We start from the raw sequence: 113,348 nt of genomic DNA, 5'->3' as shown, positions 1-113,348 counted from the left end.
TTTAGTTAGGGTTTTTATGTCCCTAACTCTGTATATGACTTGTGTAAATGTATAAATAGGTTATATTGGTCCTACTATTAACTCTGTGAGGCCCCCCTACTGTGAGGATATGGATATACTGCACTCCCCATATGATCTGGTGATCTGTTTTTCATCTATGACTCTGCCTTAGCCTGATCATTGTTTACTACTTTTCTTTAATATGTATTTTATACTATTCCCTTTGCTAAGCACTAAAATGAATAAATATTTTTGATATTTTTGCAAAGGTTGGTATATTGATTATTGACTCAATCTATGACTGCGTTACCCCTGTTCTCTTTGTGTGTGCTCATGGTGCAGTAAGTGGCCTGACCCAAAACTAGTTAGACGCCAGCAAACAAATGATTATATGTAAGGCCATGAAGTAGTAGCAGCACATAAAGCATGGTAGTACAGAGAAAATACAATAATCTCCTCATCAGTTAATGGCAGGCACAGTGCAAAGAGTGACCTGGCCTGACCCTACATGTGTCACTGTGGAAGCTTCATCAGGGGCAGACAGACCTGTGTTCCCCTGATGAAGCTGCCACAGCGACACGCGTAGGGTCAAGTCACGCTCACCCTTCGCTGATGATTACAGATGTTAAGTTATATGATATTTTGCACAATTATACAGGTATGGCTTATGCTAAAAATAAAAAATAGAACAAAAATATATATATTTCAATTTTTCCACACAATCTTTGTAATGTTTATTTCAATTTATATCCAATAATATTAGATCAGTCTTATTTTCTAAGTTCTAGAGTTTAAAGGTTTCCTTTAGGCGAGAATTTCATTTTCAGCTCAGAAACGAGGGACGGCCTTCATGAGGTATGCCTGGGGTCTTGTAGCATTGGTGTTGGGTTCAGGTCTTATGCTCAGGGTCTTTCTGTCTACGGTGGGCTCCAGGGTGAATTTCTGCAGTATCGTGGTTAGAAAGAGGAAGAGCTCCATGCGAGCCAGGCCTTCTCCCGCACACAGGCGTTTGCCTGAAATCACAGAATGAGAGTACACAATAAGAAGTCAGGTTTAGGGAACCTGTCACCAGATTTGGCAACTAACCTGCAGCCACCCCCACTAAGCTCTTCTAGACAGCATTCCAGAATACTGTATATAAGAGCCCAGGCCGCTCTGTATAACATAAAAAAAACACTTTTATTGTATAATACTCACCTAGGGGGTGGTCCGGTCCTATGGGTGTCACTAGTCTACAGTCCAGCACTTCCTCTCTCCATTCCGGCACCTCCTCTCTGCGGTTATTGCCGTCCTCCTTCTTCAGAGGCCTGTGTGCATGACGTGTCCTACGTCTTGCACACTAGCCGTCATTGAGGTCCTGTGCAGGCACACTTTGATCTGCAATACTGGCCTGTGTGGATGACGTAGACTTGTCATCCCTACTGGGCTGGATAAAAGGAGGATGGAGGTTGCAGCAGAGAGGAGGTGCCAGATCGGTGAGAGGAGACGCCGGATTAGAGAGCAGCGACACCCATCGGACTAGACCGCCCCCTAGGTGAGTATTGTAAAAGTGTTTTTTACGTTATACAGAGCGGCCTGGGCTCTTATATACAGCATTTTGGAATGCTGTATATAAGGGCTCAGTGGGGGTGGCCCCAGCTTATAGGGGCCAAAAGGGGTTGTTTGATTTAGAAAAAAGATATTTTTAATTGCCTTTTATGTGATTCAACAGAGGATGGGCTGGTTTCCTATTTCTTTTTCCACCATAAGCCAATGGTCAGAATTTAATATTCAATTTTCCCAATTGGAGAACTGAACACTTGCTGCCGTCCAGCTCCGGTCTTCACCGCTTCCTCTGGTCATAGTTCACAGGCTGCAGGTGTGATGTCATGATGACATCACGCTTCACTGCTGCAGCCAAGCATTAAGCTCTGCTTCTTGTGCCGTCAAAATCGGCAAAGCCGCTGAGCCCAATGATTGGCTGAAGCTGGGACATTTACTACAGCCTGTAAATGATCATCGAAGGCAGAAGGGAAGAGCCAAAGCTGGAGAAAATAAAGCAATGGAGCAAGTAAGTAATGCTCAGTTAGTTATTGGCACCCAATACAAGCTTTTGGAGAAAAATGTTCATGTTTGGAAAACTTAGCATTATTTGCTGAAATGACAAAAATCTCAATTTATTGTCAATAATTTACAATGGATGATTGTAATTATTTACCAATGTTGGAGTAAAAAATATTAATTGTTTGTGATTGTTGGATAAGCTGTCCAGGAATAGTGCAAAATGAAGTTGATAGGCCTGGTCACAAGTTATGGCTTGTCAGATAAGCACTTCTCGACCATAGAAAATTGTCACGTGAGCACCACAAAGGAGAGTGGTCCCTTCTATGGTGTAAGGAGATCACAGAGCAAGGAATCATACACACTTGCTCAGGTTGTTACTACATATTCTCCTTTATCCAGTGCTGCTAGGGTTAAGTAGATCCTCTGGTTCCTGAATCTCTGAATGAAGGCTATAGGCAGCTGTTCTCTATTGCTAATTACCTCTGCTATAAAGACTTCCCTCCTAGCTCAGGTAATTACTGGTGATAGTTTCTTCTTTGCTTGCCTCTAGAGGGACCTGTGAGCTGAGGACCAGGAGGCCATTCAGAGAACATTTGCTGGGTAAAAGCTGTGTCGTTTTCCCCTTCCTTAGCCCTCGTTGGTTTTTTCCCTCTAGTCTATTCCTCATTATTAAGCCTTGTTGTTTGGATTGCTTTGCATGATTGGTGTTTATTTTACCCCTGTTTTTAGTCTGGAGTGGGACTAGCTTCCCCGCTGCCCTGTTCACTATACAAGGCTGAGTCCATGGAGAAACACGGATAGGTAGGTTATTGGCAACGGAGTGAAAGAACCCATATAGGGACATTAGGGAGTGCATTGATCAGCCTCAGGTGAGGTCAGGAGGTGACCCAACTCTCCTTTCCCTAGTGCCAGGGCCTACCATTGTAACTTATACCCTGTGTGCTGTGGCGCTCGCCGGGGGTTCGTGTGAACCTGGCAGAGCCCCGGTAGTCACTATGTGACAACAATAGCTCAGGACGGTTGTGAGCTGCTGCACATTTCTCAGTCCAAAAATAAACTATTAGTCACGTCTTAAACTGTTTCATGTGATAACACTAAGATATAGTATATTAATTCAGTGCGTGTAAACAATGCCTAGACAATTGATTCTGAAATACTATTGGATAATATTTTTGGTCATCTTCCTAAACCCAGTTTATGTCAACCAACTGTGACGCCCTGGACTAGCCAGGGGGTCACAGATAGGCCCTTACACTACACCTGTCCCCCAAAAAGGTACCAACAGTCACCCAAAAACCCTCAGTCACCCCCATCTGTACCAGACGTCCACACCCGGGGGCGAGGTCAGGCGGTTGGCCACGCCCACTGAAGAGGATTGATGGTCAGGGGCGGGGAAAACCAGACAGTTACAGTGACAGTTACAGTTGAAGTTAGGGAGAGGAAAGGAGAGGAGGTAGAAGTGCTAAGCTGAGAAGAAGAAGTCTGTCAAGGCCTAGGTTGGAGCCTAGGGACCCTGTGGCCAGGAGACAGGCGGTTGTGGCCATCTGCAGGAGGCCGGGAGTAGAACCGACAGAACCGTCAAGGCACCAGGTCAGGGTAGCGGCCCGCCGGTACCGAATCGGGGAGTAAAACTGAAACCGGAGCACCAGGAAAGGGTACTCAGACCTCGTACAAGGCCCAGAAGCAACTGGACCAAGTCAAATTAACTGATTGCAGTCTGGACTATAGGTCCATTCCCACCCCAAGTCCCAAGAGAAGGCAACAGCCCACCGAGGGGGATAGGAAGCCACCGCCCAGGCACCAAGATCCCACGGGCCAGCGCCTGCGGGCAAAAGGGCTCCTCCGGCATCTACAAGTCAGGGAGCGGACTACCATTGTTCAGGCATAGTAGTCACACAGCTTACAGAGGTGCAGGAGAAAGACGGGCACCGACCACCATCCCGTTTTTTGGTTTACCAGTGACTCCAGTGTGTTTCCTCAGAGTGAGTACACCCGTGCCCTCTGGCACCGCACCGCACTACGTCGCCTTGCCCTGCACCCCTCTGGCATCAACATCACCCCAGCGGGCCTCGGGACCCACATCCCCAACCCACGGAGGGGTCAACACCTAGCTGCGCCCCAACACCGCACCCGGGAGCCCCCACCATCACCAGCAGCGGTGGTGCCAATAATCACCACAACCCGTGAGTGGCGTCACGGACAATCTCTATCGCGGCCCCGGCTGCGCACCCACCCGATCACCAAAAACCCCTTCACAGAGCGACGTGGCCCCCCGGTCCGGAGGTACTCGAGCCACCGACCCAGCGAGCCAGGATCTGAGCGGCTCGGCAGCAGCGGCCGAGCCCCAGGGCGGTACACAACCATAGCAAATATTTTCATATACTGAAACTTAAATTCAACATCCACAGATCACAGTAATAATCTCTTACCTATAGAGAATGGCATCAATGCATCATTCTTCTTAACAACACCTTTCTCATTAAGGAAACGTCCAGGGTCAAACTCATCTGGGTTCTTGAAGTGTTTGGGGTCTTTCAGAACAGAGGTCAGGACAGGAAACACCAAGGTTCCCTGAAAGTAAAATGTATAAATATGTAAATCTGGAAAATTGTAGAGTTAAAAGTGAGGTCTGTTTAGCAATTCCTATGACATAGTGATGAACGACATAAATCTGAGCACTCCCAGTAAGGTGGTGGGTTTGGATCCTACTAAAGCAACCCTCTACCACCTCAGAAGTGCCGTGCTTTACTCTAGTGGTGATGACCAAATGTGACCTATAAATAATTGTAAGATGCTCTGGGTCTCTTCAGACTCCACAGCTCCTTTACTTGGTCATTGACATCAATAATGTGTGAGGTCTAGTCAGTGCCGGAAAATCCAGAAAACCCTTCTGACCCTAAGAGCTTACACTCTACAGGAGAGATGGAAAGAGAGAGAGGGAGAGAGGGAACGGGAGACGGAGAGAGAAGACCATAAGAGCTAACACTTTACAGAAGAAAAAGAATACTCCGCTGACCATAAGAGCTTACACTCTACAGATGAGAAAGAGAGGTCCCTACTGCCTATAATAGCTACTGCTCTAAAAAAAAGAGAGAGGGAAATTGTAACAAGGAGATAAGGATGGTACAGGGGCTCCTCAGCTGGCCCTAAGCCTGGGGTCCCTATGCTGTCCCTTATCTTGACGGTAGACTTAATGGCAGTTAGGGTCGAGCCTCCAATGTGGCTCTTTCTCCTGTCCTGGCCCTGAGACTATGTTCCCACCACCCATGGAACAGACCTGGATGAGGATCCTAAGAACCCAACAGCATGGAATGACTAACGGGTAAAAAAAACCTCATACACACCTAAAAACTTGCACCAGGGGATAACCAAAGGAGTACGGGTAGGGGTACAAAGAAAAGGAAGTAGTAGAAATAACTTACAACAATCACAGCAGATCGCAGCAGTAGTAACAATACGTCCACTTTGCTCCCTGGCTAGCTCCTAATTGAATAGAATAAACAGCAACCTCTCCAGGAAGCAGAGGGATTAAATACAGCCTGGCAGTGCTCAACTGACGACAGCTGAGCAAGTCAAGGATCTTCCTGGGCTGAGATATGTCCAGAAACCTCCAGAAAAAAAGGGGAGACCTCCTGAACTACTGTTAAAAAATATCTCAGCCCCTAATAGGTTTACTATGTTTTGGAAAGGTGGTGACTGAGGCTTGGAGGGAGATAAAAATGGGGGGAGACTGGGCAGTGAGGGCCATAACCCCTAAAAGAGAGTGTGATTATGTCTGAAACATTGTGGAGGGATCTCCTCACACCACTACCAATCTTCTTGATGACACCCATAAAAACTTAGCAAGTATGATCAAAGGATAGAGAAGACCGGTATACTGCACCTTTGGAATGTGATATCCTCTGAAGGTTGTGTCCTTGCTGGTAGCATGTGGCACTCCTGTCGGGACAATATCAGCAAATCTCTGGATCTCGTGGATTACGGCGTCTGTATACGGCATTTTACTCTTGTCTTCTATTGACGGAGAGCGATCTTTGCCAATTACATTGTCAATTTCTTTGTGGATCTTCGCTGAAATTTAAGATAATGGAACAAAAGACATATTTCTTAGTCTAGGAGAAGTCACATTCAGATTGTATCTATTTTGTAATTAAAAGTAAACAACAACTGAAGATTGTTTGAAATGTTATAGGCCTATGCTCATTGTGTGTCATCAGGAGCGCACAGCTTCCCAGCCTATTCACTGCCTTGTTGCTGGGAGTCCAGTACTCCTGTTTGAGTGACATGTCTCGTTTAGTAGTAGAGAAGAGCGGACCCATTGCAGTTCAGTTTGGCAGCTTCTTTTAGATAAAAGATTTTCTTCAACTTTTAGCTAAAGTTTGGCTTGGGACCTGAACCCCAATTGAAGTCCCTAATTAGGCAGTTTGGGTCTTAGCCCACATGCTGCCAGCCATAAACAGATCACTTTCGGGGGCGGGTGGGGTTTTTCCAATTTTTGTTTATATGCACACTTCATCCGATTATGCTGTTGTTACCCTAAGTGCGAACTGGTCAAACACTGTAAACGGCTTGCACTGGGCCAAGCATTGAGAGTACCCAAACACAGCGATTTGTACGTAAAGCACTCTTACTCTGTTTTTGCCACGAACAACAAACACCGAATCTTGGGTTTGCTCATATCTATTTAGTAGCTTTATCCTTTTCTTGAGCTGAATGTGTAAGGGGTACTTTTCACATAGCGAGATCGCTGCTGAGTCACAGATTTTGTGACGCACCAGTGGCCTCATTAGCGATCTCGCTGTGTGTGACACTAAGCAGCGACCTGGCCCCTGCTGTTAAATCGCTGCTCGTTACACACAGCTCTGGTTCATTTTTTGCTCGTTGCTCTCCTGATGGGAAGCACACATCGCTGTGTGTGACAGCGAGAGAGCAACATTCTGAATGTGCAGGGAGCCGGCTTCTGCGGACGCTGGTAACCAAGGTACACATCGGGTAACCAAGCAAAGACTTTGCTTGGTTACCCGATATTTACCTTGGTTACCAGCGTCCGCAGCTTCTAGAGGCCGGCTCCCTGCTCCCTGCTCCCTGCACACGTAGCCAAGGTACACATCGGGTAACTATAAGCAAAGTGCTTTGCTTAGTAACCCCATGTGTACTATGGTTACCAAGCACAGCGTCGTTACACGGGTCGCTGGTGGCTGGTGGCTGATCTCTGATCGCTGTGGAGATCTGCCTGATTGACAGTTCACCAGCGACCATGTAGCGACGATCCAGCGATCCCTGCCAGGTCAGATTGCTGGTGGGATTGCTGGAGCGTCGCTTAAGTGTGACGGCACCCTTACTGTAAAACATTACGGTGTGACAGTGGAATGTTCTAAAGTCTAATATTTTATCACTAGATTTTCATGTAGAGATAACAGGGACTTTGAAAACTCCCAGGAATGGAAGCAGTAAGTATGAGAACTGCTCTGTAAATCGCCAACAATGAGGGCCAGGGAATTCTGATTTTACAGGACTGTTAATAGCAGCTCTGGATCAAGAGCTGAGGAAAAGTGGTTGATCTCCTTAGAAACAAACTGTAAACAATGTAACACAAAAGCTCTAATAGCAGAACTACACACATGTAAAAAGTAGCTTGCAAACTTAATAATCTTCATAATTTCTCATGATTATAATCTAGAATAAACACAACACATAGGAATACTGCAGTAATTAAATAGTAACACGTACAAATGAAAGTGTAAAGCTCTGTGGAATATGATGGTGCACTTAGGCTCCAATGCAAAATCTGTGTCACAGTGCGCAGAAATTTGGACCCACAATGACACTAGTGATCTAATGCCACCATTACTCCTGACAGACTCCTATAAGAGAACCTTAATAAATTATAGAAAATTACATTAAAATGATCACCTTGTATTTCTGGATATTTCAAGAGTATAATAAAACCATATCTTAGAGTCAAACTTGTCGTCTCTGTTCCAGCAGTGAATAAGTCGAAGATCGTCGCCTGTAGATTCTTCTCATGAAATTCTGTATCTGGATTCTTTTTTTCCTGCAAATTAAAAAAATAAATAGAACTCACCATTTTTTTAAGTGTAAAAATTGTCAAAGGCCTTTGAGCTCTTTAAAGATTAAATGCGATTCAAAACAGGAGCAATTAACTGGAATGATCGATTTCTGAACTCAGAAAGGTTTAATTCGTGGTGTTGAATTCATTTCCCATGAGTCACAATACTAAAATGCCTCTAAATGGCAGAAAATACATTTATAATGTTCTGAGTTCTCGTAGAACTGTATTGAACCATTTTGAGGTTTATAATGTGAACACAGCCTTAGCAATGCCCAAGGGACCTCAACCTTTCGGACGAGGGGAAAATGGATGGTAACCGGTGGTACCTAACTGCTGAATTCGATTACGTGTACATGTGAACTGGTGTAATATTGGATTATTACAGAAATAAAGTGTGCCATTTTTTTCTTTTACAATACGCACATTATAGAACTTTTTCTTTAGGCCTCTGCCACATTCACGTGAAAATCAGGCACGTGCCGAGAGACACGTATTTCCCCTGCGTGTTGCGTGCAGGTAAGTACGTGTCTCTGGTACGTGCGTGACACGTGTGTTCTACGTGTGCTATCCGCGATAGCACACGTAGAACCGGTAATTAACATACTCACCTGGTCCTTCCTGCTGTCCGCGCTGCTGTCCGTGGTGCTGATCCTCGGTCTCCAGCCCTCCCGTCTCCCCGCTGCTGCTGCAAGGCAGTGAAGTGAATATTCTATGAGATTAATGAGCGGCGGTCGGCAGCAAGAGGCAGCAGCGGCAGAGACAGGAGGGCTGGAGAAGGTGAGTAATGTTTTGGTTTTTTTCCACTGACACGTGTGTTTTCTCCGGCGCGTGTCACACGGGACCGCATCCACACTACACCCGTGTGGTACGGGTGCGGGCCGTGTGACACCCGTGCTGCGGGAGAAAACACTGACATGTCAGCGCTTTGAAAAACGCACACACATACAAACGCACACGGATACACGTTTCGTGTGGTTTTACGTGTGTGTGCCTGCTACAATTGGGTAGCATTGCTTAACGTGTCTCCGTGCCGCCGGTACGTGCAAAAAATGACAAACACGTGCCGGCGGCACAGATGTGTGTCACAGGTCTTAGGCTGTAAAAAAAATGCTGCTTGCCCATCTTACATTGCAAGAATCACACTTTCTGTGACACACAAGCCTTGGATGCAGTATTTTGTTTCAGTATCAAAAATAGCACTGAGGAGCTTAATATTGCCCTTCTTGTTTACAGTTGGCTAAAGAATAAATAAAAGTCTATAAAGGTGCTAATACTGAAGGTTATCATGTATCAATCAATTCACAAAGTCACTGAGTGACTATACAGGTCCAGCACTTCCCTATATATAACTTGTCCGGGGGATACTTTTTATCCAAGTGCCAAGTTTTTATAAGTGCCCTGCAAATACACATGACATGAATGTAACATTTATCTCTCTTCTCTTCATACAGGTACACATCTCATTCATCTAACTGTGTCTGTTCCCTGTTGCTGTAAGGTTTTCTCACTTTTTCAAAGATTCTATGATTCATGTTGGCCTGCAAGCTTCTTAATTGGTCTTTGTATATTATTGCCTCCTGCCACCTTAAGTTAGTTGACTGATTGTTAACGAGTTAAATTAGACCTGAATTTAAGCACAAACCTCGCTATATATTTTGACACAAAGGGGAAGGCACTCATGCAGGGAGGCACTTGTGCACTAGATTTTATCCAAGTGCCACATTTTTGTAAGTGCCCTACAGTTACACATGGCAGTTAAGCGGGCTTTACACACTACGACATCGCTCAAGTGATCTCGTTGGGGTCACAGAATTTGTGACGCACATTCAGTCGCTCTAGCGATGCCGTTGCGTGTGACACCTATGAGCGATTTTGCATCGTCGCAAAAATGTGCAAAATCGCTCATCGGTGACATGGGGGTCCATTCTCAAATATCGTTACTGCAGCAGTAACGAAGTTGTTCCTCATTCCTGCGGCAGCACACATCGCTCCGTGTGACACCACAGGAACGAGGAAGCTCTCCTTACCTGCCTCCTGGCCACAATGCGGAAAGAAGGAGGTGGGCGGGATGTTCGTCCCGCTCATCTCTGCCCCTCTGCTTCTATTGGGCGGCGGTTCAGTGACGCTGCTGTGACGTCGCTGTGACGCTGAACGAACCTCCCCCTTAGAAAGGAGGCGGTTCGCCGGTCACAGCGACGTCGCAGGGAAGGTGAGTCCGTGTGATGGCTCCGGGCGTGGTTGTGCAACACGGGCAGCGATTTGCCCGTGTCGCACAACCGATGGGGGCGGGTATGCACGCTGACGATATCGGTACCGATATCGCAGTGTGTAAAGTAGCCTTTAGACAGGGCAGGAGACAGGTAAGTCTCTCGATCCTCCCCTCTCCTATGTACAGCTCACATTCTCCATCTATATCAGTCCCTTTCTTCTCCCCTCTCCTATGTACAGCTCACATTCTCCATCTATATCAGTCCCTTTCTTCTCCCCTCTCCTATGTACAGCTCACATTCTCAATTTATATCAGTCCCTTTCTTCTCCCCTCTCCTATGTACAGCACACATTCTCCATCTATATCAGTCCCTTTCTTCTCCCCTCTCCTATGTACAGCTCACATTCTCCATCTATATCAGTCCCTTTCTTCTCCCCTCTCCTATGTACAGCTCACATTCTCCATCTATATCAGTCCCTTTCTTCTCCCCTCTCCTATGTACAGCTCATATTCTCCATCTACATCAGTCCTTCTCACCTCCTCTATTCTAAGTACAGCTCACATTCTCCATCTACATCAGTCCCTCTCTCCTCCTCTCTCCTATGTATAGCTCACATTCTCCATCTATATCAGTCCCTCTCTCCTCCTCTCTCCTATGTATGGCTCACATTCTCCATCTATATCAGTTCCTTTCTTCTCCCCTCTCCTATGTACAGCTCATATTCTCCATCTACATCAGTCCTTCTCACCTCCTCTATTCTAAGTACAGCTCACATTCTCCGTCTATATCAGTCCCTCTTTCCTCCCTTCTCCTATCTATGGCTCTCAAGCTCTTTTCACATTCTCATACCACAAAGATCCATTCACTCCACCATACAACACAAGAGTTGCTCTCACAAATCATTTAACCATCTACTTACTCTTTCTATTATCTTTTTATTAGTCACGAGAAATTTCTCCCCTAACCCAGGCTCTTTTTGTAATAGTAAGTTTAACTCCTTCCCTGCTACATTCAGTAACCCAACAAATCTCAGTAATATCTCCTTTAACTGTGCCCTCTAGAACCCATGGTCAGCAGGTAACAAACTCTCCTACATCCATATTGTTTCTTTTTAAATTCCCTTAACCTCCTAGCTCTTACTGTGACCTGGATCCAGTAATTGGACATCATTGCTGCTGCTCTCTCGTATAGTGGCCTACAATTTTTACATACCACTAGACTTGAGAACAAACCAGGTGGAGCTGTTGGTCTGCTGCTTTCAACAAATTGTGCTTTTCAGGTCATCCCTACTGTACCCTTGTTTATCTTCCCTTCTTTTCTGGTCCACACTGTCAGTCTTTACAGGCCCTTCTCCCTCTGAGAGGCGGTTGTGTATCGCCCGCCAACCCCCAAGTCAGTTCCTTGATCACTTTACCATTTGGCTTCCACATTTTATAGGCTGTAACATTCCCACTCTCATCATGGGGGACTTTAATATCCCTATTGATGATCCCCTCTTCCGATCTGCCGCTTATATTTTATTTCTAACCTGCTCTCTTGGCCTTTCACAACTTACTAACTCTCCCACCCATGAAGATGGGAATCCGCTGGACCTGATCTTCTCCCAGCTTTGTTCGGTGCATGAGCTTATTAACTCCCCTCCCCCACTCTCTATCATTTTCTGTTAAGAACTGTCAACGCACTCAGGACAGCCTCACTTTACACACTTATAGGAATATACTGTATGTACCATTAATACCCAGAAACGTATGAAAAATTTGCAATTATCATTGGCCCCAATCTCCTCTTTGTCATGGCCTCTTTCTGGTTTGAAACTTTATAATGAAACATTGGAAAATGTTCTGGATGAAGCTGCACCTCCTACAAACAGAGCAACTCAATACAGATGGCGGCAACCCTGGCACACACTACGAACACCTTTTCTCCAGAGGTGCTCCAGGTGCCCTCAACCTCTGTGTAGAAAATCCAGTCTGTCCAAAGATTTCATCCATTATAAGTTTATGCTTAAAATATACAACTCTGCCCTTCACCTCTCCAAACAAGCAACTTCAACACCCGCATCACCTCACTGTCCAACAATCCTAAACGACTCTTTGACACGTTTCATTCCCTCCTGGAGCCAAGAGTGCAGGCCCCAACCACCAACCTCTGGTCAGTTATTTTAAAGAAAAAATTTAACCATGTCTGACAGGAAATTTTCTCCCATTTTCCTAACATCACACATTCTCATCAATCCTGTGCTTAATCTAGCTCATTTTCTGTTTTTGAACCGGTCACAATAGAAGTTATCAGGCTCCTTGCATCTTCTCACCCAACTACAAGCACCAGTGACCCTATTCCCTCACATCTCCTACAGTCTATCTCCCCAGCTGTCACCACTCACCTAACTAAAATAATTAACCTCTCTCTCTCATCTGGCATCTTTCTGACCTCCTTCAAACACACCAGCATACACCCCTTACTAAAAAAACACAACCGTTGACCAAAATTGTGCTGCTAACTATACACCTGTCTCTAATCTCCCCCTTCATCTCTAAACTTCTGAGACACTTGGTCCAGTCCTGTCTAATCCGCTGTCTTTCAGATATCTCTCTTCTTGACCCTTCACAATCCGGTTTTCACTCCTTACACTCTATGAAAACTGCTTTTAACAAAGTCTCTAATGATCTACTAACAGCTAAATCTAGTGGTCACTACTCCATGCTGATTCTCCTTGATCTCTCTGCTGCATTACACATGGTGGATCACCAGCTCCTCTTCATTATGCTCCTCTCTATCCGGCTCAAGGACACCGCTCTCTCCTGGTTCTCCACCTACTCTCTGACTGCTCCTTCACTGTATCTTTTGCTGGCTCCTCTTCCCTTTATGGTTGGGGTTCCTCAGGGCTAAGTCCTAGGTCCCCATCCTCTTCTCTTAATTTGCTGCCCCTATTTGGCAAACTATCAGTAGATTCAGTTTTCAGTACCATCTGTTTGCTGATGATAACATTCAATTACACATATCGTCTTCTGACATCACCCCTGCATTACTGCAAAATATCAGTGATTGTTTGTCCGATGTCTCCAACATCATGTCCTCCCTCTATCTAAAACTGAATCTGTTAAAATTGAACTTCTTATCTTTCCGACCTTTACTAACCTTCTTAAAACCAATATTACCATTTCCGTGTGTGGTTCGACCATTGCTCCCCAGCACCACGCCTGCTGTCTTGGGGTCATATTTGACTCAGGTAGCTCATGTCACCTTCACCTCAAGAACATCTTTAGAATTCGACTTTTTCTTACCATTGATTCTGAAAAAACTCTTACTGTTGCTCTTATTCATTCCTGTCTGGACTATTGTAAGGGCTGGTTCACACTAAGTGACAGCGACAACGAGGTCGCTGTTACGTCACCATTTTCTGTGACGTAACAGCGACCTTGTAAGTCGCTGTTATGATCGCTGCTTAGCTGTCAAACACAGCGACGCAGCAGCGATCATAACAGCGAGAGCAGGGAGTCGCGCACACTGCTTAGTGCTGGCTCCTTGCTCTCCTAGCTACAGTACACATCGGGTTAATTAACCCGATGTGTACTGCAGCTACATGTGCAGAGAGCAGGGAGCCGCGCACACTGCTTAGTGCTGGCTCCTTGCTCTCCTAGCTACAGTACACATCGGTTTAATTAACCCGATGTGTACTGCAGCTACATGTGCAGAGAGCAGGGAGCTGCGCACACTGCTTAGCGCTGGCTCCCTGCTCTCCTAGCTACAGTACACATCGGGTTAATTAACCCGATGTGTACTGCAGCTACATGTGCAGAGAGCCGGAGCCGGCAGCACAGGCAGCGTGAGAGCTGCGGAGGCTGGTAACTAAGGTAAATATGGGGTAACTGTGGCGCCCCTGAGGCTTCCGTCGCCACAGGACATTGCACCCCACCCAGCGGTGTGATGCCCCATTCTGGGTGAGGAAAGGAGTGAACACCGGTCCCCTGGTAAATCTACACAACACCCATTGTTAGGTAGATACTGGGACCAGGGACAGTGGCAGTAACCCTCCCATGCTGCATGCTGGGAGGGGCCGTAAGACCCATCCCTGCTCCTATAGGGTACAGCTTAGCAACACTGGGGAGGTGGGAGGAGCCACCAGAGAGCAGATAGAGAAAGGAAGGTCAAGTTAGTTTCAGTTTACCTCAGAGAGTGAGAGAGTGAGGAGCCAGCATGTAGCTGTGAAAGAGAAAGGAGCTCTGTGAGCTCAGAGTGTCCGCACAGAGAAAGCAACAGAAGTCTGAGAGAGAGTGCGGAAGGAGGAAGAGGTCTGCAGGAGGCAGGCAAGGAGGAGAAGTAGAAAAAGAGCTCCAAGTCAGTCAGGAGCTGAGAAGAGGAAAGAGACGCTTCCTGGTGAAGATCCTGGGACTCAGAGGGTCCAGGTGACACCAAGCAGAGAACAGAAGGGATCCCATGGCCACGGGTAGCTGTAGAGCTGCGGTGGCCTGTTCCACAGGAACATCGGTGGAGGGATCAAGCTGCAGCAGGGGACGGTCCCTAGAAACCGGAGGAGTGCAAAATCATCTCCAAACAGTAAAAACCGAGGCCCAGGGAATGTTGTAAACTCCCCGGGCCACAGCCCACAGCAGAACTTCTAGAAAAGGGGTAATCAGCCGACAGGTGACCCCCCAGCCTGGAGGCTGTTGTGGAGGCCGAGCCAGGTTTATCCTACAAAGGCAAGGTTTAAGGAGACAGCTGAAGACAGAGACACTTAAGAGAAGGGTACCGGGTTTTGCTCCAAGAATCACCCAGAAACGGCGGAGGTCCCTGACAGTGGTCCCAGCAGTCCAAGGGTTCCTGCCGGCCTTGACAAGAACTGTGAGTAAAGAACTTGAAACTGTACCCTTGGAGTTGCCTCTGTTATTCCATCTGCATAGACACTCACAAGCACCAACTGTGCCCCGGGGCATTGCTCCACCTGTGGGGAGTAGTACCACCATTGCTGCCATATCCCCCGGAGGCCTCAAACAGCAGCGGCGGCCTATTAGCCGCATACCACAGGTGGCGTCACGAACACAAACTTTAATTGAAGCCACATATTCTACTGACACCCACCAGGGCCACGGAGCCGGGCCCAGCCACCACTGACTACCACCGGACTAGTCCGGCCCGGCACCGGGTGTCCCATAGCCCTGGGGTGGGCGAGTCATAACCACCTTGGTTACCCGATGTTTACCCTGGTTACAGCTTACCACAGCTGCCAGATGCCGGCTCCTGCTCCCTGCTCGCTTCATTTCGTCGCTCTCTCGCTGTCACACACAGCGATCTGTGTGTCACAGCGGGAGAGCGCCTTTGAAGAAAACGAACCAGGGCTGTGTGTAACGAGCAGCGATCTCGCAGCAGGGGCCAGATCGCTGCTCAGTGTCACACACAGCGAGATCGCTAAAGAGGTCACTGTTGCGTCACCAAAACCGTGCCGTAGCAGCAATTTCGGTAGCGATCTCGCTATGTGTGAAGCACCCCTAACTCTCTACTAATCAGTCTCCCGCTTACTAAACTTTCACCTCTCTAATCCTTGCTGAATGCAGTAACTAGGATCATATAGCTCTCCAACCACTACACCGATGCCTCCATCCTGTGCCAGTCATTCCACTGGTCACCCATCTGCTAAAGAGTCCAATATAAACTTATCTTTCTCAACCAGAATTCTGCACAAATTGGGTGTTCGGATTTAAACTTGTGGGCATCTTCATATTTTAGGAAATTCAGCTCAAGGTAAGTTCTTTGCAAATCAATCCACTCATTACCATTTCATTGCATTTTTTTCAAAGCTAGTTGAATTTTCGATACTCTGCACTCTTTACATACAATATGTGATCCTCAAATGTTCAAAAATCTAAGATTTTCAAGAAACAAACCTCTTCCATCTTCATGAGGAAGCAATCTATGAAGTCACGTGGGCAATTCTCGTCCAAGGTGTCTCGATGGGTCTCTGTAATATCCTTAATAAATAGTTTCAGGTTGTTCAGCTCTTTAATGACCCTCCTAGGACCAGGAATGTAGGACATTATTTTTGGGAACATGAAAAGGAGCTAATTAAGGAAAGAAGTAATAGAAAAACAAGATATTACTATAGTATAGTTATGTCGTTGTCATATTTATTTTTCTATGCCATATTTTATAAAAAATAAGTTGAATTTAAATTTCAAACAATTAAATGTCTCCGTGATTTCAGACTATAAACCAACACTGAGTGTTCTGACCCGGCAGCCAATGGCCCTGACACATCAAAGCTTTCACGAAAGATTTCTGTTGTAAAAAGCTTTGAAAAGTTGATGTGATGCGCTAATGCGGGCGTCACACGAGACGATCTATCGTGCGATTGCACGAGCGATCGCACCCGCCCCCGTCATTTGTGCGTTACAGGCAATTAGTTGCCCGTGGCGCACAAAGTCGTTAAATCCCCGTCACACGTACTTACCTCCCGGACGACGTCGCTGTGGGCGGCGAACACCCTCTTCCTGAAAGGGGAGGGACGTTCGGCGTCACAGCGAAGTCACACGGCAGCCGGCCAATAGAAGTGGAGGAGCGGAGATGAGCGGGACGTAAACATCCCGCTCACCTCGTTCCTTCCGCATTGCCGGCGGGACGCAGGTAAGCTGTGTTCGGCGTTCCCGGGGTGTCACACGGAGCGACGTGTGCTGCCACGGGAATGATGAACAACCTGATGGTCGATTTTTTTTAAAGTGAGCGACGTGTCAACGATGAACGAGAAGATGAGTATTTCTGCTCGTTCACAGCTGTCACACGCTACGATATATCAGACGATGCCAGATGTGCGTCACTACCGACATGACCCCGATGACATATCGCCCGATATATCGTACCGTGTGATGCCCGCATAACACTAGGTGTCACTAGATACACTAGTGGAGGAGAAATTAAACAAGCCAAAGGTCAAGAGCTGGGAATTAGCAATTGCTACAAGGGAGAGAGCGGATCCGAGGTCAGGATACCAGCCAGGGTTCTGGGAGCCAGGGAGTCAAGTCAGGGTCAGGGAAACAGGCGAAGGAGGGTACTAGAAACGGGGCAGCGGGACAAGATCAAGACGGTCACTTACGGGAGCCAGCAACAACTGCTGCAACACAGGAATTATCACTGGCGGCATCACGGGTGAAGTATCTCCAAAATAAAGTGGAGCAATCACCCATAATAAGGCTCTAATGAATAAGCCCCTTCCACAGGGCCCAAGACCAGGAACAACCAATCTACTGGAGAAGAATACAAAACCAAGCATCGGCTTTGCAGGAGAGCAGAGAACCACATATCAGAATCATGACAGTTGCAGTTCTTTTGCACAAAAATGTTGCATTTTTTGGCCAGAGCTGGGAGGAGGGGCATGGTAATCCTCACTCGTCAAATTCATGATGAGTGTCAGCTTTCCTTATGTCACAAATCTTACTGGAATAAGATTTGTGGTGAGGTGGACATGGAGGCACATGCCACTTCACAACTCTCCTGGTTCAAAAAGAGGCATGCGTCTTAAGGCCCCGTCACACTAAGCAACATCGCTAGCAACATCGCTGCTAACGAACAACTTTTGTGATGTAACAGCGATGTTGCTAGTGATGTTGCTGTGTGTGACATCCAGCAACAACCTGGCCCCTGCTGTGAGGTCATTGGTTGTTGCTGAATGTCCTGGGCCATTTTTTAGTTGTTGCTGTCCCGCTGTGAAGCACAGATCGCTGTGTGTGACAGCGAGACAGCAACAACTAAATGTGCAGGCAGCAGGAGCCGGCTTCTGCGGACACTGGTAACCACAGTAAACATCGGGTAACCAAGAAGCCCTGTCCTTGGTTACCCGATATTTACCTTCGTTACCAGCCTCCGCCGCTCTCACTGTCAGTGCCGGCTCCTGCTCTGTGCACATGTAGCTGCAGGACACATCGGGTTAATTAACCCGATGTGTGCTGTAACTAGGAGAGCAGGGAGCCAGCGCTAAGCGGTGTGCGCTGCTCCCTGCTCTCTGCACGTGTAGCTGCGTGCGCTGGTAACCAAGGTAAATATCGGGTTGGTTACCCGATATTTACCTTAGTTACCAAGCGCAGCATCTTCCATGCGGTGCTGGGGGCTGGTCACTGGTTGCTGGTGAGCTCACCAGCAACTCGTGTAGCGACGCTCCAGCGATCCCTGCCAGGTCAGGTTGCTGGTGGGATCGCTGGAGCGTCGCAGTGTGACATCTCACCAGAAACCTCCTAGCAACTTACCAGCGATCCCTATCGTTGTTGGGATTGCTGGTAAGTTGTTTAGTGTGACTGGACCTTTAGTCAGGAACGTCAGGCTCCACCCTGCCCCCTCATCAAGACCGTCGAGAAAAACTGTGTGTCATAATCCCTATTGTTAGTCCCTTTTTTTGTCAAGCTACCCAATGTGAGGGGACAGACATAAGGGAGTATGACTGCCAAATAGGATGAGATGTACTGGAACCAGAATAAAATGGTGGAAGAAGAACCAGCTGCAGACAAATTTTAGATCCAATACACCGGATGATGTGTGAGAGGTGGTTTATTTCTACGCGTTTTGAAGTGAAAACCCAATTCTTTCTACCAGTGTATTACATCTGTATATTGTCTGCAGTAGCGCAGTTCTTCTTTCACGGTTTTATTTTGGTTGCAGTACTTCTCGTTTGGCCTCAGTGCACGCGGATTCTGCAGCCGTTGGACTACGGCTATATTACTGGTTGTGTGTCACACAATCACACAAGGTGAGCAACCAGGCCTCTTAATGTGTTCTCTGATTATTGAGTAAGACTCCTATAACACGCTTGTCTATCCACAGTAATCTGCCAGATAGGATGACATAGGTTTTGCGGTTGGAAGCATAGCAATTATTTACCTGTCCTGAAGTGCTGTTGACCATCTCAACAATTTCATTAAATTGAGAAATGAGTGTTAAGAATTTTTTGTCTTCGTAGTCAAATCTTTCACCGAATACAACTGAGCAAATGACATTGGAAACAGCGAGTCGCATTATATGTATTGGGTTAATTGGAGAGTCTGTAAGTAAATATAAAGACGCGATCAGTCATTTCCAAAAAATACAATACATATATTAGGAAAATAGGGACCATGGGAAAAATAGGACTGCAGATCTCATGTTAACTCTACCTAAAAATGTCATCCATTGGATGACAGACACCCTATACTTTGCACTGACGAGGGGCAAGCACCCCGAAACACCGTGTCTGCAAATTGAGATTCTGATCTGGCATATATATCCTAAGTCATATGCAAAGGATTGTTAAAAATACACATTTGACTTTTAGGATCGCTACTTCCAATAGTTGGCGCTGCGCTAGAGTTTGTCTCCTTTCCTGGAGAGACTATTTGAATATTTCCTAGAGGGGCGTGGCAGCTATAAGTCCCCTTACTGGCAGCCAGACTGGCTTGCAAAGTCTCCTTAAGGAGAATAGTGTTCCCTGTGGTCCCCACAAAGCTTCTCATGAGCCAGATCAGACACCCCATACTTTGAACTGACGAGGGGCAAGCACCTCGAAACACCGTGTCTGCAAATTGGGATTCTGATCTGGCATATATATCCTAAGTCATATGCAAAGGATTGTTAAAAATCCACATTTGACTTTTAGGATCGCTACTTCCAATAGGTGACGCTGTGCTAGAGTTTGTCTCCTTTCCTGGAGAGACAATTTGATCCATTGGATGATCCGCCATTGATCTGATATAGCGGCAGGCAGCCGAACAGTCTCCTAGATGCAGACACTGAGGAAAAAAAGGATTGGTAATGTTGAATTTCAACATGTCTAATCTTTTGGTCTCCCAGTCAAACTATGATCCTAGGAGCCAGGATTCCCAACCATCCAGACATTACAGGACAGTCATTAAAAATAGGCAACTTTTTTCTTCTGTTCATCAAAAATTTGACGTGTCAGTGATTTTTTTAAAACTAAAAGTGCCCGTGCAAGGTATTGTAGTTGTGAATATCCTCATTTTACTTTTAACAGTAATAGTTACTAAAGTCTTTCAATCAGTAGTCTAAGCTGTAGATTTATATAGTGGGGAAAACAAGTATTTGATACATTGTCGATTTTGCAAGTTTTCCCACCTACAAAGAATGGATAGGTTTGTCATTTTTATTGCAGGTACACTACAACTATGATAGACAGAATTAAAAAAAAATATGGATGTAAATTGTATGATTTTTAAATAATTAATTTGCATATTATTATTATTATTATTTGTATAGTGCCATTTTATTGTATGAAATAAGTATTTGATACAATAGAAAAACAGAACTTAATATTTGGAAGAAACCCTTGTTTACATTTACAGAGGTCAGACGGTTCCTGCAGTTCTTGACCAGGTTTGCACACACTGCAGCAGGGATTTTGGCGACTCCTCCATACAGATCTTCTCAGGATCTTTCAAGCTTTGGGGAGGTTAATAGGCAACATTGCGTTTCAGCTCCTCCAAATATTTTCTTTTGGGTTCAGGTCTGGAGACTGGCTAGGCCACTCCAGGACCTTAAAATGCTTCTTACAAATCCACTCCTTAGTTTCCCTGGCTGCGTGTTTCAGGTTATTGTCATGCTGAAAGACCTAGCCATGACCCATCTTCAATGCTCTTACTGAGGGAAGGAGGTTGTTGGCCAAAATTTCGAGATACATAACTCCATCCATCTTCTTTTCAATATGGTGCAGTCATCCTGTCCCCAAAGTATGATGTTTCAACCCCCATGCTTCACGGTTGGGATGGTGTTCTTGGGGTTGTACTCATCCCTCTTCTTCCTCCAAACACACCAAATGGAGTTGATACCAACAAGTTCTGTTTTAGTCTCATCTGACCATATAACCTCCCATGCCATCTCTGGATCATCCAGATGGTCACTGGTGAACTTCAAAGGGCCCTGGACATGAGCAAGTGTGAGCAGGAGAACTTTGCATGTCCTGCAGGATTTTAATTCATGATGGCGTAGTGTGTTACTAATTGTAATCTTTGAGACTGTTGTCCCAACTCTCTTCAGATCACTGACCAAGTCCTACCGTGAAGTTCAGAGCTGATTCCTGACCTTTCTCAGAATCATCCTTACCCCACGAGGCGAGATCCTGCATGGACATTTCTAATAATTGCTCCAACATTTGTTGCTTTTTCACCAAGCTGCTTGCCTGTTGTCCTGTAGCCCATGTCACTGGTGTCCTTAGACATCTTTTTGGCCTTGGCCATGGTGGAGAGGTTGGAGTGTGACTGATTGAGTGTGTGGACAGGTGTCTTTTATACAGGTAATGAGTTTAAACAGGTGCAATTAATACAGGTAATGAGTGCAGAGTAGGAGGATTTCTTAAAAAAATATAACAACAGAGGGAGACAGAATTCTTGCTGGTTGGTCGGTGATAAAATACTTATTTCATGAAATAAAATGGAAATGAATTATTTAAAAATCATACAATGGGATTTTTGGGATTTTTTTATTGTCTGTCACAGCTGAAGTTACCTACAACACAAATTACAGACCTCTCCATTCTTTATAGGTGGAAAACTTGCAAAATCGGCAGAGGATCAAATACTTATTTTCTAATGTAAAACTCTCCACCCACCTTTATCCTTCATGAATTTCTCCGTCAGACATCGGGCTTCCTCTTGGATTCTTTCTTCGATACTTCTTTTTCCCATTCCAAAATTTCTTAAAGTTGTTAAGGTAAATCGACGTAGGATTTTCCACCTTTCTCCACTGCTTGCAATCACCCCTGTAAGTTTAATCATGTGGTTAAATAGTTTCTAAATCTAGATTGTACACTTTTATCTACTGAGTCGTTGTGGTCCATAGTAGACCTCATTACAGTAGAACTGCTTGGGTAATAAAGGTCTGTTTGTCATTTGATTGTTCAATTCCCCATTTTGCAAGCTGCTGTGTCCATCTGATAAGTAAGTTCTGACATCTCACAAGTCCTACAACTGTTAGGTCACCATCGGCAAGACATATACTGTGTGCGCAAAACAATTTGTATTTTTGATGATTAATTTGATTATGGAACAACAGTACAAAAATAAATTTCTGATAAAAAAAAACTAGAAATAGCCAATATAACCGCTCTTCTTTTCACTGACATACATAAGCCGTCCATCCACAGAGTCTGACAGTTTCTTAATCTATTGATGATCACCTTTTTGGGCCACACCAGCCACAGCTTTCCAGACACTGATCAGAGAGGCGACTGTTTTACTTCACCATAAATGACCTATTTAAGAAGGGCCCACAAGTTTTCAGTAGGTTTTAGGTCTGGTGAGGAAGGGGTCGAGTCATTAGTCTTTCATCTTTAAGGCTTTTACTGGCAGCCGAGCAGTAGAGACTTTGATGCTGCGATGGAGTATTGTCCTGCATAAAAATCATGGTTTTCTTGAAGGATGCAGACTTTCTTGAACCATTTCTTGAAGAAAGAGTCTTTTAAAAACTAGCAGTAGGTTTGGTAGTTGATTTTGAGTCCATCTTCAACCCCATAAGATCCACTTATCTCATCTTTAATAATTCCAGCCACCAGCAGGACCCACCTCTATCTTGCCGTCAATCTGATTAGAAGTGGAAGTCTGTGACCGTTACTCATCTAGACACGGCCCATCCATCTGTTTCGTCAAGAGTTACTCTCATCTCATCAGTCCATAAAACCTGTGAACAATCTGTCTTCAGATATTTCTTGGTACAGTCTTGACGTTTCATCATCTGTGTCTTGCTCAGTGATGGTCTTGCCGTCATTTGATTAGAAGTGGAGGTTTGTGCCCGTTACTGATCCAGCCACGTCCATTCCATCTGGTCCATGAGAAGTGTCAATGTGGCGCCCCTGAGGCTTCCGTCGCCACAGGAACATTGCACCCCAGCCAGAGGTGTGATGTACCATCCTGGGTAAGGAAAGGGGTGAACGCCGGTCCACAGACAAATCTGCACTACACCCATTGTCAGGTACACAGAGGGACCGGGGATAGTGGTAGCTACCCTCCCATGCTGCATGCTGGGAGGGGCCGTAAGTCCCATCCCTTCTCCCATAGAGTGGTAGCTTAGCAACTGGGGAGGTGGGAGGAGCCACCCGAGAGCAGAGTAGACAAGTAAGGTCAAGTTTAGATGGAGTTTGGAGCTGAAATGAGTCGGTCTGCAGGAGGCAGAGGAGGAGGAGTGTGAAGGAGGAGAGCTGAGAGAGAGAGAAAGACAGAAAGTGATGCTTCCTGGTGAAGACCCTGAGGCCCAGATAGGCTCAGGTGACACCACAGCAGAACAGAAAGGATTACAGGGCCACTAAAAGCTTTCAGGCTGGTGGCCTGTTCCACAATAAGATTCGGTGGAGGGATCAAGCTGCACACAGGGGACGGTCCCTAGAAACTGGAGGAGGAAAAGTCATCTCCAAAAGTAAAAACCGAGGTCCAGGGAAAGCTGCAAGCTCCCCGGGCCACAGCCCACTGCAGAACCTCTAGAAAGGGGGTACACGTCCTCCAGACAAGCCCCTGGCCCGGAGGCTGTAGTGGAGGCCGAGCCAGGTTCAGCCAACAAGGGCAAGGCTTGAGAATTCAGCTGAAGAAAGGACACAATAGAAGGGTGTACCGGCTTTTGCCCCCAGATCTACACGGGATCAGCGGAGGTCCCTGACAGTGGGTACCAGCAGTCCAGAGGCTCCAGTGTACACAAGTCAGGAGCTGTGAGTAAAAGCCTTGGAATTGCACCCTCTGGCGTTGCTTCAGTTATTTATCTGCATAGACACTTACAAGCACCAACAGTGTCCCCGGGGTACCGCGCCACCTGTGGGGAGCAGTAACACCATTGCTGCCGTTCCATCACCCCGGAGGCCTCATACAGCAGCGGCGGCTTAATAGCCGCAAACCACAGGTGGCGTCACGAAAACTATAAACTTTAATCACCCCCAACACTGCAGCCATCTTAATTGACCCCACCAGGGTATGGAGCCGGGCCCAGCCACCACTGACGACCCCCCGGACTAGTCCGGCCCGGCACCGGGTGTCCCATAGCCCTGGGGTGGGCGAGTCATCGACCACTGAGGACTCTCAGTTCTTTTAAACCATTTTTTTATCTGGTCCATGAAGAGTCATTCTTATCTCATCAGTCCATACAACCTGTGAACAATCTGTCTTGAGATATTTCTTGGCCCAATCTTGACATTTCATCCTCTGTGTCTTGTTCAGTGCTGGTTACATTTGCACTTTCCTTACCTCGGCAGTGTCTCCGAGCACTGGACACCTTGTACTTTTAGGCCTTCAGGGAGGTTGCAGGATGAATATGACAATTCCGGAGACCCTGTTGACTATTTGCAACAAGCCTTTTGTTGGTTCTGCTGCCTCAATATCTTATCAGTTTGAAGACTGCTGCATCCCTCTGTAACGTTTGTAACAATTCTTGACCTTTTTAGAGTCGGTTAAATCTCTTTTTTGCCCCATTTTGCCCGTGGAAAACAAGCTGCCTAATAATTCTGCACACCTTGATAAAGGGGGTTGTGTCCTTAGGCCAAACCCTCTTCATTACACAAATACACATCACTTGCTTCATCCAATAATCATTCAAGTTTACAAAACGTGAAGTTAGAAAATCTGCCTAAAAATGATGATATGGTCAAAATAGTCACTAAGAATTGTGCACGCAGTATATTTAAAAAATCTCCCCCACCATCTCCACCACCACCAAACTGTCTGTATGCAGTGTTACTGAATGTCATACAATTTAATTGTGGCAAAGTATCATATTTTATTAACTTACTTAAGTGACTTACCAAAATCCTTGGATAAAAGCTCTCCTGCTCCTATGTCTCCCCTGTCACTAAACACGTCACTGCAGTCCACTAAGGCTTCCTTCACGGCATCGTACCCGATCAGTACTATGGTCCGGAGGTTGGAAAGGTAGATGGTGTAGACGGGTCCATATGTCTCACTCAGCTACAGAGATATAAAAAACAAATGTATGATATGAGCAAAAACTGTACAGCACAGATGAGCTCGCAACGCCATTTCTTTGAAGCCCGCACCGCTTACATATTCTTTAATCACTGGGAATGGCTCTTGCATTGCCGGGACACTCGCAGCATCACTCTACTCCTGCCACCTCCATCTGACCCTGCTCCACCGCACTCCCCCACCCCCGGTAAGCTACAACCAGATTAAAAAAATGCACCCCACTTTCTGAAAAATACGCTAATTTATTTATTTATTTATTTTTAATAAAATGGAAAAATGTCTGATTTGTGTTCTTTGTAAATAAATTATGGCTATAAGAGATTTTAAAATCATCTCTTTCTTATTTTATTTATGTGATGCCCTGGCGCCGCCAGGTGGTCACACAGAGTAGGCCCCCGCATAACACCTTCCCTCACAGGGTTACACCTAGCCAACAAAATCCTATTCACCCCCCCAAGGGTAGGAAAGGCACACCAGTGGGCGGGACCAGGCGGATGGAGAACACCCACCCACCTAGGGGTCTAGAGAACCCGGGGCGGTGAAAAAAGGGGAGTTCAAAGCAGTGAGAGTGTTGGTTTTTGTAGTGGAGTGGAATGGAGCAGTAGGAGAGGAGAAACTGAAGCTCAAGTGCAAAGTCAGAGAGCAGAGGCTGGGTTGGAGCAGGGTTGGAGCCCTGGCATATTGGCTAGGTGGCAGACGGTGGTCCATGTCTGTCAGGAGACAGGAAGACGGCAGTCGGAGATCCGAGGTGGACCGGGACAGGGTAGGAGCCCGCCGGTACTGACACCAGAGAACCAACCCAGAAACCGTGCACAGAGGGGGTACTTGGACCCTGAAGCCAGGACCGAAACCAACGGTCTCACTAATTAACCAATTGAGGGCAGGATTATAGATCCTGTCCCAACCAAAGTCCCAAAAGCAGACAACCACCCACCACGGGGAATAGGGCATCCAAGGGTCAGCGTCAGAGGGCAAGGCTCCCAGCAAAAGTACCAGGAGCGGACTCCCGTGTTCCACACCGGGAAGTCCACCACACCAAAACACAGTGCAGTGGAAAGTGACACAGACCATCACCCCGGGTGAGGGACCAGAACACACCCGGCCGCGGCGGCCGGCCACCAGCACCTTGGTTTACCATCGGACTTGTGTTATTCATTAAATCGTGAGTAAGCTAAGACTCCCCGGTCTGACCGGGCGCGCCGGCCCCTGCCATCACCATCCTCAGCACAGAGACACTGGGCCTCGGGGCATCCATTCCTACCCACGGAGGGCTTAACATCCAGCTGCCATCCCATCGCCCCCGGGTGCTTCACAACAGCAGCGGTGGTGCCACACTTCACCACACACCATGGGTGGCGTCACAGAGTGTCTACGGCAATTCCCGTATAAATACGTACCCTTTTATTTGAAGTGTCCGCGTGACCCCTGGGTCCGGAAGATCCCTCGAGCCACACTGCAGATCCGGATCCGAGCAGCCTGGCTGCTGGCACGGGGGTGGCACATTTACATCTTACCCATGGTCTCAATGTTTTGAGTTGGTGTTGTACAGTTAGGTCCAGAAATATTTGGACAGTGACACAATTTTGGCGAGTTGGGCTCTGCATGCCACCACATTGGATTTGAAATGAAACCTCTACAACAGAATTCAAGTGCAGATTGTAACGTTTAATTTGAAGATTTGAACAAAAATATCTGATAGAAATTGTAGGAATTGTACACATTTCTTTACAAACACTCCACATTTTAGGAGGTCAAAAGTAATTGGACAAATAAACCAAACCCAAACAAAATATTTTTATTTTCAATATTTTGTTGCAAATCCTTTGGAGGCAATCACTGCCTTAATTCTGGAACCCATGGACATCACCAAACGCTGGGTTTCCTCCTTCTTAATGCTTTGCCAGGCCTTTACAGCCGCAGCCTTCAGGTCTTGCTTGTTTGTGGGTCTTTCTGTCTTAAGTCTGGATTTGAGCAAGTGAAATGCATGCTCAATTGGGTTAAGATCTGGTGATTGACTTGGCCATTGCAGAATGTTCCACTTTTTTGCACTCATGAACTCCTGGGTAGCTTTGGCTGTATGCTTGGGGTCATTGTCCATCTGTACTATGAAGCGCCGTCCGATCAACTTTGCGGCATTTGGCTGAATCTGGGCTGAAAGTATATCCCGGTACACTTCAGAATTCATCCGGCTACTCTTGTCTGCTGTTATGTCATCAATAAACACAAGTGACCCAGTGCCATTGAAAGCCATGCATGCCCATGCCATCACGTTGCCTCCACCATGTTTTACAGAGGATGTGGTGTGCCTTGGATCATGTGCCGTTCCCCTTCTTCTCCAAACTTTTTTCTTCCCATCATTCTGGTATAGGTTGATCTTTGTCTCATCTGTCCATAGAATACTTTTCCAGAACTGAGCTGGCTTCATGAGGTGTTTTTCAGCAAATTTAACTCTGGCCTGTCTATTTTTGGAATTGATGAATGGTTTGCATCTAGATGTGAACCTTTTGTATTTACTTTCATGGAGTCTTCTCTTTACTGTTGACTTAGAGACAGATACACCTACTTCACTGAGAGTGTTCTGGACTTCAGTTGATGTTGTGAACGGGTTCTTCTTCACCAAAGAAAGTATGCGGCGATCATCCACCACTGTTGTCATCCGTGGACGCCCAGGCCTTTTTGAGTTCCCAAGCTCACCAGTCAATTCCTTTTTTCTCAGAATGTACCCGACTGTTGATTTTGCTACTCCAAGCATGTCTGCTATCTCTCTGATGGATTTTTTCTTTTTTTTTCAGACTCAGGATGTTCTGCTTCACCTCAATTGAGAGTTCCTTAGACCGCATGTTGTCTGGTCACAGCAACAACTTCCAAATGCAAAACCACACACCTGTAATCAACCCCAGACCTTTTAACTACTTCATTGATTACAGGTTAATGAGGGAGACGCCTTCAGAGTTAATTGCAGCCCTTAGAGTCCCTTGTCCAATTACTTTTAGTCCCTTGAAAAAGAGGAGGCTATGCATTACAGAGCTATGATTCCTAAACCCTTTCTCTGATTTGGATGTGAAAACTCTCATATTGCAGCTGGGAGTGTGCACTTTCAGCCCATATTATATATATAATTGTATTTCTGAACATGTTTTTGTAAACAGCTAAAATAACAAAACTTGTGTCACTGTCCAAATATTTCTGGACCTAACTGTATGTCATGTAACTTATAGGTATCATCATATTACCTTTTTAAGTAGTATCAGTTGCAACAGATCAGGACCGCAATGGGGGTATCCAATACCCCTCTATTATCTCTTTTACACTGTGAGTTTGTCAGCAGAGTATAGTTGCTGTTTATGGCATTCTTTATTCAACCAACTGAACAGCAGGAACAGACTGTCATAAATTAACCAATATGACAATGGTTTTGTAGAGTAGGTACATTTCCTTATCCTTCCTTTATCTGTCACTGGTTTACTTTAAATCTACTGTGTAGTTCCCAGGGAATGGGGTACTCGGTCCCGGGCAAGATCTGTATATGGGAATGTCACTCTGGTGGCCTGTCAAGAAAGCCACGGACCCACTTGGGGGGAGGGGCGACATGACCAAGGGGGAGGTAGGGAGTGATGGGTTAATAGGGACAGTGGTATATGCCTAATATGGCTTTGGGGGATGGTTTTAGCCGGGGAGGAAGAGGAGGAGCAGGGAAAGGGTTAGCTGGGAGAGGAAGGAGTTACCTCCTCTTCTGTTTCCGGACGCCGAACGATCTGCACGTGCACCTCCATGGCAGATCTTCAGGAGCTCCAGCGTCTGATTCAGGCAGCGGTCGCAGCGCACGGGCCCCTGGCAGTGCAGACCCACATCAGGGCTGCCGGGGTTAACCCGTCGGCGCTTGCCCCTCGTCCCCCCAGCAGCGGCGGGCGCCAGTCGCGGCCCCCCCGCAGGTATTCCCCGGGCGCGGGGGGGGCGAGGAGGAGATGTAAGAGCCCCTCCAGGGACCCTCCGCAGAGTGCAGCGCAGCAGCAGCGTCTGGCTGCTGCAGAGGCCGGCGGGAGGAATCTTCGTTCCAGCCGCGGCGGTCGGGAGGTGGGAGTGGCCAGCACGGGGCCTGCTTCCGGTCCCGGCCTCCGGGCTGGAGTTACTGAGACTGCAGCGGCTCCAGGCCGGGAGCGCGCTCGGCGCAGGAGAGAGGCCAGCAGATCCCCCTGCAGTCGGCGGGGGGACCGCGGGGCTGCACGTGGCGGTAGGTCCGGCGCCGGGGGGGGGTCTGCGGTGCCTGACCCCGGTGCGGCTGAGAGAAGGAGTGACGGCGGGAGCCCTGCGGCAACCGCCGGGTCACTCAGTACCGCTGTGCAGCCCCCGGATGTGGCAGTCTCCCGTGGGAGCGGGAGGACTCGGCGGATGGAGGCCTGCAATAGCCCAGGAGGGCCAGAGGCGACGACGGCTGAGATCCGGAGCCGGGCGTCTGGTCGTCCGCGCCCAGAGGCCCCTTGCAGTCGGCAGGGGGGCGGGCGCAAGAGGTCGAGGCCCGGGGTGCCGGCGCGGGGGACGGGACGGTCTCCTGGGTTGTCACCCCGGGGCAAGAGATGGAGCGGGGATGACTCTGCCCACGCGGCGGCCCTGTCTGGCGGCCGTGGTGGGGGGGGGTGCTGCGGCGGCGCCCCCCGGATGTCGGATGGAAGATGAGGCCAGCGGCGAGGAGGGGGAAGAGGCTTTCGGTTCGGAGGAGTCGGATGGACGACAGACGGAGGACAGCGAGGCGGCGGTCTCGGGAGACGCCGAGCGGCGGTCGGGTGAGACGGCCGCGGAGGCGGCAGGGGCTGCGCTGGCGGGGGGCTTCGGGGGGGGGGCGGCTGCGGCTACGGCAGCGCCCGCTGGTTTCGCAGTGTGGAGTCAATTGTTGGGGCTGTTGCAGGGGCTGGCGGCGGCTTCGGGAGCGGGGGGGGAGGGGGCCCAGGCGCCGGTGGCGGCGTGGGTGGGTGCAGCCGGTTTAGGGGCCTCGGCGGCGACGGGGGGTGACGGAGCGGGTGCGAGTAGAGGGGGGGGCGAAGGGGGGAGTGAGACGGGGGGGGGAAAGGAGAAGGAAAAGGAGAAGGAAAAGGAGAAGGAAAAGGAGAAGGAGGATGAGGTGGTGCGCTTAGATGATAGGGCTAAAAGCGAAGTTTATGTTTGTTTTGAGGGCCCGCTGGGGGCCCATTTAAAGAAGGAGGTGCGGGAAAAAATTTGGAAAGGGGAATATGTGGAGATATTTTCTCTGCTTCCCCTGGAGAAATTTAATTTGGATAGGGTTAAGCCGAGTGATTCCAAAAAGGAGAAGGACGAGGAGGAAAAGCGCCGTTATAGGCTTATTCCTCGGACTTTTGCCAACTGGCTACAGGCATTTGCGATTTTGGCGAGCGTGGTCGGGGAGAAGGAGCCGGAGCATTGTTCGGCTTTGTTCGGCTACATGGATGCGATAGGGGAGGCTTATCGAGTTTATGGCGGACTGGCGTGGCTGCGCTACGACGAGCAATTTAGGCAGCGGAAGGCATTGCGGCCAGATATGCGTTGGGACCATAAGGATATTTCCTTATGGATGCGATTGATGTCGGCACCGGCTCAGCCCTTTCGGGGGGGCGCCGGGGGTTCGGGGGGGGCCGGGTCCCCGGCAAGTTTCAAGAAAGGTTTGTGTTGGCAGTACAATGAAGGGCAGTGCAGGTTTGGAGCGGCGTGCCGTTTTAAGCACGAATGCTCCGGATGTGGGGGGGGACATAGCTTGTCCAAATGTTTTAAAAAAGGAAAAGGAAAGGCTGGTGATGGGGCTGGTAAGAGGGACGACGCCGGTGAAGGTAGAAGTGATGGTTCCGTTTTTAAATAGGTATCCGGACAAGGAGGCGGCGGCGTTGTTAAGTTCTGGTTTTTCGGATGGTTTTCATATTCCGTCGGTTGTTAATGCATCGGTTCCGCCGTATCGTAATTTGCGTTCCGCTCGGGATCACCCGGAAGTGGTGGATGAGAAGCTGGAAAGGGAGGTGGCTTTGGGCAGGATGGGCGGCCCTTATGTCGCCCCGCCGTGCGGGAATTTGGTGGTGTCACCGTTGGGGGTGGTACCAAAGAAGGAGCGGAATAAATTTCGGCTGATTCATCATTTGTCTTACCCGGAAGGGTTATCGGTGAATGATGGCATTGCGCCGGAGTTGTCGGCGGTATATTATGTGTCGTTCGATAAGGCGTTGGACCTGGTTAGGGCGGCGGGGCGGGGTGCATTGATGGCAAAGGCGGATGTGGAAGCAGCGTTTCGGTTGTTACCGGTTCATCCAGATAGTCAGCATTTGTTGGGTTGCTGGTGGGATGGCAGTTATTATGTTGATCGTTGTTTGCCTATGGGCTGTTCCATTTCGTGTTCGTACTTTGAGGCATTTAGTTCGTTTGTTGAGTGGGTGGTTCGGGACGTGTCCGGGCTTACGTCCATCATTCATTACTTGGATGATTTCCTGTGTGTCGGGCCGGCGGGTTCGATGGTTTGTGCGGGTTTGCTATTTGCGTTGCAAAAAGTTGCGGCCAGTTTCGGGATTCCTTTGGCGCCGGATAAGACGGAAGGCCCGGCGCCGGTGATGTGTTTTCTGGGAATTGAAATTGACACCATTGCTATGGAATGCAGGTTGCCGGCGGAGAAGGTCCGTGATTTGAGGTCCGCAGTGTCAGGGGTAAAAGCGGCGAAGAAGGTGCGGCTTAAGGCGGTGCAGTCTTTGCTTGGAAAATTGAATTTTGCTTGCAGAATTGTGCCAATGGGGAGAGTGTTTGCGAGGCGTTTGGCGACGGCGACGGCCGGGGTACGGTTGCCGGCGCATTTTGTGCGGATCACAAAGGCGATCAGGGACGATTTGGAAGTATGGGATCAATTTTTGCAGCATTTCAACGGCCGGACGCTGGTGATGGAGAGGGTGGCGTCTAACGGGGCGTTGCAGCTGTTTACGGATGCGGCGGGGTCGGCCGGGTTTGGGGCTGTCTTCAGAGGTCATTGGTGTGTCGGGCAGTGGCCACAGGCGTGGCGGGAGAGCGGCTTGGTTAGGAATTTGGCTCTGTTAGAGCTATTCCCCATTGTAGTGGCAGTGGAGCTATGGGGGTCGCACTTTGCCGGAAGGAAAGTGTGTTTTCATTGTGATAACCAGGCGGTGGTGCACGCGATTAACAACTTGTCTGCTAAGTCGGAGCCGGTGGTGGTGTATTTGCGGCATTTAGTGTTGAGATGTCTGCAGTTGAATGTGCAGGTAGTGGCAAGGCACGTTCCGGGTGTTGACAACGAGGTGGCTGATGCTTTGTCTCGTTTTCAGTTCAGCAGGTTTCGGGCGCTGTTGCCGTGGGCGGACGAAGTTGGAGTGGAGTGCCCCGAGGATTTGTGGCATCTGGTGAGGCGGTGATCTCAGACTTGATTCGGAACTCGGTGACCGAGGTGACTTGGTGCCGGTATGCTAAGGTGTGGGCTGAATGGGAGGAGTTGTTGCGTCTGATGTTTGGTGGGGAAAGCGTGGATTACTTGGTGGCTTTGTTGTCATTGGTGAGTACGGATTTTTCAGCCGGGCGATCGGCATCGGCTGTGGCACATCGGGTGTCGGCAGTGGCATTTTGGTTAAAAATGAGAGGGGAGCGTGATGTTTCACAGGATTTTCGGGTTCGTCAGGCTTTGCGGGGCTTTCGCCGTGGCGTACGGGAGAGGGACAAGAGGCGCCCTGTATCGTTTGGTTTGTTGAGACGGATGGTGGGTGGCCTGAGCGGCATTTGTGAGTCTGTGTACGAGACGGTTCTATTTACAACGGCTTTCGGTCTCGCTTTTTATGGGGCGTTCCGGATAGGCGAGCTGGTGAGCCCGTCCAGGGTGACGGGTGGTGGTTTGATGTTTGAGGACGTGCAAGTGAGCAGTAGTCAGGTGGAGTGCCGGATTCGCCGGTCAAAAATGGATCAGCTGGGCCGTGGTAGATTGGTGGTGTTATATGCGGTTCCAGGAGAGGAATTGTGCCCTGTGCGTTTAGTCGAGAGATTTATGGCCGTGAGGGGAGGCTTACCTGGCCCGTTGTTGCGGCATTTGAATGGGTCGTTTTTGTCGAGGTTTCAGTTTGTGGCGGTGCTGCGGCTAAGTCTACGTAACGCGGGGGAGCGCCCGGAGGAATTCGGGTCGCATTCATTCCGAATTGGTGCAGCAACGGAGGCAGCCCGTTGGGGGCTTGGAGATGAGGTGGTAAAGCGTATTGGTAGATGGGAATCTTCTTGTTTTCGGCGGTATGTGAGACCGCAGTTGTTGTAGCATCATGGGACTTTGGTTACGTGCGGAAGGTTTGAGGAAAGGGGTGTTTTTTGATGTGTTGGTGGTTGTGCTGTTATTGGTTTTGATATTTTCGTTTTGTTTTATTTGTTATAGGGAAGTGCCTGATCTGGATCTTGGGGCACTCCTTCGTATTTTGGGGTGCCCGTCGGGCGGAGGTCCGCCCGAATGGTCGACAGCTGGGTTTGGATCGTGCGCAGGCGACTGTTCGATGGATCGGAGTTCGGGGCATGGAGTGGGGCAGGGTGGTCCCGGAATTTCGTTTCCATTGTAAAGTTGAGCGGCCCCCGGATGTGCTGGTATTGCATGTGGGGGGTAATGATCTTGGTGCCAGGGCGTCGCGGGATTTGATCCGAGATATAAAGATTGACTTACTGCAGTTGTGGAAGCGGTATCCTGGTTTGCTGGTCGTATGGTCCGACATAGTGACCAGGTTGGCATGGAGAGGGGCTCGGTCGGTGGAGAAGGTTAATAAGGCCAGGGCCCAGGTGAATAGGGTAGTGGCTAGGTTTGTGACCAGGAATGGTGGGATTGTGGTACGGCACAGGGATTTGGAGCCGGCTGATTGGCGATTTCGGAGGGGTGATGGTGTGCACCTCAACGAGGTCGGTCTGGATTTATGGGCGTTGGGTCTGCAGGATGGTGTGGAGCGTGCTTTTGGTGTGTGGCGGGTCCAGGCCACGTAAGGTGTCACGTGGTCTGTCCTGTGGCGGTGGGGGTAGGTCTGGTCCAGAGGTTTGGAAGTGATTGGTGGCTGGACCGGGAGTCATTGTCTTGGTATGGTGGCTCTCGGTTTCCGGGATGTGGCAGGCACGGGGTTCTGCCAAAGTGTGGGGGTCAATCCGTGGGTGATTGGCACCTCGTCTCTGGGTCGGTGTGTTGCGGCCGGGGACAGGGGGAGTAGTAGTAGTGGACTGGGCCTACCCCGGGGGGTATTGTAAATGTTATTGTCTATTGTTACCGTTATGTGGTTGTTTTGGGTCGCCCGTTGGACGGCGTCCCTAAGGTACTAGTCTGTAAAACAATAGGCAATAAAAAAGGCTGCTGTGGCCATTTGAACCAAGTCGCATGCAGTCCGTGTGTTTAATTTTAGAGGATAAGGGGGTTTGGTTACACAGACATCATGACCGGAGAATCCTCCCTCAGCTGGTCAAGAAAGCCACGGACCCACTTGGGGGGAGGGGCGACATGACCAAGGGGGAGGTAGGGAGTGATGGGTTAATAGGGACAGTGGTATATGCCTAATATGGCTTTGGGGGATGGTTTTAGCCGGGGAGGAAGAGGAGGAGCAGGGAAAGGGTTAGCTGGGAGAGGAAGGAGTTACCTCCTCTTCTGTTTCCGGACGCCGAACGATCCCCGCCCACCCTCCCTTTGTGTTGTCATGTGGGAGATGTTTTTGGGTAGTTGGGATACCTTTTGTCACAGTAGCGGTGGGGGTAGGTCTGGTCCAGAGGTTTGGAAGTGATTGGTGGCTGGACCGGGAGTCATTGTCTTGGTATGGTGGCTCTCGGTTTCCGGGATGTGGCAGGCACGGGGTTCTGCCAAAGTGTGGGGGTCAATCCGTGGGTGATTGGCACCTCGTCTCTGGGTCGGTGTGTTGCGGCCGGGGACAGGGGGAGTAGTAGTAGTGGACTGGGCCTACCCCGGGGGGTATTGTAAATGTTATTGTCTATTGTTACCGTTATGTGGTTGTTTTGGGTCGCCCGTTGGACGGCGTCCCTAAGGTACTAGTCTGTAAAACAATAGGCAATAAAAAAGGCTGCTGTGGCCATTTGAACCAAGTCGCATGCAGTCCGTGTGTTTAATTTTAGAGGATAAGGGGGTTTGGTTACACAGACATCATGACCGGAGAATCCTCCCTCAGCTGGTCATGGGGTCCTTCTCCCATATCACACGATCAACAGAGCGAGCGATGACTGTTCAATCCAATAAGCATTTATTCCAAGCAAATCAAATGGTTCATAACATAATCCACAAAACACAGGGAAATATTAGTTCAAAAATATGACTATAATCCAATAAGCGATAAATAAAATGTCCAGTTTCTCTCTGAGAAGCCACAGCTTCTCCCAGAGGTTCAATCCTTCTTCTTCAAGTTCTCTAAGCAGACTGACTCAATCTCCCAGGTAAGCAGAGAGTTTACAGTAGGTGGATCTCCCGCCCCCTCACCCAACTTAGGAACAAAAGGCCGGCCGGGGAGGAATTAAACCTGCAAATGGGACAATGTACACATAAGCAGTACAAATAAGATAGTGAACCACGCCCAAACATTAACCCACACAAAATGGTATACAATCCACAATATTCCACCATCACAGGCCGTTGCCCGTTTCTGTGCCCTGGGCCCCTTTTGTTAATGGGATGTATTTACAGGGGATGAAAGTTTGTGTCATGTGACGCCACCTGCGGGTTGCGGTTAAGGATGGGAACTGCCGCTGCTAAATGTGGGTACTCCCAGAGCTGATGGTAAATGGCAGCTTTGGTGTTGGGCCCTCCGCAGGTAGGACAGTGTCTGGGAGATGTGAGAGTGCAGAATGATGGAGACAACACCAGGTTGACATTAACAGTCTCTACTCACATGGACCTTCGGTGTGCTGGTTCCGGTCCCAGGAGTATCAGTGTCAATGTAGTGACCCAGGTTGCTCTGTCCCCGACACTCTCTTGTTAGTTGAGTACCCGTAGCTTGAAGCGTTTGGGGGCCCCGACTGTCCCTTTTGGGGTCCAGTCTCCTTCTCCGTACGGCGGGCAGTGCGGACCCTGTGGGGAGGTAAGTGTCTGAACCCCGTTCCTAGTTTACTGCTGATGCCCCTGGATTAATTGGTTCAGTGAAGTCCGTGAAGGTTTCCACACCGTGCAGGTATTTGCCAAGAAGTGTAAAACTTGCTCTTGACCTTGGGCCCTGTGCCCCGTTCGTGCTCCGGTCCCAGCGGTATCTCCGGTACCCGTCCTGGCGACCTCTCTCACGGGCTCCCGGGGTCACCGTTACACGGACCCAGCGCAGGCACGTCCGCTATTTATTTGCATCTGCGTCTTTAAGACGCAAAAACAAACTGCGGGCACAGGACGCTGATTGATCTCGGAAGTACCAGCGGCCGCTTGAACTTCCGGGGTCAGAGGTGTGCTAATGCTCCCTGCTATGTGCTGCGGCCGTACCTAGAAGCAGGGGCACGGTGTGGTGGGCCGCTGTCTGCTGTCCCCGCTGCGCTCCTTACATGCCAGGCACACTAGCAGGAGCAGGAGGCAGCGAGCTGTGCCGGCTCTGCTGTGTGCCGGCTCTGCTGTGTGCCGGCTCTGCTGTGTGCCGGCTCTGCTGTGTGCCGGCATGTACACTGCAGAGGAGCGCAGCAGAGCCGATGACCGCAGCTTCCTGTTTCCGTTCCTATTCAAATGTATTTGCATCTTTCAGACGTAAATACATTTGAACAGCGCGCCGGGACTGGGCCCCGCCCCCGACGTGCAGCAACGTGATGAGATCAGCACCTTGCTGACATCATCACAGTGCTGCCGGCGCCACACTGGGGACATGAGGAAGCGAGCGCTCCATGAAGGAGCTGAAGAGACAGGTGTAATTAATGGGGATGAGTGAGGAGGGGCTGAGGACACAACGGGGAACATTTGTGAAGGAACACAGCTCTGTGACAGGCAGAGAAGGAGCACTGTATTCCGAGGGAGGGGGGGAGGGAGGCAGGAGTGTGTAGGGATGGAGCAGTGTAATTTGTGTGTGTAGGGGGTGATGAGGGCTGTATTGTGTGTGGGGGAGGGGTAATGGAGGGTGCATTGTATTGTGTGTGTGTGTGTGTAGGGGGAGGGGTAATGGGGGGTCTATTGTGTGTGTGTGTGTGTGTGTGTGTAGGGGGAGGGGTAATGGGGGGTGTATTGTGTGTGTGTGTGTGTGGAGGGGTAATGGGGGGTGCATTGTATTGTGTGTGGGGAGGGGTAATGGGGGGTGCATTGTATTGTGTGTGTGGGGAGGGGTAATGGGGGGTGCATTGTATTGTGTGTGTGGGGAGGGGTAATGGGGGGTGCATTGTATTGTGTGTGGGGAGGGGTAATGGGGGGTGCATTGTATTGTGTGTGGGGAGGGGTAATGGGGGGTGCATTGTATTGTGTGTGCGTGTGTGTGTAGGGGTAATGGGGGGTGCATTGTATTGTGTGTGGGGAGAGGGGTAATGGGGGGTGCATTGTATTGTGTGTGGGGAGAGGGGTAATGGGGGGTGCATTGTATTGTGTGTGAGGAGAGGGGTAATGGGGGGTGCATTGTATTGTGTGTGGGGGGAGGGGTAATGGGGGTGCATTGTATTATGTGTGTGTGTGTGGGGAGGGGTAATGGGGGGTGTATTGTGTGTGTGTGTGTGTAGGGGGAGGGGTAATGGGGGGTGTATTGTGTGTGTGTGTGTGGAGGGGTAATGGGGGGTGCATTGTATTGTGTGTGGGGAGGGGTAATGGGGGGTGCATTGTATTGTGTGTGGGGAGGGGTAATGGGGGGTGCATTGTATTGTGTGTGTGGGGAGGGGTAATGGGGGGTGCATTGTATTGTGTGTGTGGGGAGGGGTAATGGGGGGTGCATTGTATTGTGTGTGTGGGGAGGGGTAATGGGGGGTGCATTGTATTGTGTGTGGGGAGGGGTAATGGGGGGTGCATTGTATTGTGTGTGGGGAGGGGTAATGGGGGTTGCATTGTATTGTGTGTGCGTGTGTGTGTAGGGGTAATGGGGGGTGCATTGTATTGTGTGTGGGGAGAGGGGTAATGGGGGGTGCATTGTATTGTGTGTGGGGAGAGGGGTAATGGGGGGTGCATTGTATTGTGTGTGAGGAGAGGGGTAATGGGGGGTGCATTGTATTGTGTGTGGGGGGAGGGGTAATGGGGGTGCATTGTATTATGTGTGTGTGTGTGGGGAGGGGTAATGGGGGGTGTATTGTGTGTGTGTGTGTGGGGAGGGGTAATGGGGGGTGTATTGTGTGTGTGTGTGGGGAGGGGTAATGGGGGGTGCATTGTATTGTGTGTGGGGAGGGGTAATGGGGGGTGCATTGTATTGTGTGTGTAGGGGTAATGGGGGGTGCATTGTATTGTGTGTGTGTGTGTGTGTGTGTGTAGGGGTAATGGGGGGTGCATTGTATTGTGTGTGTGTGTAGGGGTAATGGGGGGTGCATTGTATTTGTGTGTGTGTGTGTGTAGGGGTAATGGGGGGTGCATTGTATTATGTGTGTCTGTGTAGGGGTAATGGGGGGTGCATTGTATTGTGTGTGTGTGTGTGCGCGTGTAGTGGTAATGGGGGGTGTATTGTGTGTGTGTGTGTGTAGGGGTAATGGGGGTTGTATTGTGTGTAGGGGTAATGGGGGGTGCATTGTATTGTGTGTGCGTGTGTGTGTTGGGGTAATGGGGGGTGCATTGTATTGTGTGTGTGTGTAGGGGTAATGGGGGGTGCATTGTATTGTGTGTGCGTGTGTGTGTAGGGGTAATGGGGGGTGCATTGTATTGTGTGTGTGTGTGTGTGTGTGTGTGGGGGGGGGTGATGGGGGGTGCATTGTAGTGTGTGTGTGTGTGTGTGTCAGAGATGTGTGTGTAAGAAGCAGTACTGTGTGTGTATATATGAATTAGAGCAGTCTGTGCGCCCCCCCCCCCCGAACTATATGGGTTCCCCAGAGCGCTATGTCACCCATCGCAGTGATGAGTACACCACCAGAGCTGTTTGCCACTCCAGTAACGTCTATGCCCCCTGCCCCTCCTGTAATGTATATATCGTAGCCCCCAGCCCCTCCTGTGATGTATATACAGCAGTGCTGCCAGTGTGCAGTCATGTGTGTTAGTGACAGCCATCGTGAAACAGCCACATGTCCTGAAGGAGCTGGACGGAAACAAGCGGGAGAGGTGAGTGACGCTGCTGGCGATTTCCCCATATTAATACCTGTAAAGGCTCATGCACACGTAACTGCTGAATATTCTGCAGCGATTTGACAGCACATGTGCGTGTCAAATCGCTGCAGAAACACTGCATAATGGATGTAGTTATTCTGTACAGAAAATCCGATTCCATGCGCTCTGGCTGCTGCCCCCACCATAGACAGAGCGGGAGCTGCATCCATAGCGCACAGAATAATTGACATGCTCATTTTATGAACGCACGGATTTGGGTCAACATTTTAGCACCCAAATCGCTGCGTTCATAAAAGCAATGGGTGCACGTATCATGCACAATCTACATAGATTGTATAGGGGACGCAGGACGCATGCATTTACACTGCAGTGCTATACGCAGCGTAAATGCATGTAATTACGCAACGTGCGCACGAGCCCTAATGCGTCTGTCTGCATGTATGTCAGTGTATATAACTGTGCATATATTTGTCTGTTTATATGTATTTTTCTGAATTTGTCTTCAAATATGTATATACGCATGCCTGTATGTGTATGTGCGTGTCTGTGTGTGGATGGGGCCCACTGAGACTCACCCGGAGGCCACAAAACCCTGGAGCTGGCCCTGGCTGCCTTAACATTGGGATCAATAAAAAATATGTGACAAAAGCGGGCTTTACACGCTACAATATATCTAACGATGTCTCGGCGGGGTCACGTCGTAAGTGACGCACATCCGGCATCGTTAGTGATATTGTAGTGTGTGACAGCTACGTGCGACCCTGATTGTGCGTTAAAACGTTGATTGCATACACGTCGTTCATTTTCTAAAAATTGAACGTCTCTTTGTTCATCGTTCTTGAGGCAGCACACATCGCTCCGTGTGACACCCCGGGAATGATGAACACAGCTTACCTGTGTCCCGCCGGCAATGCGGAAGGAAGGAGGTGGGCGGGATGTCTACGTCCCGCTCATCTCCGCCCCTCCGCTTCTATTGGCCGGCCGCTGTGTGACGTCCCTTTCACTTCAGGAAGTGGATATTCGCCGCCCACAGCGAGGTCATTTGGAAGGTAAGTACGTGTGACGGGGGTTAATCGTTTGTGCGACACGGGCAACAAATTGCCTGTTCCGCACATACGATGGGGGCGTGTGCGATCGCATACGAGATCGAAATGTGTAAAGCAGCCTTAACTCTACTTTCTGTGTGTAAGTGGACAGCTGTGATTTATCCTGGACTGTATCTGTATTGTAGTGCTGTAAATCTGAATGTGGCAGAACAGGATAAGATAAATGTTCATTGGATTTATATCTAAATGCTACGGTTCGTGCTCTACTGTTATGGCTAAAAATGTTAACGTTATGGGGCCCCCACCAGATTTTCTGCCCAGGGGCCCCCACCAACCTTAATCTGGCCCTGGGCGGAGCCGGGCGGTTTTCCCCACCCAGCGAGGAGTTCACAGGCTTGGAGGCGGGAAAAGTGACAGTTCAGTCTTGGAGGTGAAAGTGAGAGAAGTGAACACTTGAGGTGTCTGGAATGGAGCCCAGACACTGACAGCAAGGTTGGCAGATGGTGGTGGCCGTCTGCAGGAGTTGGTGGACCTTCGCAGAGCCGTAAGGACCGGGGTCGGGCGTCGGCCCACCGGTACTTGACCGGGGAACGGAGTGAAGCTAAGCACACAGGCAGGGCCATCGGACCCCGACCAGGCTTGGAGCCGCCGTCAATAGTCAAATCCGAATGTGACAGGAACCCCAGGGGTTTCTGAACTACTAAAGTCCCGATTGAAGGCAACCGTCCACCCAGAGAGGATATACAGCCACCGCCACAGGCTAGAGATCCAAGGGCCAGCGCCTGCGGGCAAAACGGGCTCCTACGGCACCTATACGCCAGGGAGCGGACTACCGGTGGGCAACCACAGGAGTCATGAACATTTTCAAAGGTGCAGGGAAAGACAGCCACCATCAGCCTTCTGGGGAGAGCACAACAACAACACTGCAGCCGGCTGCGGGACCCGTCCATCCGGCCGTTTTGGTTTACCAACGACTCTGTCAGTGATTGTCTGAGTGAGTACACCAGTGCCGTCCGGCACAGCGCCCGCGCAGTCCCCCCCACCCCAGCCATCTGGCCTCCCCGTTACACCATCAGGCCCCGGGATCACCAACCCCTGCCCACGGAGGGGACCACATCTCAGCTGCACCCTACCATCTCTCCCGGGATCCCCGTTACCAGCAGCGGTGGTGCCCTTATCACCACGACCCGTGGGTGGCGTCACGAACAATCTCCCTAAACATACCATCCCCATTTCACTCACGGGTGAGGAGCGCTGCTCGAGTCCCTGGGTCCAGTCCACCGCTCGAGCCACCGAGCAGCAGCAGCAGAAGCCCCGGACCCGAGCGTGGCTAGCGCGTCCCCTCCGCCCGCGACAATAGCTTCAAGGGCGCTACACATGTCCACCCTTCTAGTGCAGGGGAAAGGTTGCTGGGACTTGTGGTGTGGGGCACTTACTTGCAGGCCTGAAGCCAGGGCTGGTTTTATCTTTGGGACCCTTGCCGTCAAACACCACACACTGACACATATCTTCTTAACCAACAATTCTTTACGGAACAGATTTTCACAAAGTCTCTCATCATGCGGTGGGCACACTTCTCCTCAGTTACAAGGGGAATACATGTCACTTTATAAAGTTATTTGGACATCTGCTCCGGTTCTCCACCGTGGTCCCCATAAGCAACCGGAGCCATTCTTAATTTGCCGGCCAGCCACTTCCCTGGTACTTGGGCCTCCAAGCCCCTCATTCCCTCTGATTCAGATATTCCTTAGAGGTCCCATTGTCCCACCCACATAGCTATAAGCTATGACGGGATCCTTAGGGATAGCACTCCTCTGGTTCCAGTTTGTCATGACCTACTCCTGCCGTGGGAGCCCACTGACCTTCAGCCGAAAGGGGGGGTTCTCTGGTTATCTGCCAGGGGGTGACCATCATCCAGACCATCCGGACTTCACCCTCTTGGGACGTGGTTAGTGTCGCGGGCGGAGGAGGGGACGCTGCGCTCACCCACTGCTCGGCTCCAGCTGCTGCTGCTGCTCGCTCGGTCAGTGGCTCGAGCGGTGGGCCGGATCCCGGGGACTCGAGCGGCGCTCCTCGCCCGTGAGTGAAAGGGGGGGTGGTTTGGTTCAGGGATATTGTCTGTGACGCCACCCACGGTTGTGGTGAGGTTGTGACACCACCGCTGCTCTGGACGGGGATCCCGGGAGGGGTGACAGGGAGCAGCTTGGATGTTGTTTTCTCCCCTCCGTGGGTAGGGGGGTTGGTTGTCCCGGGGCCCGGGGAGGGAGGGATGGCAGGCGGGTTACGGGGCCTGGTGAGGTGCAGGGTCGCGGGGGTAGCGCTGTGCCGCACGGCACGGTGGTACTCACTCAGCCAATGACGAATGCAAAGTCTCCGGTAAAACAAACGGCTGGATGGACGGGTCCCACAGACGGCTGCGGTAGCTCTCCCGGTAGGTTGGTGGTGACTGCCTTTCCCTGCACCTGTGTTGTGTTCACGGTCCCCGGTCCATACGGTTCACTCCAATCAGCCTCTCCTGCAGACGGTCACCACCGTCTGCCAATCTTGCTGTATGTGCCCGGGCCACGCACCCGGACACGGTCAGTCTCCTCTACTACCATTTCACTCTCCAAAACTGATCTGACTTCTCTTCCTTTTTCCCGCCTCCAGGACTGTGAACTCCTCGGTGGGCGGGGCCAACCGCCTGGCCCACCCCCTGGGGCCATCAGCCCCTGGAGGGAGGCAACAAGGATTTGTGTTTGACCTAGATGTGCCTAGCCGGGGTGTGGGGTGTGTTGTTGCAGTACCTGTGACGTCCTGGCTTGTCCAGGGCGCCACATTAGCACAGCCCAACTCTCACCAGGGCCGCAAGTGTCTAGTACTGGGATTTGACCCAGAGGATCAGTCTAATTGTAGTTATTGGGGTCTTTTCTCATCACACTCCTCACAGATGTGGCTTATATCTCTCCCACAGGGACTCTCCTGTCTCTTTCTCTCTGCTCACCATTTTTGTGCCCTCCTCTCCTCCCACACTAACCCTTTTCTGCCTAGCAGGTACCAGGTAAGTGGCTTTGCACAGGGTTTCCACCTAGTGGCTGCACAAACATTTCACCAATACATTGCATAGCATCATAATCCACAGAATATATACAGTATATACAACAGGTTTGCAGGTCTCGTGCCGACGGGCTGCTCGGTCCCCGGATCCACAGTGGCTCAAGGGGTCTCCAGATTTGAGGCAGGATCGCGCAGCTACCCCAGAATAAAAAGGGGGGAATGTTTTGGGTGGTGAATGGGATAATGTTCGTGACGCCACCCACGGTGTGTGGTAACGTGAGGGACCACCGCTGCCATTTATGGGGGAGCACGGGGACGATGGTGAGGCAGCTCAAGATCTTAACCCCTCCATGGGCAGGGGGAGTGGTGTCCCGGGATTCAGTGATGGATGGAGTGGGGAACCTGTCGGGTGTAAAGGGATATCGGGTACTCACACAGTCCAAAGTCACTGACGCTGACAACAGGTAAACCAAACTCTTGGAATGCTCTGTCTCCATTGGTCGAGCACGCTGGGTCCGTGCCCCTTTGGTGTTGCTGGTTGGTCTGAAGCCTTGTCCCTTGGCACTGTGTGTACTTTGTATGGATCCCTTTTGCCTAAGACTACTCGGGTCCCGCTCACCTGCGTGGCTAGCAGGGTGAGCTTGCTCTCCGGGTTCACGCTTGGGATTTTCTCGATGGTTGTGGGAAGTCCTATCCCCCTCGTTGCGCTAGTACCCCCGATTCTGGAGCGGGTGAGGAACGGTTCCTGAAGACTCCGTTCCCATTGGGTGAATTACTGGGCTGCGTGAAGCTTCTTCCCAGCCTAGGGTATCCCGTCGTGCCCTGGCCCCTGCCCGGTTGTAGCACAAGGCAGCCGGCCTGCTCTCTGTAGCAGCACCATGCCCCCTGTCACTACCCCCTGCGACCGGGGTTCCAGCTCCTTCTGGCCAGGCCAACGTCTGGCACCTGGGAAGGGTACAGGAGCCCAGTTCCACAGCGTGACCTGTCCTGTCACCGCTGTCTCACTGCTCAACTACTACTCAACTGACATCTCTGCTCTCCCTCTTCCATCCCTCCATATGGGTGACCCTATTCCTCTCAGGCCGCCCAATGGGTGTTTGGTGGGTGTGGTGCAGAGTGTTCCTAAGGATTTAGGTATACCTGTTGGTAGCAACACCAAATTGACAGGACCCGTAACCAAGGATGAGCAGGTACCATGCAGAAGGGCAGATTGCACGGCACCCTTGTGACGACCTGATAGGCCAGGGCGTCACAGTCTGGGGTGGGCCGAGCCCTACACCCCCTTAGACATGGCCTTTTTCAAGCTATAGAAAAACACAGACATGCATGTATCTTTTTCTATGGCCTGATAAAGGCCCTGCATGGCTGAAATGTTGTGATTTTTCTGCACTAATAAAGTTACTGAAGCAGAACGTCTGGTTCCTGGATTTCTCTGTACTCTACCATCAGTTCCACAACAAAGTTCCTGTAGGAATCACTATATATCCAGTTCCGTATAAAGACTAAGATTACTAATAAGTGCACTTACCTTAATTAATGATTGTGGCATTTCTGAGGTGCTGATCTGAAAGAGATTTCCTAAGACAGGCAGAGGTGTAGGTCCTGGGGGCAAGTTCTTCTGTTTGACCCGACCCCACCATTTAATGAGATAGATGAGAAGAGTGACCCCAGTGGCCAGGAGAAGCGTAGCTCCGACATTCAGAGCCATCCCGAGCCCCGGTGACTACAGCTCGGTCTGTACTGTGTCCTGTGTATGTATATTAAGGCAGGAACAGGAAAGCATTCCTACATGTAATCAGTGAGAACAGGCTGGGCGAGTGTAAAGTTCAGTTACAGGCAGCTGCATTATACAATACGTGTACTCTCGATGCTTACTAAGTGGGCAGTCTCAGCTTGGCGTGATGTCAGGGTTGTTTTTGGTGAGCAGAATCATTTGGCGTCAATCACGAAAGAGAGCTGATTCTTTTGGATGCCAAACGTATTCACCTTAAACATGAATTCACAAGCATTATCAAAAAAGTGCTCCATACTATGCTGTGAAAATCGGGGGTGTTGATTTTCATAGGAATTTTACCCCCAGTGAGAGTCAATGAGAGACTGATTTATCTTAACTCCGAAATATCATATCATTGTGTGAACCGCTTGCGCCAATCTTTGACAATAATAGACAATACTACCGTGTTGGGTGAAAAAAGTGGCCACAGCTTTATGAACCATTTCTTTAAAACGTTCTTAGTTTTCCATATATATTTAATCCTTATCACCTTGATTCTACCAATTTCCAAACCATGCCTGGTCACTGCGTAAGACAGTGAGCATGTATTCTCAGGGTCAACATTCCGCCACAGGAGGGTGTCAAAACACCTCTTCAACAACCTGACGACCGCCACCCAACTCAACCAAGGGACTTTCACTACCATCATATAAACCGGACAAGAAGATACAGTCATATGAAAAAGTCTGGGCACCCCTATTAATGGTAACCTTTTTTCTTTATAACAATTTGGGTTTTTGCAGCAGCTATTTCAGTGTCATATATCTAATAACTGATGGACTGAGTAATATTTCTGGATTGAAATGAGGTTTATTGTACTAACAGAAAATGTGCAATCCGCATTTAAACAAAATTTGACTGGTGCAAAAGTATGGGCACCTCAATATAAAAGTGACATTAATATTTTGTAGATCTTCCTTTTACAAAAATCACAGCCTCTAGTCGCTTCCTGTAGCTTTTAATGAGTTCCTGGATCCTGGATGAAGGTATATTTGACCATTCCTGTTTACAAAACAATTCCAGTTAAGTTTGATGGTCGCTGAGCATGGACAGCCGCTTCACATCATCCCACAGATGTTCAATGATATTCAGGTCTGGGGACTGGGATGGCCATTCCAGAACATTGTAATTGTTCCTCTGCATGAATGCCTGAGTAGATTTGGAGCGGTGTTTTGGATCATTGTCTTGCTGAAATATCCATCCCCTGCGTAACTTCAACTTCGTCACTGATTCTTGCACATTATTGTCAAGAATCTGCTGATACTGAGTTGAATCCATGCGACCCTCAACTTTAACAAGATTCCCGGTGCCGGCATTGGCCACACAGCCCCAAAGCATGATGGAACCTCCACCAAATTTTGCTGTCGGTAGCAAGTGCTTTTCTTGGAATGCCGTGTTTTTTTGCCTCCATGCATAACGCCTTTTTGTATGACCAAACAACTCAATCTTTGTTTCATCAGTCCACAGGACCTTCTTCCAAAATGAAACTGGCTTGTCCAAATGTGCTTTTGCATACCTCAGGCGACTCTGTTTGTGGCGTGCTTGTAGAAACGGCTTCTTTCGCATCACTCTCCCATACAGCTTCTCCTTGTGCAACGTGCGCTGTATTGTTGACTGATGCACATTGACACCAACTGCAGCAAGATGATGCTACAGGTCTTTGGAGGTGGTCTGTGGATTGTCTTTTACTGTTCTCACCATTCTTCTTCTCTGCGTTTCTGATATTTTTTTGGCCTGCCACTTCTGGGCTTAACAAGAACTGTACCTGTGTTCTTCCATTTCCTTACTATGTTCCTCACAGTGGAACCTGACAGTTTAAATCTCTGAGACAACTTTTTGTATCCTTCCCCTGAACAACTATGTTGAATAATCTTTGTTTTCAGATCATTTGAGAGTTGTTTTGAGGAGCCCATGATGCCACTCTTCATAGGAGATTCAAATAGGAGAACAACTTGCAAGTGGCCACCTTAAATACCTTTTCTCATGATTGGATACACCTGCCTATGAAGTTCAAAGCTCAATGAGGTTACAAAACCAATTTAGTGCTTTAGTAAGTCAGTAAAAAGTAGTTAGGAGTGTCAAATCAAGAAATTGATAAGGGTGCCCATACTTTTGCACCGGTCAAATTTTGTTTCAATGCGGATTGCACATTTTCTGTTAGTACAATAAACCTCATTTCAATCCAGAAATATTACTCAGTCCATCAGTTATTAGATATATGAAACTGAAATAGCTGCTGCAAAAACCCAAATTGTTATAAAGAAAAAAGGTTAACATTAATAGGGGTGCCCAAACCTTTTCATATGACTGTATTATTGCCTGTATCATTCAAGGAACCCCATGTCACGTCCGCTCCTGCAATTTTTGCTTCGGTCACCAGGCGCCGCCGTATTCCCACCATGGACTGTGCTGGTGATAGGAGAGAAGTCGGTGCCAGTGGCTCTGGTTGGCGCAGGCTCTTCTCATCCACTAAGTTGGGTTTCCTTTGGACCTGCAGTACCACTAGCTGACTGTAGGTGGTGTGTGTCTTCCAGCTGAAGTTACCACCATTCAGCTACAGCCAATGGGAAGACACCACATCCTTCTAATCCCCCTTCTTGTCTGCTGGTCACTGCCAGAGATAGTCTTGTATTCCTGCTATCGTCTGGTTCCTGTTCTGTTCCCTGTGTTTTCACCTTTGTCTGCTCATTGACTACTCTCCTGGCTGCCATTTTTGTACTTCGCTTCCATCCCCGGTTTCGACCTCTACCTGATTTTCCTTACTATGCCTATGCCTGCCGATTTTGTCCCTTTTTGTACCACCTGGGTTGGACCCTGCCTGACGACCACTCTTTCCTGGATTGCAGCCTACCATAGGTAGTGATCTCCTGGACCTTGTATAATTCCAAATTCCTGTACAGGGGTTAAAGGGTTTCCGGGTTCTTGAGATCTTGCCATCTTGGTGGCTAGCCCTAGTCTGTCCATGATAGTCATCCTGAGTCTGTGGTCAAGGGCAAACATTATACCCCATCAGCCAACAGCAAATTAGCATTGTCTCTTTGTGCATACAAAGTCAAATTGCAACACCACTTAAGCTGGGTTTACACGCTGCAACATCGCAAAGGACATCGCTGTAACGTCACCGGTTTGGTGACGCAATAGCGACCTCCCTAAGTCTCTGCTAAGTCTCTGGTGAGCGTTCAAACAGGCAAACCTGGCCAACAACTCAACAGCGATCCGGACCTGCAGAGCGACCTAGGGGACGTTGATAAGCAGCCTTTTGAAAGGGAAGTTGCTAACAAAGTTGCTGAAAAGGCTTCACACACTGAAACTTCATGCTGCACAGCGGGAAACAAAGGACCTAGGAATGGTCCTGAACGATTTGTAACGATTACAACTTCACAGCAGGGGCCAGGTCGCTGATAGGATTCACACACTGCAACATCGCAAACAACATCGCTATTGCGTCACAAAACCGGTGACGTTACAGCGATGTCGTTTGAGATGTTGCAGTGTGTAAACCCAGCTTTACAGTGCCTACAAGTAGTCTTCAACCCCCTGCAGATTTAGCAGGTTTGATAAGATGCAAATAAGTTAGAGCCTGCAAACTTCAAACAAGAGCAGGATTTATTAACAGATGCATAAATCTTACAAACCAACAAGTTATGTTGCTCAGTTAAATTTTAATACATTTTCAACATAAAAGTGTGGGTCAATTATTATTCAACCCCTAGGTTTAATATTTTGTGGAATAACCCTTGTTTGCAATTACAGCTAATAATCGTCTTTTATAAGACCTGATCAGGTCGGCACAGGTCTCTGGAGTTATCTTGGCCCACTCCTCCATGCAGATCTTCTCCAAGTTATCTAGGTTCTTTGGGTGTCTCATGTGGACTTTAATCTTGAGCTCCTTCCACAAGTTTTCAATTGGGTTAAGGTCAGGAGACTGACTAGGCCACTGCAACACCTTGATGTTTTCACTCTTGAACCAGGCCTTGGTTTTCTTGGCTGTGTGCTTTGGGTCGTTGTCTTGTTGGAAGATGAAATGATGACGACCCATCTTAAGATCCTTGATGGAGGAGCGTAGGTTCTTGGCCAAAATATCCAGGTAGGCCGTGCTATCCATCTTCCCATGGATGCGGACCAGATGGCCAGGCCCCTTGGCTGAGAAACAGCCCCACAGCATGATGCTGCCACCACCATGCTTGACAGTAGGGATGGTATTCTTGGGGTCTTATGCAGTGCCATCCAGTCTCCAAACGTCACGTGTGTGGTTGGCACCAAAGATCTCGATCTTGGTCTTATCAGACCAGAGAACCTTGAACCAGTATGTCTCAGAGTCCTCCAAGTGATCATGAGCAAACTGTAGATGAGCCTTGACATGACGCTTTGAAAGTAAAGGTACCTTACGGGCTCGTCTGGAACAGAGACCATTGCGGTGGAGTACGTTACTTATGGTATTGACTGAAACCAATGTCCCCACTGCCATGAGATCTTCCCGGAGCTCCTTCCTTGTTGTCCTTGGGTTAGCCTTGACTCTTCGGACAAGCCTGGCCTCGGCATGGGTGGAAACTTTCAAAGGCTGTCCAGGCCGTGGAAGGCTAACAGTAGTTCCATAAGCCTTCCACTTCCGGATGATGCTCCCAACAGTGGAGACAGGTAGGCCCAACTCCTTGGAAAGGGTTTTCCACCCCTTGCAAGCCTTGTGACCCTCCACGATCTTGTCTCTGATGGCCTTGGAATGCTCCTTTGTCTTTCCCATGTTGACCAAGTATGAGTGCTGTTCACAAGTTTGGGGAGGGTCTTAATTAGTCAGAAAAGGCTGGAAAAAGAGATAATTAATCCAAACATGTGAAGCTCATTGTTCTTTGTGCCTGAAATACTTCTTCATACTTTAGGGGAACCAAACAGAATTCTTGTGGTTTGAGGGGTTGAATAATAAATGACCCTTTGAATAAACTTTTCACAATTTAAAAAAAAAATAAAAAAAGAAATAACATTCTTTTTTGCTGCAGTGCATTTCACACTTCCAGGCTGATCTACAGTCCAAATGTCACAATGCCAAGTTAATTCCGAATGTGTAAACCTGCTAAATCTGCAGGGGGTTGAATACTACTTGTAGGCACTGTATAACATATGAAAACTTTGAACTATTCCAAACCTGCCTTATTTCTAGCTCCGTCCTCTCCGAAATTTCTGTGGAACTATTTCTGACCAAAATGAAACACATTACTGCTCATTAATGCTGAACAAATCTGGACAGCTTCAGAGCAGCTCTTTCAAGCTCTATAGCAAACAACTTGTAAGCGCTGCAATCATTTTTTAGGAGACCAGAAATCTCTGACTGCATGGAAGGTCGGTAAAATAGGCAACAAACAGTAAACAATATTGAAAATAGAGAACATTTTTAAGAATAGAGCAGATAAAAAACAGCTCTTAACAAAGCCTCAATACAGATATGAACATAACCTAAGTTATGCAGCACCATCGTATAGCATGGCAGTTATCATACAAGTCTCAATAAAAAGCAAGAAAAACAAGAAAATGACATACATCATACAGGACAGAAGACATTTTACAGTTTCATATTTTTATAAACATAAAATGATTACAGAGGTTGCAAATTATATTGTGTACATTAGTACTGTGGTATGACAGTGTAGAACGAAAAACAAACAAAAAACCCCAAAAATTATATATATATTGTGTGTTTAGATTATATATATATATATATATAGGTATATATATAAATATATATATATATATATTATATATATTATCACAAAAGTGAGTACAACCCTCACATTTTTGTAAATATTCACTATCTGCTCCAGGGACACTTTACCACAATGTACAATGTCAGTGTGCAGCTTGTATAACAGTATAATGTTGATGCCCTCTAAATAACTCAACACACAACTATTAATGTCTATGGTGTTTTCGCTCACACACACTCTCTCATACTGGTCACTGCAAGTTCAAGACATGGCTCCTCATGGCAAAGAATTCTCTGAGGAGCTGAAAAAAAGAATTGTTGCTCTACATAAAGGTGGCTGAGGCTATAAGAATATTGCCAACACCTTGAGACTGAGCTGCAGCATGGTGGCCAAGACCATACAGAGGTTTAACCAGACAGAATCCCCTCAGATCAGGTGGTCTACCAACACACAACCATTAATGTCTAATCCTCTGGGAACAAAAGTGATTAAAATGACCAATTGTGTCCAATTAGTCATTTTCCTTCTCCGGTATCATGTGACTCATTAGTGTTACAAGGTCTCGGTGTGAATGGGGGGCAGGTGTGTTACATTTGGTGTTTTCGCTCACACACACTCTCTCATACTGGTCACTGCAAGTTCAACACATGGCTCCTCATGGCAAAGAATTCTCTGAGGAGCTGAAAAAAAGAATTGTTGCTCTCCATAAAGATGGCCGAGGCTATAAGACTATTGCCAACACCTTGAGACTGAGCTGCAGCATGGTGGCCAAGACCATACAGACGTTTAACCAGACAGGATCCCCTCAGATCAGGTGGTCGACCAAAGTAGTTGACTGCATGTGTTCAGCATCATATCCACAGGTTGTCTTTTCAAAAAATCCATATAAGTGCTGCCAGCATTGCCGCAGAGGTTACAGGGGTGGGGATCAGCCTGTCAGTGCTCAGACCATATGCCACACACTGCATCTAATTGGTTTGGTTTTAAGTAAGTCACTTTTCAAGAGAAGAAAAGTGCTGTGTGTATTTGTGTAAGGACATTGGAGCAAGTCCAGCAAAGGACCTTTAGTGGCGACAGAGATAACTGCTAGGAAGTGTACGGGAATGAGTACAGTGTGTTCTGCAAAGAGTCCAGTGTTGACCAGTTGTGGGGAATATTAGCAAGGAACAAAGGATCTGCCCAGCTGAGAACATAAGAAGAGGGGAGCGGCTCTAGGAGCGGCACTTGTAAGGGATCACAGCCAGTAGTCTGAGTACAGGGTTCACAGCATAACACATTGACCTTGTATGGCCCTGTATCAGGAGGATGTAGGTTCACTGTATTTGTTCTGCCGGTGTAACATTCACAAGTGAAGTGCCGTGGCCTGAAACCACCACATATATATCTCTGTATTATGCAGAAGATCACTTCAAGTGCACTACCTGCTACCCTTTGTACCTCCGTTTCTTCTTAAATAAAGAGAACTTTGTTTGTACAAACTTGTCTGTCTTCATCCTTGGAACAAAGGGATCTTATGCCATACAGAGCACAGAAGGCATAATCCTGAAGGTGTCCACAGTAGCCACAGTACCACCACACACCACCAGAGTCTGCTATTTTCTGTAGTGTGCTTGCGTGATAATGAAGCAGAAGTCGCCCATGGCTACCACCCCATGCCATGTTACATGTGTGAGGCGACAACCAAATGAAAAGTACAAAGACAAGTGTTTCTTCCCTCTAGTCCATCATGGTTTGGGGCTGCATGAGTATTGCTGGCTGTGAAGAGCTACAGTTCATTCAGGGACCCATGAATGCTATCTAGTGATGAACGAGCACTACCATGCTCGGGTGCTCGGTACCTGTAACTAGTAATGAGCGGGCACTAACATGCTCGAGTGCTCAGTACTTGTAACTAGTGATGAGCGGGCACTACCTTGCTCGGGTGCTTGGTACTTGTAACTAGTGATGAACGAGCACTACCATGCTCAAGTGCTTGGTACTCGTTAGGATAAGAGCAGTTGGATGCTCGGATAGACACTACTTGAGCACCCAAGTATAAGGGAAGTCAATGGGAGACTCAAGTATTTTTCCGCAAGATTTCCTGGAGAAATGCTTGAGTCCCCCCATTGACATCCATTATACTTGAGTGCTCGAGTCATGCCAACTGCTCTTAATAAGTACCAAGCGACCGGACATGGTAGTGGTCGGTCATCACTAATGCCAACATGTATGGTGATATACTGAAGCAGCGCATGATCCCCTCCCTTCGGAAACTAGTCTGCAGGGCCGTACTCCAACATGATAATGACCCCAAACAAACCTCCAAGATGGCCACTGCCTTGCTAAAGAAACTGAGGGTAAAGGTTAGCGCTTATGTTTAACCTTTGTACAGGAAGTCCATCTTCATCTCAGAAACGAGGGACGACCTTCATCTGGTATGACTGATGTCTTGTAGAATTGGTTTTGGGCTCGGGTCTTATACTCAGAGTCTTTCTGTCTACGGTGGGCTCCAAGGTGAATTTCTGAAGTATTGAGGTCACAAAGAGGAAGAGCTCCATGCGAGCCAGGCCTTCTCCCAAACACACACGTTTCCCTGAGAAAACAGAATAAGCTTACACAATAAGTTAAGTTACACTTAAAGGTTTGTGAAGTTTCGAAAAACAATTTCCGATTGCCTTTAAAGTAAATTCTGAGTCAATTTAAGAGGGGGAGGTCATCTGTAAGTATAGCAGTAATCCATAGTGAATAGTGATTTCAACAGACATGCAATGCTTCATTTACCCTATGGGGGCGCTGCAGGGGTATTGAACACTTACAGCCAATTTCCATCAGTGATGGCATCAATTCAGGAATATTTTTAATATCTTAAATTTTCTTTAGTCAACTTTTATGCTCTGAACATCAAAAGAGAGTTAGCTTGCAATGCTCATTTTTGTTATACAGTCCGAACGAAGATTTATATGTCACCCATTACTCTTAGAAGGCGACAAGGTAAGTATGAGACTATTGTGTTACACTATGGACCTCATTTATCAAAAGTATCTAAAAGGAAAACTGGCTCTGTTGCCTAAAGCAATCAATCAGAGCTAATCTTTCATTTCAAAAACTGATCTGTTAAAATTAAAACTGCCCTGTGATTGGTTGCTATCCTTTTTGACACCTTTGATAAATCTTCTCATATAGGTTTATATCTCATTTTGAGACATAAATTTCTCTATAGGCACAGCGGAGTAAGCCAATGGTTGTAGTGAAGGGGCAGTCCGACTCTTTTTGGTGATTTGGATCAGTTGGATCTGCTCACCAAAAAGAGCCGGCTTTTTTGGATCCTAAATTGATCCCTTTACAGCATGTGTTTACCATAGATTAACCCATATTTAAGATTAAATTAGCCAAAACCCCGCCTACCCGTGGTCGCTACCACACCTAGCCAATGAAATTAAAGGTTTAGGAGGGGTTGGTTCAGGTGGGTGGAGTTTCAGTCGCCGGATACAATGATTTTATGCCCAGTGAGAGCCAATCAGAGAATTTAGTGGCTCCCATCAATCCTAGTTTGGTCTTCCTAACCCCAGGCTATATATACACCAACCAGCTCAACAGCGTGAATTTGAATATTTTAAAATCCAGTTAATTTGAAGCTTAAAATCATAATTTATAGATATTTGTGCCATAATCTCTTACCTGTAGAGAATGGCATGAATCCATCACTTTTCTTAAAACCACCATTCTCATTAAGAAAGTGTCCGGGATCAAACTCCTCCGGGTTCTTAAAATACTTGGGGTCTTTTAGGACAGAGGTCAGGACTGGAAACAAGAAGCTTCCCTGAAAGTAAATATATAAAATATGTAGATGTAAAAATTAAAGTGTTAGGGATACTTTGCACGCTGCAACATCGCTAGCCGATGCTAGCGATGCCGAGCGCGATAGTCCCCACCCCCATCGCACATGCGATATCTTGTGATAGCTGTCGTAGCGAACATTATTGCTATGGGAGCTTCACACGCACTTACCTGCCCTGTGATGTCGCTCTGGCCGGCGACCCGCCTCCTTCCTAAGGCGGCGGGTTGTGCGGCATCACAGCGACGTCACACGGCAGGCGGCAATAGAAGTGGAAGAGCGGAGATGAGCGGGACGTAAACATCCTGTCCACCTCCTTCCTTCCACATTGCCGGTGGAGGTAGGTAAGGAGATGTTCCTCGCTTCTGCGGCTTCACACACAGCGATGTCTGCTGCCGCAGGAACGAGGAACAACGTCGTATGTCCTATTGGTGTGACATTATGAAAATGTCCGACACTACACAGATCACCGATTTACGACACTTTTGCGATCTTTTATCAGCGCATCTAGGCTTTACACGTTGCGACATCGTTACCGGCGCCGGATGTGCATCACTTTCGATTTGACCCTGACGATATCGCAGTAGCGATGTCGCAACGTGCAAAGTACCCCTTAGGGTCTGTACACACATTGCAGATTTGTCGCATTTTATTCTGCTCAGATTTGCCACAGTTTCCTGATGCCAGCAAAGTGAATGCCAATTGTTTCAGCATTTTTGGAAATGCAGTTTCCTATGGTTATGCTTGCAATGGAGCCATAAAACTGGATGCTATATGGATCATGAGCCATATAAGATCCTTTTCCCGTACTTATTCACCTTTATTGTGAGAGTCTAATATGAAATACAGACTACAGTAGTGGATGCAGATCATCAGTCTATGTGCAAAAATGTTCATAACCACCACATTGAAATGAGAAAACTGACTGTGCTTCCTAACAGACAAATGTGAACAGGTGCAAACTGAACATGAAATATACTCAAAAAACAAAACATTGACTTTCACGAGTCACTGTGCTGTCTATATGCTGCCCAGTTTTCATACAGACAGTACACATATTGATTGAACACTCCTCTGAATGAGTTCAAAGAAGAAAGTTTTGAATGTAATCTTTTATTCATAACTTTAAAATATCGAAATAGGTGGAGTGCAAATTCAGTTAAAGCTGTTGTAGCAGTTCTAACTCCAATTTTAAAGTTTCTGGGATTCATTTAGCGCCAGTGTAAATCAAGAAAATACACAGGTATGTATGTGATTTCTAAGATAGTTCACCAATACACTTCCTGTATCTACCTAGCTTAATCAAAAAAAGTCTTTGTTCACTCAGTTCTCCTGAAAATGACCATCTCTGCAGAGATGCCGGCTTACTCACTGGCCCGGCCGGGTTGCATCTCCCCCACACTCCGGCTACCCATGTGTGCTGCTGCCTTCTTCTCTTCCCGGGCCCTGTACATGCTGCGCAGGATTCCCTGGAGTGCACCTAAGATGTGCGCGTACATTGGCCCTCCTCTTAAAAGGCCGACACATTATTTACAGGAAATGCCACTCAGCCTATGGCATCCTCCCATTAGGGGAGCTCAACACCTTTAGTTAGTCAATCAGCCTTCAGTCTGCTACCAAGCTAGTTTCAAGTCCTGAGCTCCTGTGCTGTTATTCCTGTGTCCATCTCCAGTACCTGCCTTCCCATACCTGTCTGTCCCTGCCGTGCCCGCTATTTCTGTCCATACCCGATTGTCCAGTCTGCCTCAGTCACCTCAACTGTACCTGTCTATCCTCTAGTCCATCACCTACCCTGGGAGTGAACTGCCACAGTCCCGGTCACTGCCCTGGGAGTGATACCTGACGTCGGCCTCGTGGTGGGCACTTAGTTAAGCCCCTCCCACTAAAGGGTAAGCCTGGATCTCCCCTGTGGTTCGATGGGTCCTATAATCCTGCTTGCTACCCCTACACTGGCCGTGAGCGTTACAGACACCTTATGAGATTTGGTAGCCTGAAGACATAAACACGTTCCATACACTAACACAGCCACACTCGCCAAGCCTCTTAGACTGGTCTTTAATCCTGTGGAAAACAAAGGAAAACATCTCAAACTCTTGGAAAAGCAAACAAACTTACAGGGACCCAGAAAATTTCTTCCGTCACATTGTTTCAGAATGGTAGGGATGAAGGTTTGGAGGAGCATAGAAAGACCAAGAACAAATGTACCGCCCCGCGCTCGGCTGCAACCGAGCCGCTCGGCTCCGGACTCGCAGGGTGGTGGCTCGAGTGTCTCCGGACCCGGGGGCCCCGTGGTCCACTTCGATCTGAAGGGGGAGTGGCGCTTTATGGGGATGTAGGTGAACGACTGGAGCCGTGTTTGAGTTTGTGACGCCACCCATGGGTTGTGGTGAAGGTGGGCACCACTGCTACGGTTACTGGGCACCCGGGGGAGATGTTGCGCAGCAAGATGTTAACCCTTTCTGTGGGTAGGGATGGTGGCCCCGGGACCCGTTGGGTTCTGTGTTTGGGTGATGGGCGGTGCAGGGAGGTGCGCGGCTGGAGGGCACTGTTGTACTCACGATTAGTAACACACACAAGTCTCTGGTAAACCAAGGTGATGGTGGTCAGTGCCCGCAGCTAGCTGTGTCTGGTCCCATGGTGACTAGGGTTTAATGTGGTTGGCTGGTGTTACCTTGTGAGGGACAGGTGTTGTGCGGGGCACTATCTGTGACTACCTGGCTTGTGCAGGGCATCACACAAACATGGCCTTTAAAAGGGGGGTGGAACTATGGCCAAAAATTTCCAATGGCACACCCAACTTATAAACTGATTTGAATCATCAATAATTGTTAGGGGTGGTAGATAAGATGAGCATACGGTACCTTGGGAATGTGATATCCCCTAAAGGTGGTGTCCTTGCTGGCAGTATGAGGCAATCCTGAGGGGATAATATCAGCAAATCTCTGGATCTCATGGATTGCAGCGTCTGTATACGGCATTTTACTCCTGTCTTCTATTGATGGGCATCGATCTTTTCCTATTATGTTATCAATCTCTTTGTGGATCTTCTCTGAAATTTACAAAATGGAGAAAAAAGAACGTATATTTTAGTCTAGAATAAGAATTGCTACATTGTTTCTTCTCATTCTGTATTTTGGGACATTCTACACATGAATCATTTCAAAGACACCATTTGGTGGCACCCACGGTGCCTACAGCTCCATGAATCTATGTGTATGAGACAGAATCACACCAGGGGTAAAGTTTTAGGTTTCTACCCAACCACTTCATTAATAGCCAGCCAGTAATCTTTCCCCCAATGTATACCCCTGAAATGCTATTATAAAAATTTCTATTGGCTAAGAACAAAGTTCAGACTAGTGTAAGCCCTGTTGAAGTTGATCGAAGAAATTATGATTGAGGGTTCAGGGAGGAGTAAAGGAAGATTAAATTCTGGGGTCTGCGGGAATTAATTCCAATCTTTGTTTTCATCAGAAATGGAACCAAGGACATTGTTACGGTTGCTGCGAGCACTGGAGACTATGTCCAGATTTCTTGCTACTGCACATGTGCGAGCGCTGGAGACTAAGTCCAGATTTCTTGCTACTGCACATGTGCGAGCGCTGGAGACTAAGTCCAGATTTCTTGCTACTGCACATGTGCGAGCGCTGGAGACTAAGTCCAGATTTCTTGCTACTGCACATGTGCGAGCGCCGGAGACTAAGTCCTATCTTGGAGCCATTGCACATGTGCGGGTGACATCATCGCTGACACGAGGTCACATGTCTCTGACACCTTCTATGCCGATTGGTCGCTGATCATGTGCTTGTGACTCCTTGCTCGGTGATAGGCCAGCATGACGTCACTCCTGTCGTTCTGGCAGCGGATTGGCTCTGGTGTCCTCCATCTTGGATGAGGCACAGAGTCTATATAAGACCCTGACACACGCCGCATGGTGCTCAGTCCTCTTGGTTCATGCACAAGAGTAGACGCTCTGTGCGCGTTCCTCTAGGCATTCCTCTGTCTATGCTAGGTGAGCGCTACCGGCAGGGTAGCGTTCTTATACCTTACAGCTTCGGCTGCTGTCCGTATCCTTGCCTCTTAGGGGAGCGGACATAGGCAGGTGCCTGAGGGACATGGTCTGGCTGGGCCTTGTGATTTGACTCGTAGGTGGACGTTGCCGCTAGGGTAACGTTCCTTATACTGCGTCTGGCAGTTGTTCGTATCCTCGCACACTAGGGGAGCGAACAGAGGTAGGAGCTTTGTGCAGCTTACGCTGCTGTTCGTCTCTTTTGCACCACTAGAAGAGCGGACCTAGGCAGGTGCCATATCTAGTGGTTCGTGTCCTCGCACACTAGTGGAGCGAACGCAGGTAGGAGCTTTGTGCGGCTTACGCTGCTGTTCGTCTCTTTTGCACCACTAGAAGAGCGGACCTAGGTAGGTGCCATTTTGCACACATTGCCTTTGTCTCTGTGATTATTAACAGAGATCATTCCACACACCCTCCAAGTAAGGGAGGAATTGCTTTACTTACTTATTATATCCTTCTGTGAGTTAACAGAGGTATTGCACTCTGCCATAGTCTGCAGCAAAGTCTTTGCACGGTGGACCCTGACTGTCTGATACTCCTTGAGGTTTTATTATCCGACAGCCCCCCGTAACATTAGGACTGAGCCAAGGGTCTGGCAGTTATGGCAGAATATCAGCAGTTACATCGTTACATACAAGTACTTGAGTCACGGTTCAAGAGTATAGAGGATAAACCTCAGACCATGGTGACAGCTGCACATGATCCTCGACTTGCTCTGCCAAACAGATATTCTGGCGATGCCAGATCATGTCGTGGTTTCATTAGTCAGTGTCAGATACACCTAGAGGTCAACTCTTCTCGCTTCTCTACGGAGAGGTCCAGAGTAGGCTTTATCATCTCCTTACTTCAGGACAAAGCCTTAGAATGGGCGACTCTCCTATGGGAGCGCTCTGATGTGGTTACTCTGAGACATCAAGACTTTCTTGATGCTCTTAAGGCGGTATTCATGGGTCCGCAGGTTACCCATGATGCGGCCCTGAGACTGTTAGATCTATCTCAGGGTTCGTTATCCACTAGTTCTTATGCCATTGCTTTTAGAACTCTGGTGGCAGAACTAGATTGGCCAGAGAAGGTGTTGATTCCTATCTTCTGGAGAGGGTTGGCAGGCTATGTCAAGGATGCTCTTGCTACTCGTGAGGTCCCTGCTTCTCTGGAGGACTTGATCACAGTAGCAACGAGGATCGATGTACGCCATAAGGAACGTAGACTCGAGGTGTCTTCCTCACGCCCTAAGCATCGGGCTATTCCAGTTGTTGAGGGTCCACTACCATCTTCCTCAGCATCTGAAACATCTCCCACTCCTATGGAGTTAGGTCATACGTTCTCCAGACTACGCAAGTCTGGTCCTCCTATATGTTACGTATGTCGTCAGGCTGGGCACTATGCCAACAAGTGTCCTAGTCGTCAGGGAAACTCCCTGGCCTAGTAACCATTAGAGGGGGGTTACTAGAGACGTCTTCTGCACCCTCTAAGTGTTGTATCCCAGGTCAGCTCTCGTTATCTGAGAATACATGGCCTATTATGGCTTTTGTGGATTCCGGAGCTGACGGGACTTTTGTGTCCTCAGGATTTGTAAAGGGACACAATATTCCCTCTATCATGTTAGAGGCGCCTATTCCTGTCCGTGTTGTTAATGGAACTATGTTGTCTGACTCCATTACATTGAGGACAGTTCCCTTGCGCCTTTCCCTGTCTCAGGGTCACATAGAGGAGATTTCTTTTCTTGTTTTGCCTGAGGGTATAGACGACATCCTTCTGGGTCTTCCATGGCTTCGGACTCATGCTCCTCACATTGACTGGGAGTCTGACAGCATTATTAGTTGGGGTTCGAAATGTCAGTCCCGATGTCTTCCCTTACCACCTAAGGTCGTTGCGGTTGCATCAACTGATCTCTCTCCCATACCTACACCCTATTTGGATTTCGCTGACGTGTTCTCCAAACAGGGTGCTGAGGTTCTTCCACCCCATAGGCCGTATGACTGTGCCATAGACCTTATCCCAGGTTCGGTTCCACCTAAAGGCAGGGTTTACCCCCTGTCGATACCTGAGTCGGAGGCTATGTCGACCTATATAAGAGAGAGTTTAGAGAAGGGGTTCATTCGTAAGTCTGTCTCTCCCGCGGGAGCTGGGTTTTTCTTTGTTTGGAAGAAAGAGGGTGATTTGCGTCCCTGCATAGATTACAGGGGTCTCAACGCAATCACAATAAAGAACAAATACCCATTACCTTTAATTTCGGAGCTCTTTGACAGACTGAGAGGAGCTCAAGTTTTTACGAAGTTGGATCTGCGGGGTGCGTATAACTTGGTACGAATTCGAAAGGGTGACGAATGGAAGACCGTTTTTAACACCCGAGACGGTCACTATGAATACCTCGTCATGCCTTTTGGGTTATGTAATGCACCCGCAGTATTTCAGGACTTCGTAAACGATGTGTTCAGGGATTTACTGTTATCCTCAGTAGTGGTGTATCTGGACGACATCCTGATTTTTTCTCCTGATCTGGAGACTCATCGTCAGGATGTCGTTCGTGTCCTTTCCCGTTTAAGGGAGCACTCATTGTTTGCTAAACTCGAGAAATGTGTATTCGAGCAGTCCTCATTGCCTTTTTTGGGTTACATTATCTCACAAGAGGGCCTGGCTATGGATCCTGCGAAGCTCTCTGCTGTCCTGCAATGGTCCGAACCTAATTCCTTGAAGGCCGTGCAACGCTTCTTAGGATTCATAAATTATTACAGGCAGTTCATACCCCATTTTTCTACTTTGGTGGCCCCTTTGGTGGCCTTGACTAAGAAAGGTGCTAATCCCAAAGCCTGGTCTACTGAGACATCCCAGGCTTTTGAGGCAGTAAAAAGACACTTTTCAACTGCTCCCGTTCTTCAAAGACCCGATGAGAGTAAGCCCTTCCTCTTAGAGGTTGATGCCTCTTCAGTGGGTGCTGGTGCGGTCTTGTATCAAAAGAACGGTGCAGGTAGAAAAAGGCCGTGTTTCTTCTTTGCTAAAACCTTTTCACCGGCAGAGAGAAACTATACCATTGGGGATAGGAAACTGCTCGCCTTGAGATTAGCCTTGGAGGAGTGGCGTCACTTGCTGGAAGGAGCGAAACATCCTTTCCAGGTCTATACAGACCATAAGAATCTGACGTACTTACAAACCGCTCAGCGTCTGAATCCTCGCCAAGCCCGCTGGTCCTTGTTTTTCTCCCGCTTTCACTTCTCCATCAACTATCTGTCTGGGAGTAAGAATAACAAGGCAGACGCCCTGTCTCGCTCTATGCTTTCTACCCAGGAAGAGATTGACGAACCTCGTCTTATCCTTCCCTCCAGGGTTTTTCATACGCTCTCCCCTGTGACGTTAGACCAAATCCCACCGGGCAAGACCTTTGTTCCGCCTGATCGACAGAATGATATACTGTCATGGGCCCACACCTCAAAGGTGGGTGGGCATTTTGGTATTAGGCGGACACGAGAGTTACTGGAGAGGTGGTATTGGTGGCCACACTTAGCCAGCCACGTCAAGATATATGTCGGTTCCTGCTACTCGTGTGCTCGCAACCGTCCATTACGGCAGAGTCCGGCTGGGCTCTTGCATCCTTTACCAGTGCCAGATAGACCATGGGAGGTGGTAGGAATGGACTTTGTGGGTGATCTTCCATGTTCACAGGGACATAGATTTGTGTGGGTCATTACGGACCATTTCTCCCGGATTGTTCATCTCGTACCGTTATCGAGAATCCCATCTTCCAGGGTACTAGCCAAACTATTCCTCAAGCATGTCTTTAGGCTTCACGGGATGCCAGATCGTATCATTTGTGATAGAGGCCCGCAATTTACTTCCCGTTTCTGGCGAGATCTTTGTAGCCTTCTGCAAATTGAGTTGAATCTCTCTTCGGCATACCATCTGGAGACCAATGGTTTGGTTGAACGTACCAATCAATCTATGATTATATACCTTCGACACTTTGTTGCTGAGAACCACGATAACTGGTCCTCCCTCCTACCCTGGGCAGAATTTGCCCTTAACAATTCGCTGGCTGAGGCCACTGGGCAGACACCGTTCGTACTCAATAATGGGCAACACCCTAGGGTACCGGTACCGTTTCCCGCTGCTGCACCTCCTCCTCTTGTGGCCGACTGGGCAACTAATGCCAGAGAGGTTTGGGATCGGACTCAAGAGTCGATCCAAGCAGCTAAGGACCGTATGAAGACTGTGTCCGATCGGTTTCGTCGCCCGGCTCCTGTCTTTTCTCCAGGGGACTTTGTGTGGCTCTCTGCAAAACACGTGAGACTTAGAGTGAGCTCTGTCAAATTTGCTCCTCGCTTCCTGGGTCCTTATGAGGTTCTTCGACAGGTAAATCCTGTAGTCTACCAATTGAAGTTACCTGTCCATCTTAGAATTCATGACAAATTCCATGTCTCACTGCTAAAGCCGGCTATTTTACCTCACGCTCGTGAAGTGCACTCTCCTGCCTCTGATTCCTCTCGCTCTAGCTATGAGGTACGAGCCATAGTTGGTTCTAAGATGGTTAGAGGGCGCAGGTTCTTCTTGATAGATTGGGAGGGCTATGGCCCAGAACATCGCTCTTGGGAGCCTGAGGAGGCTGTCCATGCTCCCGACTTAGTTGCCGATTACCTGCGTCGCCAGGAGGGGGGCCCTTGAGGGGGAGGTACTGTTACGGTTGCTGCGAGCACTGGAGACTATGTCCAGATTTCTTGCTACTGCACATGTGCGAGCGCTGGAGACTAAGTCCAGATTTCTTGCTACTGCACATGTGCGAGCGCTGGAGACTAAGTCCAGATTTCTTGCTACTGCACATGTGCGAGCGCTGGAGACTAAGTCCAGATTTCTTGCTACTGCACATGTGCGAGCGCCGGAGACTAAGTCCTATCTTGCAGCCATTGCACATGTGCGGGTGACATCATCGCTGACACGAGGTCACATGTCTCTGACACCTTCTATGCCGATTGGTCGCTGATCATGTGCTTGTGACTCCTTGCTCGGTGATAGGCCAGCATGACGTCACTCCTGTCGTTCTGGCAGCGGATTGGCTCTGGTGTCCTCCATCTTGGATGAGGCACAGAGTCTATATAAGACCCTGACACACGCCGCATGGTGCTCAGTCCTCTTGGTTCATGCACAAGAGTAGACGCTCTGTGCGCGTTCCTCTAGGCATTCCTCTGTCTATGCTAGGTGAGCGCTACCGGCAGGGTAGCGTTCTTATACCTTACAGCTTCGGCTGCTGTCCGTATCCTTGCCTCTTAGGGGAGCGGACATAGGCAGGTGCCTGAGGCACATGGTCTGGCTGGGCCTTGTGATTTGACTCGTAGGTGGACGTTGCCGCTAGGGTAACGTTCCTTATACTGCGTCTGGCAGTTGTTCGTATCCTCGCACACTAGGGGAGCGAACAGAGGTAGGAGCTTTGTGCGGCTTACGCTGCTGTTCGTCTCTTTTGCACCACTAGAAGAGCGGACCTAGGCAGGTGCCATATCTAGTGGTTCGTGTCCTCGCACACTAGTGGAGCGAACGCAGGTAGGAGCTTTGTGCGGCTTACGCTGCTGTTCGTCTCTTTTGCACCACTAGAAGAGCGGACCTAGGTAGGTGCCATTTCGCACACATTGCCTTTGTCTCTGTGATTATTAACAGAGATCATTCCACACACCCTCCAAGTAAGGGAGGAATTGCTTTACTTACTTATTATATCCTTCTGTGAGTTAACAGAGGTATTGCACTCTGCCATAGTCTGCAGCAAAGTCTTTGCACGGTGGACCCTGACTGTCTGATACTCCTTTAGGTTATTATCAGACAGCCCCCCGTAACAGACATACTGTGAGTGCAGTTGGTTGGTACTAGAGAAAAAAAGTTGCAACAAGGACAAGGCACCTGATCTGTCGTCAAGCAATAATTTTAATTCTTGTGTCTTTCTATGTATTAGGACATTGGTCACAATCAGACTTTTAGGGCGGCTTTTCACGTTGCAACATCGCACGTGCGATGTCGGTGGGGTCAAATCGAAAGTGACGCACATCCGGCGTCACTTTCGACATCTAGTGTGTAAATCCTAGATGATACGCTTAACGAGCGCAAAAGCGTCGTTATCGTATCATCAGTGTAGGCTCCGACTTTTTCAAAATTATGCTGCCGCGACAGGTACGATGTTGTTCCTCGTTCCTGCTGCAGTGCACATCGCTGTGTGTGAAGCCGCAGGAGCAAGGAACATCTCCTTACCTGCCGCCGGTGGCTATACGGAAGGAAGAAGGTGGGCGGGATGTTTACATCCTGCTCATCTCCGCCCCTCCGCTTTGATTGGCCGCCTGCCGTGTGATGTCGCTCTGATGTTATACGACCCGCCCCCTTAGGAAGGAGGCGGGTCGCCGGCAAGAGCGACGTCGCAGGACAGGTTAGTGCATGTGAAGCTGGCATTGCGATAATGTTTACGACGCCAGCTATCACAAGATATCACTGCTGCGATGGGGGAGGGACTATTGCGTGCGACATCGCAGCATCGGCTTGCGATGTCGCAACGTGCAAAGCCCGCCTTAGTCCTGCACTAGGCTACAATTGTATGTGAGGAGCATATTAAAGAATCTAAAAATTCATTATAATCATCACCTTGTATTTCAGGATATTTCAAGAGTATAAGAAAACCGTACGTCAGTGTTATACTGGTCGTCTCTGTTCCAGCAAAGAATAAGTCTATGATTGTCGCCTGTAGGTTCTCTTCATGAAATTCCGTGTTTGGATTCTTTTTTTCCTAAAAAATTGAATCAATCATTTTTTAATGATAAAAAATGGTCAAAAACCTATGAGCACTTTGTAAACCAAAGTTGTAAAAAAAAATTGCAATGAACTTGAATTATTGATATCAACTTATTTTCAAAACTATATATAAAAAAAGTGAACTTCAAAATGTAATATTGTCTACACACTCACGTCTTCCATCCTAATGAGGAAGCAATCTATGAAGTCACGAGGGCAGTTCTCGTCCAGGGTGTCTCGATGGGTCTTCATCATCTCCTTAATAAATTGTTTCAGGCTGTCCGCAATTTTAATGGTCGTCTGATGAGGACCTGGAAGGTAGGACATTATGGCTGGGAACCTGTTATAGAGCTAAGAAAAGAAGCAACAGAAAAACAACAGCAGTATTGTAAAATGAGTCTCTGTGGGATAAAAAAAACATACATTACTTCTGCTTTGTGTCTAGCATTACTTTACAGAGCTATAGAACTGTGCAAACGTTTTAGGCAGGTGAAAAAAAATAATAATGAAAGTAAAAATGCTTTCACATGACCAGCGGAGGGAGGATTCTCCAGTCGTGATGTCTGTGTAACCAAACCCCCTTATCCTCTAAGAATAAACACACGGACTGCATGCGACTTGGTTCAAAATGGCCACAGCAGCCTTTTATTGCCTATTGTTTTACAAACTAGCACCTTAGGGACGCCGTCCAACGGGCGACCCAAAACAACCACATAAAGGTAACAATAGACAATAACATTTACAATACCCCCCGGGGTAGGCCCAGTCCACTTACCACTACTCCCCCTGTCCCCGGCCGCAACACACCGACCCAGAGACGAGGTGCCAATCACCCACGGATTGACCCCCACACTTTGGCAGAACCCCGTGCCTGCCACATCCCGGAACCAAGAGCCACCATACCAAGACAATGACTCCCGGTCCAGCCACCAATCACTTCCAAACCTCTGGACCAGACCTACCCCCCCCCCCCCCCCGCTGCTGTGACAAATAGCATCCCAACTACCCAAAAAACATCCCCCACATAACACAAAGGGAGGGTGGGCGGGGATCGTTCGGCGTCCGGAAACAGAAGAGGAGGTAACTCTTCCCTCTCCTGTACTAACCCTTTCCCTACTCCTCCTCTTCCTCCCAGGCTAAGACCATCCCCAAATGCCATATTAGGCATACATACAACTGTCCCTATTAACCCCATCACTCCCTACCTCCCCCTTGGTCATGTCGCCCCTCCCCCCAAGTGGGTCCGTGGCTTTCTTTGTTAATAGTTTATTTTCATCAACACTGCAAAGTGAATGAATGAACAAAACAGAAATCCATATCAATATTTTGTATGACTGTGGTTTGCCTTCATCAGTTCTTTTAGATAAGGCTACTTTCACACTTGCGTTGAACGGCATCCGTTGCATTGCGTTGTGTGACGGATGCAGCGGATGCGTTGCATATAGTGGCACAACGGATGCTACAGATCGTACAAAATAACGCAATCCGCTATAGGTTTTTTTTCCTTGACTTTACACATCTGAGCATGCGCAGTTGTGTAAAGACGGTTGCGTTAACGTAATCCATCAAATGACGGATTCTAACGGAATCCGCCACCATAGGCATCCATTATAAAAACAACGGACACCAACGGATTCCTGCAGGTTGCGTTTTTTTGACACTCCGCCAAGTGCAGAAAAACGCTACATGCAGCGTTCCATCCGCCCGACGGTCACTGACGGTCAGTGTCAAAACAACTGATGCGCCGCACGGCGGATGCAACGCAAGACCATCCGTTGCTATCCGTAGCTAATAGAAGTCTATGAGGAATATAACGGTTTCCTGCAACGGTTACCGTAATTCCTCAAGGCTGCGGATAGCAACGGAAGCCGTCCAACGCAAGTGTGAAAGTAGCCTAAGTCTAGGTTCACAATTCCGTTGTTTTAAATCCGTCAGGTCCGTCAGCAATGGATCAGTAATTTTTTAGTTTTCAACTGACGCAACGGATGTGTTTTTTACAGGATTCCTTTCACAGGAATCCTGTCAAAAAACTGATCCATCGTGTCTGTTACATCCGCTGTGCGTCCGTTTTTTGACAGATCAGTCATGATCCGTTTGTGTTTGGGACAGCCCAGTGGGTGTGCCAAACATTTTGGGCATGCTCAGTAGAGCTAGACGGAATCCAGCGCTGGATTCCATCGTAAGAGGGATTACGACGGAATCCAGCACCGTAGACATACATTACAAGCACGACGGACTGCGACGGATTCCTGTGCGGTGCGTTAGTTTTGAAGGCCAGAAAAACGTTACATTCTGCGTTGTTTCCGCCCGGCGGTCAGTCCAAAAGAGACTGACCGCGGCACAGCGGATGCATCGCAAGGTAATCAGTCGTAATCCACCACTAATACAAGTCTATGGGACACAACGGAATCCGCTAAACGAATTGCATTGTTTACCAGAGCCGCGGATTGTGACTGATACATTTTAACGGAACTGTGAACCTAGCCTTAGATATGAGTACCCCACCCTGGAGGAGCCTCCATCCCCCACACTGGAAGAACCTCCATCCCCACCCTGCAGTAACCTCCATCCCCCACCCTAGATGAGCCTCCATCCTCCACCTTGGATTGGCCTCTTAAACCCACCCTGGACAAGCCTCTAAACCCCACCCTGGATGAGCCTGTAAAGCCCACCCTGGATGAGCCCCTATCCCCATCCCACTTTTACCACTTGCTTTGACAAGGCCAAGAAGTACTTGGTCCTATCAATAAAGCTATTTTGAATTTGAATTTAATGTCTTAGATCCTCTGTGTATGAGGCTTGTACAAATTCTTCTGTTCTTCATCTGATCCCAGAGAGACTGGATGACAGACTCCTTGTTCTTCTTTTCACTGAGGATAATTCTTAATGATCTGTCTCTATTTATCAACAGTAGATGGGTGTAGCTGTGTCCAACTAGTTGCTGACAGTTCTGAACTGATGGCACTGCTGGACATCTTCTGCTTTTGAAGAGAGGTAGGTATGGTGTGTTTCAGCTGTTGCACTAAGTTTCCTTGACTGATAACAGTGTCTAAGGTCCTCAGTGTCATTCATTTCTGTGTCTTCAATGCTGAGATATACAGGCAGATACTTATCCACCATGTAATACAATCAGGGAGGTATCTGATTAGGTTAAAATGTATTCTGCAGCAGGACAATGACCCCAAACACACAGCCAATGTCATTAAGAACTATCATCGATATAAATAAGAACAATGAGTCCTTGAAGTGATGATGTGCACCTCACAGAGCCCTGTTCCCACATTATCCAGACTGTCTGGAATTACATGAAGAGACAGAAGGATTTGTTACACCTCTTCATCCACAGAAGATCTGTAGTTAGTTCTTCAAGATGTTTTGAACAATCTCCTTGCCAAGTTTCTTCAAAAACTACAGTATGAAGACAAGCAAACTGAGGAAATGGATTACTGGAATCATGTTGTGTGGTCTGATGACACCAAGATAAACTTATTTGATTCAGGTGATGTTAAGCATGTGTGGCGGCAACCAGGTGAGGAGGACAAAGACAAATGTATCCTGCCTACAGTCAGGCATGGTGGTAGAGGGTCATGGTTTAGGGCTGCATGAATGCTGCCGGCTGTAGGGAGCTACAGTTCATTGAAGAAACCATGAATGCCAACATGTCCTGTGACATACTGAAGCAGAGGATGATCCCCTCCCTTTATATTCCAGCATGATAACAATCCCAAACACACCTCCAAGACTATCACTGCCTTGCTAAAGAAACTAAGGGTAAAGGTGCTCAGCTGGCCAAGCATTTCCAGACCTAAACCCTATTGAGCATCTGTGGGGCCTCCTCAAACAGAAGGTGGTGGAGTGCAAGATCTCTAACATCCACCAGCTCCATGATGTCATCATGGAAGAAGAAGAGGATCCAGCGGTTCCTGTGAAGCTCTAGTGACCTCCATGCCCAAGAGAGTTAAGGGGCTTTACACGCTACGATATTCCTAGCAATTGCTAGCGATATCGAGCGTGAATGCACCCACCCCCGTCATGCATGCGATATCGTGTGATCGCTGCTGCAGCGAACATTATCGCTACGGCAGCTTCACACGCACTTACCTGGTCGGCGACGTCGCTGTGACTGCCGAACAATCCCTCCCTCAAGGGGGAGGTGCATTCGGCATCACAGCACCGTCAACGCAACGTCACTAAGCGGCCGGCCAATCAAAGCGGAGGGGCGGCAATGCTAGCGATGTCGCAACGTGCAAAGTACCCCTTAGGCTTGTGATTGTCTGAAGCATTCAGGTGACTTGAAAAGCCATAATCAGAGATCCCTCCAATGACATGCCCTTTCAGCAGCCAATAGTAAGCCTCAGTGGTCCTCCGATGGGAAATGGTGATGTCACGCTTCTGTTGAAGGACATGGGCTTGAAAGCAGATAACTATGCCAAATTTTGTTACTTAGACCACATCCATGTTTTATTTTAGCCAGACAACCATCAAAATGGATCAGTAGATCTTCTGTTCCATTTTGGTGCCAAGGCTGGAGATATTTCTGATGGGAGTCCTGACGTCCTTCAATCATGTTGGCAGAAGTTGCCATAGGGAGTGACGTCCTTTTATTATCGTAATTTCCTATTAATTACACTTCCCTCTTATCCATTTTAGAATGTACATTTTTTTAGTATTTACCTGCCCTGAACCAGAGTTTATCCGGAGGGAAATATCATTAATATAAGACAAGAGGGTCAGGAATTTCTGATCTTCGTAGTCAAATCTTTCACCAAATACGACGGAGCAAATGACATTGGAAACAGCGGGTCGCATCATATTTGTTGGGTTAATTGGCGCATCTGTAAGTAAATATAAAGAGGCCGTTAGTCATTGGTTAAACTATACAAACTATATAATACAATAGAGACATTGGCAAAATATGGACTATTGCAAGATTGCTGTTACACACTTAATTCAAGCTTTGCTCCCTTCTCCTGGGTCCACTGCCCACTGTTGTGCTCCACATCACATTTTTGTACTCCACGTTACACACTTATGCTAATTGACTTATCAAGATTGCCTTTACACACTTATCTCAAGATTTTCTCCCTTCTCTGGGGTCAGCTGTCCACTGTTATGCTCCACGTCACACTTTTGTGCTCCATATTACACACTTATCCTGATTGAGTTATCAAGATTCCTGTTACACACTTATCTCAAGCTTCACTTTCTTCTCTTAGGTCTACTGCCCACTGTTGTACCCCACATCACACTTTTGTGCTCCACGTTACATACTTATCCTGATTGCCTTGTCAAGATGATATTGCACACTTATCTCGAGTTTCACTTCCTTCTCTTGGGTCCGCTGCCCACAGTTGTGCTCCACATCACACTTTTGTGCTCCATGTTTCAAACGTATCCTGATTGAGTTATCAAGATTCCTGTTACACACTTATATCAAGCTTCACTTCCTTCTCTTGGGTCTACTGCCCACTGTTGTACTCCACATCACACTTTTGTGCTCCACGTTACATACTTATCCTGATTGACTTATCAAGATGCTATTGCACACTTCCTTCTCTTGGGTCCGCTGCCCACAGTTGTGCTCCACATGATACTTTTGTGCTCCATGTTACAAACCTATCCTGATTGACTTATCAAGATTGCCTTTACACACTTATCTTGAGCATGCTCCCTTCTCTTGAATCCACTGCCCTCTGTTGTGCTCCACATCAGGTTTTGAAGGAAGATCAATGACATTATCACCCTAGACTTATTTAAGCCCATTGACATACACACACACACACACACACACACACACAACTGTGTCTTCGGAATGAGTTCTAGACCTCTATGTTTGGTGTGCTCCACCTTTTGTGTATACTGTGCTTTACTTGCTTCAATCTCTTAATTTAGGTCACTCCCCAACCTTACTGAAAGTGCCAGAACACCACTATGCAACTATAAACAACGAAAGAATTGTGGTATGATTCCTTTTAATAAAAAATATAATTTTTATTATGAATACATTAAAATTATACAGCAATTGAGTCCTCAAGGGGTTAACAGAATTGCATGCAAGGTCAATGACAGTGATTGTGAACAATTAACATTGTATAGTACACACAATAGGATCAAAGTATCAATCATATAAAGCTAAGGATGTGATACAATGGAGTATAAGTCAATTCTCACTGTAATTTCCCATTTACGTCATTTGATGGTAGTGTGCCCAAACTCACTACTACCTATAGTAATTACCTAATTGTGTGTCATATCCATATTGTTGTTATGGTATAAAGGAAGCCCTGTATACATAGCTAAAGATAGTCAAATAATTTGTTATCAGCATATCCACAACCAAACAATTGATCACAATTATAGTTAAGCGGGCTTTACACGCTACGACATTGCTAATGCGGAGTCGTTGGGGTCACGGAATTCGTGACGCACATCCGGCCGCATTAGCGATGCCGTTGCGTGTGACACCGATAAGCGATTTTGCATCGTTGCAAAAACGTGCAAAATCGCTAATCGGCGACATGGGGGTCCATTCTCAAATCTCGTTACTGCAGCAGTAACGAGGTTGTTCCTCGTTCCTGCGGCAGCACACATCGCTGCGTATGACACCGCAGGAACGAGGAAGCTCCCCTTACCTGCCTCCCGGCCGCTATGAGGAAGGAAGGAGGTGGGCGGGATGTTACGTCCCGCTCAGCTCCGCCCCTCCGCTGCTATTGGGCGGCGGTTCAGTGACGCCGCACGGACCGCCCCCTTAGAAAGGAGGCGGTTCGCCCGTCACAGCAACGTCGCCGGACAGGTATGTATGTGTGACGGCTGTTGTGCGGCACGGGCAGCGATTTGCCCATGTCGCGCAACAGATGAGGGCGGGTACCCACACTAGCGATATCAGGACCGATATCGCAGTGTGTAAAGTAGCCTTTATAGTACAATACTGACCAATTTGCAGCAAGTCCAGGTACCCCACATTGCTTCAATCTCTGCCAGGTTCCACTTCATCCATCTTACTTCTCCAGAGATTTCTAAGCGTGCCAAGTCCTTGCTGCCCACTAGCTTTCCAACTTGCTGCTCCAACGCCCGACATGGTCCTGAGGCTTAGAGGATCCACCTCACTTGGTGAGCCTTAACAAATGCTAGATGATAGGACTGCAGTGCCGATCTATGAACTGGTGTGTATGTGTGATGCTAGGTATGGAGATGTACCAATTGCATGGTAAAAGGGAAGGGAAACCTTGTTTCTAGAGAAAGGGAAGATGATGACCCCTGACTGAACCTACTGCTGGTCCCTGGGGTCCCTTACAACCCTAGATAGGTTCCGCACCTATGCACTGAGCCAGATACCTGACCCTAGGGGGGAAAGCATGAACTACTTATCATTAGATGAATCGAGTAGGAGTTCAGCAACGTTTTCAGCCATGACACCACAGAGGAGTACAAGCCACCTGCCAGCAAAGTCCATAGCAAGGAAGGGGTATTTAAACACCAAGGGAATAATACTGATGCTCAACAGCTGGGTGGAAGTCAAGCTCCTGCTGGGTCCAAAAGTGAGAGAGATGAAAACCCAGCAGGAAAGCTACCTACACCAATGATTACTGACAGCAGGAACAATGGAAAGGCAGAGAGCATTCTGTGCTGCCAGTTGCAGTGACCTTCTACACATGTCATCTGTGACACACCCGTGACAGTATGGCAAGCTCAATGTTGACCATACCCATCAATTACAATGGATAAACCATTTATCTATTGTGTATTGGGGCAGCCTGACTGTTATACATTGTAAAAAGAAGTTGAATTTCATCAGGACTGATCTTTTTTTCACTCAGTCCGAACGCACGAGTTAATGAGGGTATGACGCCCCTGGTCTATCAGGTCGTCACTGGGTACTGCACGCTCTTTTCCCTTTGTGCAGTATTCAAATCCCTCATGGTTCTGGGTCCCCATCTTGGCCAGGTCCTGCATCCATCAGAGGGTTCCCGGCCGTCTGCACACAGCCGGAGCGGGGGTGGCGATACCGTGAGAGGAGATGGGAGCGGGCATGGCACCGGGAGTCTGCAGACAGGTGAGTATAACTTTTTTTTTTTTTTTTCTACTGTTAACTTTTGTTTTCGCAGCCGCTTCCACCTCCTGCCTGTACATGGCGCCGCACGGCAGCATACATGCACAGGACCGGAGGTGGAAGCGGCGGTGACGGTACCGGGAGGATTCACGCTTCTGTATATACTGACAGAAGGAATCCTCTTCCTGTACACGTCACTTTACTACCCACCTCCTGCGTTTATAGCTGCGTTTTTGGTCTTAGAAACACACCAAAACGCACCAAAACGCAGCTATTTGCGTTTCTCATTGCGTCTTTCAACATCCCATTAAACTCAATGGATGAAAAGCGCAGTGAAAAACGCGGGAATAATTGACATGCTGCGTTTTTGTGGCACCACAAAAACGCAGCTGAAAAAAAACAGATGTGTGTGGACAGCAAAAATGAAAACTCATAGACTTTGCTGGGGAAGCAAAGTCATGCAGTTTTGAGGCCAAAAACGCACCCGAAAAACGCGCAAAAATGCCGCGAAAAACGCACTGTGTGCACATAGCCTTACAGTGCTGCCTCCAACAGATCAAATCTTAGGAACACAACAGACCACACCCATCATACACACCAGTGGGCGGATTAAGTGGAATAGAGTCGCCCACCTAGGGTTCAGGAAGGGAGGGTCAGGAGAGTGTCAGTGCAGTGAAATGAAGTGAATGAAGTGGAGAGGAGTGAAGTGGAGAAAGCAGGGAGCGGTGGTTCCCCTGAGTAGCTGTCTAGGTTGCAGGCGGTGGTCTGGACCTAGAGGAGTCGGACCCCCGGTTGCAGGGGATTAAGACAATGTGCCTGGACCTGTTGAGTGAACGGTCGGCAGCCTGGTTCTATCACCGGTCTGGGACCGAAGGTACGGCGGGGTACACGGACCCTAGGTCAGGGAGAAGCTTCAGGCAACCCGGCAATTAACCTGCGGAGAGCGGAGCCTTTATGGACTGTTCCCACCAGCTCCAGAATCGGGGCACTAGCGCAACGAGGGGAATAGGGCCTTCCACATACGCAGCCCACTGACATCCCAAGCGTGAGCCCTGAGAGCAGGCTCCCACACTTAGCCACAGTGGGGAGCAGGGCCCGGCAAGTTTCAGACTACCAGGCCACTACAATGAATCTAAACTTTGTGCCAGGAGGCAGGTCATGGATCACCAGGCAGCACTGCAGGGGACGGGACCCGGACGAGCTGCCCTTGAGAGGCAGCGGCATCCAGAGACTTGGTTTACCCGGATGTCAGCATCTGCTTATTGGCTGAGTGAGTACATGAGTGAGCTCCCTGTCACGGCACCCAGTATCATCCTCCAGAGCCCCAGGGCATACTCTTACCCGTGGAGGGTAATGACACCTTGCTTCCCCATTCCATAACCCCGGGTACTCCCAACAATGGCAGCGGCGGTACCCCCAATTATTGCACACCACGGGTGGCGTCACGAACTATCATCTCCCTGTAAATATCCCCTTTTACTTTAGAGTATGGCCCCGAGTACCCGGGTCCAGAGACCCTCGAGCCTTGAACGGACATTGCCCACGGATCGGAGCGGTTTGATCCACTGCTGGGGCGGCACAAGGGCATCCCGAATAATGTTGTTGGCCAACAGCCATCCAGTAAGTATGGCCGACCTGAGAAGATGAGCCATATTTTTGAAATTTAACCCACCTTTATCCTTCATGAACTTCTCAGTGAGACATTGGGCTTCCTCTTGGATCCTTTCTTCGATACTTCTCTTTCCCATTCCAAAATTTCTCAAAGTTGTCAGTGAAAACCGACGTAGAATCTTCCATCTTTCTCCACTACTTGCAACGACGCCTGTAAGATCAAACCTAAGGTTAGAAAGGGCGTCTTAGAATTGAAAGATGCGGCTGTTGTCTTCCAAAAATGGCACTTTTATATTTGGCACTGTACATGAAGGAAAGTGGCTATAAATTTGGCTTTTTTGATACCTGACAACAATAATAAAAAACTTATAATGTAAGTTTCTGCAAATTAAAGTCTTTCATTTCAAATTTAGTACATTTAGTTCACACTATACAAAAATGTGTGCTTTAAACCTCTAATACTTAACCGGCCCATCCCCTCTATCGAGTGAAAATGACTAGGAAAGATTTATATATTGATCAACCACCATACAGATATTGTATATATTTTACCGGACTTGTATGGCATGAATATAGCATTAACTCACATTGATTATCGTCAATTTATTCCTTTATTTAAAGGGAATATATCATTAAAAATGACTTTTTGTTTAAATCAACTAAATGTATATTCTCCTCACATTTGTATCTGCTATTAGAACTCATGCAATTTACTGTACATACTGACCTCCAGGGCTATTTTAGATTTATATTTTCTGTTCTTTCCTGAAGGATTTTCAACAGGCTCATTATCATCACAGACAGGGTTACAATGAAAGGTAATATCTCTCTACACAGCTGATCCACCATTCTCCACAGCCTCTACTGCTACTCACCCTATACAATTACCCGTTCACACGCTCATTAGATGCTTCAATGTCTGGCTCAGTTTACTGCTTCTAATGTACATGTGCATTTCACTAAAGAACATGAAATATGAGTCTAGAACAGCCCCAGTAGCCAGTATAAAAATTGATGAATTTGTACTTTTTTCATACCATGGTGGTGATCTGAAAAAAATTGGCAAACATAATTTTAAAAATTACAATTTGATATCAATTTCTTACTAAATATTCCTTTTACTACTTACCAAAATCCTTAGAAAAAAACTCTGCCGCTCCTATGTCTCCTCTATCACTAAACGCGTCACTGCAGTCCACCAAGGCTTCCTTAATAGCATCGTACCCGATCAGTACTATTATCCGAAAGTTTGCTAAGTAGATGGTAAAGACGGGTCCATATGTTTTGCTCAGCTAGAAAGAGAAAAAAACAAAATAAAATAAATGATGGATGTAACACTTTGATTGTTTTCACATTTTAGAGTATTTTACTAATCTGTATAGCATCCAAGAAAGTCTTACCTGAAGACCTCGGAAAATGTCTTCTGGATCATATAAGGTTAACCTGGAGCCGGACCAGTTATATAAGTTTTAAACATTTGTTATTGGTATTTTACACAGGATCAGTCCCGTATCATGACAGTACAGTAACCGGGAAATCAAATTCCCATCTTTTACCCTGTGAGAATATTATAGGTGGCTGTTTACGGCCATCCTTTCTCAAGCAATTGAACAGCAGGGTCAGACTGTCATAAAAGAAGTGTTCTTCTTACCTTAACTAATGACTGTGGTATTTCGGAGGTGATGACCACAAAGATATTTCCCAAGAAGGGTAGAGGTGTAGGTCCTGGGGGCAGGTTCTTTTGTTTGACCCAACCCCACCATTTAATGAAATAAATAAGGATAATAACTCCAGTAGCCAGGAGAAGTGTAGCTGCGATGTTCAGAGCCATCCCGAGCCCCAGGGTCTACAGCTTGTTCTGAACTGCGTCTGTGTGTTTATATTCGGTCAGGTTTAGGGTAATATTCCTACATGTAATCAGTGAGAACAGGCTGGACGTGGGTAAAGTTCAGAGTTACAGCTGTATTATTCTACACTTCCGCTCTCAGAGCTCGCTGAATGGGCAGTGTCATCCTGCGTGATGTCAGAGTGCTCTGGAGACCAGACATGACACCCACCCCTCTCCGATGGGGGAAACTGCAGCTCAATCCCCCTCCTTCTCTGCTCTTTGGTTACTAAACAGATTGGTTGATTTCTAAGGAAGCTTTCAAAAATCAAATAAGGCCTTGACCCTTTTGGAATTTACTCATTTATTGCAACCCAAAAAATGAGTGCTATGGATTCTTGTTTCAGAATAGAAAACTGCATATAAATCAAATAATAGCAGAAGAGGTGGAAAGAGAGTGACGGTCCATTTATATACGATGATATATCATGGACACATTCCGTCAATCATCCGAACAACAAGGAAAACACCTGAGGAGCAGTGTGCTCCTGCGTGATTGACATTGTGAATTAACAGCATGGTCATACCCCTGTCATGCACAAATTGGTGCACTCTCTGCAATATCGGAGAAATACAGGGACACACAAGGTGGTCAGATCCAGTAATCCAGCCAGCTTCTCAGCAATGCTTGCCAATTCTATAGTGAATAGCTTGTAATTGCTGTAATCATTGCCTAGGAGACCATCCACCACCAATAGATTGCCGCAGTGGCCGGTCACCTAGGTCGTAACAGTAGAATTAAAAATCCCTCCATTCTTGAGAGGTTTCTAATTCTTGTAAATTGCAGACTTGCTGGTTTGTACAAGCTCTTTGCAGTTTTACTCATTTATGATTATAAGATAACGTTTGTCATGCCTTATTTGACATCTGTATCCAAAGTTACCTTTCCCTGATGAAGCAATGACCACAGTGGTAAATTGATGTTTTCTTAAGCGAAACGTGTGTAGGGGCTAGTGACTAGGCAGTGACAACATTTGATATAGACTACACCTCTCCTCTTTTTGGGTACGTACCTTTGAGGGCCGGCTTATTTTCATGGACCTTATTTGTTTATACTTGCTCATTACCTTTTACTATATCTAATGGTTCATTATATTTTTGAGTTACCAATAGTGAAGTACAAACCTATTTCTGCTATTTCTGGCCTTGCAGTAGCAGTGGCATCTATTTAAATTATTATTGCTGTCACACCTGCTACAATTTTTTAACCTGAGTGTCTGTTTTTAATACCACTTTCTATATAATAAAATTATACATGTTTATTTTTTGCACCTTATAATCCGGTTTCTCCAGTTTTCTAGATCTAAAGTTATCTGTTGTTCTATTTCTGAAGCTGAATTCCCATCTTGGGAGCCAGAGATATAATTTCATTCAGTGCAGAATGAAGATCAAAATCCAACATTTTATCTTTAATATCACTTAATAACTTTTTGGTGTGCCACAATATTATACCAGTACCTGAACCTGCTCTATTGTTATCTGCCTCTATCACCAGAATCTATCACATTTACAGCATTACCCGCACTCTCCAGCTAAGAATACTGGTGATTATAAGTCATGACTTGTGGTGTTCCCCAACCAGGAAGAGAATGTGCGTGCTGTCTAGCCGTTTCTTGTTGTGGTCCAGGGGACAGCACCGCACTCTATTTAACCTCCCAGCAGTCTGACTGTTATTGCTTAGCTTAGTCTTTGAACTGTGATACTGTTTTCCTGCTTTCTTAAGGCCCCGTCACATGCAGCGACATCGCTAGTGATATCACTAGCGAGCGTACCCGCCCCCGTTGGTTGTGCGTCACGGGCGAATCGCTGTCCGTGGCGCACAATATCGTTAGGAGCCGTCACACGTACTTACCTGCCTAGTGACGTCGCTGTTGCCGTCGGACCGCCTCCTTTTCAAGGGGATGGTTCATGCGGCGTCCCAGCGGCGTCACTAAGCGGCTGCCCAATAGAAGCGGAGGGGCGGAGATGAGCGGCTGTAACATCCCACTCACCTCCTTCATTCCTCATTCCCGGCGGCCACAGGTAAGTGGTAGTTCGTCGTTCCCGAGGTGTCACACATAGCGATGTGTGCTGCCTCGGGAACAACGAACAACCTGCACCCTCAACAATCAACAATTTTTTGAAAATGAATGACGTGTCAACGATGAACGATTTGATGAGTATTTTCCATTGTTAACAGTCGTTTGTGCGTGTCACACGCAATGACGTCGCTAACGATGCCGGATGTGCATCACGGAATCTGTGACCCCGGCGATATATCGTTAGATCCGTCGTTGCATGTAATGGGGCCTTTAGTTTTACTCTTGACCCAGCTTGTGACCCTGACTACGTCTGTTTCCATGCTTTTCTTGATCCAAGACATTGGCTATTCTGACCTTCCTTTGGTTGACCGCAGCTATTTCCCTTATTATAGTTTTTGTCTCCAAATTCCATCCATCAAGTCACTTACCGGGCTAATTTGACTACTGCTGCCTCAGGCTCGTTCTTCTGACCAACAGCTACTTCATGTCAGAAGGACCCATAGTAATTACAGATCCCCATATAAAAATCAAAGAGTGAAAGTCAGAGTTCCTATTGAACCTGTTAGATGGAATGACAATTGCCAAGTTTTCCCGAGGTTGCCTTTTTAAGTTAACAGAGTCAGATATGACACTAGAGTTCTGATGTTCTAGTAGAACACAGCATCTAAAGCCCGCTTTACACGCTGCAATGTATCTTACAATGTGTCGGCGGGGTCACGTCGTAAGTGCCGCACATCCGGCATCGTAAGGTACATTGCAGTGTGACAGGTACGTGCGATTGCGATTGAACGTTAAAACGTTCATCGCATACACATCGTACCTTTCTCTAGAATTGAACATCAGATTGTTCATCGTACCCGGGGTAGCGCACATTGCAGTGTGTGACACCCCGGGAACGATGAATAGATCTTACCTACGTCCTGCGGCTCCCGGCCCACAATGCAGAAGGAAGAAAGTGAGCGGGATGTTTACATCCTGCTCAGCACCGCCCCTCCGCTTCTATTGGCCGGCTGCCGTGTGACGTCAATGTGACGCCGAACATCCCTCCCACTCCAGGAAGTGGACGTTTGCCGCCCACATCGAGGTCGTATGGAAGGTAAGTACGTGTGACGGGGGTTAATCGTTTGTGTGGCATGTTCAACAAATTGAACGCGCCACAAATACGACGGGGGCATTGCAAATAGCATACGATATCATATGCGAAATTGCAACGTGTAAAGCAGGCTTAAGATATGATAGTTGGCGGTGTATTAGTTGACATTGGTGTTTTCTTGTTTAAAGGAAAGATGAGCAGGACAAGTATAAATAAGTTCTTTGAAGACTCTCAATGCCTCAAAACCGGACAAGAATCACTATCTTTTTGGCAGAAGAACTTTTTAACCCCATAGCGACGGCCTAACGTCTCAAGACGTCGGAAAAACAGGGTACTTATTCTGTTCCGACGTCTTGAGACGTCAGGCCGGAAAAAGCTTGTAGCGCCCCCCAGTGACGAAAAATCTCGGGGGTTTCAGCTACCGGAGGTAGCTGAGACCCCCAAGATTATGAATCGGGGTGTTTTTTTTGGACCCCGTTAATGCGATCGCCGGTATACACCGTATACCGGCGACAACATTAAAAAAAAAAAAATGGCCGGTAAAATTGATTTATTTCTCATCTGACATGATCAAACATGTCAGATGAGAAATAAATATGAGCCCTTAGTGCCCCCAAAGCCCCCGGTACCGGAGAGTCCCCCCACCACCCCTACCCCCCCTCCGGAAAATCCAAGATGGCGCCGACGCGCGCTGAAAACTGCAGCCGCCGCCGGCTCTGCATTCATTTCCCTCCGATCTGAAATGATCAAACATTTCAGATCGGAGGGAAATGTCCTCCCCCTGACCCCTCCTCCGGGCCACCGGAGATCTCTGGTCCCCGGAGCCCCCTCCGGTCTCCAGAGCCGCCTCCCCCCTCCCCCCTCCCCCCTCCAGAGCGTGGAACATGGCGGCCGCATCCATCCTGCTCTTTCTGCCGCATGTGACACGTCACATGCGGTAGAAAGTTGTCCCGCCGTCACCCCCCGTCACCCCCGTCACCCAGACCAGCCCCCCCAGCCCCCGGTCTTACGTTACCTGTCTGCTGGTGATCCGTCCCTGCGATCACGCCGCCTGCTTCTTGAAAGCTGGCGGCGCATGCGCAGAAAGCGGCTGTCAGCTGGATCCCTGCAAGCAGGGACTCTGACGTCGCTGCTACACAGGCTGCTGCACTGTGGACCGGGGGAGGGTGAGTATGGTAATCTGCAGCCACACTCCTCACATGGAGAGACTGCTGTTCTAGAAAATGGGGGGTACGTTCTGTGAGCGTGCCCCTCATATTCTAGAATAAGGTTACTGCAGGTCACTCTGCCCTAGGTTGGACCGGGGCAGTGTGAGTGCAGTATTCTCAGATTACTGCACCCACACTGCTCATGGAGAGCTTGCTCTTCCAGAAAATGGGGGATACGTTCCCTGAACGTGCCCCCCATATTCTAGAAGATCCAGAGTCGGCGTGGGACCTCCAACATGGATTACAGCGACCGAAATGTATTTATTTTCAATAAATTGGTAAAAGAGGAATGTTTCGGGGAGTTTTTTTTTCAAATAAAATTTTTTTTTGTCTTTATTTTTTTCTATTACTTGACTGGGTTAGTGATGTCGGGTATCTGTTCAGATGCTGTGACATTACTAACCCCAGGGCTTGATGCCAGGTGACATTACAGCTGGTATCAACCCCATATATTACCCCGTCTGCCACCGCACCAGGGCGCGGGATGAGCTGGAGCGAAGCGCCAGGATTGGCGCATCTAATGGATGCGCCACTTCTGGGGCGGCTGCGGCCTGCTATTTTTAGGCTGGGAAGAGTCCAATAACCATGGCTCTTCCCACCCTGAGAATACCAGACCCCAGCTGTCCGCTTCACCTTGGCTGGTGATCTAATTTGGGGGGGACCCCACGTTTTTTTTTTTTTAAAAAAAACGCCTGGGGAGCCCTCCAAATTGATCACCAGCCAAGGTGAAGCTGTCAGCTGTGGTTTGCAGGCTACAGCTGTCTGCTTTACCCTAGCTGGCTATCAAAAATAGGGGGGACCCCACGTCGTTTATTTTAATTATTAATTTTTTGGGGGGCTAAATACAAGGCTAGGCACCCTTTAGTGCCACATGAAAGGCACTAAAGGGCGCCAGCTTAGAATATGAAGGGGGGTGGGACGTTATATTTGTTTGACATCTATCCATTCATCCATTGTAGCATTTTAGGCTGTGCGCCCACAATCGGGATTTGCAGCGTTTTGGGCGCAGAGTGTTTTCCCTGCGTCCATAGCGCTGCGTTGTGCAGTAGAAGCACAGTGGAAGGATTTTTAGAAATCCCGTGCCCACTGTGCTTCTTTTCTCCGCAGCATACACTGACCTGTGGTGCAGCTTCCCGAGCCTCAGCATGTCAATTTATGCTGCGGAGATGAGTGTTCTCTGCAGGTAGCATAGAGCTCCACAGCGGCCTGAACCCAAATCGTGGGCATGGGCAGCTGCGTTCTCCCGTGGACAACACTCATATCTCTGCAGGACGGCTGACACTGTATACTAGACGCCATGTCGCTGGATCATGGCCACATAGCCTAAAAGTGAGACATTTGTTGCTAAAGCAACATTTTTGTGAAGTACCTGTGGATTCAAAATGGTTACTATACTCCTGAATAAAATCCAGTTTCCAAAATGGGGTCACTTGTGGGGGGTTTCTGCTGTATAGGTACCCAAGAGGCCCTGCTAATGTGACATGGTGCCCGCAATTTATCTCAACTTTTCCAGAATTCAAATGGTACTCCTTCCATTCCAAGCCCTCCCATTTATCCAAACAGAGGTTTTTGGCCACATGTGGGGTATCCCTGTGCTCATAAGACATTGGATAACAACCTGTTGGGTCCACGGTTTGTTGTTGTCTCTTGAAAAAGTGAGAAATTTGATGCTGAAGCAACATTTTTGTGAAAAAAATGAAAATTTTCAATATGGCAACCTAAGCTTATCAAATTCTGTGAAGTATTCGTGGATTCAAACTGCTCACTATACACCTAGATAAAAGCCTTGAGGTGTCTTGTTTCCAGAATGGGGTCACTTGTGGGGGACCGCCACTGTTTAGGCACCTCAGGGGCTCTCCAAATGCAACCTGGCGTCCGCTATTGATTCCAGTCAATTTTGCAGTCAAATGGCACTCCTTCCCTTCCGAGCCCTGCCATGCGCCCAAACAGTTGATTTCCACCACATATAAGGTATCAGCATACTCAGGAGAAATTGCACAATAAATGTTATGCTGAATTTTTTCCTTTTACTCTTGTTAAAAAAAAAGCTACCTGGTTGAAATAACAATTTTGTGGTAAAATTTTATTTTTTTTTTTTCATGGCTCAACGTTATAAAATTCTGTGAAGCACCTGGGGGTTCAGGGTACTCACCAAACATCTAGATAAATTCCTTGAGGGGCCTAGTTTCCAAAATGGGGTCACTTGTGCGGGGTTTCTGCTGTTTAGGTACTTTAGGGGTCCTCCAAATGTGACATGGTGCCCGCAATCTTTTTCAGCCAAATTTCCTTTCCAAAATTCAAATATTGCTCCTTTCGTTCCAAGCCCTCCCATTTGTCCAAACAAAGGTTTCAGACCACATGTGAGGTATCACCACGCTCATAAAAAAGTGGTTAACAAACCTTGAGGTCAAATTTTTGGAATTACCTCTTGAAAAAGTGAGAAAATTGATGCTAAAGCAACATTTTTGAGAAAATTATTAAAATTTTCAATATGACAACGTAACGTTAACAAAATCTGTGAAGTACCTGTGGATCTAAAATGCTCACTATACCCCTAGATAGAAGCCTTGAGGGGTCTAGTTTCCAAAATGGTGTCACTTGTGAGGGATTTCTTCTGTTTAGGTACCTTAGCGGACCTGTAAATGCAACATGGTGCCCGCAATCTATTTCAGCCAAATTTGCTTTCCAAAATTCAAATATTGCTCCTTCTGTTCCGAGCCCTCCCATTTGTCCAAACAGAGGTTTCTGACCACATGTGGGGTATCGGCGCGCTCATAAGAAAGTGGGGAACAAGTTTTGGGGTCAATTTTGTTGTGTTATTTCTTCTAAAAGTGAATAAATTTGGGTTAGAGCAACATTTTTAGGTAAAATTTAATTTTTGCTTTTTTTCATTCCACATTGCTTTTGTTCATGTGAAGCACCTGAAGGGTCAATAAACTTCTTGAATGTGGTTTTGAGTACTTTGGGGGTTGCAGTTTTTAGAATGGGGTCACTTTTGGGTATTTTCTGTCATCTAGGCCTCTCAAAGTCACTTCAAATGTGATGTGGTCCCTAAAAAAATGGTTTTGTAAATTTTGATGTAAAAATGAGAAATCGCTGATAAACTTTGAACCCCTCTAACTTCCTAACGAAAAAAAATTTTGTTTCCAAAATTGTGCTGATGTAAAGTAGATAAGTGGGAAATGTTATTTATTAACTATTTTGTGTCACAGAAATCTCTGGTTTAACGGTATAAAAATTCAAAAGTTGAAAATTGCTAAATTTTCAAAATTTTTGCCAATATTCAATTTTTTTCATAAATAAACGCAAAAAATATTGTCCTAAATTTGGTACTAACATGAAGTCCAATATGTGACGAAAAAACAATCTCAGAATCACCGGGATCCGTTGAAGCGTTCTAGAGTTATAACCTCATGAAGTGACACTGGTCAGAATTGCAAAATTTGGTCTGGTCATTAAGGTGAAAATTAGCTCCGTCACTAAAGGGTTAAGAAAATATTCTAATGCTTCTAAATGTTAAAGCGCACCAACCACCAGTATTTTGCTATATACACTGCCTACAAGTAGTATTCAACCCCCTGCAGATTTAGCAGGTTTGATAAGATGCAAATAAGTTAGAGCCCGCAAACTTCAAACAAGAGCAGGATTTATTAACAGATGCATAAATCTTACAAACCAACAAGTTATGTTGCTCAGTTAAATTTTAATAAATTTTCAACATAAAAGTGTGGGTCAATTGTTATTCAACCCCTAGGTTTAATATTTTGTGGAATAACCCTTGTTTGCAATTACAGCTAATAATCGTCTTTTATAAGACCTGATCAGGCCGGCACAGGTCTCTGGAGTTATCTTGGCCCTCTCCTCCATGCAGATCTTTTCCAAGTTATCTAGGTTCTTTGGGTGTCTCATGTGGACTTTAATCTTGAGCTCCTTCCACAAGTTTTCAATTGGGTTAAGGTCAGGAGACTGACTAGGCCACTGCAACACCTTGATTTTTTCCCTCTTGAACCAGGCCTTGGTTTTCTTGGCTGTGTGCTTTGGGTCGTTGTCTTGTTGGAAGATGAAATGACGACCCATCTTAAGATCCTTGATGGAGGAGCGGAGGTTCTTGGCCAAAATCTCCAGGTAGGCCGTCCTATCCATCTTCCCATGGATGCGGACCAGATGGCCAGGCCCCTTGGCTGAGAAACAGCCCCACAGCATGATGCTGCAACCACCATGCTTGACTGTAGGGATGGTATTCTTGGGGTTGTATGCAGTGCCATCCAGTCTCCAAACGTCACGTGTGTGGTTGGCACCAAAGATCTCGATCTTGGTCTCATCAGACCAGAGAACCTTGAACCAGTCTGTCTCAGAGTCCTCCAAGTGATCATGAGCAAACTGTAGACGAGCCTTGACATGACGCTTTGAAAGTAAAGGTACCTTACGGGCTCGTCTGGAACGGAGACCATTGCGGTGGAGTACGTTACTTATGGTATTGACTGAAACCAATGTCCCCACTGCCATGAGATCTTCCCGGAGCTCCTTCCTTGTTGTCCTTGGGTTAGCCTTGACTCTTCGGACAAGCCTGGCCTCGGCACGGGTGGAAACTTTCAAAGGCTGTCCAGGCCGTGGAAGGCTAACAGTAGTTCCATAAGCCTTCCACTTCCGGATGATGCTCCTAACAGTGGAGACAGGTGGGCCCAACTCCTTGGAAAAGGTTTTGTACCCCTTGCCAGCCTTGTGACCCTCCACGATCTTGTCTCTGATGGCCTTGGAATGCTCCTTTGTCTTTCCCATGTTGGCCATGTATGAGTGCTGTTCACAAGTTTGGGGAGGGTCTTAATTAGTCAGAAAAGGCTGGAAAAAGAGATAATTAATAGTGATGAGCGAGTACTAAAAAGCTCGGGTGCTCGAGGCTCGGGCCGAGCATCCCAAGATACTCGTGTACTCGGCCCGAGCACCGAGCCCAATGTTATCCTATGGGAGACCCGAGAATTTTTATGAAATGACCCCCGGCAGCATGTAGAAACCCTAAAAATGGAACAAAAGTCTCAGAAGAGTGCTCAAATGACATGGCAACAGCATGTGGAAGACCCCTTGAAGCATTTACCACTCAAAAGTCACAGCTGTGAACAATTTTGTCCGCGTTTTACGCCATTTTTACGGACTCACCAGAAAACCTTCAAAAATGACACCAAAATGAATTTTCATGGCGGAAATGTTAAGGGCACATAGCCAATAGTGAGATAGAGCTAATGTATGTTACTTTTTGAGATTAATACATGAAAGATTTTACGTAAAACATTGTGTGGCACTCCGATGTCCCTGAGAAGAGATGTACATAAAGGCCTCTGAGTCTAATGTGCCCATTTTGAGGAAGTGAGTCTTTGTAGTATTTTCCTTTGCCAGAGCAGTCCAAAATTGTGAGGTTCACCAATGCCCCTGCATACAGACGTGCATGAGGGCCTGTAAACCTGAAGTGCCTATTGTAAGGAAGTGGGTCTATTGTAGTATAGCCCTTTGGCAGGGCAGCCAAAAATTGGGAGGCTCCACGTTGTCCCTGGATAGAGACGTGCATGAGGGCCTCAAAACATTGTGTCCATTGTCAGGAAGTGGGTGTATTATAGTATAGCCCTTAGGCAGGGCAGCCAAAAATTGGGAGGCTCCACGTTGTCCCTGGATAGAGACGTGCATGAGGGCCTCAAAACATTAAGTGTCCATTGTCAGGAAGTGGGTGTATTATAGTATAGCCCTTAGGCAGGGCAGCCAAAAATTGGGAGGCTCCACGTTGTCCCTGGATAGAGACGTGCATGAGGGCCTCAAAACATTAAGTGTCCATTGTCAGGAAGTGGGTGTATTATAGTATAGCCCTTAGGCAGGGCAGCAAAAAATTGGGAGGCTCCACGTTGTCCCTGGATAGAGACGTGCATGAGGGCCTCAAAACACTGTTCCCATTGCAAAGGAGCGGGTCTCCTGTCGTTGTAATGTCCATTCTGCAAAGAATGGGCGAAAAAATTTACCACTGGGGGTATACCTGAAACAAAGGCCTAACTATTGTAACGGTCATCATGGTGGCTCATGAGGAGAAGGAGTAGCAGTCCAGCGATTATCCAAAGTCCAGAAGTGTGTACCCATGGGTGAGTGGAGGTACATGGCAAATTCCCGTTACAAACTTTAAATTCCGCTCTCATTTGCTGGTGGTGTGGTGAAGTCTGGCCCAATCCAACCCTTGTTCATCTTGATCAGAGTCAGCCTGTCAGCATTTTCAGTTGACAGGCGGGTGCGTTTATCTGTAATAATTCCACCTGCGGCACTAAAAACACGCTCTGACAAAACGCTAGCGGCAGGGCAGGCCAGGACTTCCAAGGCGTAGAGAGCCAATTCATGCCACGTGTCCACCTTGGATACCCAATAATTGTAAGGCACAGAGGAATGTCGGAGTACAGTTGTTCGATCTGCAAGGTACTCCTTGAGCATCTGGGCAAACTTAGGATTTCTTGTGGCACTACCCTGCACCTCAGGGGCTGTGGTACGTGAGGGGCTGAGAAAACTGTCCCACATCTTAAAGACTGTTCCCCTACCTCTGGCGGATTGGACTTGTGCCTCTCTTGGCTGTACGCCTTGGTTGTCCACTGATTCCTGACCTATGCCGCTAGCGTTTTGTGAGGGGAATGCTTTGCCTACTTCCGTGACTATGGCCTTCCGGAACTGCTGCATTTTGGTTGACCTCTCCGCCTCGGGAATAAGAGACATAAAGTTCTCCTTGTAGCGTGGGTCTAACAGTGTTACCAACCAGTAATAACTGTCGGCCAAGATGTTCTTAACGCAAGGGTCACGAGACAGGCAGCTTACCATAAAGTCAGCCATGTGTGCCAGACTCTTAACAGCCAGGACTTCAGTAGCCTGACCAACACGATGACTGAACATGCTGTCCTCCTCCTCCTCCTCCTCCTCCTCATCTACCCTGTCCTCTGGCCAGCCACGCTGAACCGAGGATATGACTAGTGTGCATGTCATATCCTCAATTTTGCCGGAGAGTTGCTCCATGTCTTCATCCTCCTCCTCGTCATAGTCCTCCACTGCACGTTGTGATGAGACGAGGCTGGGCTGTGTGTTATCACCCACACCCACTACTGTTTCTTGCTGCAACTCATCGCGCTCCGCCTGCAATGCACCATGTTTGTTTTTGAGCAGAGACCGTTTTAGAAGGCAGAGTAGCGGTATGGTGACGCTAATAATGGCGTCATCACCACTCACCATCTTGGTGGAGTCCTCAAAGTTTTGGAGGATGGTACATAGGTCTGACATCCATCTCCACTCCTCAGGTGTTATGTGTGGAGTTTGACCCATTTCCCGACGGCTTAGGTGATGCAGGTACTCAACAACTGCCCTCTTCTGCTCACATATCCTGACCAACATGTGCAGAGTTGAATTCCAACGCGTGGGGACATCACACACCAGTCTGTGAGCCGGAAGATGCAAACGGCGCTGAAAGCCGGCAAGGCCGGCTGAAGCATTAGGTGACTTTCGAAAATGTGCAGACAGGCGGCGAACTTTTACCAGCAGATCAGACAGCTCTGGGTATGACTTTAGAAACCGCTGAACCACGAGGTTGAGCACATGGGCCACGCATGGAACATGTGTCAGCTGGCCTCGCCTCAAAGCCGCCACCAGGTTCCGGCCATTGTCACACACGACCTTTCCTGGCTTTAGGTTCAGAGGTGTGAGCCAGTGATCTGCCTGCTGTTTCAGAGCTGTCCACACCTCTTCTGCATTGTGGAGTTTGTCACCTATGCAGATTAGCTTCAGCACAGCCTGTTGCCGCTTCGCCGAGGCAGTGCTGCAGTGCTTCCAGCTTGGGACTGGTGTGGAGGGTAAAGTGGATGAGGATGCGCAGGAGGAGGAGGAGGCTGAAGAGCATGACATTCTGGAGCTGTAGAGTGTGGGTGAAACCCTGACTGAGGTAGGGCCTGCAAACCTTGGTGTGGGAAGGACGTGTTCCGTCCCTCGCTCAGACTGGGTCCCAGCTTCCACAATATTAACCCAGTGTGCCGTCAACGAGATGTAGCGGCCTTGCCCACAAGCACTTGTCCACGTGTCTGTGGTTAGGTGGTGGACTTTGGGTGAAACAGCGTTGTTCAGGACACGTGTGATGTTTTGTGACACGTGGTTATGCAACGCGGGGACGGCACACCGGGAGAAATAGTGGCGGTTGGGGACCAAGTAACGTGGGACAGCTGCCGCCATCAGGTCGCGGAATGCTTCTGTCTCCACCAGCCTAAAAGGCAACATTTCCAGCGCAAGCAGTCGTGAAATGTTAGCATTTAGAACTGTGGCATGTGGGGAGTTGGCAGTGTATTTGCGCCTGCGTTCAAAGGTTTGCTGAATGGATAACTGAACGCTGCGCTGGGACAAGGACGTGCTTGATGATGGTGTTATTTCTGCGTGGGCAACTGCAGGTGCAGGGCCGGAGGAGGCTTGTTCGCAGGCAGCATGGACAGGGGATTGGCTCGCATGCACAACCAGCGAAGACGTAGCAGTGACATCAGCAAGCACTGCTCCTCGACTCTGTTGTACTTCCCACAAAGTCGGGTGCTTGGCTGACATGTGCCTGATCATGCTGGTGGTGGTCAGGCTGCTAGTTTTGGTACCCCTGCTGATGCTGGCACGGCAGGTATTGCAAATGGCCTTTTTAGAATCATCTGGAGCCAACTTAAAAAACTGCCAGACTCGGGAAGACCTAACATTTGTACAGGCACCTTGTGTCGTGTTGTTGTTCCGGGGAACGGTTGCCTGACTTCTGCCTGGAGCCACCACCCTGCTTCTTACTGCCTGTTGGGATGCTACGCCTCCCTCCCCCTGTGCACTGATGTCCTCGCTCTGCATATCCTCCTGCCAGGTTGGGTCAGTTACTGGATCATCCACCACGTCATCTTCCTCTTCCGCACCCTGCTCCTCCTCCTGACTTCCTGACAATTGTGTCTCATCATCGTCCACCCCTTGTTGAGACACGTTGCCAACTTCGTGAGAACGTGGCTGCTCAAATATTTGGGCATCTGTACATATGATCTCCTCATGACCCACTTCAACATGAGCTGGCGAGAGGCCAGAATGTGCGAATTGAAATGTGAACAGCTCTTCCGAGTGTCCAAGTGTGGGATCATTAATGTCCGAGGACATGTACTCAGCCTTGTGGTAGGAAGGAGGATCAGGTTCTGAAATGGGCGGTGCAGTATCACGGCTACTGACACTTGACCGTGTGGAAGACAGAGTGTTTGTGGTGGTGCCAATCTGACTGGAAGCATTATCCGCTATCCAACTAACAACCTGTTGACACTGGTCTTGGTTCAAGAGCGGTGTACTGCTGCGGTCCCCAAGAATTTGGGACAGGACGTGCGAGCGACTAGATGTGGCCCTCTGTTGTGGCGAAATTAGAGCTTGCCCACGACCTCGGCCTCTGCCGTGACCATCACGTCCAGTTCCTTGTTCCTTGCCAACGCCCTTGCGCATTTTGCAATGCTGTGCTGACGTGTATTCACTAGACTTGTGCGTTATATCCAAGTTTGTGCAAATCGTGCACCTGTACGCTGCCACCGACAGGCATACACGTGCGGTTTTTAAATGCAAGCACGGACGCACTAAGAACCTAACAGATTTTTAGGAGCAAAAATTACTGAGAAGTCTGACACTATCAGCCACTGCTGACTGACGTGTATTATACACTAGACTTGTGCGTTATATAATAGTTTGTGAAAAACGCACACAAGTGCACCTGTACGCTGCCACCGACAGGCACACACGTGCGGTTTTTAAATGCAAGCACGGACGCAATAAGAACCTAACAGGTTTTTAGGAGCGACAATTACTGAGAAGTCTGACACTATCTGGACTGTTTTAGACTGTGTACACCAGCCCCAGATATGATGAAGGCTGGTATATGTGGTATACGGTCACCACTAGGAATGGCTATATACCCTGCCTGCCTGCCTGCCTGTATACTGCTACAATAGTCCTGACAAGGACTCTTCTGGTCACTAGCCTGTATTCCAACCTGGCTATACCCTGCCTGTATATAGCAGCAATAGTCCTGAGAAGGACTCTGCTCCTGTACTCCGACCTGGCTATACCCTGCCTGCCTGTATACAACTAGAATAGTCCTGAGAAGGACTTCTGGTCACACTGTTTGCAGCCCTGCTACGGAAATAGCTATAAAGGGCCGCAAACCTTTCCCTGAAGCAGCGACACTCTCCCTACACTCACTGTCAGAATAGCTGTGAGCAGAGCACAGCGCGCCGGCCGGTATAAAGGCTCGGTCACGCTGTGCAGGCCGGCCAATCACTGCAATTCCACAACTAACAGGGCTGTGGCATTGCAGTGGTCTGCCAGCCAATCCCTGCATGAGGGCTGGCTCTCAAAAGAGCGCCAACATGCAGAAATGAAGACCACGAGTACAGCACGAGTATCGCGAGATTACTCGGTCCCCGCCGAGCAGCCCGAGTACAGTGATACTCGTGCGAGTACCGAGTAGTAACAAGCATGCTCGCTCATCACTAATAATTAATCCAAACATGTGAAGCTCATTGTTCTTTGTGCCTGAAATACTTCTTAATACTTTAGGGGAACCAAACAGAATTCTGGTGGTTTGAGGGGTTGAATAATAAATGACCTCTGAATAAACTTTTCACAATTTAAAAAAAAAAAAAAAAAGAAATAACATTCTTTTTTGCTGCATTTCACACTTCCAGGCTGATCTACAGTCCAAATGTCACAATGCCAAGTTAATTCCGAATGTGTAAACCTGCTAAATCTGCAGGGGGTTGAATGCTACTTGTAGGCACTGTATATCCTAAAGCCAGTGCTATACTGGAGCTATGATGTTGATGCTATACATACCTTTTAGTTGTGAGATTGGATGTATAGTTTTTGAAACACAAGCAAATAAAGTTTGTAAAATGAGCAGCTTTTTGAGTCATAGCAACTGCCGATTAGCTGATAGCTGGGGTGGGTTTTGATAGTGAGTCCTGAGCCCCTGCTTGTTGTTCCTCCCCTAGCTTTAATTCATGCTAATTCTACTATAGAAGCATTTTACTAATGGTTGTGGCTAGAAGAGCCTTGCTGATGTCATACCCATGTGACCAGAAGGGGCATGGCCTCAGCCAACATAGCTGATACCAGGAATCAACATTATTTTTTGGTTGCCAAAGGCCCCGCTCCTTCTCATCACATGGGTAAGATGTCAGCAAGGACCTTCTAGCCACTTTGATTTAGCCACAACCATTAGTAAAACATTCTATAACGGAATTAGCATAAACAAAAGACAGGGGGAGGAACAACAGGCAGGGGGGAAGGAATCATTATGAATACCCACCCCAGCTATCAGCTGATCGGCAGCTGCTGCCAAACAAAAAGCTTCTCATTTTACAAACTTTACTTGCTTGTGTTTCAAAAACTATACATCCTAGCTGACAATTAAAGGTATGTATAGAATCATCATAATAGTGCCAGTTTAGCACTGGCTTTGCTTTATATAGTAAAATCCTCCTGATTGGTGCACTTTAACTACAAAAATGATGGTAATCATGGAGACTTAAGGGTGCTTTACATGCTGCGACATCGCTAGCGATTGCTAGCGATGTCGCTAGCGATTGCACCCGCCCACGTCGTTGCTGCAATAAGTGGTGATCACTGCCGTAGCAAACATTATCACTATGGCAGCGCTACACGCACATACCTGTTCAGCGACGTCCCTGTGACTGCCGAACAATCCCTCCTTCAAGGGGGAGGTGCGTTCGGCGACACAGCGACGTCACAGCGGCGTCACTAAGTGGCCACCCAATAGCAGAGGAGGGGCGAAGATGAGTGGCCAGAACATGCCGCCCACTTCCTTCCTTCCTCATTGCGGGTGGACACAGGTAAGGAGATGTTTGTCGTTCCTGCGGTGTCACACACAGCGATGTGTGATGCCGCAGGAGCGACGAACAACCAGCGACATGCACCACCACCGATATTTCGTAAAGGAGCGACGTGTCAACGGTCAACAATTTTTCATGATTTTGTGATTGTTGAGCGTCGCTCCTTGGTGTCACACGCTGCGATGTCGCTAACGGCGCGGGTGTGCGTCACTAACACCGTGACCCCGACGATATATCGTTAGCGATGTTGCAGCGTGTAAAGCACCCTTGAGGCTATCCTGCTGTATGCCTGATAGCACCACACAATGTTCTTCTGTCTACTTGCTTGTTGTATATCCGAGAATGAAGCTGCTCAATAGATCGTAGGATTATTTGTGTTTTTTGACGGTCAACAACTTTTATGGTTACGCTTATAGGCAGTGTTAATTTAGCCATTTCAGAGACTCAGGTATGTAATTTAGTTGATGTAACCTAACACACATATTTATGAATGCTTTTGTTTTTTTTTACTAACACATATATATATATATATTCAGTGATTTTCCTTAAATACAATATACTAGCATATGTAACTTTAAAGATGGCTCCTACATCCTGGCCAACGCCCAAGATGATGAACACAAAGGAGAATTATCAACATATGGACTGACCATTCCAGCAGAGACTATGAAAATTCCTATACGTCCTGAGCCCGACCTGCGATATCTGATTGGACTATATTTTGTCTACACCCTTTACTCCTCTAGAACTATAAAGGCTTTGTAAGAAAAATAAACAAGCAGAAATCTCTAGCGTCTGTCATGGAGAAAGTTCATAACTGACTGGTAGTCCATTATTTTATTCTTTCTCGTGTGCACACATGACAATATAATCTGAACATGGCAGTCAGACCTTAAGAGACCCTTTGTAGTCTCACCTCAACAGTAGAATATTATGGAATGAGAGGAACATCTGCTTATTTGATTGACAAGGGTTCTCCATTATGAGATAATTATAATCTATCAAAATATTAGTGGGAAGGGTCATAACGATGCAACGATGCACCCCTTCTTCACAGCACAAGGTAAAGATACATTTCCCACTAAACTTCTAAACAGAATTCTCAATTTATCCCTGGCTAAAGCTGGCCATACTCAGAAGAGTAAAGGAGGCTTTACACGCAACGGCATCGCTAACAAGATGTCATTGGGGTCACGGAATTCGTGACACACATCCGGCCTCGTTAGCAATGTCATTGCGTGTGACAGCTACGAACGACCGTTAACGATCAAAAATACTCACCTTATCGTTGATCGTTGACACGTCGTTCTAATCCCAAATATCGTTGCTGTTGCAGGACGCAGGTTGTTTGTCGTTCCTGAGGCAGCACACATCGCTACGTGTGACACCCCAGGAACGAGGAACAACACGTTACCTGCGTCCTCCGGCAACGAGGTGGGCGTGACTTTCTTTCAGCTGCTCTCCGCCCCTTCGCTTCTATTGGATGGCTGCCTTGTGACATCGCTGTGATGCCGCACAAACCGCCCCCTTAGAAAGGAGGCGGTTTCCTGGCCACAGAGACATTGCTAGGCAGGTAAGTCTGTGTGACGGGGCCTAGCGATGTTGTGCACCACGGGCAATGATTTGCCCATGACGCACAACCGACGAGGGCAGGTGCTTTCACGAGTGACATCGCTAGCGATGTCGCTGTGTGTAAAGTAGCCTTAAGACCAGATAATGTGTTGCCAATCCATTAAGCATTCAATTCTTTTTTTTCGAACAAATGATCCATTCATCAAACATGTGTACGAGTGGTGGCGATGGAAAGTTGAGATCAGAGAACGTTGTGGAGAGAACAGGACAGGGGGCTGCAGAGGAGTAAAGGTGATCAGCCAGGTAACCATTTATTTCTCAATATGACCATATGTTTATTGTGATGTGAGGCGACACGGCGGCTCAGTGGTTAGCACTGCAGTCTTGCTGGGGTCCTGGGTTCAAATCCCACCAAGGACAACAGCTGCAAGTTTGTATGTTCTCCCCGTGTTTGTGAGATTTCCTCTGGATGCAATGGTTTCCTCCCACACTCCAAAGACCTACAGATAGGGACTCTAGATTGTGAGCCCCAATGGGGACAGTGTTGCCAATGTATGTAAAGCGCCGTGGAATTAATAGTGCTATATAAGTGTATAAATATTATTATTATTATTATTATCTGAGGTCTACAAAGACATAAGGGCCAAATTCATCAAGATGGGTATTGTTCACGCCAGTTTTGATGAGGAGATATGCTGGAGCCAGATGCTCCTAGTTTGGACAGGTGACATGAACATGAACCTCTGTGTGCGCCTTTTCCCAAATAATACTCCAGTATCAGCCGAAGTAAACGTTGAGGCATAACAAATGCCACCGTTTATTGTGAATTTGATGCGTTGTGGTTGCCATGTCCCATCCTACACAAGCTCTGCCCACTTTGTCGGAGATGGGAAAAAATGGCGTAAAAATGCCAACATTTTAGCGCAGCTAACATGATGCAACTTTTCAAGGCTTTTTATGCCAGAGTACTACCTTACAAGCTTTGATAAATTGGGAAGAAAGGGTTTCTGCCATGGTGTACACCACAAATTAGTGTAGCTTTAAAAGGAGCCTCCAATGCAGATGTGAACATAGCCTAAAGGCTGCCATATGGATTAGATAAAAGTTAGCTGAACTTGGTCAACCATCTGATGGGTGTGAGGACCTCCCAACTCAAGCTATCAGGAATCAGGAGAGAGAAGAATCGAGCATTGGAAATATAGCTGTTAGCTTACGAGTATGGCCGGCTTAAGTTGTACACTCTGTTGTCACACAACCCTCATTGAAAGAAATCATGGAAAATAAAATAAATGACCTACAGCATACAGGACAATAGTCACATTACAGTCCAATATTTTTATTAACATAATTTATTTTAGATGTGAGAGATCATATTATACTATATACGTTACTAAAAAATATATACAATTTTGTGCCCAGTTTTTATAAGTTCTGGTGGAGGCTTTAGGTTTCCTTTAGGCAAGAGGTTTGTTTTCAGCTCAGAAACGCGGGACGACCTTCATCTGGTATGCCTGATGTCTGGAACCATTGGTGTTGGGCTCGGGTCTTATACTCAGAGTCTTTCTATCCACAATGGGCTCCAGGGTGCATTTCTGCAGTAAATAGGTTAGAAATAGGAAGAGCTCCATGCGAGCCAGGCCTTCTCCCATACACATGCGTTTACCTTGGAAAACAGAAGAAGCATACACCATAAGAAGTCAAGCTAAACTTAAAGGTTTCAATACACAGAGAAAGCGAAAGTCCAGCTCACCGATCAACCTGCTGTATAATTAGTGTGTCCTGCGCCCGGAATGGTGCGGCCTCCAATAACAATTCAGAAGTAGAAATCCAGCGTTGGATGTATTAGTTAAAAATCCTTTTCTTTATTTGGAAAAGTATTAAAATCCAGCAGGTGACGAACACATCATGGGGAACCATGCAGAACAACGCGTTTCGACGCTCAGGTCTTAATCCTGTTCGATGAACATGATTAAGACCTGAGTGTGGAAACGCGTTGTTCTGCATGGTTCCCCATGATGTGTTTTTCACCTGCTGGATTTTAATAATTTTCCAAATAAAGAAAAGGATTTTTAACTAATACGTCCAACGTTGGATTTCTACTTCTTCCGAAACTTGAAGGTTTGGTTTAGAAAAATTACACACTCTTCAAAATTGAAATGGCAAGGAATTTATGCAAATGACTGGATGGATAGACATTTTAATGATATGCAAAACTTATAAACATGGTAACAGATCATAGTAGACTGAGCCCTCGCGGGCAGGGACCTCTCTCCTCCTGTACCTGTCTGTGCCTTGTATTGTTTATGATTATTGCACTTGTCCCTATTTTGTATACCCCTTTCACATGTAAAGCGCCATGGAATAAATGGCGCTATAATAATAAATAATGATGATAATAATAATACTAATAATAATAATTCAATGTATTCAGTATCGAGTAAAAGTACCAATCAGGTTATTAATGGATGTCTGAAGAATGTTCTACCGCTCTGAATGCTTTTGGGAAAATCATCAAGCTCCGCTGCTGGCAGCTGTCATTGCAGTTGCCAACCAATGACATCCCTAATGGGCTCAATCGGAGACAAGTCTGGAGAGGCTGAAGGCCATGCAAGCACATTGGGAATAGATAGGAAAACCCAACCCACATATTAGCTATTCACCAGCTGTTGCCAATCAAAAGCTGTACATCGCAGTAACTTAATTTGCCTGTATTTCAGAAAGTATACATCCAATCTGACAACGAAAGGTCTGTATAGAATCAGCATGATAGCGCCAGTATAGCACTGGCTTTAGTTTATATAGGAAAATCCTGGTGATTGGTGCGCTTTAAGAAAACTGTAGACCATGTCTTTTAGAGTTTTATGGATGCAATATTATAACTATGGTGTGATCGTAAAGACAAAGGTCTACCAAGTCTTGCTTTTGGTTTTCCTTAAACCCAGTCTAGTTCTTCCAACCATTTTAAAGTAGGATAGTCTCATATACTCATATACCAGACCCCAGTCAACTTAAAGCTTAAATTCAGCCATAATTTACAGATCTTTTTTTACCATAATCAAGAAATAGTTTCTTACCTGTAGAAAATGGAATAAATCCATCATTTTTCTTAAAGTCACCTTTCTCGTCAAGGAAGTGTCCAGGATCAAACTCCTCTGGGTTTTCGAAATACTTCGGGTCTTTAAGGACAGAGGTCAGAACTGTAAGCACTAAGGTTCCCTGAAAGTAAATGTTGGAAATATGTCAATGTAGAAAAAGTGTTAAGAGTGAGATCTAGTTCCTAGCTGATTAGAAGAATTGACCCAAGGTATTGAGAAAGTCAGCACAACTTTTTTTTTTTACATGGGATCACACTGGTGTCTGAGGTGCAATGATGACCGGTTGTCGTTCATAAACATAAAATAAAGTCAAGAATAGAGAGGAGAGAACCAGTGGAAGGTCGGTTTGGTGGGTACAGCTAATCTTTCATTTAAGTTTGGTTTCGGACCCAAAATTGACATGAACCCTGATAGACGTCATTGACTGGGCACTTCAATTTTCCGCCAATATGCAGCCAGTCATAACAGAACACTTGGTGGGCTGGGATTTTCCTTTTTTTTGTGCATACTACATCCAATAACGCTATTGTTACTGCCAGTGCGAGCCGTACAAACATTGCAAGTCGCTCTCACTGGGCCAAGCACCAAGTGTATCCGAGCACAGCAAGTGAAGTTCATACGTAAATCACTCAAACTCTGAACTCAGGATTTTTCATAAAAGTCCAAACACCAAACCTCAGGTTTGCTCATCTCTAGTAGAGATGAGTGATCCTGCCAAGGATCGGATTGGTTACATATCGCCAATCCTGCCTGAGATCACGATTGGATCAACTATCCAAGCCAATCCGATCATTGATCCTTCCCGAGTCCATTAAATTCAATGTGAGACAAAAGTGTTGTGGTTTAAAATGGGCTTAGTGGTAGTTGTGGGCTGCTATAAAACCCTTATTACCCTGATTGCCACTGCACCAGGGCAATCGGGAGGAGCCGGGTAAAATGCTGGTATTGTTGCATCTAATAGGTGCAGCAATTGTGAGCAGCTGCAGGCTGAGGGGCTCCCAATAAGCACAGGTTTCCTCAGCCTGAGAATACCAGCCCCCAGCTGTCAGGCTTTATCGTGGTTGGGTATCAAAATTGGGGGGAACCACCTACACTTTCTTTTTTTCCTCTTCTATCTCAGTAGGGTGAAGACCAATGCTTGGAGGGGCAGAGAATGGACAGTAAAGAACATGGCCCTTAAAATAGAATGTGACAACTGAAAAATTGTAGTGGCACATACACTAGAAAACTGATGCCAAACAGCAAACATAGTCAGATGTGGTCGATAAGACCATCATACTGCACCTTGGGAATGTGATATCCTCTGAAGGTTGTGTCTTTGCTGGTAGCATGGGGCACTCCTGTAGGGACAATATCAGCAAGTCTCTGGATCTCGTGTATTACGGCTTCTGTATACGGCATTTTAGTCTTGTCCTCTATTGATGGGCACCGATCTTTGCCTATTACATTATCAATCTCTTTGTGGATCTTCTCTAAAATGTCCAAAATGGAACAAAGAACACAATTTTCAGTATATTGTTATTTTGCAACCTATAGCTAATTCTGAGGAAAGTGTCACCATGCCAAGACTAAGAAATACTAGGTAAAGTATAAGTATCTTCCAGATAAGATAGTAATATTTTCTAAAAAGTCACAATAAAAAAAACTTCACAGAATACATATTAATATCCATGCATTAGCCAGTAAAAAACTGAGGTTTTCTAATAATGACTGACAGTCAACACATTACATAGCATAGCACAGTCATTGCAATTTAGTATAGCGCATCACATAGTTTAGCACAACCTGTTGTAGCCTGTGTAAAAGCTGAGGCAGGGAATGCAGCAACCATTTTGATGTGTGAATCTGTTTACTGAGAGGATGTTACAGCTTACAGTTTAGTGATAAGCATAAGGAAAAAAAGCAAAAATAAATTTTCCATGTACTGTACAGATAGATTATGTGACAAAACAGCAGTGAAGAACAGTTACCATTTTTTTATCCACAGCTTTATATATGGAGGACACGGCTATTCATTATTTTATAGTGACTAATCAATCATTATATCTGAAGATGTATCATATTTTGTGGTCTCGGAGTAGTGACATTTTCCGTAGACTTGGTGTCACGGACATAACTAACAGGGTTAAACCAGATGCTAAAAATTCCCAGTAGGTGTCACTACACACGGGATACACAGGGGTCATGATACATTGAAGGTCCCTGGCGCTAGGGAGAGGGGAACGGGGTCACCACCTGTAGATGTACCCTTGACTTACTGACGTCCCTATACAGGTTCTTTCACCCAGTTGCTGACCACGTTCCTAAGCCCCCGTTTGCACTAAACTCATCCTGGCTAGTGAGCAGGCCGACTAGATCATTAGTCTCAGCTCTACAATACAGACACACAAGGGTAGGAAAACAGACAGGGAAATAGACATGAAAAGGTTAAAACACTCCAAGAAGCCTCAGCGAAGGAAACACCACCCTTGCATACAACAAACTTCTTCCAGAGCAGGCTCCTTCCAAATTGGAACACATAGACATGAGGAAACAGTATATGTCACAGGCAACAGCTGATCAGGCACATAACTATAAATAGTGAAGGGGAGTGAGCTCAAAGAGCTGCACCTGGAATTAAAAGCTACAGCCAGCAGCCAGGCAAGAAAGGGTGCTTAACTCTTACAGCACTAATAGCAACAAGATGTTATTGTAGTAACAGCAGTGGATCTGCCAGCAGCAAGGCCCTGTGACCTTCTGCTACCAGACTCACCCGAGGTCTTCCCCGGGCGGGACACACCATGACACTTAACTGCCTTACCTATGTTGCAAACTAGCCTACCAGCACTCTTCCCCCAATCTGAACTCTTGAAATTGGGATTAAAATAGGTTCTATAGGTCACCAAGAAAGTTCAGACTTACTGGTATAAACCCTATTGAAATTGATCTCATCGATTCTGATTGAGGGATTTTATACGGGACCATTTACCATTCAATATTTTAAAGGAAGCTGAGGTTTTTGGAAACTGGATGTGGGAATTTCTATATTCTATGTTCATCAAAAAAAAAAAAAGGAATCAATGACGTTAGTGGACAAACAATGGGCAAAAAAGTCACAAAAAGTTGTAAAGTATTTTTTCTGCGGTGAGACTTTGAACCTAGTTTGACACTACTCCTACATAATCTACACAGAGATTATATTAACAAATACATTTAATAATTCAGTTATTATGATCACCTTGTATTTCGGGATATTTCAAGAGTACGAGAAAACCGTATCTCAGCGTCATACTGGTCGTCTCTGTTCCAGCAAAGAATAAGTCTATGATTGTCGCCTGTAGATTTTCATCATGAAATTCGGTGTCCAGATTTTGTTTTTCCTAGAAAAAATTACAATTCATCATTTTTTCAATGAGCAAAAATGATCAAAATCCCATATATGCATGGCATGGACAAAATAAGAGTCAAAATAAGCTGATGCCATACTGTCAATGTTAGTGGAATTTTGGATATATTGGATGTTCTCTCCATACAATAATGTCACTCTCAATGGTCTGATATCTAATATTATCCACACTCACCTCTTCCATCTTTATAAGGAAGCAATCTATGAAGTCTCGAGGGCAGTTCTCGTCCAGGGTGTCTCGGTGAATTTTTATCATCTCCTTAATAAATTGCTTTAGGCTGTTGACAATTTTGAAGAACCTCTGATGAGGACCAGGAATGTAGGGCATTATAGCGGGGAACATATTAAGGAGCTAATAATGGGAAAAAGTAACAGAAAATAATAACAGAACATTACTATTAGTTTGTTGGTTCAGTGTGGTATGTGCACACGCTACAGATTTGGTGCAGAAATTTTCAGCATGAAATCTACATCTTCTGGCAAAAAAAACGCACCAAAAAACAAATGCGGTTTTGTTCCGTTTTTAGTGTGGGTTTTTTAGTGGAGTCAATTGTTTGCCAAGTACCCTCCCACCAGTCTAGGCAGACGGGAGAAAGTCTAGGCAGACAGGAGAAAGTCTAGGCAGACGGGAGAAAGTCTAGGCAGACGGGAGAAAGTCTAGGCAGACGGGAGAAAGTCTAGGCAGACGGGAGAAAGTCTAGGCAGACGGGAGAAAGTCTAGGCAGACGGGAGAAAGTCTAGGCAGACGGGAGAAAGTCTAGGCTTGGATGTGTCATTCTGTTGAAATAAGAACACAAAAAGCCTTCTCCTTTCACTGAATGATGCGAGCAGGTGCCCCAGTGCGAGCCATTTACAGTGTCTGAATGTTTTTTTGGGGGGGATGAACGTTTTTGAATGTAGTGTGTAAAAAAAAAAATAAAATAGAAAAGAAAAAACCCCACACTCCCCCCAGAAATGCTCTGTTTATGGCTGACTGTTTGTGGGCAGTGAGCTGAATAGCCCAATCATCGACGTCAATAAAACTCGTTACTTGAGTTGAGCCCTTTCAGAGCGTCTAACCTGCTCAATTTGAGCATTTTAGTGCTCAACCATCTCTAATGATGATATCACCAGCCTGTGATTGGCTGCAGTGGTCGGAAGACTGTAACATCATCAGAGAAACATCAGCCTCACCAGAAAAATGATGATGTCATTGCATCTGGTTTGGACCATAGAGGAGGCCTCTACTGGATCAACGAGGATGAGTCTTCCAGACTTTGCTTTTTTCACACCATTTAGGTTTTATTTGTGCTCGACAACTCCATTGAAATATCACAGTTGTATTTTTATTTCAGTTGGACCCCAATATTTTGCGCAGACCCCAGTATCTGTGACTGGACCTTTTTGTTTCTATAGCGACAGACTACAAACAAACCTAGTGTTGTCACATCCTGCAGACTGTCATTCTTTTTGCCATTTACTTCTTACTAACATTCATTTGGAAGAAAAAAACTGTGGAAAAAAGAAGCGCAATAGGGTCTTACCCCGGTAGGAAGGGGGGGTATAGAGAGGGGTAGTTTTACTCACCTATAGGGGCTGTGAAAGTCACAACTCTTATAACAGCATGTATGTAACTCCGAGTCACGGCAGCGATCCCCAAATCGGCAGATAACAGAGAGTAGTAGAACAGGATATTTCCAAGCCGCGCCAATGACTACCAGATCATGAAGATTGAAGATTAATGTAGCTTTATTTATGCACTGGTCAACGCGTTTCGGGAGACTCTGCTCCCTTCCTCAGGACAGACTGGCAAAGAACATTAAATCTTAAATTTGAATGATTTAATGTTCTTTGCCAGTCTGTCCTGAGGAAGGGAGCAGAGTCTCCCGAAACGCGTTGACCAGTGCATAAATAAAGCTGCATTAATCTTCATGATCTGGTAGTCATTGGCACGGCTTGGAAATACCCTGTTCTACTACTCTCTGTTAACATTCATTTGGTACAGTAGCTTAACAAGAATTGTGGGGCTGCTACCTCTGCACTACCTCCAGCTATACCCCTTTGTGTGCAGGAGCGGTAGACACTAAACGGTAGAAATATGGTAATCAAGACTGTCCGCAAAGTGGTCTCATTCTACAAGACTCAGTGGATCTCCTATTCTATTTGTGTTCCGAGGCCGTAGACATTTCCACACCAGTCATGTGGGCAGATGTTTTCATAGGGAGTAAAGTATTTATGATAACTATATTACACTCCTTTACATTTTGTAATATTTACCTGTCCTGGAAGGGATCCTGCCAGTTGCAAAATCTCATTAAAATATGACAGGAGGGTCAAAAAATTTTTATCTTCATAGTCGTATCTTTCACCAAACACAACGGAGCAAATGACATTGGAAACAGAGAGTCGCAATATATTTTCTGGGTCAATTGGAGCGTCTGTAAGTATAAAGAGGCCAATAGTCATTGGATTAACCAAATAATACACTAGTGCGTAAACAATAAGGTTAATTTGAGGGCTCAGTTTGAATCTATCACTTTAATAATCTTACAGTTACCATTGATTTAGCTGTTTGATTCTAGGGAGACCAGTGAGTGCCCCAGTGCATGGGCACTTCTTGGATAAAGTCATCCCAAAGTGTTGATCTCAGCATCCACTGATATGATCAGTCCACTGTTTAGAAAGAGGCTTTACCACAATGTGGATGTCATAAAGTCTCAACGGTATAAAACTGTGTCTTAGACAAAACAAGGGTTGAGTCTATTCGAAACTGTAACATGGAAGGCCTACTCTTGTGTCTATCTAGGTTTATGCAAGGAGTGGCTCCCCCAGATGTAGAGGCGGTCTAGTCAGGAAGGAACTCCCCAAGATATGCAAATGGTTTAAGCAGGGAAGCGCTCCCCAAGATGTGGAGGTGGTGAAGGCAGGTAGGTTCTCCTCCAGATGTGGAGACGGTCTAGTCAAGGAGGTGCTTCCCCAGATGTGGAGATGGTCTAGGCAAGGAGGTCCTCCTCCAGATGTGGAGATGGTCTAGGCAAGGAGGTCCACCCCCAGATGTGTAAACAGTCTTGGCAAGGAGGTGCTCCTCCAGATGTGGAGATAGTCTAGGCAAGGAGGTTCTCCCCCAGATGTGTAGATGGTCTAGGCAAGGAGGTGCTACCAAAGCTGTGATGGTGGTCTAGGCGAGGAGTTGCTCCTCCAAATGTTGAGGTAGTCTAGGCAGGGAGGTTCTCCCCCAAATGTGGAGGTGGTCAAGGCAAAAAGGTGGTCCCCAAGATGTGGAAGTGGTCTAGGGAGGGAGGTGCTACCTCAGATGTGGAGACAATCTAGGTAGGGAGGTGCTCCAACACATGTGGAGACAGTCTAGGCAGTCAGGGTCTCCCCCAGATGTAGAAGTGGTCTAGGCAAGAAGGCTCTCCACCAGATGTGGAAGTGGTCTAGGCAAGATGGCTCTCCACCAGATGTCGAAGTGGTCTAGGAAAGAAGGCTCTCCACTAGATGTGGAAGTGGTCTAGACAAGAAGGCTGTCCACCAGAGGTGGAGACAGTCTAGGCAAGAAGGCTCTCCACTACATGTGGAGACAGTCTAGGCAGGGAGGGGCTCCCCCAGATAGGGGGCCTGAGTATAACACAAGTTTATTGTATTATCTTGTTCTGACATTATGCATCTTTTTATATCTTGTATATTTTGTATTGTCTTGTATACATCTTTTGCCATTATTTATTCATACATATCCTCTTGTGTATATTTTTAGTTATCAGTTCAGAAAACTGTATTATTATACTTTAGCTATTATGTATGATTCCATTTATCTAATAACTTTTAATCAATTCTAAAAGTTAGCGTTATTAGGAAAATATGGAACATGGCAAGATCGCTACCACGTAGGACTGCATATCTGTAGTCCAGTTTGTATGGTGAGCTCATGCTTTAACCATTACCATCATTTTCTGTGGATCAGACAGCCTGACAGTTATACTATCAAATCATCATAAATGTGGGAAAAAAACAAGGATCTGAAACGTAAAACTCAACATGACCGATACTTTTTTCTCTCCATCCATATGAGCATGTTCGTAGGGGACGTCTGGACTGATGGTCGCTGGTCAAAAGCCATAACAGGTGAGAACATTTTTGACATTGCACCCACCTTTATCCTTCATCAATTTCTCAGTAAAACATCGGGCTTCTTCTTGGATTCTTTCTTCGATGCTTCTCTTTCCCCAACCAAAATTTCTCATAGTTGTCATTGAAAATCTGCGAAGGACTTTCCATCTTTCTCCACTGCTTGCAAAGATCCCTATAAAAAGATACACTAGGGTTTGTTTTCCATAGTAGCACCAAATAGAGTATTTACATCTAGTAGTTTAAGGGTTTCATTAGTTGGTTTTGCAAATTTACAGACATTAAAGGGAACCTGTCACCATGTTTCTCCCGCATGAGCTGCGGCCTCCACCAGTGAGCCCTAAAATCTATTATATAAAGCTCAGTGTATGTATGTGTGTGTGTCCGTCCGCTAAAGGAATCCGCACCATCGCATTTACAATCACGAAATTTTGCACAGACGCCTCATGTGACTCAGGGAACGTCGTAGACTATGTTTTGACAGGAAAATTTAACCCCACGCTTTACAGTTACTCTCCAAAAAACATGCCTCCATTAAAGTAAATGGAGCCTGGAACTACTGGTTTTAATAGCAGCTGTGATTGGTTGCTATAGGAACAAAAGACATTGTTAGTATAAGAAGCTTATGTGTGAGGTAATATGATGTCGGTGGGGAGACAGAGAGAGAAAGAGACAGAGACACAGACAGAGAGAGAGTTGACAGGGCAAGAGACAGAGAGATAGAGACAGACAAACGGTAAAAGAGACTGACAGAGACAGACAGAGACAGACAGAGACAGACGGGGAAAGAGAGAGACAGAGACAGATGGAGAAAGAGACAGACCTGGAAAGAGACAGACCTGGAAAGAGACAGATGGGGAAAGAGACAGACATACAGGCAGACAGGGACAGAGACAGGCAGAAAGGGAAAGAGGAGACAGCCAGAGAGACAGACAAAGATAGATAGGGAAAGAGACAGACCTTGATACAGACAAATGGGGAAAGAGACAGAAAAATAGAGACAGACAAGGAAAGAGACAGACAGAAACAGGCAGACAGGGAAAGAGATAGACAGGAAAAAACAGACAAAGAGATGGACAAAGACAGACAGGGAAAGAGATAGGAAAAGAGACGAGGAGACAGACCGGGCAAAGAGACATACCTTGAAAGAGACATACCTTGAAAGAGACAGACCTGTAAAGAGACAGACCTGGAAAGAGACAGACAGAGACAGACGGGGAAAGAGACAGATGGGGAAAGAGACAGGTGGAGAAAGAAACAGACCAGGAAAGAGACAGACCAGGAATGGGACAGACAGGGAAAGAGTCAGATGGGTAAAGAGACAGACAGACAGACACAGAGACACAGAGATAAAGACAGACTGATACAAAGACAGATAGAGAGATAGAAACAGACAGAGACATGAACACAGACAGACAGAGACATAGACACAGACAGACAAGGAAAGAGACAGACAGACAGCGACACAGAGAGAGACTGGGAGAGAGACAGTTATTATCCCGGGCAACGCCCGGGTACTACAGCTAGTACTGTATATAAGAGCCCAGGCCGCTCTGTGTAACATAAAAAAACACCTTTATTATACTCAGCTAGTGGGCGGTCCTGTTAGATGGGTGTTGTTGCTCTTCGTGCGGTACCTCCTCCATCTTATGGGATCACCATCCTCTTGCCCAGCCCCCTATTGCGTAAATCACAGAGAGGCCTCCATTGTGCTCCTGTGCATTCCCAGTTTGATCTGCCTGGCTGGGGGCAAATAAACGTACTGTGGTGCACATGCATGAGTGATCTTTGATCTTTCCTTGTGCCTGCGCATTACAGTACTTTGATCTGCCTTCAGATATGCCACGGACAATTGTCATGGTAGACTGATGAAAAAAAAACAATTTCACAAAAAAATTTGTGACCTGTTATCGGCAGCAATACCACCTGATAGGGGCAACTGACTCTGGCAAGTAAGTGATAGACAGTGCAAGATGTCACTGCCATGCGCCCCCAGTCACAGTAGTGCCAAAGGCAGGAGTGGTCGCCACTGTGAGGAAGCCGGCGGACGGGACCAGTGAATATTCATTTTCCATTAATCCTGTCTACCTCTCAACACCGAGTCTTCCTGCAACTGACTTTGGCAAGTAAGTGATGGACAGTGCATGATGTCACTGCCATGTTCCCCCAGTCACAGTAGTGCTAAAGGCAGGAGTGGTCGCCACTGTGAGGAAGCCGGCGGAAGCAGGAACAGTGAATATTCATTTGCTCATAATCCTGCCCACCTCTTGACACCGAGTTTTCCTGCACCAACGACCCTGCTCCTACCTCCTGTGACCCCACTCTGCCACCTCCCCACAAAGCAAGCCAGGTACATTTGGACTATAAGATGCACCCTTATTTTTCTCCCAAATTTGGAGGAAAAAAGTGAGTCTTATAGTCTGAAAAATAATTATTTTTATATATATATATATATATATATATATATATATAAAAAGAAATATTGTCTTTACCTATAATTAGAGAATAATCAATAATTCACATTGAAATCTTTGACAATTGTATTAATTTAACATCATTGTATTAATTTACTTAAAGAGATCATAAAAAGACCTAGTAATTAAATCATTCATGTATTTTTTTTTATTTTGTTCGTTTTTTGTTTTCCATATCACAGTCCGTATAAAACTGAGAAATATTGCAAATTCTATACTGGCCAATGGGGATATTTTAGACTCATGCGTAGTGTTCTTTACTTAAGACTTTTCAGCAGTCTCACTATCATTACGACAGCCTTAGGCCCCCTTCACACGTTCGTGAAAAACAACGCACGTTTTTCACGGACGTGTCAGAGGTGCGTTTTTCCCTGCGTGACCTGTGTTTATGGGCTACGTGTATTCTCCGTGTGTTATCCTTGATAACACACGGAGAAGGGAACTTTCTACTCACCTGTCCCTGGCGTCGCTGTCCGTGGTGCTGATCTTCGGTCCCCGGTCCTGCCGCCTCCCCGCTGCTGCTGCTTCCGGCCGCAGTGGAGTGAATATGCAATGAGCATAATGAGCGACAGTCGGGAGCAAGTTACAGCAGCGGCAGAGACAGGAGGGCTGGAGAAGGTGAGTAAAGATTTTTTTTTTTTTCTCACAGACACATGTCTTTTCTCCGATGCGTGTCACACGGAACACATCCGTGTGGTCCGTGTGTGTTACGTGTGACATGTTTGTGTTCCGTGTGACACCTGTGATGCCGGAGAAAAACGGACATGTCAGTGTATGGAGCACACGGGCACACGTAAGTACGGAACGGACACACATTCCGTGCACAAATACTTACGTGTGTCCTAAAGCATAGGAATACCTAGGTCTCTGTGTGTACGTGTCTCCGGTACGTGAGAAAACTGCCAAACACGTACCGGAGGCACGTGCGAGTGACAGAGGCCTTAGAATGACAGATTTCAGCTCTATACACAGCTGTTAAAATAGCATTCATCATTTCCAGCAGGTGATATCACAGCTCTCCCTTTGCACCAGCTCATTAGATGCATCAATACAAAAGCTGCTAATGTATATGTAAATTTCCTGAAAGAATAGGAACCATGAGTGTAGGATATCCCAAATGATCAGTGTGAAAATTGCAAGATTTTTATCTAACTATTTTTTTTTAATTGTGATTTAAAAAAAAAATCCCATTTTTTTTAAACAATTCATTTAACATAAGCATCTAGTTGGGTATTTTCTGATTAAATATCCCCTTTGCCACTTACCATAATCCTTTAAAAAAAATTCTCCTATTCCTGTTTCTCCCCTATCACTGAACGCGTCGCTGCAGTCCACCAAGGCTTCCTTCACGACATCATAGCCAATCAGCATTATTATCCGATATTTTGCTAAATAGAAGGTGTAGACGGGTCCATACGTCTGGCTCAGCTAGAGAGATAATTAACATATGTAACACATAAGCTGTTTTCAAGAATATTACAAATCGGTGCAACAGTTTAGAAAAAAATGTCACCACTAGACATCCCCCAAAAGACTTGCAGCAGTGACTGCAGCAAAAGGTGATCCTACAAAGTATTGACTCAGGGGGGCTGAATACAAATGCATGTCACACTTTTCAGAATTATATTTTTAGAACTTTTAGAAAACCATTAATCATTTCCTTTCCACTTCACAAATACTTGTTACTTAGTGTTGGTATATCCCATAAAATGCCAGTAAAAATATATGTAAAAGGAATCTGTCAGCAGGTTTTTGCTACATCATCAGAAAGCCTCAGAGACCCTGAATCCAATAATGTATGACTGAGATCCCTGGGTGCAGCGGTTCTTGCACAGAGTTTTTAGTTTTAGCAATGCAGCAGAGCTGAGAAAGCTGCCCCCACCCACACCAGGCTCTGTATACAAAGTCTATAGGCAATGAGAAGCTGCTAATCACAGAGGGGGGTAGGACAAGCTTGGGCTCACAGCTCTTCATTTCAGGAAATGAGAAGCTAATGAAGCTAAAACAAACATAGAATGTAAACAACAAAACACTTTGGGATAAGAGATGCATGGCTGAAATCTCTGTGTTAACCCTCACAGCATGCTGTCTTCATCCTACATAGCAAAAACCTGCTGACAGATTCCCTTTAAGTTTATGGGTGCATTGTGAAAAATTGAGGAACACCTTTCTAAGCCCATATTATATATATATATATATATATATATATATATATATATATATATATAAAAATATATGTGTGTGTATATATATATATATATATATATATATATATATATATAAAAAAAGATACAGTGGATACACAATGTCTGCACACCTCTGTTACAATGCAATTCTTTTGTCATGTACAAAAGTCATACCAAGAGAAAATATTTCCTATAATCTGAACAAATCCATTTTAAAGCAAATTAAAATCATTTTGGTAGAGAAAATAAAAATAAAAATTGAATAATGTGGTTGCGTAAGCGTGAGCTTCTTCTTATATTTGGGGATGTGATTGTGTTCAGAATTAGCCAATCACGCTTAAACTCACTCTAAATGGTAGTCAGTACACAGCTGTCATCTTTTATGGGGATTTTGATTAACCCCATAAAGTTTTGCTTTTTAATAGGATTTTCCTGTACTGTACAGCAAAAGCCTTGGTCTGTAAACAGCTTACAACACAGCAAAGGGATCTATCTCATTGTTATCAGATATCAGTGATGAGAAAGGTACAAAAAAATGTCCAATGCATTAGATACACCATGGGCCACTGTAAATATGTCACAAAGAAGTGACTTAAATTTGGCACGGAAGTGATATCACCAAGCAATGTACATCTCTCTAAAACTGGTCAAAGATATGATGAAAATTGGCCTGTCAAAAGGCCTACAGCAACAGTAAAGGAGCTGTAAGAGCGTCTGACAAGAGCTGCATGTGACAACAATCTCCCGTATCTTTCATATGTCCAGCCTGTGCCTTAGGGGAGCAAGACAAAATACTTTTTTTTATCAACGAAAATATTAAAGTCTGACTATACTTTGCCAAAACCTACACTAAGTCTACCAAAAATATGTGGGAAAATAATTTATAGTCTGATGAGCCCAAGGGTGAACTTTTTTGCCTATAAATCCAAAAGGTTTTTTTTGGCTCAAATCCAGCACTGTGCATCACTAAAAGAACACCATACCCATAGTGAAGCATGGTGGAGGCAGCATTATGCTTTGGGGCTGTTTTATGGCAAGTACTGATTGTGTACTTCATGTGACAACAACACTAACACTTTGGAAATTTTGAGAAAATCTTTGGAAATTGGAAAACTTTGGAGAAATGGCCATACCATTGGTTCTATAACCAAATAAATGCAATACCAGGGGCTAAAAAATGCTCCTTTTTACCTTGCGTGTTTTTACTAGCAGATTAGAGGTTGATGTTTATGGTTAGCTACAGACTGTCATATATTATGTCATCTTACCTTAATTAATGACTGTGGTAGCTCTGAGGTGCTGACCTGGAAGACATTCCCCAAGACAGGCAGAGGTGTAGGTCCTGGGGGCAGGTCCTTCTGTTTGATCCTACCCCACCATTTAATGGGATAGATGAGAAGAGTGACCCCAGTAGCCAGGAGAAGTGTAGCTGCGATATTCAGAGCCATCCCGAGCCCCGGTGACTACAGCTCAGTCTGTACTGTGTCCTATGTGTTTATATTCGGTCATGTATGGGGCGATGTTCCTACATGTGATCGCACTTAAGGGTGCTTTACACGCTGCGACATTGCTAGCGATATATCGTCGGAGTCGCGTCGTTAGTGACGCACATCCGGTGCCGGTAGTGACATTGCTGCGTGTAACACCAAGAAGCGACGATCAACGATTGCAAAAATGTCAAAAATCGTTGATCATTGACACGTCGCTCCTTTTCTTAATGCCGTTGCTTCTGCAGGTACAATGTTGTTCGTCGTTCCTGCGGCACCATACATCGCTATGTGTGACACCGCAGGAGCGATGAACATCTCCTACCTGCGTCCACCGGAAAAGAAGGAAGGAAGGAGGTGGGCGGGATGTTCCGGCCGATCATCTCCATCCCTCCGCTTCTATTGGATGGCTGCCGTGTGACGTCGCTGTGACGCCGCACGAACCGCCCCCTTAGAAATGAGGCGGATCGCCGGCCAGAGCGTCGTCGCAGGGAAGGTAAGTCCGTGTGACGGGTGTAAGCGATGTTGTGCGCCACGGGCGGCTATTTGCCTGTGTCGCACATCTGACGAGGGCGGGTACGCTCGCTAGCAAGATCGCAGCGTGTAAAGTACCCTTTACAGCCTTGGTTGCGCACAGGGAGATTATTAATGGTTGTTTGATGAATTTTCTTAATGCATTTGTCATGCAAGTCATCGAGATTAGAGATGAGCGAACCTGAGGTTCAGTTTTCGAACCGAACACCGAATTTAAAAATCAAGGTTTGGGTTTAGGGTTCAGATGCTTTACGTGCGAACATAACTCACGCCAGCAAAGCTCGGTGCTCAGCCCAGTGTGAGCCGCTTGCAGTGTTTGAACGGCTCGCACTGGAGGTAACAACAGCGTGATCACATGCGTGCAATAAAAGAAATATAGTTTGAAAATGCCCCCTCCCTCTCCCCCGAAAGTGATCTGCTTATGGCTGGCTGTATGCAGGCGGAGACTCAAACTGCCAATCAGTGATTTGACCGGGGTTTGGGTCAAGCTTGAACCTTTGGAGGTAGGTCCGTTTGCTGCCAGCAATCTGAACCTTCACAAGTTTGCTCATCTCTAATCAAGAGCCACTGCTGACAGCTGCCTTTGCATTTGCAGTTTTGCTTCTTTTCTTGTGACCTCTCCTTAAGCTGAATTTGCTGATCCACTGCAGAATGAAAGTTGAATTCCAACATTTTGTCTTTAATATGACCCACATAAAGTCAAGTATTGAGTCTCCGCTACACCTTCTCCTATTGCTTGCAGATGACAGTGCTGCTGTAGGGGAGTGCAGCCCCGACTAAGGATGTTGCTTTACTATGACTTTAAGACTTTTTTTTTTACTGTGGCTTTAAGAAACTGGTTCCCCTGCAGAGCACAATGGAATGGTCTGTATCTCCCCTGCTGCTATGTGTTTGTTTGGTCTGCCCTGAGAAAAGTGCAGGGAGAAGCAGGAAGTGGCAGACAGTGTGAGAGAGTTCCAAGACGTGCAGAGGGACGTACACAGGAGAGTCGGCATCCGGCCTGCTAGAAAACCTCGCCTGATGAGCCCAGCTGCCCGGTGAATCGTGGGAAGAGAAGTCCTGCATCAACCTAACAAAATGAAGTGCGAACCACTGTACCATCAAGCCTCAGAGCGAACTGGTCCTGTGGACAGTGCCGGGAGTGTATGCC

At 46.9% G+C, this 113,348-nt stretch overlaps 3 protein-coding genes across 3 annotated transcripts; all 3 read right to left on the bottom strand.

Annotated features, from left to right (window-relative positions):
- Nucleotides 1-282: 282 nt before the first annotated feature.
- On the bottom strand, nucleotides 283-45,299 carry LOC142251068 (cytochrome P450 2C23-like). Its single transcript, XM_075323570.1, has 9 exons — nucleotides 45,022-45,299; nucleotides 25,070-25,232; nucleotides 21,902-22,051; nucleotides 19,186-19,346; nucleotides 16,209-16,382; nucleotides 7,957-8,098; nucleotides 5,927-6,114; nucleotides 4,473-4,614; nucleotides 283-1,013 (listed from the first exon to the last, which is right to left on the bottom strand). Exons 1-9 carry the CDS (start codon nucleotides 45,199-45,201, stop codon nucleotides 829-831), a joined length of 1,485 nt encoding a protein of 494 aa, XP_075179685.1. The 5' UTR covers nucleotides 45,202-45,299; the 3' UTR covers nucleotides 283-828.
- Nucleotides 45,300-50,665: 5,366 nt separating this feature from the next.
- Nucleotides 50,666-77,251, bottom strand: LOC142251064 (cytochrome P450 2H2-like). Its single transcript, XM_075323566.1, has 9 exons — nucleotides 76,912-77,251; nucleotides 76,390-76,552; nucleotides 75,322-75,471; nucleotides 70,274-70,434; nucleotides 65,774-65,950; nucleotides 65,453-65,594; nucleotides 57,639-57,826; nucleotides 54,621-54,762; nucleotides 50,666-53,535 (listed from the first exon to the last, which is right to left on the bottom strand). Exons 1-9 carry the CDS (start codon nucleotides 77,089-77,091, stop codon nucleotides 53,351-53,353), a joined length of 1,488 nt encoding a protein of 495 aa, XP_075179681.1. The 5' UTR covers nucleotides 77,092-77,251; the 3' UTR covers nucleotides 50,666-53,350.
- A 19,002-nt stretch (nucleotides 77,252-96,253) lies between these two features.
- On the bottom strand, nucleotides 96,254-111,626 carry LOC142251067 (cytochrome P450 2C20-like). Its single transcript, XM_075323569.1, has 9 exons — nucleotides 111,446-111,626; nucleotides 109,257-109,419; nucleotides 105,543-105,692; nucleotides 103,670-103,830; nucleotides 101,589-101,765; nucleotides 101,246-101,387; nucleotides 99,313-99,500; nucleotides 98,008-98,149; nucleotides 96,254-96,596 (listed from the first exon to the last, which is right to left on the bottom strand). Exons 1-9 carry the CDS (start codon nucleotides 111,623-111,625, stop codon nucleotides 96,412-96,414), a joined length of 1,488 nt encoding a protein of 495 aa, XP_075179684.1. The 5' UTR covers nucleotide 111,626; the 3' UTR covers nucleotides 96,254-96,411.
- Nucleotides 111,627-113,348: the final 1,722 nt, after the last annotated feature.

This window comes from Anomaloglossus baeobatrachus, chromosome 9 (assembly GCF_048569485.1).
Source record: "Anomaloglossus baeobatrachus isolate aAnoBae1 chromosome 9, aAnoBae1.hap1, whole genome shotgun sequence".
Classification (NCBI taxonomy): Eukaryota; Metazoa; Chordata; class Amphibia; order Anura; family Aromobatidae; genus Anomaloglossus; species Anomaloglossus baeobatrachus.
Note: the sequence above shows the minus strand (reverse complement) of the source record. Positions and strands in the feature narration are given on the sequence as shown.

Excerpts from the sequence above, each read along its gene's own strand:
- LOC142251068 (XM_075323570.1), bottom strand. The coding sequence starts at position 45,201 with ATGGCTCTGAATGTCGGAGCTACGCTTCTCCTGGCCACTGGGGTCACT. Across the intron at positions 22,052-25,069 it reads GCTTTTATCCAAGGATTTTG|GGGTGATTGCAAGCAGTGGA; the intron begins GTAAGTCACTTA and ends TTAAACTTACAG. Across the intron at positions 19,347-21,901 it reads GAAATTCATGAAGGATAAAG|ACTCTCCAATTAACCCAATA; the intron begins GTGGGTGGAGAG and ends ATTTACTTACAG.
- LOC142251064 (XM_075323566.1), bottom strand. The coding sequence starts at position 77,091 with ATGGCTCTGAACATCGCAGCTACACTTCTCCTGGCTACTGGAGTTATT. Across the intron at positions 65,595-65,773 it reads TCCTCATTAGGATGGAAGAC|GAAAAAAAGAATCCAAACAC; the intron begins GTGAGTGTGTAG and ends TCAATTTTTTAG. Across the intron at positions 54,763-57,638 it reads GGGGATATCACATTCCCAAG|GGAAGCTTCTTGTTTCCAGT; the intron begins GTACCGTATGCT and ends ATTTACTTTCAG.
- LOC142251067 (XM_075323569.1), bottom strand. The coding sequence starts at position 111,625 with ATGGCTCTGAATATCGCAGCTACACTTCTCCTGGCTACTGGGGTCACT. Across the intron at positions 99,501-101,245 it reads GAAATATCCCGAAATACAAG|AGAAGATCCACAAAGAGATT; the intron begins GTGATCATAATA and ends TGGACATTTTAG. Across the intron at positions 96,597-98,007 it reads ATTTATTCCATTTTCTACAG|GTAAACGCATGTGTATGGGA; the intron begins GTAAGAAACTAT and ends CTGTTTTCCAAG.